The sequence below is a fragment of the Dermochelys coriacea genome, chromosome 7, assembly GCF_009764565.3.
Source record: "Dermochelys coriacea isolate rDerCor1 chromosome 7, rDerCor1.pri.v4, whole genome shotgun sequence".
NCBI lineage: Eukaryota > Metazoa > Chordata > Testudines > Dermochelyidae > Dermochelys > Dermochelys coriacea.
This window is the reverse complement of record NC_050074.1, coordinates 48835601-48972129: the sequence shown is the minus strand read 5'-3', so window position 1 is coordinate 48972129 and position 136529 is coordinate 48835601. Positions and strand designations below refer to the sequence as shown.

The window sequence follows — 136529 nt, the reverse complement described above, 5'->3', positions numbered from 1 at the left end:
CTTTTTTATTTCTTTTTGTCATCCCTTTTCCAAACTGCATTACCTCAAGCATACTGCAATAAGCAAAGTATCACTCAAAGCAGCAGCAGAAGAGGGTAAAACCTGGGAATGAGGCTCTGTAAAGGGAAACACGCACACAGTACTCATACAAAGCGCCCACTAAAAAAAAGGCAGAATGGCACAGTGGTTAGGGCACTAATGTGGGCATTGGAAGACCTGAGCTCAGTTCCCTACTCTACCACAGACTTTTTGGGTGACCTCAGGCAAGTCACTTAGGTGTGTCTACACTTCAGTTAAAAACCCCTGGCTAGCACATGCCAACTGACTCACAGGGCTCGCTGTTTAATTGCAGTGAAGAGGCTTGGGCTGCAGCCTAGGCTCTAGGACCCTGCAAGATGGGAGGGACCAATTAAACAGACCCTCTTAACCCAAGGCTGCTGGCACGGGACCAGTCGCAGGTGTTTTAACTGCGGTGTAGACACACCCGCAGGGTATGTGTCTAGTGCAATCCTGGGATGTGACTGTAGCTCCTGTAGATACATCCAAACAAGCTTTAATCTAGTTTGCTCGGGTACCAGAGCAGGGTTAGCCACCTCAGTAATTCCTCAGGGTTCTGGGCCTGACAGCAGTGCTGCCAGGGCTTCACTGCTTCAGGATCTGAGCAAGCTAGATTAAAGCCAACTTGGGTATGCCTCCATGAGCTTCAGTCACACATTGTGTTTACAGTGGAGACACCACCTTAGTCTCTCCATGCCTCAGTTTTCTCATCTGTAAACTGGTAATAATGAACTTGACTTTCCTTCTACAGCAACTGAGAGATCTACTGACAAAGAGCGCAATGTAAGAGCTGGGTGTTAGCTATTGTTATCTGTCCAGTAGGGCTAACAGCACAACCCTACATCACTGCTGGCATGAGGAGAAGTACTTTAAAGATGGAGAGGCACTGAGATGCTACAGTCGTTGGATCAGAAGACAGAAAACAATGGCTCAGGGCATGTTGCACCTCTCAGGTTTTGACTGAGCGTATTTACAGGAATTAAAAATCACTAGGGTTGGTTCAGGATGGCAATGCACCAAGTCTGATTCCTCACCCCAGAATAAGGGGTTTCTCTCAATAGTTCCAACTATTTTTGCCTTCAGGCAAAGCTGATTTTGTTCCCTGACTGGACCTTCAACACCACAGGACCGACAAGTCCACTAGAACCAAGCAGAGTTCTGAATGTTGAATGCTCACAGTGAAGGCACTCCAGACGAAGTGCTAGCCACAGAGGACTCCACTCCCCACTGTGCCTGTGCGGTGGTATGGAGTGTTGACAAGCGCTGGTTGCAGGTCCATGGTTCCCAGCTAGTCACCCCCTGGACCTTGTGCCAGTGGACATCTGATGTGATGGAGCCTGTGACAGGGTGCTAAGCAGAAAACTGCTTAGCCAACCCTCTGTCACTCCGGCTCCAATTAAGGGAGGTGAATTGGAGCTGGGTAGATCACCTGGCCCTGATTGGGAAAACTGGAACAGCTGCTGCCTCATCAGGCTAGGGATGGATAAAAGCCCCAGGGGAAGGAAGCCAGGGGAGGAGCTGGATAGGCTGTAAGCTGCACTAGGGGGGGAAGGTAGTGAGGGGAAGCAGTGAGAGATTGCTTATCCCCTCTCTCCTGCTGGTGGACTGTAAGAAGGGGACTATGTGTATGGTGTAAAGGTGGTGGGAACACAACCTGTAAATAAAAGCACCAGGTGAGCACTGCACCAAGGTCTCTGTGTGACTTTCTCAGCCCAGCAGGAGCCAGGAGGGCCCTGCAGGGACCCTGTCACAAGCTGTTTTGACTCCCTCAGGTGGGGGTTCTGGCACACGACCTGCCTCAGCCAATGCCCAATCCCCCTCCATAATGGGCAATTGCCACTGTGTGCCACGTAACTTGGTGGACTAGAGACGTTCAGTGAAGAATAACAAATAGGTCCAAGGGAAAGCAAGATCCAATTGTGGACAAGCTGCAAACCCAAAGAGAAGCAAACGTGCCAGTTAATTCAATCCTTATGAATTATTCCCTCGGCTCTAATTTGAAGCCAACGTGCCCTGCCCCTGGCTTGCAGCCAGTGCCTTTGGCTACTAGGTTCCAGTGCTCCAGCTCCTGCTGGCTCATTCCTGGACCTAAAATCCATTTCTTAGGAGCCAAGTCCTGTTCAGAAACGCTGCCTTCTGAAAGGCCTTGGAGCAATTGCTCCACCGTGTCAGTGAGTAAAACTCCTCTCCCAGAGCACGTATCAAGAGATAACCCATAAATCAGATTGGGAGAGGTTAGCTGTGGAGGTATGCACGGTCCATTTCTTATCTGCATGCAGCCCAGCCTTCCTGGCAACCTTAGCCCTTCTCCTTCCCCCATAGCATCCACTTCCTCTTTTCCCCCTCTCCTTTCCCTTTTACACACCAGCTGCATTCAGCTTACTGGGCCTTAAGGCAACCGCAAGGCAGCGGAAACTGCACGCTCTTGCACACTCAGCAGAGCCTGGGGTGACCAGATGTCCTAATATTATCGGGACCATCCCAATATTAGGGGCTTTGTCTTATATATGCAACTATTCCTCCCTCTTCCCCCCCCACCCCACAAAAAAAAAGGATCCCTATTTTACAAACTTGCTATCTGGTCACCCTAGCAGAGGAATTCTCTCCCTCACCCTGCAAGAGAAAAGACAGTTGTTAGCTTTCCACCAGCAGGATCATTATGGGTCAGAATCAGGGAATTCTCTAGCCTCACAAGCAAACTGTCCAGTAGGTGTTGTAATATCTGGCACCTGACTTCCCCCAATCAATCTTTCTCCGGCTAGAGGCCTTAGACTTGTACTCCAGCAGAAACCAACAAATCCGAGGGCCGAATCAAACCCATCTCATAACAGGGGCATCTTGTAGCAGGAGCTCTTAAATAAGTGTACATTTACGTGCTTTGCTGAATGTGGGGTCTTATTAATTGGTGTGGATTTTCTTTTAAAAAAACTAGGAAATTCACCCACAAAAACTTAGTTAAACAGCAGCTTCAGTTACGTGAGCTCAACGTGAGCTCTCAAAAAATATATAAAAAACAACAATTCCCAAGGGCTTGCCAGTCTTTCCCCACTTATGCTCACCCCCCACGCACTCACAGCACCTTCACTTTCCCCTAACATTTGCCATAATATGTGAAAGTGTAAAAAAATAAAGAGTCTAATATCCTGTGTGCTATTCAGAGGAGAGGCTAGAACACTGACACGCACGGTCTGAGATTCTGTGCTGTGCCAGGTGCAGCACAGAACTTGCAGCCCCTGTAGAAGGGGACTAAGGGTTTGCTCTCTCATGCTCCTGGGCTGCTCCAGCATAACCTGGCAGCCTGTCGAAGTTACAGCAACCTGGCCCAAGCTGCCTCTAAGTCACAGCACTGACAGGAATCTCTGCATCTCTGCTCCCAAAATGGCTCTCCTGCACACAGCATGGCCCCCTACTCCAGCGCATGCAAGGAGGGCCTCTGAAAGCAACCCAACTTTCTCAATAACTGCACCAGAGTAGTCCTCCCACAGCTGGAGCCAGGACTTTTAGAGTGCCTTGACACTGCTCCAGTCCTTTCACTGGCATAAAGGGGCCAGAGAAGGGACAAGGATCTTGCTCACTCTGTTAATCATTTAAAAGAAAAAAAAAAAGAAAGTTACTTGCTACAGCACTGAGATTCTGTATTTAAAAATACAAGTTGTATGGACTGAATAAACTTCAAAAACCACTGGAGGATCAATGCATTTCAGCACAGAGAGATGGCGTAGACTGTAAAGTGTCTTATTGGGCTGTGTCTGTGCACCACCCTAACACAATGGGCTCCTGGACCGTGACCGGGGTTCGTAGGTACTACTGCAATGCAAATAAAGCAGTCACTAGTTCCAGTCCTTTGTGTGAAATAGTCTCCTCCTGTGCTGATAAATCATACTAGGAAAACTTGCAGAAATCTGACGCATCTTCTAGTACTCTTGGGTCTATGGGGTATTGTTTTTCAAAAAATCTTCACTACACATGTACTAAACCCCCTCCAGCCCTTCCTCTGGCCTTTGTCTCTTTCCCCGGCCAGGAGGCCACCTGATCTCTTTGCTCTCCAACACCTTCAGCTCACACCCTGCAGGGGAGGGGCCCAGGCCATCAGTTGCCAAGAGACAGGGTGTCGGGCATTCCTTGTGCAGATGGCATCATGCTGGCCCTCTGCTCTGCAATAATCACACACCCTTATCCCAGCCCCTAGATGCTTAAGAAAGGCATAGGGGAAACTGAGGGGAAACAGAGGCACCCACACAGTATTCAGAGAAAACATTAAGAACATTCCCACTTCGTCACAGGAAGCACCTGGTAGGGCTCAGGGCTTAAGCAGGAGTGGGGCTCGAGCCCCGAGCCCTGGCAGGCACATCCTGGCTCTTGCACTTCTGAAGATTGTCGTATGCAGCTTGGGGTGCTAGAGCAGGGGTGGGCAAACTTTTTGGCCCTAGAGCCACATTGGGTAAAGAAATTGTATGGAGGGCCGGGTAGGGGAGGCTATGTCTCCCAAAACAGTGAGGCGTGGCCTGGCCCCCACCTCCATTCCAGCCTGCCGGAACTCCCACCCTCATCCAACCCTCCCCTGCTCCCCACCCTGACTGCCCCCGTGACTCCTGCATCCTATCCAAACACCCCTGCTCTCTGCCCCCTGACCATCCCCCCAGGATGCCCGTCCCCTATCCAATCTTCCCTGCTCCCCACCCCTGACCACCCCCCTGGGCACCCCGACGCCCCCATCTAACCCTCCCTGCTCTCCCCACCCCACATTACTTGTGGGTTGGGGGAAAGGGGGGCTCAGTCCTTTCCCTGTGCATTTCCCCTGCTCATTTGGCTGCTCTCCCTGGCAGTCAGACAGGGCTCGCTCCTTGTCTGGGTTTGGCTGCTGGGGACAGGGGCCAAGCATGCTGGGGGTGGAGGGGGGCCCTGGCTTGCTCTGCCCCTGTCCCCAGCAGCAGAACCCAGGCCCCTTGACCACTCCCCGCCCCCGCAACCACCCCTGCTTCTCACCTTCCCCCATCCCCATCTCCCCCTGACCGAGGTGCCCTGAAGCACCGGTTCTGACCTTGCTACAGCTGTGCCACCCGGCCAGAGCTGAGCCACGCTGCCTAGGTGCTGGGGACAGGGGCCAAGCATGCTGGGGGTGGAGGGGGGCCCTGGCTTGCTCTGCCCCTGTCCCCAGCAGCAGAACCCAGGCCCCTTGACCACTCCCCGCCCCCGCAACCACCCCTGCTTCTCACCTTCCCCCACCCCGGTCTCCCCCTGACCGAGGTGCCCTGAAGCACCGGTTCTGACCTTGCTACAGCTGTGCCACCCGGCCAGAGCTGAGCCACGCTGCCTAAGTGCTGGGGGAACTGTGACTGCAAGGGAGGGAGGGGAGCAGAAGGTAAGGGGCCAGGGTCTAGCCTCCGCCCCGCTCACCACACTGCTGGGGAGTTGGGCTGGCTCCTCTGCAAGCCTGTCCTGACCCTTCTCCTTGGCAGGAGCTCGGGGGCCAGAGGAAAGGGTCCTGCAGGCCGGATGTGGCCTGCAGGCCGTAGTTTGCCCCCCTAGACTGTGCTAGAGTATCAGAGAGAAGTTCCCTGAAGGCTCTCTCCCCCTGAGTACGCTCGGGAGCTGAGCAGGATGGTCCCTGAGGTTGCAGCTCTGGGCCCCTGTGGGGGAGGCAGCAGAGCAGGGTATCCCTCTTTCCTGTGCTCCCAATGTCCCCAGCTGGACAGCATGGAGGAGGAATCCTCCTGAGTCCTAACTTGAATGCAGAGGGGATCAAGAGCCAGACCCAGCGGGAGAAGACTAATACAAAGCAACGGGATGGGGTGGGAGACTGGAGAGGGAGGAAACTGGGGCTAGGAGTTGGGGGAAGCTCTAACCCCAACGCCTATTGGATCAGACACGAGAGCCAGACACATCGACATGACTGAGAGAAGACCGTGGGAGTTCCTGGCTATGACACTGGCAGACCGGTGCCAGCTCAGACAATGTGCCCCTTTTTCTCCCTTGACCTCCGTTAAACACAGAGCCTGGCCTGGCTCACCTGTGTGCTGGCACCGTTAACATAGGCAGTAGGTTTATAAGAACGTGTTTAGACTCTATGAAAGGCTTGTAAATTGCTGTGTGCATTAATCTTGCCTATGACATCTGCACCCATGTTATAAAGGTTATACTAAGGCCACGACTACACTGCCACTCATGTCAGCAAAACTTCTGTCACTCAGGAGTGTGAAAAAAACCACCCCCCTGAGCAACATAGTGGCAGTGTGCACAGCACTATGTCAGCGGGAGAGCTTCTCCCACTAACAGAGCTACTACCGCTCATTGAGCTGGTTTTATTATGTAGACGGGAGAGCTCTCTCCCAATCAGCATAGGGCGGCTACGAGTGCTCTTAGAGTGGTGTGGCTGCATTGAGACAGCTGTGCTCCTGTAAGCTCACTGTTGTGGACACAGCCTAAGTGTTGGCATGGTCCGTGTCTTTCATTGTGCAGGTCAGCAAACAGGAAAGAAAACACTGGCTGGTGTAAATAGTGGCTTCCAGCAGAAGTACTGCCTGTAACGATGCTGCCTTTGACAGGACACAACTGAGAGTACCAGTTCAGGACAAATTGCTTAAAGCAAGGCAGTTACAGCCCATGGCTGGGTTTCCTTTACTATTAAGGCACATCAAACCAGCCAAACAGAGAGGACTTTGGTCTCACCCCACTGGCTAACCATAAGTCATACAAGCAATTCCCTCAGATACTCCAGTTTCCCTGATTCACCACCAGTGCCACTCGTTATGGGGACAAATGGTTATGAAAACCAATCCCCAGTAAAATAAAAAAAGTTCTCCCAATCCCAAAGGACCAAGCCCCAGATCCAGGTCAATATACCAGTCAGATCTTACCCACAAATCACGCTGTTGCCAATCCTTTAGAATCTAAAATCTAAAGGTTTATTCATAAAACAAAGAAATATAGATGAGAGTTAAAATTGGTTACATGGAATCAATTACATTCAGTAATGGCAAAGTTCTTGGTTCAGGCTTGTATCAGTGATGGAATAAACTGCAGGTTCAAACCAAGTCTCTGGAGTACATCCACAACTGGGATGGGTCATTCAGTTCTTTGTTCAGAGCTTCAGTTTGTAGCAAAGTTCCTCCAGAGGTAAGAAACAGGACTGAAGACAAAACAGAGGAGTTTCCAGCTCCTTTTATATCCTCAACCATGTGGAAGGAAACCCCTTTGTTCTTACTATGGAAAATCACAGCAGCAAGATGGCATTTGGAGTCACATGGGCAAGTCACATGTCCATGCATAACTCCTTTCTTTACAAGGAGAGCAGCCATTGCTCACATGCTACCTTGAACATTCCCACGAAGACTTCTCATGTGGATTGGAGTCTCCCAAGGTCCATTGTCAATTAAGTGTTTCTTGATTGGGCACTTAATCTGGAGTCTCTTCACAATAAACTGGCCAAATGCTTCTCTGGTGTTACTTAGAATCAAACACATTGAGATACAAGTACATAGCCAATATTCATAACTTCAAATACAAAAATGATACACACAGATAACATAATTATAACCAGCAAATTACAACCTTTTCATAGATACCTTATTAGACCTCCTTTGTACAACATTTGGTGCAACTACAGGACCTTGGTTGCAAAAATGATCTATACGGTCACAGTTCATGTTAATAATGTCACACTGCCCATCAGGGAGAGCTATTGAAACCAAATGTTCCCTGTCACCATGCCTCCATGGTTCACAGCTGAGAATACCAAATTCAGGACAAACTGCTGAGAAATAGGGCAGACACACCCCAAAACTGGTGGTTATTCTCCCATAGGATGTATCAACCCAGCAACAAAAGTAAACTTCTTTTTCATCTCACTGGATAACAAGAAGTCAGAAAAGCAGCCTCCTTAGGTATTCCAGTCCCGGATTCAACACCCAGATACTAGACTTAAAGATGAGTGCTTCTTTAAAACCAATTTCATCAAACTACAAAATGGTTCTTCTGATCCCAAAAGACCAGCCACATACCTAGGTCAATATATAACTCAGATCTTACCCAATAATCACACTGTTGCCAATCCTTTAGTAACTACAATCTAAAGGTTTATTTATAAAAAGAAAGAAAGGTGAGAGTTAAAGTTGGTTAAATGAATCAAATACATACAACAATTGCAAAGTTCTTGGATCAGGCTTGTAGCACTGATGGAATAAACTCCTGGCTTAAGTCTCTGGTTGCTTCCTAATCATTAGAAGGTCCTCAGTCCTTTGGTTAGAATGCTCTCATTAGTATAAATTAGTATAAATTCATAGTCCAGAGGTTTGAGCAGGAAAGAGGCCAAATGGAGGGGTTTCCAAGGCCTTTTATAGCTTCTGCCATTGTTCTCACAGTGGAAAATTACAGGTGACAAGATGGTGTTTGGGGTCACATGGACAAGTCACATGACCATGCATGATTTTGCTTAGGCATAGCAGAAGCCATTACCCATACTCCAGTAAGAATGTTCACAGGAAAGTCCATTAACTGCGGATAGGCATCTTCCATGGTCCATTATGAGTTAAGTGTTCTTTGATGGGCCAGTCAACTTGAATAGTCCCTTCAAGATGTGGGCTAAATACCTTGTTGGTGTTTTCACAGGAGCAAACATTTGAAGTACAGGTACATAGTTCATATTCATAACTTCAGATACAAAAATGATTCATGCACACAAATAGCCTAATCATATTCAGCAAATCATAACCTTTCCATAGACACCTTACTTGACAAACTTTGTACATGATTTGTTGCAATTATATAATAGTGGTAGCATCACTAATCTACATGGTCTTATTTTAATCAGATAACGTCACATTCCCATCAAAGGATAAAGATGACCAATGGTTTCTTACCCATCCTTAGCAAGAGATATGTGGCATAACTCATGGCTCAACAGTTGGGAACTCTGTGAAGATGATAAAATCACTCAATAAAAGACTAATTTATCTCTATGCTGCTTGAACTCAGAAGAGCAAAGATTTCTAAGCCTAAAGAAGAGATCCCCAAGCCACGAGTCTTGGGTTAGCCCTAAAGGACAGATACAGCTTCCTTATTATATAAGCTTCTATTACCTTTCAGAACCTAAGGCTGTAACTCGTGTGCGCGCACGCTTACCTGCTTTAGCCTTGTGAATAACTCCTTTCTTAGTCAATAAATTATTAGTCAATGTATTGTAGGATTGGCTACAAGCTTGGTCTTTGGTGTAGGGTCTAAAATACAATTGACCTGCTGTAAGCGAGTGGGAGTAACCTGAATATTGCTGTGATTTTTGGTGTAAGAAACTATCTGTCATAAAGGCAGGATCACCTGGGTGGCAGGATAGACTGGAGTGCTCAAGGGGACTCCATGGGAAAACTGTTGAGGTGCCTGAAGAGTTTACACTGGTTATTTGGTTGGTGAAATCTAAGGTCTGGTCTACACTACGAGGTTAGGTCGAATTTAGTCGTGTTAAGTGGATTTTATAAGCAATGCGGCTACACAACCAACCCTGTTCCGCTGACCTAAAGGGCTCTTTAAATCGACTGCTGTAATTCTCCCCGATGAGGGGAGGAGCGCTAGAATTGACCTTCCTGGATCGCATTTGGGGTAATTCAGACAGAGCGCTGTCCAATTCGATGGTATTGGCTGCCGGGAGCTATCCCAGAGTACCCCAGTGTAACAGCTCTGGACAGCACTTTCAACTCCAATGCACTAGCCAGGTACACAGGAAAAGCCTCGGGAACTTTAGAATTTCATTTCCTGTTTGTTCAGTGTGGTGAGCTTAGCAGCACAGTCCCAGAATCGCAAAGAAGCTCCAGCATGAAGTGAATAGGAGACACTGGATCTGATTGCTGTATGGGGAGAAGAATCTGTGCAGGCAGAACTCCAAACCAGCAGAAGAAATGCTAATATATATATGCCAAAATCGCACAGGGCATGGTGGAGAGAGGCTACACCAGGGACACACAGCAGTGCCGCGTGAAAGTCAAGGAGCTCAGGCAAGCCTACCAAAAGACAAAGAAGGCAAACGGTTGCTCCAGATAAGAGCCCCATACATGCCGCTTCTATGATCAGCTGCATGGCATTCTAGCAGGGGACCCTACCAGTACCACACCCCTGTCTGTGGACACCTGCAAGGGGGGAGTCTCATGCAACACGGAGGAGGATTTTGTGGATGAGGAAGAGGAGAATGCAAAGCAGGCAAGCGGAGAATCCATTCCTCCCAGTAGCCAGGACCTTTTCATCACCCTGGAGCCAATACCCTCCCAAGGCAGGTTCCCGGACCCTGAAGGCAGAGAAGGCACCTCTGGTGAATGCACATTTGTAACTTCACTACAGGGGTTAAAAGCAATTGTGTTTAATGTTTGATTCGCCGTGAAGAATTGGGATGCATTAGTGGCCAGTACAGCTACTGGAAAAATCTGTTAACTTTTTTGGGGATGGAGCAGGAATGCTCCAAGGACATCTCCACGAAGCTCTCCTGGAGGTACTCTGAAAACCTTTGCAGAAGGTTTCTGGAGAGGGCTGCCTTATTTCGTCCTACATGGTAGGACACTTTACCACTCCAAGCCAGTAGCAAGTAGTCTGGAATCATTGCAGCACAAAGCATGGCAGCGAACGGTCCTGGGTTTTGGTCACATTCATGCAACATTTGGTCTCTATCTTTCTGTCAGCCTCAGGAGAGTGATATCATTCATGGTCACCTGGTTGAAATGGGAATTTTTGTAAGGGAACAGTAAAAGGACCCACTTCATGCTGGGCTGTTTGTGCTTGGCTAAGAGGAATCATCCCGGAAAATAGCCACGCAGTGGGGGGAAGGAGTGTGCTGCACATCTATCCCAAAACCACAGCTCCTCCTTTTAAATAGCAAACCCAACCAGCATTGCTTGCTATGGGAAAGGAGGGCGCTGCAGTTTGAAAGCATTCTCACATGTTATGAAGGCAGAAGAAGCCAACCCCACATACCTTTTGGCTTACCATGGCTGCCTGGAAACTGAATTCTGTTGCCCAGCCATGTGTGATGTGTCACCATACCACCAGGCGCTCAATATAAAAGGCAAAATGTGACCTTGTACCTAAAACACATGTGCTATCTACTGTGAATTGCTTGATTCACTGTGAAAGAATCTCCCTTTTGTTTTCAGAAATGTATCTTCTTAAATTGTACTCTCCCTTTTTAGTTCCCCTGCAGGTGCAAATGTTTCTATGCTCCCTGAGGTTATCACAGATTAGAAGGTGAAAAAAAAAAAACGCACTCGCGATGACATGTTTTCCGAGCTCATGCAGTCCTCCCGCACTGACAGGGCACAGCTGAATGCATGGCGGTATTCAGTAGCAGAGGCCAGGAAAGCATACAGTAAGCATGATCAAAACATGCAGGAGGAGATGCTGAGGCTAATGGGGGAGCAAACGGACATGATCAGACCTCTGGTGGAGCTGCAGGAAAGACAACTAGAGCACAGACCCCCACTGCATCCATTGTATAACCGCCTGCCCTCCTTGCCAAGTTCCATATCCTCCTCACCCAGATGCCCAAGAATGCAGCAGGGAGGCTCCAGGCGCCCAGCCACTCAACTCCAGACGATGACCCAAGCAACAGAAAGCTGTCATTCAAACAGCTTTGATTTGTAGTGTGGCTACAATAAGTAAGGTGGCCTTGTCTTTTCCTCCTCCCCCACCCGGGCTACCTTGTTAGTGATCTCACTTTTTTTTTTTTTAAATAAAGAATGAATGAATGGATTCAAAACAATAGGGATTTTATTTCTTTTGCCAGCTGTGGTCAAAGCGGGGAGGGAGATTGGGTTACAAGGAAGTACATTCAACAAAGGGGGAGGTTTTGCATCAACACACACACACACACACACACACACACACACACACCTGTCACATCGTAGCCTGGTCAGTCATGAAACTGTTTTTCAAAGCCTCTCTGATGCGCAGCACACCTAGCTGTGCTCTTCTAATTGCCCTGGTATCTGGCTGCTCAAGATTGCCTGCCAGGCGATTTGCTTCAACCTCCCACCCTGCCATAAACATCTCCCCCTTACTCTCATAGATATTATAGAGCACACAATAACAATGGGAATATTGGTTGCACTGAGGTCTAACCTACAATGCCTTTTTAAACATCCATAGGCATATTCTACCACCATTCTGCACTTGCTCAGCCTATAGCTGAACTGCTCCTTACTACTATCCAGGCTGCCTGTGTACGGCTTCATGAGCCATGGGAGCCAGGCTAGGTCCCCCAGGATAACTATTGGCATTTCAACATCCCCAATGGTAATTTTCTGGTCTGGGAAAAAAGTCCCTTCTTTTGGAATTCTGAAAGATGCGAGCGTCATGCACCTTTCCTGACCATCCCACGTTGATGTCGGTGAAATGTCACTTGTGATCCACCAGTGCTTGCAGCACCATTGAGAAGTACCCCTTGTGGTTTATGTACTGTTTGGCAAGGTGGTCCGGTGCCAAGATAGGGATATGCGTTCCGTCTATGGCCCCACCACAGTTAGGGAACCCCATTGCAGCAAAGCCATCCACTATGACCTGCACATTTCCCAGACTCACTACCCTTGTTAACAGAAGGTTATTGATTGCCTTGGCTACTTGCATCACAGCAGCCCATATGGTAGATTTGCCCACTCCAAATTGATTCCCAACTGACCGGTAGCAGTCAGGCGTTGCAAGCTGCCACAGGGCTATCGCCACTCGCTTCTCAACTGTTAGGGCAGCTCTCATCTTAGTATTCCTGCGCTTCAGGGAGGGGGAAAGCAACTCACAAAGTTCCATGAAAGTGGCCTTATGCATGCGAAAATTTTGCAGCCACTGAGAATCATCCCAGACCTGCAACACTATGTGGTCCCACGAGGCTGTGCTTGTTTGCCAGGCCCAGAATCAGTGTTCCACTGTATCAACCTGCCTCACTGCCGCCATGATGTCCCAATTGCCACATCCCGTGCTTTCAGGAACGTCTGTGTCCATGTCCTCCTCACAATCATCCTCGTGCTGGCGGCTCCTAGCCAGGCTCTGCTCATACTGCAGGATAATGCGCAAGGTATTTACAATGCTCACAACAGCAGTGCGCAGCTGAGTGGGCTCCATGCTTGCCATGCTATGGAGTCTGCACGGATAACCCAGGAAAAAAGGTGTGAAATGATTGTTTGCCATTGCTTTCAAGGAGGGAGGGACAGAGGGAGGGGAGACTGACGACATGTACCCAAAACTACCCACGACAATGTTTTTGCCCCATCAGGCATTGGGAGCTAAACCCAGAATTCCAATGGGCAGCAGAGACTGTGGGATAGCTACCCACAGTGCACCACTCCATAAGTCGATGCTAGCCACGGTATTGAGGATGCACTCCGCTGACCTACTGCACTTAGTGGGGACACACACAATCGACTGTATAAAATCTCTTTCTAAAGATCGACTTCCATAAAATTGACCTAATTTTGTAGTGTAGACATGCCTTAAGTGTAGAACACACAACCAGTTTGGTTTTGTGCCCTGGTTCCTAACAGCTTGCCCTGAGGCTGGCACCCACGGTCGGGGTGTCCAGACAGCCTGACACTGGTCTGTAACCAATGCTTTTCTCTGGGGAGAAGGAAGAACGCTCTGCTATGATCATGTGGGTCCATTCCCCCTTGCCCAGCCCTGGGGGCGGGATCTGTGAGGAATCCCCTTTCCCCAGCAGGGCCTGTTCTTGGCCTCATGGAGAGCTGAAGGAAGCTGGGCTCTCCTTAGCCTTGGGTCTCTTTCCCCTGTGGAGCCAGCCCTCGGGGCGGGGACAGCGTGCAGAGCCTCCCTGGCTGCCCATGCATCTAGGGGCCTCAGGGACCTGGAGATCGCTTCCAGAAGCCACCCGGAGCCAGTGCAAGCAGGGAGGTCTGCTTTAGCCCTGGGCCCCCGCTGCGTTGCCAACCAGACTTTGAACAGGCCAACTGGAGCCGCCAGGGTCCCTTTTCGCCTGGACATTCCAGTCGAAAACTGACCCCTGGCAACCCTAGTTCTGAGAGGTCAGGCCTCAGGGCTGCTAGTTGCTATAGGCCACCTCTGCATTTTAATAAGAGCTCTTCTCTAGTGCTTCTTCATCCATAGCTCTCAAAGCACTTCACAAGGAGGTCATTCTCATTACCCCCATTTTACAGGTGGGGGAACTGTGGCACGGGCAGGGGCAGTGACTTGGCCAAGGTCACCCAGCGGGCCAGAGCCGTGACTATAACGCAGGTCTCCTGAATCCCAGCCCGGAGCTCTATCTGCCACACCACTAATCATTAGCACAACCCCGGGACCTTGTCTGCTGAGGTTATTCCAGTTGAGGGACAGTCCTGCAGTCTCGGTTCCAATAAAAACCCTGTGATGCCAGGGGCGTTGGAACAATTTGGGTAGTGAGGGGGCAGGGAGGCATAGAACCACATTGGAAACCCTGTGTCTGATGGAAACCAATTCAAACCAGCAGGTGCTACCACAACCCCAGCACCCCTAGTTCCAGCCCCCCGTGTGATGTCTGCCCACTCAGGCTACTTCCCCCTGCTTCCTCTGTTCCCAAGGTGCCGCCGCTTCCCTGCCCCTTCTGCATCAGCTGCCTCCTTGCTGATCAGCAGGGCAGTGCATTGCCATGCCTGTCCCGGGAGTGCCACAGCGGCAGACGTTCCCTGCCCATGGATCAGCAGGACACAGATTCTCAACCCGGCAGCTAAGTCACCGTGGGAGGGGAGTAAATGGGACCATGATAGGGCGAAGATAAGGGGGGACACAAAACATTTCAGGCCACGAGACCCAGTTCAGCAAAGTTCTGAAGCACGTGCTTAACTTTAGGCTTGGATTTCAATGGAACTTGCTTCACTTTAAGCATGTACTTAAGCGCTCTAAGGAATCAGGGCCTGAAGGAAAGGTGTCCTGTGCCTGCTGTTGCATTCAGGATACTAAACATCTGTTACTCCCTCACTTTCACCAGCCGGAGGCGCTGACCCCAATGCTCACTAGTCATTGGCCAGGGGCTAGTGACTGATACAGTGTCCTGGGGCAGCATCCAAATGGCTCAATACACCGGACCCAGACTTTCTAACTCCTTGGGATTTTGTTCTGCTCAGAGCCTTGTCTGCTCTTGCCTAAAGTCTGGATGTGGATGGAGAATACCTGGAAGAATCATTTTGAAATCACACATGCATTTCGGGATAGCTCAAGGGGGGAGGGATAGCTCAGTGGGTTGAGCACTGGCCTGCTAAACCCAGGGTTGTGAGTTCAATCCTTGAGGGGGCCATTTAGGGATCTGGGGCAAAAATTAGGGATTGGTCCTGCTTTGAGCAGGGGGTTGGACTAGATGACCTCCTGAGGTCCCTTCCAACCCTAATATTCTATGATTTCTCTCCCAGGGGATAGGGAATTACATAGCAGTGACCTGTGACCTCACCCCTCAGCCACCTAGGTGGCTAAAGACACTGGGTCTCACCTTGTTCAGGGGGAGCTTGATTGTAGTTTTCCATGGAAGCAGGGTCAAGCTGACCTGGGTTCCAAGGCAAGGAAATTTCAGCCCTGGCTCCTAAAGAAAGGCACATCAAGGAGTTTTATGCCTTGCTGTCCTCCAGAGAGCTCCATCTTAGCCTGGCTGAAGTCAGTGGCAAAACTCCCACTGAGGTAAGTCACACACACCTGCTTTCTGAACCCAGATCAGGACATTGCCTGCCAATCACATCAGGAGATTAATAAAAGGCCCCTCCTTCCCAAGTGATGAGCAACCCTGCCAGTTTGCATTGTCTGTATGCCAGTTTCACTTGCCTTTGCTGTATAGACCCAGAACCGCATTCCAGCCTGTCCTCGTAGCACCATCATCCCTGCAACATCGGAGCGCCTTCCAGCCGTGCCCAGAGCTACAGATACTCACATCTGTCACCTGTCTTTGCGCTGCATGAAGAGCAGCTCCCTGCCTTGGGCAGGGCACAATCCTGGTTTGCGGCACTTCCCGTTTGGGTAAACTAAGAGCAGCTGAATCCAGTCAATCTGTATCAATAGGGCTGAAAGGGCCAGCAGGGTCCCAGCAGAAGGAATAAGTGACACATTAAAACCAATATCATAAATCTGAGGTCATTGATCATGCTGGAGAGGACAGGTTCCCACAGGGGAGAGGAGAAGTGATCCAACTCCCAGCCCCTGACATCCGAGGGAAACAGGGTAGGGTGGGAATGCCATTCCTGCACCCAAGGGCCCCGTCCCCTCAGTAACTCATGGCTGGGCTCCAGCTCCCACTGCCATACCCAGGTGCAGAGCCTCAGATAAGGCATCCCTGAGTGGGATAGCTATGCTACAGCTTGCAGGGACTGTCTGTCCCTTCTGTATCTCCCTGTGCTACAGCCTGGAGTCAGCAGATACCTAGGGCTTGTCTACATAAGCACAGCCAGGAAAATTAACCTGAGGCCTGGTCTACACTAAAAAGTTAGCTCAACCCAGCTACATTGCTCAGGGATGCGAAAAATCAACATCCTTAAGAGGTGAAGTTAAGCCAACATAACCGCTGGTGTAGACAGTGGTCGGTCGACAAAAGAATTCTTCCCCCTACCTAGCTACTGCTCCTTGAGGAAGTGGATTAGCACCACCGACAGGAGCAGTCCTCTACTTGGCATAGCTGCACTGCTTTTGCGTTTCAATGTAGACAAACCTTGAATTAACTAAATAGGTGAATTTGAAGCAGATTAGTCAAACTGCATTAAATCCTTGTGTGAACACCTTCATTTAGAATTAAAGTGGCCTTACTTCGGTTTAGTTTAATTCACTTTGAAAGTGAATTGAAATAAACTGAATTAAGGCTATTATAATTCTGAATTACAGCAGCAACACAAGAATTTAATGCAGTTTAACAAATCCACTTCGAATTCACCCATTTAGCCCTGGTCTACACTAGGAGTTGAGGTCGAATTTAGCAGCGTTAAATCGATTTAACGCTGCACTCATCCACATGACGAAGCCCTTTTTTCCTTGACTTAAAAGGCTCTTAAAATCGGTTTCTTTACTCCACCTCCAACAAGGGGATTAGCACTGAAATCGGCCTTGCCGGGTCGAATTTGGGGTAGTGTGGACGCAATTCAACAGTATTGGCCTCCGGGAACTATCCCAGAGTGCTCCATTGTGACCACTCTGGACAGCACTCTCAACTCAGATGTACTGGCCAGGTAGACAGGAAAAGGTCCACAAACTTTTGAATTTCAATTTCCTGTTTGGCCAGCGTGGCAAGCTGCAGGTGACCAGGCAGAGCTCATCAGCAGAGGTGACCATGATGGAGTCCCAGAATTGCAAAAGAGCTCCAGCATGGACCGAACGGGAGGTACAGGATCTGATCGCTGTATGGGGAGAGGAATCTGTGCTATCAGAACTCGGTTCCAGTTTTCAAAACGCCAAAACATTTGTCAAAATCTCCCAGGGCATGAAGGACAGAGGCCATAACAGGGACCCGAAGCAGTGCTGAGTGAAATTTAAGAAGCTGAGGCAAGCCTACCAGAGAGGCAAACTGCCGCTCCGGATCAGAGCCCCAAACACACTGCTTCTATGATGAGCTATATGCCATTTTAGGGGGTTCCGCCACCACTACCCCAACCGTGTGCTTTGACTCCATCAATGGAGAGGAAGGCAACACGGAAGCAGGTTTTGGGGATGAGGAAGATGATGAGGAGGAGGTTGTAGATAGCTCACAGCAAGCAAGCGGAGAAACCGGTTTTCCCGACAGCCAGGAACTGTTTCTCACCCTGGACCTGGAGCCAGTACCCCCCAAACCCACCCAAGGCTGCCTCCCGGACCTGCCAGGCGGAGAAGGGACCTCTGGTGAGTGTACCTTTTAAAATACCATACATGGTTTAAAAGCAAGCGTGTTTAATGATTAATTTGCCCTGGCATTTGCAGCCAGTACAGCTACTGAAAAAGTCTGTTAACGTGTCTGGGGATGGAGCGGAAGTCCTCCAGGGACATCTCTATAAGCTTCCTGGATGTACTCCCAAAGCCTTTGCAAAAGGTTTCTGGGGAGGGCAGCCTTATTCCGTCCACCATGGTAGGACACTTTACCACGCCAGGCCAGTAGCACGTAGTTGGGAATCATTGTAGAACAAAGCATTGGAGTGTATGTTTGCTGGTGTTCAAACAACATCCATTCTTTATCTCTCTGTTATCCTCAGGAGTGTGATATCATTCATGGTCACCTGGTTGAAATAGGGTGCTTTTCTTAAGGGGACATTCAGAGGAGCCCGTTCCTGCTGGGCTATTTGCCTGTCACTGAACAGAAATGTTCCCTGCTGTTAGCCATGGGGGGGAGGGGTTAGCCACACGGTGGGGGGAGGCAAAATGCGACCTTGTAACGAAAGCACATGTGCTATGTATGTAATGTTAACAGCAAGGTTTACCGTGAAAGAGAGTGTACCCATTGTTCTATAAAATGTGTCTTTTTAAATACCACTGTCCCTTTTTTTCCTCCACCAGCTGCATGTGTTTCAAGAATCACAGGATCTTCTCCTTCCCAGAGGCTAGCAAAGATTAGAAGGCGAAAAAACCCACACTTGCGATGAAATGTTCTCTGAGCTCATGCTGTCCTCCCACACTGACAGAGCACAGACGAATGCATGGAGGCAGACAATGTCAGAGTGCAGGAAAGCACAAAATGACCGGGAGGTGAGGTGGCGGGCTGAAGAGAGTAAGTGGCAGGCTGAAGAGAGGGCTGAAGTTGAAAGGTGGTGGTAGTGTGATGAAAGGAGGCAGGATTCAATGCGGAGGATCAAACTAATATGCTCCAGCATATGGTTGAGCTGCAGGAAAAGCAACTGGAGCACAGAACACCGCTACAGCCCCTGTATAACCAACCGCCCTCCGCCCCAAGTTCCATAGCCTCCTCACCCAGACGCCCAAGAACGTGGTGGTGGGGCCTCCGGCCACCCAGCCACTCCACCCCAGAGGATTGCCCAAGCAACAGAAGGCTGGCATTCAATAAGTTTTAAAATTTTAAAGTGCAGTGTGGCCATGTCCTTCCCTCCTCCACTACCCCACCCGGTGCTTCCCTCCTCCACCAACCTTCCTGGGCTACCTTGCCAGTTATCCCCCTATTTGTGTGATGAATTAATAAAGAATGCATGAATGTGAAGCAACAATTACTTTATTGCCTCTGCAAGTGATGATCGAAGGGGGGAGGGGAGGGTGGTTAGCTTACAGGGAAGTAGAATGAACCAAGGAGGGAGGGGGTGGAGTTTCATCAAGGAGAAACAAACAGAACTTTCACACCGTAGCCTGGCCAGTCATGAAATTGGTTTTCAAAGCTTCTCTGATGCGCACCGCATCCTCCTGTGCTCTTCTAACCACCCTGGTGTCTGGCTGTGCGTAACCAGCAGCCAGGTGATTTACCTCAACCTCCCACCCTGCCATAAATGTCTCTCTCTTACTCTCACAGATATTGTGGAAGCGCACAGCAAGCAGTAATAACAATGGGAATATTGGTTTCGCTGAGGTCTAAGCGAGTCAGTAAATTGCGCCAGCGCGCTTTTAAACGTCCAAATACACATTCTACCACCATTCTGTAGTCACTCAGCCTGTAGTTGAACAGCTCCTGACTACTGCCCAGGCTGCCTGTGTATGGCTTCATGAGCCATGGCATTAAGGGGTAGGCTGGGTCCCCAAGGATAACTATAGGCAATTTCAACATCCCCAAGGTTATTTTCTGGTCTGGGAAGAAAGTCCCTTCCTGCAGCTTTTGAAACAGACCAGAGTTCCTGAAGATGCAAGCGTCATGTACCTTTCCCAGCCATCCCACGTTGATGTTGATGAAACGTCCCTTGTGATCCACCAGTGCTTGCAGCAATATTGAAAAGTACCCCTTGTGGTTTATGTACTTGCCGGCTTGGTGCTCCAGTGCCAAGATAGGGATATGGGTTCTGTCTATGGCCCCACCACAGTTAGGGAATTCCATTGCAGTAAAGCCATCCACTATGACCTGCACATTTCCCAGACTCACTACCCTTGATATCAGCAGACCTTTGATTGAGTTGGCTACTTGCATCACAGCAGCCTCCACAGTAGATTTACCCACTCCAAATTGATTCCCGACTGACCGGTAGCTGTCTGGCATTGCAAGCTTCCACAGGGCTATTGCCACTCGCTTCTCAACTGTGAGGGATGCTCTCATCTTGGTATTCTGGTGCTTCAGGGCAGGGGAAAGCAACTCATAAAATTCCATGAAAGTGCCCTTATGCATGCGAAAGTTTCGCAGCACGACCCAGACCTGCAACACTATGCGGTCCCACCAGCGTGTGCTTGTTTCCTGGGCCCAGAATCGGCGTTCCACGGCATGAATTGCCCCATTAGCACCATGATGCCCACAATGCCGGGCCCGTGCTTTGAGAGAAGTCGGTGTCCATGTCCTCATCGCTCATCACTGCGCTGACATCGCCTACTCGCCCAGTTTCGCTTTGGCAGGTTCTGCTGATGTATATACTGCTGGATAATGCGCGTGGTGTTTAATGTGCTCCTAATTGCCCTGAGCGGGCTCCATGCTTGCCGTGGTATGGCATCTGCATGGAAAAAAGGCGTGAAACGATTGTCTGCCGTTGCTGTGATGGAGGGAGGGGCGACTGATGACATGGCTTACAGGGTTGGCTTACAGGGAATTAAAATCAACAAAGGGGGTGACTTTATATCAAGAAGAAACAAAAACAACTGCCACACTGAATGGGCCCCTCAAGGATTGAGCTCAAAACCCTGGGTTTAGCAGGCTAATTTTCAACCTACTAAGCTATCCCTCCCCCTGCTATTCCAGGTAGGACTGAATCTCCATTAAACTTTTCAAGGTGCCCCAGACAGACCTCACCAAAACAATTGTCGGGGCAGAGAAGCACAGGCGTCCAGCAGCCCCCATAAAGAATCCCCCAAGATCTGTCTTCCCAGCTGTCCATTCCCATACAGATCCACCTCTCAGTCCAGCCAGCCCCTCACACTCCCCTCAATCCATCCCTACAGCTAACAAAGTGGAAAGCAGCAGCACAATTGATACAGAATACATACAGAGGCAAATGCTTCCCAAATAAAGAGCCACATCAGGGCTGGTCTAGGGTTACTCGGCCCTGCCTCAGAGCAGGGGGCTGGACTTGACAGCCACTCGAGGTCCCTTCCACTCCAACATTGCTAGGAGTCTATGCCCTTAACCTCAGCCCCTGAGGCAATGAAAGAGCTGCCCCCTGGGCCATACTGATGTTTGTCACGATGCAACTCCACTGATCTCATTACACTGGATCTGGCCTGTTGTGAGTGATGGAGAATCAAGGCTTTGGAGGGTATGTGGTACTTCCAGGCTGGGGAGGAAGCAGATGGAGAGCTCCTTCCCTGGGTGCCCAGTCCCCGTCACATTCCCTGAGAAGTTATCACTTTATGAGACTATCGGCATCTCCATCAGAGCAGGGGGCGGGGCTGCTCACTCAGGATCTGATCCACAGGCACTGCACTCAATGGAAAGTTTCCCAGACCTAGAGCCACACAGGGACCTAGGCCCAGCCACGCATAGCGCAGCAATGCTCAACTGCTGCCCAGAGCACTCCTCCGTCCCATGCTGGGTGCCAGGGTCGCCAGATGTTGTACAAAGAGAGTCAGGTGCAGAAGGAAGGGCTTCCCAGAAGCCAGCTAGGAGTGAAGTGCCAAGGTGAAACTCAAAGGAACGCCCAGCTCATGACTCAGCCGGGAAGATATAAGGAGGATCCTTTTCCTTCTGGTCCATCTCCAAGGCACAGGTAGGACTAGTTAGCAAACCCTCTAGCTGGGCATCAGCTACCCTAATGGGGCTCTTCACTGAGATCTCAGCAGCCCAAGGCTTTCTTCCCATATGGCTAGTTCTGATGGTGGCCCAGGGGAGTCAAGAGTCGTGGGGGTTTGGGTTTTGAAGGAAGCTCCCCCATCTCTGATCCCTCTGGCTCCTGCATGTCCCCTCTTCCTCATGGCCAGTCCGAATGTTGGTCCAGCACCGGTCAGGGGCTCCAGATCCGCAATGGGGTCAGGAGCTGTGTGCAGCTCAAACTAGGACTAAGGGCTTCCTCCTTCTTGGTGAGTTCAGGCTCTCTGCTGCCATCCTAACGAGGCAGAGAGACTTGTCCCCACGCCCCGGTGCCAGGGATTTAATGAGGACAGAGAGCAGTGGCGCTGATGCTGATGGACTGCGTGTGCCAGGCTAGGAGGGGGCAGCAGAAGGGAAGTCTCCAGGGAAGCACACACAGTAGGAAGCATGTGGGGTAGGGGTGCTGTGCCTTGGGGTATGTGTCTGGAAGGTGGGTTTAGTCCATGGGTGGGGTACAGCACTGGGGGTGCTCCGGAATGGCACACAGGGCAGGACGTGCCCTGGCACAGCCCTCGGGCCACAGAGGTGCTCAGAAGCAATGTCCAGGGTATGGGATGCCCCCAGTCACTCCTAGGGCAGGGCTGCAGGCGGTAGGAGACCCTGGTTCATCTCCCTGCTGGCATCATTCCCTGGGGATCACGCCCTGTTTTCCTGGAATTGTTCCTTCTGCAGTTTGTTCACTCCTGTCCTTGCAGCGGGCTCAGCCTGGCTGCTCAGTGATGGTTACACAGCCCCCCATCCCCACCCCTGCGGCACTGGTGAGGAGACAGGCAGGAAGGCCCCAATGCACTGGGCCTTACACCCTGAGCATCCCCACTTCACATGTGGCCTGGAGACACTGCCTGGAGACCTGTCAAATCCCTGCGCCCCATCTCTTCAGGGCCATGGCGGTGCTGCAGAATTGTGGGGACACAGGATCACCACAGCCACTGCGCCTCTTGCTCTGACACCCCCCCCCCACGCTTTCCCCCGAGCTGGCCCAGAGTCAGTGGGAAGTTATTAGTGCAGACACCAGGACAGGCAGAGAAGAACCACCCCAGGAGGCAGCAGGGTGGGGGAGGGAAGGGGCAAGACAAAAATCACAGCCTGAGTCAGCCCAGGTTCAAGGGGCCAGGAGACAAAGGAAGAGCGTGTGGTACAAAAGGCCAGCCTGAGCAGAGCCATGCCCCCATGTGAGCCAAAACCTCACACCAACTTGTAACTGGGGGAAACCCTGCTGGGAGGACTGGAAGGACACAACCCGGTTACCCACGCGGGGAAAGATGGAGACACCTGATAAGCTTAGCAAGCATGGAGACCGGTTGATTGTTTGCTGTTTGATTATATGTTTTCTCTGTGATGCCTGTGTCCTAAATAAACTATCCTGTGCGCAGTGAAAGCTGCAGAGTCACTAGTCAATCCAGTGTTTTATTGTGCAAGGGCTAAACCAGCACCATCCGGGCCCGGCAGTTCAGAGCTCTGGCACCCTTGGGCCAGGCAGTTCAGAGCCCCGGCATCTCCAGGCCTGGCAGTTAGGAACCCCAGCATCCCCAGGCCCAGCACATCTGTTATGAAAGAAAAAAAAAAAAACAGCTTGAGCCCTGGCCCTTCTCTCATTACAAATCAAGCACAGATAAACTCTTCATAACTGCAGGTATGGACTCAGGTCAAGAACCAAGGGACTTAATGATTTTTTTTTTTCCTTTGGCTCAGGGTCAAACTGAACACTGTGATTCATCTGAAATAAAAACATTTTTCCGCGGGTTTTTCCCCCCCTCAGCAAAAAATGAAAAAATAAAAAGCCATTTGGGTCAAATCTATGCAGCATTTCCACTTGGGGGGCTGGTTCTGAAACAAAGCATTGAGACTTTTTTTTTGGACGCTTGAATGAAGTTTTGACATTTTTGGAGAAAAAAAAAAAGTTTCCTGTTTTTTTTTATTTGGCCAAAAGGATTAGCTGAATTCAATCTGAATTCACACATAGTTTGTATCACGGACTCACAGGTCGCGCCCACTCTTGGCCCTGTACAGTCCCTGGGGGGGGAACCCCCTTCAGTGTGACAGCCCTTCTCAGGCGTCCATTCTCTCTCGGGGGGGGGGGGTAAAGCCCCTCCGCCTCCTGGAACTGCACCTCTCTGAGCCTTAGCACGCCTGTCTCTTGCTGTTGGCCTCCCCAAGGAGTCCACTCCCTCTGGACCCCCCGGGGCCTCCACACCCAGAGGGAATAATGCAACCTGATCTCTAGACCAGAACGACTCTCAGTCAGCGTAAAACAGGAGGGTTTATTGAGCATCTGAACGCAGCATAGGAAACTCTCAGGGCCCTCAGGCCTGGCTGCACTCAGCACAGTACATCTGAGTCTCCTCTGCATCCAGGTGGGCTCTGCCTGCTCTCTCTCTCTCCAGTCCCGAGATCCTGCGCTTTCCAGCTGGGCATCTGAGAGCAAGGGCTCCATCAGCTCCTCACCTGTCCTTTGCCTTCCGTTCCAGGTAAACAGGTTGCTGGGGCCCTCTCTCTTCTGTCCTTTGTTCCCCTCTGGCTGGAACTGGTGGTCAGTCACCAGGGTCCTCCCTCCTCAGTCCTTTGTCCTCCCACTGGCCAGAACCCGCTGGCTGCCAAGCTGGGGTGAGCCTCTTAGTCACTAGGTCACCAGTTGCTAAGGTACCCAGTCTCCAGTCTGTTGTCCAGGGTCCCAGCCACTAGGAGAGGTCACACCTGGGCCTTTGCAACAACAAACCCTCTCCCACTACCTCGTTAAACATGCAGCACACAGGGAAACTGAGGAACACACACACACACACACACACTATTCATGTAAAACACTACAAAAATCCCAACTTCGTCACAGTTTGTTCTCTGCAGAGCTGCATTTTGTAAGGAATTGAGTAATAGACTGAAAATGGCTGGCCAGCTCTTCTATGGTCCGACCTGCTGGGATAGTCGGCGAGTCTGAGGGTGACTGCAATCCAGACAGGTGATGGCTGGGGGTCTGCGACCAAAAGCAGCGTTGAGCTCTGACTCTGCTCAACCGGGCTCACCAGGTCACTCAGTCTGATCTATCACTGGCCAGCACCCCGCCCAGTACCCGCATGTTAAACCAAGCAACCAGAACAAGCCCAGACTCTAGACGATTCTGTGCTACAGGCAGAGAACAGGAGGAATGCCCCACTGCTCACCCCCAATATCCCCAGGGGATTGCCTGGGAGGTTGGGATGACCTGGCCACCCCAGAAAAGGGCGGGGGGGAGCGGTAGGAAGCCAGAGAACAAGGCAGTTCTTATCAATCAGTATTTCAAGTCCCCTCCCCCCAGGTACCCCCTTTTAGTCTCTTTCCCCTTAAGCTCTCCATACTCTGCACATGCAGTCTTTATGCAGAGGTCCTGGTCTATGCCCAACCTCCACTACCTTCAGTACTTTCTTCTCCGGCGCGGCGCGGCGCGGCGCGGCGCGGCGCGGCGCAGCATGGCTCCCCCTGCCCTGGTCTGGGGCTGTTTCCTGCAGCACCCCATAACAGCTCACCATCTTTACTGCTACTTCTCCACCTGGGCCTAGGACTGACTTATATAGGCCCCAGGCTCCTTCCACTCACAGCAACCTCTGCAGGGCCTGGGCGTAAAAGCGTCAGAGCCCAGCGTCCTCGGGGAGCACGTACTGCTCTGCTGCTCCAGCCCAGGGGAGGGTGGGGGCTTTGGAGCTTGGGGTGCTACCTGTAGCCCCCATGTGCTTTGCACCCCAGTGCCCACTGGACCCGAACTGCAGGGGTTGCCCTTTCCTGGGGCGTCCTGAGCGGAGGGCGTGAGAGGCTCAGGAGCACTGAGTGGTGGATCCTGGCGCAGTTCCTGTCCTGCTAGGAGCATTAAATGGCATCTAGTCAAACATTTCAGACAGGGAGTCACAGGGGGCCTGATCCTGCCTACCTGCCCCCTCCCCACCCAGCCGCCTTCCCCCAAGGCACCTCCTGGCTGTCCCATCCCCGCCTGCAGCCTGGCCCTGCATGGCATCTCTGGGCAATAACCCCTGGGCGCGGTCCTCGGGGCGGGCAGGGTGATGGGGCCACCCAGTGGCCAGCTGGGGGAATCCCAAAGCCTGTTACAGCACAGTGACTGCTGGGCAGCCCATGCAGCCTGGGGACCCGCAGCCATCAGCCCTGCCCAGGGCTCCTCGGGCCATCCCCCTCCCCGCACAGACCAGCCACTGCTACATGCTGCCTGGAGGCTGCTGGCCCTGCTGGGCTCCCTCCCGCACCTTGGGGGGGGCCATGTGAGACCCAAGCTGGTCGCTGTGGCAGTGGACCAGTGCTCAAGGCAGGCTGCATGCCAGGGAGGTGCAGGCCATGCTGACCTCTCGGCGCCACTCAGGAGTTGCTGATAAGACACTGTAGGAATGCCCTCACTCCTCTGCATGCCATGGAAGTCCAATCCCTTGGTAGAGGGGGCAGGAGCCTTGCTCCCGGCCCTGGGGAGGTCGAATCCAGAGTGGGCGCTGAATTCTGCTGCATGCTCCCAGCTCTGCTCAGAATCAGCAAAGAGGGTGGGGAGGGGGGTTCACTTCATGCCAGGGCATGTTTGGAGGTGCTGTGCTGCAGAGACTGGTGGGGAGGATGATGCCCCCCCGCCCCACTGCGGTACTAGGGGGCACTGTGCTTCAGGGAGTGCTGTGATTGACTCAGTGCAGGGTGCTGTCCCCTCTGAGTTGCTACTGATCCCAGAGCGGAACTAGGGGGTGCTGCAGGGAATGGGGGGTGGGTGACTCAGCAGAGGGCTTGCACCCCCACAGCGTGTGTGTGTGTGTGTGTGTGTGTGTGTGTAGACAGCCCAGCCCTTGCAGCAGTCCCCCACCCCTCAAAGACTGCATCACAGGGACCCACCTGCACCTGGCCAGACCGGCTAGCCTGGGGCCCTGGCTCCTTTCCCTCTTCTAGAGGGGCACAAGAAGAGGCAGAGGGGGCATTGACACGCTCTCCCACCCTCGGGCCCACACGGGCAGTCTCAGCCATGGTGCTGTGCGTTGCCCAGCCCCAGCTGCCCATGTTGCCTGGTTGTGCTGGGATTCTGCAGTGGGGGTGGGGTGGGGCGGGGCGGGGGGACGGAGGAGGGCATGGCTGCCAGACGGAAGGCAGTCCCGCTCCCCAGCGTCAACCTCTCTCTCTCTGCTGGCAGCCGGGCGTTTGGCTGTGAGGGAGGGAGCTGGGCCCTGGTTGAGACCAGGTGGTGACCCAGGCCCCGAGCTCAGCAGCAGTGTACTGTGGCTTCCAGCAGTGATCTGCATGCAGTACAGTCCTGGCCACAAGGTGGCGCCAAACACCCCCAGACTAGGGGTGGGCAAACTTTTTGGCCTGAGGGCCACATCGGAGTTGTGGAGGGCCTCCCCAAACAGCCTGGCTCCTGCCCCTCCCACTTCCTGCCCCCTGACAGCCCCCCTCAGAACCCTCCATCCATCCAACCCCCCTGCTCCTTGTCCCCTGACTGCCCCCTGGGACTCCCACACCTATCCAACTGCCCCCTGCTCCCTGTCTCCTGACTGCCCCCCCCAGGACCTCCTGCCCTTATCCAACCTACCCGTTCCCCGCTCCCTTACCATGCCGCTCAGAGCAGCAGGACTGGCAGCTGCGCCACCCAGCTGGAGCCAGCACAGAACGCTGGCGGCACAGCAAACAGAGGCTGCAGTGGAGTGGGGACAGCAGGGAAGGGGCTGGGGACTAGCCTCCCCGGCTGGGAGCTCAAGGGCTGGGCAGGTTGGTCCCAAGGGCTGGATGTGGCCCGTGGGCCGTAGTTTTCCCACCTCTGTCCTAGACCTGAACTTCCCGAGGCTGGGTAATAGACGGGAACCCCCCTCCTCCCCGGGCGGGAACCTTAGGTGTTTTTTTCCTTCCTCTGCAGCATGGGACGTGGACACCTGCTGGGGTACACCTGGGCAAGGCTCACCTAAGCGATTCCCTCAGGCACTGAAGGCCTCTCGGTCCTGCCTGGTCCCAGCAGGCTCCCAAGGCCTGGCATGCTTTGGGCTGGCTAGAGTCACTGGGCTCAGGACGGGGTAGTGGGGTGGGAGTCAATGGCCAGCAGCAGATGGATGCTCAGGCTGGAGGAGGGAATGGTCCCCTATGCTCTCTGAGCCCTCTGCACTAGCCTGCCCCATTCAGCTGGCTGGCAAGCCCCCGCCCCAGGTCTTGCCCAGCCAGGCCTTTCCACCCCGCCCACGGGGAGACCGGCTCGGCTCTGGGGCTCCTACCCCTGCCTGTCTCTGCCTCTCGGGGCATTGCTTGGTCTCTAAATCAGCTTATCTGCAGGGCGAGCCCCAGCCTCACATCCATCACCTGCCAGCCTGGTAACGGGCAGGGGTTGAGTCTAGCACCCTTAAAGGGCCAGTTAAATTGTGACAGGCCCTGGTGTGAGGGGACAATTCATATGGGCAGCAGGATCAGGGCCTCATCCAGCCACTGGGTTCACCCCCTTCGCCAGCCCCCATCTCCCCCGCTTCGCTGCCCTCACAACCCACAGCAGTGCCACCCAGCCACCTGCCCGGGAGCAAAGCACCAGATGGAGGCCAGGGGATGACTCGCCATGCAGCTAACTTCATGGCACGCCATGCAGGCTTAGCAGCTGTCCTCCACCTGGGACTCCCTGTGGCCATCCTGCCATTGCCAGGCTGTCGGCGTGCTGCCAGGGGCCGGGGTGGGGGCACCTCCCCTCAACCCTGCAGCCCCATGTCTCCTGCATGGTAGGAGTCTGGCCCAAGGAATAGCTGGTTGCTGCGACACAGTCCTGGCTGCTCTCTGTGTGCTGGGCTTGCCCAGAGCCCCCTCGGCCAGCGGGGAGATGAGCACACCATCGGCCAAACTGTCCAGCTGGGGCAGCATGGACTAGAGGGCAAAGCAGAGCATTGGGGCTTGGGAGACCTGGCTTCTATGCCTGCTTCTGCCACTGGGCTGGTGCATCTCCCCCACAACATGTCTAGTTAAGTTCTGCAGGGCCAGGGCTGGCTCTTACCTGCTGCCCAGCACCCCTAGCATGGGCCTGGGGCAGTGACCCTGAGAGAAGAGGTGATGTCCTCCCCCCCATTCCCTGCTGTCCGATGTACCTAGCACAGGCCTGGGGCAGTGACCCTGAGCGCAGAGGTGATCCTCCCCCATTCTCTGCTGCGCAGTTGCCCCTAGCACTATGCAAGAGCCCCAACTCATCCACACACTGGCTCCTGGAGCGCTGTGGGGTGGTCTCCGATCTGAAGCCTGGACTAACCCTGGTGTGTTTCATTCATGACAAAACAGCAGCCCCACATTCTGGAGCAGAGTTACCTCGAATCGGGGCTGTGCATGCAGCTCACTGAACGGCAGCGTCGCTGGAGCTTGCCTGACTGTGCTCTCCATTGCCTCGGCTCCACCCACACGGATACAGCAAACGAGCGCTGATGGGGCTGGGCCCAGGCAGCGATTGCTCTGGGCTCGCCAAGCAGAGGAGGCCTGACTCACCTCCCCGTGCATCAGGGACCTTAGAACAGACACTTGCAGGCTGGGCTGACACTGATGTGTCTCCTCTGTGACCTAGGGACCAACGTCTTCATCGCACTTACTGCACTGTGCACAGTCGCACTGCAGCGATCACAGACTGGGCTTCTGCTACCGTGCGCTCACTGTACCACAGAGAGCATATGCCTGCTGCACTGCCAACGCGCTCGCATACGTGCGTGGGACATAGGAACTGGCAGAGCACGGCAACCCAGCAGCAGCTGTTTCAGAGGAAAGTGAAAGAAAGCCCCTAGTGGACAATGACTGAATAACCTGTCCATAGGGGCAGTTCCTTCCTGACCTGCATTAGGTCCTGAAGCATGTGGCTGAAGCATGCCCTGAAGCATGTGGCTTTAAAACCTTTCTAGATGTTTGAGTCTCTCCATGATAACTCTGGGTGTTTTCATTCTCTATATAAATGCCTCATCCTTAAAAAACAACAAGAACAACAACAAAAAGCTACTTTGCTGGTGGCCAAAGTGATACATTGTAGCAATGAGTTCCACGTTAATTTTGCATGCTGCACCAGTAATGATTTCCTTCTGTCCATTTTCAGTCTGCCCAGATGAAAGGCCTACCTTATGCTCATCTCAACCTCAGAAGGGGATAAACATAAACTCCTTAGATCTGCCTTTGGCCACATGGGAAGAGGCTGAGCTCATTGGTTTGTTTGGAGGCACTCACCATGCCATGCAGTAATTCACAAGCGAGTGACTTACAGTGGGGTGGCTCCCCACTGATACGTGTGTGCTGTATGTCCCGTTCTGTGCCTGAGCCACAGTTGACATGGGTCTTTAGCATGGGTCTGGCATGTGCGCTGCAGTCACGCACACATGTAGTTCTGCAGGATCTCAGCTTACTGCACACTGGGTCTGTCTCATTGGCTCCCAGGGTCAAGAACACATGGATCCAGGGAGATTTTGCTTTTCCTTTATTGTTGTTTAAAAAGGGGGGGGTTGTTTGTTTCCTTTCCAAATAAAAATCTAATTTAACCATATAATTTAAAACCGACCGCTAGCCCTATCACACACTACAGCTATGCAGCTCCTTTGCCAGCGCCTCGCTCCCCCTTCACAGGCTGGGAATGTGCTAGGGAAGGAACAGGGCATGGGAGGCCAGCGCTGGCACTGGAGGCTCAGCCCGACCCCCGCAGGAGCGTCCCGAATGCAGTGAGACTGAAATCTGCTTTACCCCTTATGCTGGAGCCTGCTGAGCCGCCTCATGGACAGAGCGATGGAGAGGGACGGCCGGACCAACCTGCCACCACCCGGCGAACCTGACCTGGGCCCCGCCACCTCTTAATGGGCAGGCAGGGGCACACGCACCCTAGCGCAATGACCCACTGAGCACAGCCGAGATGGGAGAAGCAGAGAGCCCCGGTTGTGGTTACAAGCTGTCCCACACCTCCCTTGCCATGCCAGCAGGGTACAGCAACTTGAGCTCTCCAATACCACAGAGCCCCCAGGTAACCAAGACTGTGGCCCAATCGTGGAAGTGGTGCTGGTGCTGAGCCCTTCCTGGGAGGCAAGCAGCACCCACTGATTGCAATGCCTGCCCCTGCCGGGCTGGCATTCAGCGCCTCGCAGGATCGGGCCCTTATAAAGTGGACTAAAAACACCCTTTAGCTTTGCAACTGTCTAGCCCTCCCCACTCTTCACTAAGGCCCTGATCTGATGGAGAGCCTCCATGGGCTACTGGGAGATGGTTTAACACCGGCACAGCAACATCCGGAGACATCCCCTACTAGCCAATGTCGCAGTGGCCACCGGCCTATAGAATGGCCCGATCTCGTGGTCAGTTCTCTGCAGCGTAGGCAGGTCATCTGGTAGAGTGGTCCCTATCCATTGACTACGTATATATCCACTATACAGAGCTACTGAGAGCCACACAGCGCGCCTTAGAAACCCCTACTTTTATATACAGTATTGACACAAAGCTGTCCAGCTTCCTGCACCCCGATACAAAAATACATCTCTGAGTTACTTCATTTGCACTTAGTCAACTCCCTAGAAATGGTGCATTGCTTAATTTCACTTGCAATCAGAGGGCTGTCGAAAATACCCCTTCCCATGTGCGTCCTGGCACATCCCCCACCCCCCCCACCCCACCCACTGAATTCATACGGTGCCTGTCACGCAGCAGATGGAGACTTGGAGGCAACTGCTTGTTTTTTGGTGTGACCTAGAGGTTCCTGGGCATGTGGCACCCAGAGGAATGATGGGGTCAGGCGGGCAGCTGCGGGGGGGTAGGGGATGTGCCAGGATGCACATGGGGAGGGGTATTTTCGACAGCCTTCTGATTGCAAGCGAAATTAAGTAATGCACCATTTCTGCAGGCTGGAGCAGGGGGCTGGCAGGTAGTCAGACAGTGTTAGCACAAGGCTGTGGGGAGGGTTTAGCACAGAGTGGGAATCTGCAACCTGGCTCGCTTCCCCAGCGGTGGATGGTGGGAGGAGGGTGGGGAGATGCTCTGCTCGCCCCTTGTGGAGGGGGCATGATGATGCATAATGCACCGGCTTTGGGCCCGATCCTGCGTCCCTGATGTCTGCAGGCATCTTTTCATTGTGCCGGGTGGGCGCTGGGTAGGGGCTGCAGTGCATGGGCAGAGCACCCTCTAGAGGCCTGCCACTGGCCCTGCATTAGTGAGAGGGCAGGGGCTGCATTCATGAGGCAGAAGAGCCATCCTGGGGGCAGCCGTGGGCCGGGTGCCCTACACGTGCCCACCCGCCCCCCGACATCTGTGGCATGCGGGGGAGGGCACAGAGGGAGGGGTACTGTTTCTTCCCCAGCCCTCAACCCCCATGTCCTCTGCCATTCGAATACATTAGTGCACCTCACAGCATCGCCTTATTGCACATCATAGGCCTGTTCTCCCCATGTCCCCCAGCTCGTGTGGGGCTCTCCCGACCTGCTCGCCAATCGCTCCTTGGCTTGCAGAGCCGGTATGTCCCAGGACACAGGTGCAGGGGTTTGCCCCCAGGACCTCCCTTGGCTCACCGAGGGGCATGTGACACACCCAAACCACCCAGTCATGCTGGGAGCTAGAGCCTGCCTGAAGGCAAGTTTCAGAGTAGCAGCCGTGTTAGTCTGTATCCGCAAAAAGAAAAGGAGTACTTGTGGCACCTTAGAGACTAACAAATTTATTAGAGCATAAGCTTTCGTGAGCTACAGCTCACTTCATCAGATGCATTGAAGGCAATGATGACCCTGGGCAGCAGGGGGCAGCAGCATCCCACAGACCATGACTCATTACACTGCATAGGTATTTGGTGCCTGTCACCTTAGTGTCTGGGCCCTACGTTGCCATGGGCTGAGCCACCAGTGTTCTCTGTTCGGGAGATCAAGCCCCCCATTCCTCTACTGCCTAGGGTATTCCCTGTCCTTCAGAATGGAATCTGCCAGCACATCACCAGCTCCCCCCATGGGCCCTGCCCCCCCTCGTGTACATGTAACACCAAAAGACCCCAGTCATTGGCAGGCGGGATGGAACCTGGGACCTCTGGAGCTTAGTGTATGAGCCTCTACTGTGTGAGCTAAAAGCCACTTGCCTCCGAGCTACAGCTGTAGCAGACTCACTAATCTCTAAGTGGTCTCTGTACCACTAGAGGGGACAAAGCACAACACCCAGGAGGCATGTTGGTTACATACACACCCACCCTGACCGCTCCTCCCTACTGATTACCCTTGTCTGCCCCCAGCCATCAGGGCTGCCCCCCCACAGGACGTCAATGGGTCTCACTCCAGCCCAGGGACTCTCCTCTGCTTGGCCAAACCGGGGAGAGAGCCCTGGGGGAGCGGCTGTGCCTTGGTTTGGGACATCCCTGAGTCACAGCGGCCACAAACAGCCCCCTGTGCCCATGGGTGCCCTGGCCACTGAGGGTGTGACACTGCAGCTGGGCCCGGGGAGGCCTCAGGCAGGAGCCCCATGCGCCCCATGACATCAGCACCACAGGCCTGCACATGGCTGTATACCCAAGAAGGCAGCTGGTTCACCCTGTTGGCCCCTCAGCTCTGGCTTCAGGGCTGGGGGGAGCCAACTGGGCGGGCAGGACAGCAGGAGAGGCCCTTGGGGAAGCACCCCCCCCGGGGAGGTCTGAAGAGCATTGTCAAAGAAGCCCAGGCACCTGCGGGAGTCCAGAAAAACCTGTCGCAGTTCTCCTAGCTGAACCCCAGCCTCCAGAAACTCCCCTCAGTGGGGTGCCCACTCTGGAGCCCCACCTGTGTTCCCTGCCAGCCAACACAGATACAATGCTGCTGCCTTCACCCCTCCATGAGTGACCCTCACATACCCAGGCAGCCTGCCCCCTTAGGGCAGGATTGAGGATCGAGGGCGAACACAGGCCCAGCCCCTCACTAGCTGGGTGGTGAGCTGTGACTCTGCATGGGTTTTTCCTCTAACTACAATCTAGGCACCCATACCAGCTCACTTTCCAGTCCAGCCCACCAACAGCCAGTATAACCAGGACCCTGTTGCCGGGACTACTCAGGTTCACACAGGAAAAGTTCAGAGTGACACGGGCTCTCCCTTTGGGGAAATCAAAGCTATCACGTGGTTCCCACGGCGCTAGGGATAGCGCAGTCAAACCCTCACTAGCAGCTAGGGTAGGAGGCCCTCTCACTGCCTGGGGACCCCCACCCACAGCTAGCTAGGGAGCTCTGCAGGTCTCCCCACTCCAAGGCACCAAGAACGGCTCCTGCTGTGGGTCTGGGAGGAGGCTACATCCATGGTGGCTTCTTCTGCCCATGTCCTGCCCCACAGCCAGCCAGACCCTGAGGAAGAGGGACCCATGACCATAGCATGTGGAGAGGGCTGGGAGCCATCTTTGGTTTGGGTTGAAGTCTGATGGGACCACAGGTCAGAGAGGTGGAGAAGACCTGTTCAAAGGGGGGCAGAAGATATTAAACAGGTGCACGCTGCCAGCGCCCCCAGGTTTGGCTTCACCCCAGCGAACTGGCCAGGTGGGAGGACAAAAGGAGAGGCCCATGGTGAACTGATTCTCCTCATGCCCACCACAAGCAGTAACGAGAGGGCATCCCAAATTGAAGACAGCAGCCAACCAAACACAATTTCACTGGACCCTCCCAGCTCTGACACGATCTGCATGAGACGGGCACCCTATGGAAATCACTAACCGCAAGGTCAGTAACACAATAACAACAGTATGTGTGTACGCGTGTGTGTGTGTGTGTACACATATACAATATAAATTAATGTAAGTTCTCCTAAACTATTTCCATTAGCAGGAAATCAAGTTTTAGGGATTGTTTAGTTTCTATAAAGGCTCAATGGCAGGGCCACAATTCCCAGCACACACTGCCAGCTCTCAGTGGGGCACCATCTGCCAGCCAGTGGGAGGGCCCTCCTGAGAAGGGGGCATGGTTGGGCCATGTCTTTCAGTGCTGTGGGGCAGGGAACTGATCCAGGCAGCGGGCAAGGCTCCCTTTGTGATAGCAGCTGGGGGGGACATACCAGGGTTGGCATTGGACTCTCCACCCACACGGGTCAAGGTGATACATGCCAAGGCCCTGCTCCTTCCAGTGCAGGGTGTCCCTGCCCCTCAGTTCACCCCAAATGCCACCCTCCTTGGCAGGTGTGAGATCATGGCTGCGGGCTTAACACAACTCTGCTGCTGCCTCACAGAGCGTGAACCCCCCCCCAACAGGAAAAGGGGCTTCGGAAGGGCATGTTTGGCCCTGTGCCCCGGCAGGGAAAAAGAAACTGAGGCACAGAACGAGACAGCACTACACCCTGCCACATTTTGTTTCTTTTTCGTCGCCGAGTTGCTCCCTGACCGGACGTGCCCTCTGTCTGCATCACTTCCCACTCGGCAGCACTTGCTTCCTGTTTCCTGCCCCCCCTGGAACCGCCATCCAGGGGCTTCTGACTGCTCCACATGTGCATGGAGCGGCTCCGTCTTGCAGCCAGCCCCCCAGTGAGGTAGGGAAGTAGCAGCCCCATTTTACAGATGGGAAAACTGAGGCAAGCTCACCTAGCCGAACAAGGGCAGAGCCGGGAATAGAGCCCACTCCTATGCTACAGCCATTAGACCTGCTTCTCCTCCTTCTGGCACTCGAAGCTCCCCGGCCGGACTGGCCCAGCCCAGCCAGGCCAACCCCCAAGCTGGGGGATAGCTCGCCCCCCCCCCACACTACTTTCATTGGCTGCGAAGGGCTGGCTCGCCTGCACTGGGAAAATCCCAGTAGTGCCACAGGGCTCCGGGTGCGTCCCTGGCTCGGCAGCGGTGAGGACCAGGTCGCTGGACAGTACTAGCAGCAGGACAGGGGCAGGGGAGCATGGCTCAGTCAGCCCCATCTCCCAGGGTGTGGGGTGGGGGCAGGAGGGCAGCTCCTCTTGCCCTCTTAGTGGCTGCCCCCGCTCTTGGTGCCACCCATCACCCAGTCGCTGATGATGAAGCTGAGACTCATGACCATGAAGAGCACTCCGAGGCCCGCGAAGCCGGCAGCCTGCAATGGAGGAGACAGGGGGCAGGAGACATCAGGCGCGGGGCGGGCTCGGCGCACTGGGCACAGCTCCAGACATCTGACCCCACCCATCCACACCCCTCAGACACAGAGCTCCACTCCCAACCTCACCTACCCGGATCCCCTCAGACACAGCTCAACCCTCAACCTTACCCACCTCTGCCCCTTAGACACACAGCTCCAACCTCGACCCAGCCCACCCGCGCTCCCCAGACACACAGCTCATCCCCTCCTCCCCCAGCCCAAACTTAATTGTTATAACTATCTCCCTTTCTTCTGCAGGCCCTTTCCTCCAGAGGTCCAGTGGTTAGAGCGGGGGTTAGGCACCAGGATTCCTGGGTTCTATCCCCAGTTCTGGGAGGGAATGTGGTTTAGTGGTGGTGGTGCCACTGACATTCAGGACTCCTGTGTTCTATCCAATGGTCCCTCTATTTTTTTTTTATGTCCATGTCTGGAATGAATGTTTTTATGTGCATATTTGGAGGTGATGTGTGGTGGGGGTGGGGCAGAGGGGTTCAGAGTGTGGGAGGCGGCTCAGGGCTGGGGCAGGGGGTTGGGTTGCAGGGGGTGAGGGCTCTGGCTGGGGGTGAGAGCTCTGGGGTGGGGCCGGGGATGAGGGGGTTGGGGTGAATGAGGGGGCTCAGGGCTAGGGCAGAGGGTTGGGATGTGGGGGGGGTGAGGGGTCCAGCTGGGGGTGCAGGCTCTGGGATGGGGCTGGGGATGAGGGGGTTGGGGTGCAGCTGCCCTGGGGAGAGAGGACTCGACTCCCTCCAGCCCTCTCTTGCCACAGCAGTCCGGGGCCGGATGAGAGGTGCCTCTCCCTGCTGCGTGCCTGCTTGGCCCTTAATAGCCTGATCTGCAGTTGTGCAGCTTAGAGGAAACTTAGGTTCTATCCCTGGCTCTGGGAGGGGAGTTGGGTCTAGTGGTTAGTGGGGATGGTCTCAGATTCAGGACTCATGGGTTGTATCCTTGTGACATCTGAGGAGCCTCCCATGCTATAAATGCGCTTCCTTGCTTCTAAAGTGAGAGCCACCCCTCTGCAAAGTGCGAGGGATTTGTGGTTCCCCCTAAAATTGTGCCCCCCCCATACAGACAGAGGGGAGGACTCTGGAAATTAAGGCCATTGTTTTCAGAATATTGATGGCTATTAATGTTGGGTGACTGACTTGAAACACACTGGCAAGGAGGCATGACCTCAGCTGTGCCAATTGCCCTGCTGGTCCTTTAGCCTCTCAGTGGGGGGTCAGCACCCCTGAGAGTTGGGCGGGAGGCCTCTGGAGGGGACCCCAAAAGCAGAGTCAATGCTGGCCCAGGGCCACCCTCTGCATAGAATCTCAGGGTTGGAAGGGACCTCAGGAGGTCATCTAGTCCAACCCCCTGCTCAAAGCAGGACCAATCCCCAAATAAATCATCCCCATGCAGTCCCCATTAGCGGCACGATTCCCCCCGACAGTCAGCTTGGCTAGAGAGGATGTACCAGGATCTTGGGGGTGGACTTCGGAGGCTCCTTGTCCTTGGGTACGATGCGGATGTAGAAGATGGCCGGGAAAATGAAGATGAGGCAGGGGGCTGACGTGGCACCTGGAGAACATCAGGAGAGAATGGGTACGGAGGCGCGGGGGAGCAGCCAGCAGCTCCCAGCCCCCCACAACCACCTGACCCCAAGCCAAGCCCCATACCTGGCTAGATCCAAACCTCCCCCCCTCTATTAGCTTCCTTGGAAACAGTGGGGCTAGCCACCCTGGTACAATCCCCAGGTGCCAGCCTTGCCCCATGGCCAGCCAAGGATCCCAGGAACAGATCTAATGAGGAGTCCAAAGAAGTGGGTTTTTTACCCGCGAAAGCTTATGCCCAAATAAATCTGTTAGTTTTTAAGGTGCCACCGGGCTCCTCGTTGGTTTTATGGGTACAGACTAACACGGCCACCTCCTGATACTAGGAACAGATCCGGCGTGATGAGTGCAGCGGCAGAACAGGAATTAAAAAAATACACCCAAGCTGCAAACAAAGAGAAGCCCCCAGGCTTCAGCCTTGAGCCCCTGGGCTTTGAGCTAACACAGTGGACAAGCCGGGACTCCAGAGGCCAATGACAAGGGAGAGCAGCTGGTGCCGCATTTAAATCCTGCGGTTACAATGATCAGAGGGGAGCAGCAAAGGGAGGGGGTCCTTTTGTCTGTCTGGGCCAATCCTGAGAGGAGTTGGGGGGCTCAGTTGAAGCAGGGACCAATGGGCCTGCTGTACTGATAGTGTTGTGGGGCAGAGATCATGGGCTGAGCAGGGGATGGAGCAGACAGCCCCAGGCTGGGAGGAGACACTGAAGCACAGAGAGGGGATGTGACCTAGCTGAGGTTGCCCAGGTTGCTAGGCCAGCCCTACCCAGTAGGCAATGCTGCCTCCCCTGTAGCAGCAAAGGCAGGGATTCCCAGGCTGTGGAGACTGAATTCCCTCACCACTGGGATCTGTTCCCAGCACTGCTACTGACTCACTCTGTGGCCTTAGGCAAAGGACCCTCAGTTTCCCCACCGGCACTCCTTCCCTTGTTTGTACAGGTCCCTCCAGCCCAGGGCTGAGGCAGGCCAGCAGGAGGAAGCGTGCATGGAAGCTACCCTTGTGCTGGGGAGGAGCAGTGGATTTCACGCCCCGGGGGCTGGGAATCTGGTACGACAGACCAGACACTATTTCCCAGCCTACAGGGTGCCAGTGTGGGGAGCACTGGGCTCCTGCTGCGCCATGGAGGTGGCTCAGGCGGTACGCGCCAGGACTCACCAATCAGGCCGAAGATGCCGAGGATGGAGGGGGCAAAGATGACCAGCAGGTTGATGGTGCTCAGCAGGACCACAGCGATCGCTGTGTGACGGACCCAGCTGAAGTCCTTGCCTTGGAAGAGCATCTGCTGGATTGCGCGGCGCACCTAGTGGGGAGAGGGTCAGATTGTGTGCCCTGAGTTGCGCCCACAGCCAGTTCCCTTTCTGGATCCCAGCCTGCTCTGGGCCCACCATACTCACCATGGACTCCCTGTAGTATGGTGTCCATCACTATGGCCTCTGGGCCCACTCGTCCCACTCCCTCCATGGACCTCCTGTAGTATGGTGACCATCACCATGGCCTCTGGGCCCCACTCGCCCCACATCCACGAGGGCCAACCTATAGTATGGTGCCCATCACTGTGGTCCCTGGGCCCCACTCACCCCAGTCCCTGGCTGGCCCCCATAATTCCCTTCCTGTAGTTTGTATAAATGTCCATTTCCTACTGTTGTCATGTCCCTCCCTTGCTCACCGCGGCCCATGCAGGGCCAGGCCCAGCCAGAGAAACCCCAGGTCCGACAAGGACCACGCAGTGCCAGGGCTCCACACTGGGCTGCCCTCAGTCGCCAAAGCCCATCCAGCCTCTGCTGGCACTACCCACAAGCGGCCAGCCTGTGCCAACTGAAGCTGTGCAGGGGCCTGAGATCATGGCACCAGTGTTCCCCAGTGTGGGGCACTGCACAGGAAGCCAGAACCTCTGATGTTGGGGAAAAGGCCCTGTCCCCTCACCCACCCCTGAGGCTGGCGGGTGGCATCACCTACCGGGAATAGGACAATGGGCACGGTCAGTGTCACGGCGGTCAGCACTGCCACACGCACGCACAGAATCAGCACGTCAAAGGGGTCCACGTAGCTGTAGGTGTGCAGCAGCTCTGACTCCACCCGGCCTGCGGCACACAACCTGTTTCAGTCTCACCCAGGGCGAGCCCCACTTATCCCGCCGGCCCACAGGGAGACTTGTCCCATGGGGAAACCAGCCAACATGGCTCTGCAACTGCCTGGTGAGGCATTGGGTTGGTGCGTGACAGCGGCACCAGTCAGCCCTTGAGACTGGGAACCCAGCAACATGACTTTGCTGGGTGGATTGCACTGGAGGGGCCCTGCCATGGCAGCCCCATATCATGAGCCCCATGGCTCCTGCCATGGCTGGGTCTGGTGGTACCTGGGCGGGAGAGGGCAGCCCCATAGCCGCGAGTCCCATGGCTCCTGCCATGGCTGGGTCTGGGAGAACCTTGGCAGGAGACAGCTGCCCCATTGCATGAGCCACACGGCTCCCAGCTCTCTGAGCCATGCAGCCAATGGAGCCAGTAATCCAGTTCTGGCAGGCGCTGGCTGGGTCCCTCTGGGGCTAGTGATGAGGAGGTGGGGAGTGGGGATCGTCTCGCCAGGGGAGTGGGCACCCACCGTAGAATGTGAGGTAGCCAAAGAGGGCAGCCAGGAAGTACATGACATACATGACGGCGATGGAGATGTTCGAGATGCCCTGCATCTTCTTCTTGGAAGGGCTGTGGGATGGCCAGAGCAGGGTTAGACTCGCCGGCTGCCAGCAGCCACCACCCACGTGGGCTGGGCTCACCCTGCTCTGGCCGCGGAGCCAAGCTCTCAGTTCTGAGCCCTTTCCAGGCTGCTAAGTTGGGTCTCTCTTGCTTGGCACTGGCGAGGGAGGGGCACGTTCCTGGGGCAAACCCCGTGGTGCCAGCTGGTGCCTGGCAGTGCAGAACAGATGGGTCCCCAGCAGGCTTGGCTGGGGAGCAGCGCGCCATCGCCCTCCCTGTCCCTGGAGTACCAAGCATCGGAGGGCTCCTGCAGGCATCTCAGCTGTCTGAGTAGCCACCCTCATTGAAAGCAGGACTCTCCGGTGCCAAGAGAGGGTGCTGGCCTGACTCAGAGACAGGACGGGAGGCAGGAGCTACTTCCACTATTGGCCCTGTTGTAGAAAGGGGCAGGCGAACAGTGGGTGGTCCCTGCCCCACGTGGGCCTGTCAGCCATGAGGCCGGCAAGGTGAGGGCGTGAGCTGCAGAGCTGGCATGGATCGAAGGTCCCCAGAACGTCTGGGAGTGCCCGCAACTGGCCCCGTGCCTGGGCTCCAGGTGCCACAAGGCAGAGGGCAGGTCGCTCTGGGCAATGAGGCAGGGGTGGCACCAGAACCCGCTGGAGCAGAACCCAGATCTGGGAGTCCCAGGGCAGCAGTGGGGCCCCTGGCTGGGGTACATGGTCCAGCCACAAGGGGTGGGGGCCCATCTGGGCATGGATCCTTGCTACATTGGCGTATACCTGGAGTCGCCCCATTGCCTACCACGGAGCTACCCTGGGTTCAGGGGCTGAGTGACACTGGCTCAGGCTCCTCTAGGGAGCAATGGGGCAGGGTCCCGGGGCCACCTCCTTCTCCGCCTTTGCCCCACCACATCCCGGCCCCCCAGTACTCACTCCTTCAACTCCGTGTAGATGGGCAGCACCTCGGGGTGGCACACGAAGGCAAACGCCATGATGGGGATGGTGTAGGCTGTCTGCAGGAGACACTAAGGGTCAGCGGGGCAGGGCTGATGGATAACGGTGCAGGGCACCAGCTACAGAGAGCTATCCAGAGCACCCCAGGTGCCCAGCACCCCTGGTCTGGGTCCATGCAGCTGGGCATGACCCAGTGGTGGGAGCAAATGGGGAGGATGGGAGTGGAGTGGCCAAGAGGGCCCAGGGGAGGGTGCCGGGCTCACAACCTCCAGTGCAGAACTGCTGGCTCCCACCAGTTGAGTTTGGGTCCCACCAAGCTCCAGCTCCTGGAGGCACATGAACCGGGGAGAAGCTCAGTGCACATTTTAAATAAAGAGCATCTCTGGGTCCAGAGGAAAAGTGGCCCAAGCACAACCTGATGGCACAGACGCCCCAAGGCGAAGGGAAAACCCAGGGGATTGTGTGAAGTCTCATGGCTTGGGAGCCAGTCCTGCCATTTTGGGGGTTTGAGGCATGGTTAGTGATCCTTGGGCTTGGCCCGATGGCAGCAGGGTCAGCGGCAGGGCTGAGATGTGGCCATAGCATTCCCGGGACACACCCGCACCCAGAGCAGGGCTCCAATGGGATCCTGGCTGGCCTGCGGTGTGGCCTGGCACGGATGGTACCTGGGAGTTGAGAGTGAAGAGGCTGGCGGAGCAGGTGGCCCCGGCAGCAGCTGGCTGGAGGATCGGGTAGCCATTCTGATAGTCGCTGGTGCTGCCCTGGGCGTTGCTGAGGTTGCGTGTGCCATTGCCATCCTGCTCAGGGAGGGGGCAGGGGATCTGGAACTTCTTGTAGATGACCTGGGCAGGGATGGGGCGGAAAACTCGGTCAGCACCCGGCCCTGCCAGTGTTGCCCATGGCCCCACAGTGGCTCAGCCCCAGCTCTGAAACCTGGGAGGAAAGGCGGCGAAGGAGACGGGTGCTACCCAAGCATGAGGGGGAAATCATGGGGCAAGGGAGAGTGGCCCATCCCCCTGCATCACTGACTGACCCAGCCAGGCCTTCCCGGTTCAACCCTCAGAGTCCTTCTCTGCCCTGCCGGAAACTCCTGCTCCCGCCTTGAACTGGGGGCACCGGTCTCAGATTGTGGGCACTGGAGCCAAACCCACCTGCCTACGAGACGAGCAACGGAAACCCCACAAAGTCTTTGTAACCACTCGGTCCTTCCAGGGCCTGACGTCACAGCAGGGTTTGGTGATGGGCAGAGAATTCTCATATCTGGCACGTTGTGTGTGCCTCTCCGTGTGCCTGTGTGCACGTGCATGAGTGTGTGTGTGCCTTTGTGCGTGGGCATGAAACTCTCCGTGTGTTCTGCTGTCCCTGAAAGCTCAGCACTCTCCCGCAGCCGCTGCCCTGGAGCCCTCGCCCACCCCTCCACCCGGGTCTAGGCTTCTTCAACCAGAAATAAACCAGTCTCTTGCCAGGCCAGGGTCCCTGTCTGGGGCCACAACAGTCATGACAAGCCCAGCAGGTCCCACCCCTTCTCTACAGCCCAGAGCAGAGACCTAGAGTCCCCAGCTGGTGTCTGGAGCCCTGGGCAGCCATGGGAGCGAGCGCTGAGCCACCAGGCCCCGTCCTACCCCTGCTGGAGTCACTAGCAACCCCCAGCACAGGGCCAATGGGAACAGAGGGTTCTTGGGGCTCCCAGCCCTGGGATCCCCACCAGCTCTGCTGGTGCTCCTCACTCCCGACCCACAGCCCCCTGCTACCCCAGGCCAGGGCCCCTCCGAAGTGGAGTTTGCAATGTTTCAGCTATTGCAGAACGGAGCCATTTGGCCGCTAGAAAAAGCACATTCTACCTGGGAGCTACACCGGCTTTAAACCCAGCTCCCCAGAGCTAGCAGGCCGTGCAGCTCCCCCAGGGACCCTGGTGAGGGGAGAGCGGCTGGTCTCTGCCCATGTGTAGCTGCAGCCGGCCCCCGCCCCCCCAGACAGAAACATGGCACTTAGCGCCCACATGACAGGCGTGCAGCTCCTCATGCCAGGGCTGAGATCACACCAGGCTCCTCATGCCCCGAGCCCCCTATCTCCCACCTCAGCCCGCAGAGCCCAGCACTCAGAGTCAGGCCCTTCGTGTGGCCCCCGTGCTCCCGATCCCTCCCCAGTAGCAGCAGCATCCCAAGCTTCAGCCGGGCCACGGGCCACCCAGGATGAGAAGCAAGGTGCAAGCCAGCCCGGATGGGCGTTGGGCACCACCCCTCAGGAAACGGGGACCCCCCCGTCAGTCAGGACCAGTGCCCACATCCCAGGTCCTTGTGCAGAAGGGTGACCCCGTGGTGGGGGGCAATGGCGGGGCTTCCCCCCGAACCTCCAGGGAGTCCCGGGGAGCTGGAATCCAGAGCAGTTCAGTGGGCACCTGAGACATGCAGGGGGAAGCTCCAGCCATGCCCAGGTCAGGGCATGTGCCCGTTGGGAGAGCGGGCGCGGTTGCTGCTGCAGCACAGCAGGGGCTAGGCACGTCCGGCCTGCTGGCCCTTCTCGGGGGTCCTGGTGCCTCCCAGGGCCCTGGCAGACTCACCGAGATGAGGAAGAAGACCATGCAGCTGAGGGAGAACCCGCTGGCGTAGCCCAGGTAGCCTGGGGAGAGAGGAGAGCAGGGGTGGGCGTGAGCAGAGCTGGGTGTGTCCCATCTCGTCATCCTTGGCCCTCATGGGGTTGGCACCAAGGGATCTGGGGCACAGAGCCTCAGGGCTCAGTCTGCTTTGGGAGGGATGGGCAGAGATCCAGCCATGGGCACCAGACTCATCCCGGACTGCTGCCTCCAGTCCCCTAGCTGGACTCTGCCCTTGGCCCAGATGCATATGGGGATTGGGCTCCAAGGGGTGAGGCGCATGGTGTATGTGTGGGGCGGGGGCATGAGCCCTGGTGGGGCAAGGGACGGCACGGAGGGCGCTGGCACAGATACCTGGCACCCACCCAACCCCAGCAAGAGGCAGATCCCACTGGCCCCCTTGTCACTCCCCTCCTCCAGTCACAGGCTGGTCCTACCCTGCCCTCCAAACACCTCCCCTCCCTGCTATCTCCCTTCCTTCCCCCCTAAGATTCGCTTCCCCTCTCCCTGCCCCGCCCTCAGCTCGAAGCAGCCTGGCTCCAAGCCCTCACTGCATCCCAGCTCTGATCCCAGCTCCCCCCAACTCCCCATCCGCTCGCCCCACATGGCGTTCACCTGTCCCACTGTGCCGGGGTGGGTGGGGGATGTGCTGCCCATCTGTCCATGCGGCAGAGCTGGGGGTGGGGCGGGCACCTACAATGCACCATGGGCCCCTCTCTCGGGTATCCCGCACCCCAGCCCCCCCCGCTTTTCCCCCCAGCTGCCAGCCCCGACCTGGCCCTGAGCAGGTGTCTCACCGAGCTGCTTCATCAGGGCCAGGGGCAGGATGATGGTGAGGGAGATGAGGATCACCAGGTAGTTCCCGTTCAGGTACCAGTCCCTGCGAGACAAGAGGCCGGGTCAGGCCCTGCAGCACCGGGGGCCTGGGGCTGACACCGGCGCCTCGGTCAATACCCACCCCCCAGCCTGGGCTAGCAACCCCCCTGCCTCAGTGGGAAGGACCAGCTGGGACTGATTCTGGATGCCTGACCCTGCCGTGCCGTGCAAACCCCCACCCCAGCTGGCTCCTCCTCTGTGCCCATCAGCTGCCCCCTTCCCTGCACCAGCTGGGGGGCCTGCTGCAGCCTGATGCCTGGAGAATCTCCCTCTGCCCCTCTCCCCCCACCCGCTCACTCTAAGAGTGCAACTCATCGGTCCCAAGTCTCCCCAAGAGGCCCCTGCATCAGCAGAGCCCATGTGGGGGGCAGTTATGGGTTAACCCTGCCTGGTCCTGAGCATCCCCCACAATGTGTACACGGGGTGGGCAGCTACCACATGTATGAAGGAATTCAATATCCAGGAAAGGGAAAACTGAGCAAGTCAATGTGGTATAAGGTCCCCCCAGCTCTGCCAGTGCCACTCAATCCCAACCTGCAGCCCCCTGGTATCCCATCTCCCTGCCCTCTGGAAGGAGTGCTGGGCTGCCCGCTGGAACTGCAATGCCCCGGCTGCCTGCCCCTCCCCAGACACATGGCCACACCCTGTGCTGCCCCCTGGGAGTGCTCTGCCTAGAGCCACATCTGCCTCCCCCACCCCGCTTGGATGTGGCCAGAGCCCAGCTGAGCCAGAGACAGAGCTCACTCTGTGCAGGGAACACTGGGACCTTTAATGTGCCCTGGCGCTCAGCCTGGCCGCAGTGAGCCAGCTCTGCGGAGACTGTGCCAGGGACCACTGTGGCTCCGGGCATCCACCTGGCCTGGACCAGATGACCTGTCCTGCAGCTCCCCCTTGCTCACCCCAATGGGCAGCTAATCCCTGCCCCAATGGGGCTCCAGGCTCCTCTGTGGGACCCCACTGTCTCTGGCTCAGGGTCCTCCAACTCAGGAGGGTCCCTGGGAATTGGGTCAGGGCCCCACTGGGGAAGCCAGAAGAAGATCCCTAGGAATGTGTGGGGAACGAGCAACCTCCTGTTGTCCTCGCCCATGGCTGCTTCCACAGGCTGAAAACAAGGCCTGAGGCGATGGACACCCATGCTGGGTAGGACTGTAGTGCAGTGCTGGATCCACTTGCCCATCGTAGGGCTAGCAATGGTTGTGGGGACAGCATTGCCATGGAAACGGTTTGTAGTGCCCATCATGGGTAGTTGAACTCAATGGGCCTGGATCTCATCTCTCCTCTCCACTAATGCCCCACCCCAGGCTGAGAGCAGAATCCAGCATTTCGTCACTGCAGTGAGCCCAGCTCAGAGTGCCAGGCACTGATACCATTCACATCAAGTAGTGGGGAGTTCCCCAGCCAGTGATTCCTGGCTAGAAGCCCCTGGTCCATTCCTTCCCTGAGCAAGCAGCACTGGGATGGTGGGATTTGCGCTGGTGCCGTGTGGGTCTGCAGGGAGGGTGGGGCATGGTCCTTGGGCACACATGAAGCTGTTTGGAACAGAGTCCGAGCATTGACTAGTGCCAGGATCGGGCCTGCAAGCGGCTGCCAGGCCCAACAGCGCCCTTGCTATGCTGTGCCTGTGCAAGAATCTAGATCCAAACACCCAGAGTACAGGGCCTGGGCGGCTCCAGTCCGGCTGGTCTCCGCTTAACTTCCAGGGGAGAGATGGGCTCAGGGTGCCTGGAATGACCCATCCTTTGGCCTTGTGGGTGCCGGGCATGGAGTGCCTCTGCCGGCCTATGGGAAGCCGGATGAACTGATAGAGGCACCAGGAGACAGGCTCTGGCACCCGGCATGGATGTTGGAGTGGTAGTGACACCCGCAGCAACCTCGCCAGCTGCCGCGTTAACCCCTTGGTGCCGGGAAGAGCCAGCTACCTTGCCCCGGTGCCACATGGAGAGTGACACCCTGGGGAAGGCGTGTGCCCAGCAGGGGGCTGGTTCTGCCCACAGGAAGAGGAAGCAGGGATTGGACATTCCCACTGGTTTAATCCGACACCGAAGGCTTATTCAGCTCTGGCATCAAGCTAAAATAGAAGTGACTAAATACGGCTAAATCCCTGTGACAGGCTGGAGGCCAGATCTGCCCAGCCGCCACAGGACGCGAGACACAGCTGAGCCTGGGGGAAGCCGGAGATCAGACAGGGGGCAGAGGCCTAGAGGAGAGAGGCACAGGCAGGAAGTAGGGAGAGAGGAAATGCACCGAAGAAGGGGTGTGAGAGTGGCAGATAGGAGGGAGCTGCGAGTGTGACAGGAGGGCACAGATACAGTCTGGTACAAACCAATCACCAGGAGGTGCAGGTGTCCTCTGGGTGAAAATCCAAGGCTGGGATCCCCTGGGCAAGCTGGTTTTGCAGAGGGGTGTCATGACGTGCCTCAGTTTCTCCAAGCAGGAAAGGGGGCTAACAGCGCCGGCCTGCCTCACAATGGGGAGGAGATCAGCCCGGGGAGGCAGAAGGGCAGGGCCGGGGGCAGGGAAGCAGATAGGTGGAGTGAGAGGGGCGAGGTGCTGGGGAGGGCAGGAGACAGACCAATGGATAAGAGGAGGTGGCTGGAGTCACATGGAACATTCTTCCTCAGAGGCCGTGGGTCAGATTTAGCGCAGATCATGGGGCAGATCAGCTTTCGCTCCATCTGACCCCTAAAGCACACCAGTCCCCAGCCAAGCACCACCCGGGAGCAAGGCCAGCAGGGGCTGCGGGTCGAAAGTGAGGGGCACCCAGAGCTGTGAGGGAATCCCCGGACTGGGGTAGCAAGAGTCATGGTGTGTCCTGGTCTGGCTGTTTCCCCATGCAAAAGCCCCTCTCTGGCCCCTGTGGAGTGGGGCTAGGTCCGACCCAGCTGGGGTTGGCTGCAAGTGGTGACTAGCACCTGCAATTCAACCCCCCCACTCTGCGATCGTCCCTTCCCTGCACCCCCAGCTGGCTCAAGCCACTGGCTTCGGGTTGCTCCTTCCCCTGGCGGGTCCCTTCTCACCCCCTGAGCTCTCCTAGGGGCCCTCAGGATGTCCCTTCTACTGCTGGCTGGGGCACCGAACCTGGCCTCGGGAACAAGGGATAGGCACTGGGCAGAGGCACTTGACTGGCAGAGGCACTTGATGCCCCCCCAGGCCATGTGGTGCCTGGGCTCTCTGCACTGGGGAGACACCCTGGTTGGTGATCCCTGGCTGGGGCGGTTGGATGCTGCAGATTCGGCTGCCCCTTCCCCCTCCTCCCACTGGGCCCATCTCCCTTCCACCCATTGGAGCTGGGGGGCTTATGGTCACCCACACCGGGCCCCTGCTCCCCTCTCGACTCTCCGAGGAGCCTCCAGACATGACATTGACCCCCAGTGCTGGCTGGAACATGGCCAGTGTGTGGCCACACGGGGCTCAGCTGCTTTGGGCACCAGCATGGGGCCAGGGGTCTGTGGCTGGCCGGGGGAGTGGGGAGATAGGCACATGGGGACTCACGTGCTCTTCTCCTCCAGGTTGAGGAAGGTCTGGATCACCAGCGGCACCTCGGACTTCACAATATACAGGTAGCTGGACATGGCTGTAGAGAGCAGAGGGGCCGCAGGGCAGCCCCAGCATGGCCACATTACTGATGCCCAGCAGACGTTGCCCTCCCAGCCACAGCCCTGCCGGGCACTCCCCACAGCTACAGCCTAGGCGAACCCCCGGCTGGGCCTGGGGGTGTCAGATGGTGCCCCGGCTGGGTGAGCCCACTGTGGGTGCATGCTATATGGGGCAGGGGATCTGCCCATCCCCCTCCTACCTCCGATGTTCTGCAGTGTGATGGCGATGGCCGCAGCCAGCTTCCCCGGCGTGCCGAAGGCCCGGTAGCCCAGCTGCTCATACGCACGTATCCCTGCAGGGGGGATGATCAGAGGGTGAGAGGAGCCATAGGGGCCACGCACCGGGGCAACGCCAGCAGGGAGCAGCACCCAGGAACGCCAGCCCCAGCATGGTTCCCTCAGCCCTGGGCTAGCAGTGTGGTGGGGGCAGGGAGCTTTGCCAGCCACGAGACAACCCCTCCCTCCCAGAGCACCCCAGCACCGAGACACGACCCCTCCCCCAGCCTCACGACACAACCTCTCCCCCCACGGCATCCAGGTACACTCAGCCTCAAGACATGAACTGTCCCCCTCATAGAACCCCAGGCCACCTGGTCCTGCGACACAACCCCTCCCCTGGATGGAGCCCCCATAGCTGCTGCACTATGGGACTGGGAGACGACTGCATCCCCTGCACGATGCTCTAGCCCCTGGGCCCCCTAGGCTGAGAGCCGAGCACCCCCATCTGGTGTATTGGTGCCTGGCCCCCAGGGCGTAATCTCGCCCGACGCACAGCCCCATTGACCTGGGCTGCAGTGACAGGGCACTGGGATTTGCCATGGGGACAATCCGTCTGCAACCTCCAGGCTTAACGCAAAACCCCACAAGTGGGGCAAACGCTATGAGCTCAGTGCCCGTGCTGCCCCCGCCTGGCACCTAGCACACAGGGAGCATACGGCAGTGTGGTTACCTGGCCATGCAAAGGCCATTCCCCTCCGGCTGCAGGCGGTCAGTCAGCCTCAGTCCACCCTTGGCTGGGGGTGCAAAGTGACAAGTGTGGGGATTGGGAACCTGGCACAAATGTGAAAGCTGGGCCTGGAGATGACCCCCCATCCTCCCTGGCTGGGGTCTTACCCACAATCCCAGAGGACTTCAGCAGCAGGTGGATGGAGTAGCTGGACAGCAAGGCCACTGTGGTCAGGAGGAAGCTGGAATGAGACAGGAGATGAGTGAGCCGAGAGCAGAGCCCTAGGAGCTCAGGGCTGGCAGGCCAGAGCCCCAGGGGTCACAGGCGCTGGCGTACCGCCTGGCCCAGGAGTGTCTCTGAGGGCCAGATTCTCCAGGGAGTAGAGTCCCTGGCACTCCCATTACCTTGGAACCCCAGCCCCTCTGTGCCCCAGTTTACCCTTCTGTAGCAGAGATTGTGAGCGTGTTACTGATACAGGGGAGCTGGGAGGATTCACCAGCCAAAGGGCCCTGCTGGCTCCACTGGGTTCAGTGCAGGCTCCAGGCTGCTCCTCTCTCCGCCCTGAGGCAGGGCTCCAGCTGCACCACAGCCTGTGTGATCCACGTCTCGGGGTCCCACCTGCTCATGGTGTTCGGCAGAGAGCGGAGGAGCTGCTGCCTGTCAGTGGTTCCTGGAGCCTGCAGCTGCCTTGGCATAATGGGGGGTGGGGGCTTAGAAAACCCATTAACCTTGTGGAACCCAGCCAAGAGTTAAGGGCTGGGTGTTTTTTTAGGAGCAGTCTCTCCCCAGTCAATGGAACACACCTCTAGCTCATCCCATGGGCCCCCGCTCCCCGCTGTCCTGGTGCCCATCCTGGGGTGTATCTGGAGGCCAGAAGGCAGTGGGTGCTATTGCACCCCTGCCTACCACTGGCTGCCAGTCACTTCTGATGCCAGTCTGTGGCCTCGGGCCTCACCTTCCCAGCTAGGAGCAGAGTGAGCCCCAGCCAACCCAAAGGCCAAATCTCCATCTGTGAGCCCTGGGGCCAGCTGGGCTCCTCGGGGTGATGCAGAGCCCAGGGGAGGGAGGGAGGGAGGGTGAAGCATGGGGAGGATGGGCGAAGCACTCTGGATCATGGCAGAGAGGGAGTGTCCGGCTGCTGGGCAAACTTCCAGAGCGAGCCCAGAGCCGAACTGGCTTTAGGAAACATCTCCAACCTCTTTGAAAAGGCCCTTCCTCCATAGGAGCTACACTCACAACTTTGCTCCACAACAAACCCCTGCCAGCCGCCTAGCCAAACACTCACCCAGCCACCCAACCAATTGACTACCCATCCAGCCAACCAATCAACCATTCAGCCACCCAACCATTCACCCAGCTAGTCAAACACTCACCTAGCCACTCACCCCCCCCCAATCAAACACTTACCCAACCATCCACTGACCTATTCATCCAGCCAACCAATCATTCACCCTCTTAAAAAAACAACCATTCAGCCACCCAACCATACAACCACCCAGCTGCTCATTCACCCAGCCAATCAACCACCCACCTACCCAAACAAACACCCACCCACCTACTCAACCAACCACTTACCCACTCACCCAGTTCCTCAAACAACCAATCAGCCACCTACCTAGAAAAACAACAATTAAAATCACCCTGAAACAAATCAACGGAGACAACCCCAATGCAGTGAATTCATAACAATCTAACCTCCCCCAATCAAGCCTACAGCCCTCCCACGAGCAGAGCTCTGACCCCACCAGGGATACAGGGAAGGCACCCAGACACTCTGATGCTTGGCGGCAGAAGATAGACATGACTGTCTGGAGGCGCTCTGGGGTTTGGGACGGCCTGGGGGCCCTATTCCTCGGCTCTGTTCTTGGAGATGTCATTACCCTCAGAGCTATTTACGTGTTCCCATGCGTGTGGCCTGCCCAGCCCCTCTCCTCCTGTTTATGGTCATTTCAAATCGCAGCCTGCCGTGTTTGCTTTGGAAGAGCCTTTGGTTCCCTCTGGCCAGCCAGGGACCTGGAGCTTTTCCAGAGGAGCCGGAGGGGGCCACAGATCCCCCACTGCCACAGAGCCATTGCTGGACACAGTTGTTCTGGAATGAGATCGCAGCCACGGGGAGATTAGGACGCCTGAGCTGGATGGATCCATGCCCAAAGAATCCTGCTGGCCTATCCACGTGAGGACTTGCCCAGCTCTTGGGACAGCTGTGTCGCCTGGGTGCACTGGACAAAAGGGCCCCAAAGCATCCACACCTGCGCCAGGATGAGGGCATCGTGATGCCCTAAAACCCCCGAGATTGCCCTGGGCAAAATGTCACTTTGCCATGTCATGCCACATGGCGCCAGCCTCCCCTTGAGGCTCTGAGTACTTGGTGATGGGAGAGTGGCAAGGACCAGGGCTGGCTCTGTCTTCCAAAGTGAGATCGTTCAGGCCGCGGGGACTGAGCAAAGCCTCTAGGCTATAACTGGCTGGAACCCGCTGAGCAGAAGATGTAGCAGAGGTGTTGCAGAAGGCTGGCTCTCTCTCTGCCTTGTGTCGTAGGAGTTCGATGGTGTCCCACGTGCCTGGGGGCTGCTGGCAGCTGTGTCTGGGAGAATGGAGCCAGCAAACCAGCCTCCGGCCAGTGCGCACTGAAAACAAGGCGCCGTCTGATGCGCCGATGCCTGAAAGAGCTGCTCCCCGCACGTAAGGAAGAGCCAGAGTGGAGCGCTTATCTGCACTCCAGACCCAGGAACACCAGGCAGCTCTCAGCTGGTCTGGCCCCAAAGCACAGGACAGGTTGAGTTTAAAACAGGAGACAGTGGGCGGAGGGACAGGACACCAGGGTCCTATTCCTGGTTCTGGCCTATTGTGTGATGGCAGGTGAGTCACCACCCCTGTCTGCCTCGGTTTCCCTGTCTGCAGCATGGACACGCTGACATGTGTAACAGGAACCAGGGCAGCCTGGCAGTGGGATGGGGCATTCCGACTGCAGCCAGATGTCATAGGACCGGGGCCTGAAATACAGCTCTGGGTTTTTGGTTCTGATTGACTCTCCTCAGCCATAGCATCTGAGACCCTCATGCTCTGTTGGGTATTCAGCCTCACAGCCTCCCTGCCTGGGATAGGGCAGTGCCATTACCCCCCCACCTCCCGTACAAATGGGGAAACCAAGGCACAGCACCTGAGTGACTCACATACAATGTCATAAGCCGATCCTCCTGACCACCTTTTCACAGCTTCTCGCCCAGCCTGGTGTGTGGCTCCAAGAACAGGATCGGGTCCTGGCTAATTAATGCCCTTTTATTTTCCGCTCAGATCCATTGTCATTAGTCCCACTAGGTAACAAGGCGCCTGCCAGCGTCACTTGCATTTGAATGGGCTTTTCCCCAGCTGTCTCTTAGGGAAGAAGATTTTCTTTTCTCTCCTGCCACCCCCAGAATCTCAGGGCGAGTTCACAGCTCAGGGGAACCAGGCAATGCAGATGGCTGGGTTTGCCATCAGCTGGAGTTTTGTCTCTGGGTTTGTTTGTCCTGGTTTTACTCCAGTGTAAAAACACTTTCCTATCAGTAAAGAGAACCCCCCCCCAGCTCTCCAACATCCACCTGAGTTCTGCTGTGATGCGGAGAGCTGAGGGCACGTGTCTTGCCATGTTGCGTAGCTAATCAGCAACCTGGACACGGCGTCAGTCGTTTCACAGCACAGATCACCGCCAGGGAGTCCTGAATGCTGGTTTTGTTAAAGCGTGGTGACTAGAAAACTCATGGGGCTAGAAATAGGTTTGTGTCCTGCATACATACCCCAGGATAAATCAGGCATGACCGCTCTGCAGTCAGCAGGAATGGGCTGCGGGGTCAGGCAAGTTGCCCCCATGTGTTTTAGAAGATGGATTTTCCCCACTGTAGCAGCCTGGAACTTGTGACTGGAACCAGGAAGTGAAACCGAGCGAGCAAATTCTATTCTTTTGGCTGAGAGGGATGCAAACAGTCATGGATCCACTCCAACCCCCTGCAGCTCCTTTCTATAGTGGCCCAATCAGGGCTGAGACCCCACTCCACCAGGCACTGTACAAGCACTTGCAGGCATGGTCCTCGCCCCGAAGAGAAAGCCATGAGCATTAACTTCATGTAAAGTGAGGCACACGGAGGGAAAGTGACTCACCGCTGGGATCAGAACCCAGGTGTCCAGGCTCCCAGCTCAAGGCTCAACCCACTAGGCTGCACCGTTACCAGATAAAAGCTACTGGGAACAGGAGCAGAACAGTGCGCATAGCAGAGATTTTGGGTCTATTCCCAGCTCTCGCATCAACTGGCTGGGCCACTGTAGTTGAGTCTCTGGCCTGCTCTGTGCCTCAGTTTCCCCATATCTCAAGGGGAGATTATGGCACTGCACCACTCCCCAGAGCTTGTGGGATGAGTCTGCTGGAAAACTTCCATCAAAATATTTTTCCTTGGGGAAAATACCATTTTGATAAACTTACATTTCCTGCGAAATCATAGCGGTTTGGACGAAATTTCACTTAGAAAAAAACTGGTTTAAAAAAAAACAAAAACAGTTGAAAAGCTCTGAATGGGACTGCTGATTTTTCATTGTGCAACACCACTTTGTTTGGAACTATACTTCATTTTCTAGCAAAACCAGAACGAACCCCATTTCTCAAAGGTTGCAATGGAGATTGGAACATTTCGATGGCCCTGAAACAGGATTTCCAGAATTTCATTTCTTGGAAAATTTCCAGTGGCTTTGGAATCTCCCCTGAAATCTCGCTTGTTTTCACAGGTGGAGGAATCCGGGGGCCGACCAACTCTGCTCAGAAGGCCGACCAACTCTGCTGTGCTACATGCACTGAGGCATATGCGGAAGAGGAGGGCAAAGCAGGACTTGTCTTCCCAGGCACCTCCGAAGGTTTTGTGAGCAACGGCGCATCTGTGGTTGTTCTAAGCGCAAACCCAGGAGGCTGTGGCCGGGGGCTCTGGCTGTGGAGACGGGCCTCGCCGGAGTCCTACCTGAGCATGTGAGTAAGCAGCAGAACTGTCCCAGGAGTAGGTGCCTGCTGGGCTTTGGAGGGGATTGTCCTCTGGGCTGAGTTGGTTCAAGGCTCAGCCACCCAGCCAGGGCACTCAGGACTGTGGTTTGGTGTGGCCGCACTAACCTGCCTCAGCACCAGAGCCCATGAAAGCAGCCAGCCTCAGGTGTCATCCCGCCTGCAAAGGAATTCCCTCCACAGTGCCAACCCCACAGACAGGACAGGAGAGCTTGCTGCAGACCAGATACCATCGTGATGGGCACATGATAGCTAGCTAGATGGTACCCTTCCCCCACTGCCCATATCCATCTGGCCCAGCCAGTGGTCCCTGCCCAGCCAGTGCCCCCCACCACCCATACCCATTCTGCCCAGTTGGTGCCCCCCAGCTCTCCATCCCCACAGGGCCACCCGGGGGGGGCAAGTGGGACAATTTGCCCCAGGCCCCGGGCCCTTCAAGAGTTTTCAGGGGTCCCCACGAGAGTTTTCGGTGGCACTTCGGTGGCGGGTCCTTCAGTGCTGCCGAACACACCCGGAGTGAAGGACCCGCCGCCGCTTCTTCTACTTCGGGTCTTCAATGGCAATTTGGCCATGGGGGGGTCCTTCCGCTCCATGGCTTCCCCGAAGACCCGGAGCAGAAGGAGTCCTGCCGCTGAAGACCCCAGGCCCCCTGAATCCTCTGGGCGGCCCTGCATCCCCATCCCCCCCAGCCACTTGTTCCCATCCTGCCCAGCTGGCACTCACTCCCACTCTTCTCCTCCCCCTGTATTGGAGCCTGGCACTGCCCACAACAAGACTGAGTCCGTGCGGAGGGCACGGGATGGGCAGGGAGCTGCTTTCAGGGACACGTGACCAAGATGAGCACCAGCTCCTCGTGACCCATAGACACTACTCCTGCCGGAAGCTCCTGCCTGCTCCTTGGGGCCGATGCCGGTTCTGGCTATCGGTGTGTACAGTGCGTGGCGCAAGGGGGCTGGGTTTCAGGGAGCGCCCTGCAGCCCCGCAGCATGACAGGAGGCGCCCTGGAAAGCTGCCCTCCTGGGTCATTTCCCCTCCCTGGATGCAGGGACCTCCCACCTCTCTCGGTCAATGGAAAATCGGCTTCTCGGAAGCTGCAGGCAGCCCTGGAGCCAGCCCGGCCTTGGCTGCCCTCGCTGCTTTGTTTGAACAATTGTGAGTGGTGCCACAACCAGCAACGACCTGGGGGAAAGTCCACAGCTACCAGCGGTCCCGCTGCTCCCACCAGTGGGGAATGGGAGGGCTGATCTACCAGCTCCTCATTAAGGCTTCAGCCTAACAAGGAAGTGGGAAGTAGAGGATGCCAGGCAGCAGCCCCCTTCACCCACCACTGCCAGCCGCCAAGCAGCTCCTCAGCCCCGCAGAGAACCAGGCAGCTGCTGATTGGGTGACCTGTGCAGCTGGGACAGCTGGGCAGAGCAGCCCAACAGAGCTACACAGCACTTAGCGGCTATCCGGGCACCCCAGGGTGCTGGGCCAGCCCTCTGATTGCTCCTCTCTCAGCAATGGAGGGAGACAGCCTTGTGGCCCAGAGTCTCCAGCATGATTTCTCTGCTCACCAGCACCATCGCTCGGCTTCGGTCTCTACCAGCTGCTCTTCACCCATGAGCTGGTCTCGCCCGGGCCATCCTGGGGGCTCTGGCGAGGTCAGATGTGGTGTACGATGGGTCAAGCTGGGGCTGCATACCACTGGCCCTTGGTGGATCGATGTGGGGGAGGGGAATTGGGGCCTGCTGGGAGTGGGGGGGCGAGAGCTGGTGGTGGAGCAGACAGCGTGCTGAATTGTGCCATGCCGAGGGGTGTCAAATGCAGCTCCTGGGGCAGAGACATGTCTGACCCCTGCCGAGTTTGTCTCCAGGGGGAATCCCCCGTGTCTGGTTGATTGCTCCGGGGCAGCCGGAGGCTGGGAGGGCACCATGGGCTCTCGTCTCTGCCAACGTGCTGGCATTGTGCCAGCAGGATCACTGACGGCATTGGGATCCCAGCTGGGCCCAGCCACCCACGGGCCCTCTGCCCATCCCTGCTCCTATCAGCCAGTGCGGCCGCAAAGCTGCGGGACAGCTCAGACAGGGTCGGCCCCCCGACAGCAAGTGTAACACCCGCAGCGTGCGAACGCTGAGTGTGCGCACGCCCCTCACACGCCTCTATCTATTCATCCATCCCCACACACCAGCCTCCATCCATCCATCCATCCATCCATCCATCCCCAGACTTCCCCATTCTCATCATTGGGTCTGTACCCATCCACCCACCTTCCCAGGCTCTCACATTGCTAGGAATTACTGTCCTTTCCCATTTGGACCCACACAGGTCAAAGAGCAGATTCAGTCCGCAAGTGTGGGCCAAGCCCCCTCCCGCCCAGCCCCAGCCGCGCCCTACCCCCCGGCGCGAGGCATGTGGAGAACTTCACTCACAGGAAGAGGAGGATGCCGGTGTTGGCCATGGCGTAGGCTAGCCCCAGAATGCCGCTGCCCATGATGGCGTTGCTGAGGTTGAACACGGACATGCCAAAGGAGGTCTTCCCTTCGAACTGCGCAGATGGGACACAGTGGGTCACATGCCGCAGCTGGGCAAAGCCCGGCCCCCCATGTCCCCAGCTGGAAATACTCACCTGTCCCCTGTCCCCCAGTACCTGGCACTCACACAGAGCAATGCCTTTGGAGCACCCCAGCTAACCCTCTGGCTGCGGAAATGTGAGGAACGGGCCCATCGGCAGAGCCTCTGGGCTACTACCATGTTACTGGTACCAACGCCTCCGTCACTGCCCGGGGTACATTCCTCCTTCCTAAAGGCTGTTATTTCCCTTGTAATCCCTCTTCATCAATATCCTGCCTCCTGGCCCTAAGCTGCCACACCCCTCTGGGCAGCAGGCCTTAGGGGTCCCACTCTGTGAGAGCCCCACTTCCACAGCCTGGCTCTTCAACTCCAGCTATAGTCACTCCGGCTCTTAGATCTAGAAGGCCCCGCTGTGATGCTGGCACATCAGGGGCCAGCTCATGCCAAGGCCCCTAGGTGTTGACTGACCCATGACAAGCACACAGCTGGAGCCAGCCTGACTCCCTGGGCGTTAGCCTTATTAACCTTGGTATTAGCGTTATACAAATGGGCTTGGGGGCTGGACATGATGGAATGCTGTGTGTCGCTGTGGTCATTAATCTGGTTTATAATACCTTTGTCCCATGCTAGGGTGTAACAGTGAAGTGTTTGCTCTGAAACTGGCAACCACCAGACAGGAGAGAAGCATTAACCTGTGCGAATGGGGTGTGAATGGGAGGTGTCAGCTCCGGCTCAACCAAGGAGGCCCAGTGACACCAGCTGAACCCTTTTGGAACATCAGAGGAAGAAAGATTTCTGATTGCTGCCCCCTCCCCCAAGAGAAGCCATACTCCTGAATTCCTCCAGGCAGCTGAATTTGCATCTTGAAGCAGAAAGTGGGGAGGGGGAGAGGAATAAAAAACTCTGACAAGAAGGAACTGGATCTTTTATGTTGCTTGGACTCTGAGGGGCAAGGATTACTGGGCATAAGCAAGATATTCCCAGTGCTTAGCCTGGGTTAGCCGCAAAGGAGAGATAGAGCCTGCTTATCAGAGAAGCTTCTATTACTTTTTGAAACATAAGACTGGAATTCATTTGGGTGTGTCTGTGTTTAGCTGCTTTAACCTCTCAAAGAGCTCTCCTCTCTCCTTTTCCTAGTCAATACATCTGAAGAGCCGTGATACTGCGAGCTCAGCCGTTCAGAAGCCAAATTAGCAAGCAACATGACCCAGAAGAGCCCCAGTCACGTGAATTCCTTGTTTCATTGACTAACACGCTTTTCTCACAGCACGACTGGCCAAGTATTCCACAGTCGGTTAATAACACAGTACAAGCATCCAAATTGGTTACTAAATTGGATTGGTTAATAATGAAATCACATGGGGCTTTAACATCATGTGCTATGAACAGCCACAGAGACATGTTAAAGAGCCACTTGCGGCTCCCGAGCCTCACTCAGAGTATCACTGCGCTGGAGAGTTTATTACAGGACTGGCTATAAGCACTGTCTATGGGTGAGTTCCAAGGCACAGGCGCCAACTTTCTAATGTGCTGGGGGTTGCACCCCCTTGCTCCACCGCTGCCCCCACCCTGCCTCTTCCTGCCCCTCCCCTCCCCATCCCCTGCCCTGAGCATGCTCCACCCTCGCTCCTCCCCTCTCCCCCATCCCTCCCGTACACCACGGAACAGCTGATTGCAGCGGGTGGGAGGCGCTGCGGGGCAGAGGGAGGTGCTGATCGGCAGGGCCCGCTGGTGGGTGCGAGGCACTGCTGGGAGGCTGCTCAGCACCCACGATTTTTTTCCCGTGGGTGCTCCAGTCGGTGCCTATGGTCTAAGGTGCAATTGACCTGGGCTTAGTGAGGGTTCCCTTGGGACTGGGAGTAACCTGACTATTGCTGTGATCCTTGGAACGAGGGACCCTCTGTCACAAAGGCAGACTCGCCTGGGTGGCAGGATAGACTGGAGCACACAAGGGGATGGTTGGTGACTCCAGGGTTAGCCTGTTCTAGCGCCTGAGGAATTCACACTTGGTGAAATCTAAGTGTAGAACTCACAGCCAGTTAGGGTTGGTGCCCTGCTCTTGTGCCCCTGCAGGGCAGCCTGGCACCTGGCTCAATACCTGGGGAGCAGGCCAAGAGGGCAGCCATCAAGTCCATGTAACAAGTCCACTTGCATACCCACAGGGGTCACCAGCACTACATGCAAGAGCTCTGATCACTTGAGCTAGGGGAAAAATTCCACAAGCTGTGAGCAGCAGTAGTAGGCTTTTATCCTCTAGGTGGACCAGCCACCAGAGGGCAAATGGGTCACACATGCTAAACTGGAGGTTTATGGTGAAACCAAAGAACATGGGCAATCTCTCCAGCTCTCTCTGTGCCCCAGAGAATGAGCTCAGGGGGCAGCCCATGGTGGCAGAGTGCTGGACCTGGATTTCCCAACTCCCACTCCCCTGCCCTGTCCTGCCCCTGCTCTGCAGTGAAGGGCAGTGGGTCTGTACCCTGCCTGAGGGCCAGGTTCTTGGCAAGCAGTGTGAGGAGGTGCCCAGGCTGCAGTCACCCCACCAGCCACTCTCCTGCCCGGACTTACATCCGTGAAGTGGGTCTGCTTCTTGTCAGGGCCCTGGGGCAGGAACTCCTCCATCTCTGCCATGGTGGGCTGGGGCTCTTCAAATCTAGAGCAAGGCAGGGGGGAGAGAAGAGCCATAAACCACCCACCGCAGTGGGGTGCTCCCTTCCCCTGGCACCATCTGGGCTGCCCTTGGCACCTCTCGGGCTACAAGGCAGAACAGGAGCATGCCACTCCATCTCCTAAACCTCCCATGGCTCCCGTTACAGGGCGCACCACTGGCCAGGAGGTTCCAGCCTGCCCTGGGGAGCCTTATGTCTGATGGCACCCTGCGGGGGTGGGGCGGTAAAGCAGAGGGTCCCAGAGTGACTGGCACGGATCCCTCACCCTTCTCCAGCACCAATACTCCCAGGGGCCCAAAGTGCTCCAGAAACAGGATCCCGCCAGGCGGGGTGAGCACCAGGAACCCCTGGGGAAACTGAGGCAGAGAGGGGCTGCGACTTGCTCAGCATCACCCCGCAAGGCAGCAGATCCCAGCTCTTCTGTGTCCAGTCTTAATAGACTACCACTGCTCCTGGCTGCACTGGGGTGTGTGGTCCCGTCATTCTCCTCCTTGGAAGCAAATTCTTCCCCAGGTTCAGTCTGGAGCCGGCCCTTTGAGGTCAGACTGCACTATGCTGCTTGGAGCAGGACCTGCCCATGCTGCTTAGCGCCACCCGCCCAACCCCCCCCCCCGTGCCTGCTTGCATCCCCCCGCGCTGTCACTCAGCCGGGCTCCCCATCAATCCGCCTCGCCAGCCACTCAGTCCTTCTGGGCTTCTGGCTCTTCTCAGCCCATCAATGGGGCTTTCTTGTATGGAGGTGCCAGAATAGCATGCGGGATCCAAGGGGCTGCTCCACTGAGCCTCTAGACAGGGATCAGCCCCCACCCCACTTTGTTTTCTTGGCTGCCTGTTGCAGAGCCGGGAGGGGGGGCATGGGGCAGGAGTGGGGGGCATTGGCAGAGCTGGGGTGTGTGTGAGGGAGCCCAGAGCTGGGCTAACAGAGGGCTGCAGGTTGGGAGGGAGAAGCAGCGTCAGAGTTGGGGGGTGGGGAGAGCCCAGGGCTGGGTGAGCAGGGGGCTGCAGATCGGGAGTGAAGAGCACTGGCAGAGCTGCGAAGGGGACACTTGCATGGCACCTGCCTTCACTGTGCCTGGACCTGGAGAGGGTTCCTAACCCATCCCCTGCCAAATTCAGGAAGACAGAATGACCCTGTCTCTCAGCTGGCTCCGTGCAAGCAAGCCCTGCCCTCTGCCCATGCACTGGGGTTACCTGTCATTCCCCACCAAGGGGATGGCTGAGGTGTTCACAGTGTATTTCCCATTGGGCACCAGTTCCACCAGCTCTGTCTGGATGGGGATCTCCACGGGGTCCATCTCTGCCAGCAGGTGGGGATGCCGGACTCACTGGGGCGACGGCGCTGGCTGTGGGAAAGAAGAAAAGCCAGTCGCACTCCTTTTGAGACCTTGGAGAATGGCGTCTCCCTGTGGGGCTGGGCCAGGCGGCAGAGCACAAACTGGGGCTCAGTGGGGCTGGGAACACAAACAGAATAATGTGTCCGGGCCGCGGGCTTGGAGCTTGACCTGCCCGAAATCCCATCTTGGGATGGCCTCCAGGTCTAAATCGGTTTCCCCCTGGGCACATGGAATTGCCAGTGGGGTCACACACCAACCTGCTGCCATCCAGCTGCCTTCCCTTCCCAGCCAGCAGCCACAGAGCCAGGCTAGCCACAGGGTCCCGCATCTGTCCAGGGCTATGGCACGGGGGCCTCCACATTGACCCTTCCTGGGCCTGCTGCTAAGGGGCCAGCTTGAAGCTGACACACCCAGGGGTTCCCCATGGGTGCTGGAAGGAAATCTTGCTGGGGACTGGTGAGAGCTGACGAGCTGTCTGCCATGTGAAGGCTGGCCTCTCCCCCCCACCCCCCACAGGTGGGTGTCAGCCGGATCCCTGCAATCGCCCCTCCGCCAGCCTCAAAGGGGCAGAGCCAGCAGCCTCGGGAGGCACCAAACAACAAGCCCATCCCTTGGAGACACGCTCCCCTCCCCAGGCAGTGCACAGCATGGCACTGTCCCCACCTGTCCTGTGATGGGCATAGCTCTACGGGGACAGCAGGAAGAGAGGACAACCTGCTCGGTACCACAGGTTGGGTCCAGTGGCACCCGGATGGAGGGAGGATGCTGTCCTGCTGTGAGAAGCACTCAGAGACGGCCCTAGATGGCCAGTCCCTCATTCATGCTGTCTCCTCTGGGTCACCCTGATGGGCCCCACCTGGGCACAGGTGTGAAAAACACCTGGGAGCGGCAGCTTGCCCAGCCCCCAGCTGAGGCCATGAGACCCGCACTCTGTGCTGGCTACCAGGCGAGTTCTGGATAGCCTACAGGGAGCCTCGAGCACTCCAAGCCCAGGCTGCTGCTGGGGTGACATGATTACCACCCACACCTGTCATGCCAGCACCCACCCGGAAGGCCAGCATGTCTGTGGAGTGAGCTCAAGCACTGAGCAGGCCCCTTTCCAGCTGCCAGCAGCACCCCTGCCATCACAATGCTGTCTAACCCCTGGAATTCTGTGCCCAGGTCTGGTAGTCCCAGGAGAGAACGGAGTTGGAAAAGGTTCAGAGAAAGGTACCAAGGATGAGCCAGGGTATGGAACAGCTTCCATGTGAGGAGAGGCCGGACAAAGCTGTTCAGCTTAAACAAGAGATGACTGACGGGATGTGAGAAAGGTTGATGAAATCATGACCAATTAAGAGAAGGTGAGTAGAGAAGCGTTATTCACCCTGTCCCATGATACAAGAACCAAGGGTCACCCAATGAAATGAACAAGCAGCATGTTTCATACAATCAAGAGGATTCACACAACACACAATTAACCTGCGGAACTCATTGCCAGGGGATGTTGTGATGGTCAAAAGTATAAAAGGGTTCAAAAAAGATTTTGGTAAGTCCATGGAAGATAGGTCCATGAGTGGCCATTGGCTAAGATGGCCAAGGATGCCACCCCACACTTGGGGTGACCCTAAACCTCTGACTGCCAGAAGCCAGGAGGGGACCACTCCCCCGGAAGCTCAGAGACATGATACTGGGCAAGACGAACCATTCACAGACAAGGTCAGCTCCCACACTGCTGTTTTGGGCAACACAGTATGGGGAGGAGATGAGCAGCTCTCAGTGGTGAAAGAACAAGTTAAGGACTATTTAGAAAAGCTGGACATGCACAAGTCCATGGGTCTAATGCATCCGAGGGTGCTGAGGGAATTGGCTGATGTGATTGCAGAGCCATCGGTCATTTATCTTTGAAAACTCATGTGGGATTTTTTCCAATTGTCAGGGACGGTCCCAGATGATTGGAAAAAGGCAAATATAGTGTCCATCTTTAAAAAAGGGAAGAAGGAGAACCCAGGGAACTACAGACGGGTCAGCCTCACCTCAGTCCCGGGAAAAATCATGAAGCAGATCCTCAAGGAATCCATTTTGAAGCACTTTGAGAAGAGGAAGGTGATCAGGAATAGTCAACATGGATTAACCTAGGGGAAGTCATGCCTGACCAACCTGATTGCCTTCTATGATGAGATAACTGGCTCTGTGGATATGGGGAAGGCAGTGGACGTGATATCTCTTGACTAGCAAAGCTTTTGATTGGTCTCCCTCAGTATTCTTGCCAGCAAGTTAAAAAAGTATGGATTGGATGAATGGACTATAAGGTGAATAGAAAGCTGGCTAGATTGTCAGGCTCAACGGGTAGTGATCAACGGCTTGATGTTTAGTTGGCAGCCAGTATCAAGTGGAGTGCCTCAAGGGTTGGTCCTGGGGCCAGTTTTATTCAACATCTTTATTAATAATCTGAATGATGGGATGAATTGCACCCTCAGCATGTTCCCAGATGACACTAAGTTGGGGGGAGAGGTAGATATGCTGGAGGGTAGGGATAGGGTCCAGAGTGACCTAGACAAATTGGAGGATTGGGCCAAAAGAAATCTGATGAGGTTCGACAAGTGCAGAGTCCTGCACTTAGGAAAGAAGAATCCCATGCACCGCTACAGACTGGGGACCAACTGTTCTGCAGAAAAGGACCCAGGGACTACAGTGGACAAGAAGTTGGATATGAGTCAGCAGTGTGCCCTTGTCGCCAAGAAGGCTAATGGCATATTGGGCTGAATTAGTAGAAGTATTGCCAGCAGATGGGGGAAATGATTATTCCCCTCTATTTGGCACTGGTGAGGCCACATCTGGAGTATTACGTCCAATTTTGGGCCCCCCACTACAGAAAGGATGTGGACAAATTGGAGAGAGTCCAGTGGAGGGCAACAAAAATGATTAGGGGGCTGGAGCACATGACTTAAGAGGAGAGGCTGAGGGAACTGGGCTTGTTTAGTCTGCAGAAAAGAAGAATGAGGGTGGATTTGATAGCAGCCTTCAACTACCTGAAGGGGGGGTTCCAAAGAGGATGGAGCTTGGCTGGTCTCAGTGGTAGCAGATGACAGAACAAGGAGCAATGGTCTCAAGTTGCAGTGGGGGAGGTCTCGGTTGGATATTAGGAAACACTATTTCACTAGGAGGGTGGTGAAGCACTGGAATGGATTACCTAGGGAGGTGGTGGAATCTCCATCATTAGAAGTTTTTAAGGCCCGGCTTGACAAAGCCCTGGCTGGGATGATTTAGTTGATGTTGGTCCTGCTTTGAGCAGGGGATTGGACTAGATGACCTCCTGAAGTCTCTTCCAACCCTAATCTTCTATGATTCTATGATTGATCGGACCCAGCCTAGCCATTCTTATGGCTCTGCCCTGGCCTCCCCATCCTGCCAGCTAGCTGGGTGGAAAGCAGTGGTTCCAGCACCTTGGCAAAAGTAAGGGTGACCATACCTGCCATCCTTACTTCTGCACTGCTGCTGGTGGTGGCTCTGCCTTCAGAGCTGGGCTCCCAACCAGCAGCCGCCACTCTCCAGCACATCGCAGTCCTTTGTCATGACTGGGCTGCTGAAAGATAAAAGCCTACTACAGCTACCACCTAAAGGAGCCACCCCTTTATTTCCAGCACTAGCAGCCAGTGCTATGATGGTAAAGTTTCTGGGTGCAAACACTGGGGGTGACCCATGGACAGGGTCAGTCCATGGGGCGTGGCTGCCCTTGGAGGTCTCCTGTTGTCATGGGGGCAGTGATTATTAATCAACAAGGACTGTGCTTCCACCAAGCCGCACAATCAGTAGCCCCTTCAGCTATAACCCTGAATATTTAAAGATCATTTACTTACCAAAATCCCATTAGCCCATCATACCATCTCCTCCATAAACTTAACAAGTAGAATCTTAAAACCAGATAGATCTTTTGCCCCCACTGCTTTCCTTGGAAGGCTATTCCAAAACTTCACTCCTCTGATGGTTAAAAACCTTCGTCTGATTTCAAGTCTAAACTTCCTGGTGGCCAGTTTATACCTATTTGTTCTTGTGTCCACATTGGTGCTGAGGTTAAATAATTCCTCTCCCTCTCCTGTATTTATCCCTCTGATATATTTATAGAGAGCAATCATATCCCAAATCCCCTGAGATGGGATATTAGATGGATGGGATCTGAGTTACTATAGAAAATTCTTTCCTGGGTATCTGGCTGGTGAATCTTGCCCATATGCTCAGGGTTTAGCTGATTGCCATATTTGGGGTCGGGAAGGAATTTTCCTCCAGGGCAGATTGGAGAGGCCCTGGAGGTTTTTCGCCTTCCTCTGTAGCATGGGGCATGGTTGACTTGAGGGAGGCTTCTCTGCTCCTTGAAGTCTTTGAACCATGATTTAAGGACTTCAATAGCTCAGACATGGGTGAGGTTTTTCATAGGAGTGGGTGGGTGAGATTCTGTGGCCTGCGCTGTGCAGGAGGTCGGACTAGATGATCAGAATGGTCCCTTCTGACCTTAGTATCTATGAATCTATGAATAGTTGTGCAAAGGGGCTGCTCCCGGTCAGTGTGCCATGCGGACTGGGCCTTTAAAAGGCTGAGCTTCTCAGCGCCTCACGTGCACTCTGTCTGGGAAGCTCAGCTCTTAAAGACCCAGCCCCTGATACCACAGGGTGCACTTGCCCATTGAAAAGTGCCTGGCTGGTTCAGGGGCAACCAGCAGGGTTGAGGTGCATGACAGCACAACGGGCAGGGCAAGGGGGCATCGGATCCAATGGCGGCATGACCAGCACCCCAGCCGAGATGGCAGTTATGTCCAGGGCAGCCTCTCCTTTGCTGATAAACTGGGGCATCAGCCCTGGGCATCCCCACACCACAGAGCTTTGGGTCTGGATGCAAATCCACCTCTCAACCTTGCCCTAAAGACCAAGCTCTGGCCAGGGACTTTGGCGTCCCTCCTCTCTGGTGCAGCTCCAGGGGACGCCAGTGCCCAGCAGGCTACGCTGTGTCTTGCTCCACTGGTTGCCCTGCATGTGGGGATCTGCAGTGTCTGGGGAGCTGCCAGCTGGATTTCTAGTTTCCCCTGCGCTTTCAGCTGGATACAGGTTCCTGCCGCGCTTCCTGGCCCCCAACTACTCAGGTGGTGTTGCTGCGCGCTGCTAAACAGCTGCCATGGTCCACCCGAGGGAGGCCACATTTCAGCAGTGGTCAAGAGACCCCAACAGCCGGCAAAGCACTGGGCGTGTAAATAACAACACCGCTTTGCACAGCCCAGCACGCTTCGTGCGAGGGCCTCCCCAGGCAGGACGAGCAGGAAGTAATTTCAGTCCCCAGCAATTAGCTTCCCATTGGCTTTTTGCCGTTGACTGTTCACAGAGCGACGCTGCTGTGCGTGGTATGGACTGAGCATGGTGCAGACTGGGTGTATGAGTTCCTGGCTCCAGGTTCCAGGCATTTGCTGCCAGCCTTGTGCACATAAAACCAGCAGGTGAGGTCCCCCTAGGCAGCGGAGCGTGCAGTGACCATATCAGAACAGCACAGTGCCAGGCAAGACGCGGGGCTCCAGCAGAGGGTGGCTGATGTGGCAATGGCCAGCACGGCAGAGAGCTCAGTGTGATGAAGTGGGACTGTTCTTAATGTTTCCTCTGAATATTGTGGGGGTGCCTCAGTTTCCCCTATCTAGGTGGTGGGATAAGGGTGTATGATCGTTGCAAAGCCCTAGAGAGCAGGTGTGTGCAGGGGTCTGGACACAGAATGGCCAACACCCTGTTTCCTGGCAACTGATGGTCTGGCCCTTCCCCCCTGCAAGGTGAGAGCTAAAGGGTTGGAGAACAAAGGAATCAGGTGCCCTCCTGTCCCGGGAAAGGGACAAAGCCCAGAGGAGGAGAGGCTGGAGATAGTTTCAGTTTGGGACTGGCTGGGGACGTGGAGTGAAGTGCAGATGTGGTTGTCTGGCTCACTGCCCCCCAAAATGGACCCAGCTGTGGGGTCCTGTTCTCTGCACTTACAAGCTCTGTGTTAGACCAGGTTCCTGTCATCTGATAAACCTCTGTTTTACTGGCTGGCTGAGAGCCTCGTCTGACTGCAGAGTTGGGGTGCAGGACCCCCTGGCTTCCCCATGACCCCGCCTGGGCGGACTTACTGTGGGAAGTGCATGGAGGGGCAGAGAGGAGGCTGAATGCTCCGAGGTCAGACCCAGGAAGGTGGAAGCTGTGTGAGCTGCGTGTCCTGCAGACAGTCTGCTCACAGAAAGGAGACTTCCTCAGAGTCCTGACTGGCTTCGTAGGGAGCAGTTCCAGAGCATTGCCCGGGGACCCCGTGACACTCAGCACCCCCAGGTTTGGGCCGCTCATTCGGCTCCCGGCTGGCCAAACAGCTCCAAGTGTCACACGCAGGGTGGGAGAGCCTGCCTGTCTGTGATGCCTACCTGGTGCCCATCACCATAACGTCTGGCGCCTCCCATGTCTTACCGTACTTATCCTCAGCCCATGGCAGACAGGCAGCTCGGAGCGCTCACTGGAGCCGGAACTCCAAACCAGGATTCCCAGCCTAGGTGGGAGGGGGCAGCATGGCCTGCAGACAGTCAGGCGCACGGGCAGCATAGGGCATGCATGAGAGCTACTGGCATGAGCTGGAGACGGACGGTTCTGGCTGCCAGGCTGGGCCCTATGTTAGCTGCTGGCCTGGCTCAGGGTTTGACTCTGGACAGGGGGGCGGGTCACGGCAGAGGGGCCGAGCTGCCAGTCCCCATTCCAGCAACGCCCATTACGCCCCAGCTGGTATGGAAATGGTTCAGCGCTAATGAGAGACAGAGGATTAATAAAGTCTCCTCAATGGGGCTGGCAGCAGCCGGCCTCGGTGCCAGCCAAAGAGTGTGGGGGAGCTCCAGGCTAGCCAGCAGGGGCAGGAAGGGAGAGGAACTGGAAACAAGGCCTTGGCAGAGGCAGCTCGCCGGGCTCCGGGGCAGTGAGCACAGGACGCCTTGGCAGGCAGCACAATGCTCCCTCTGTGGGACCGTGTGCCCCTCCCCGCCAATCGCTGGGAAACGGCTGACACGGACAGTGCGTCTTTATGGGCTGCTGGCTGCCGGCAAGGGGGAGCCCCTTCCCTGTCCCCTGCCTCGGGCTGAGGGGGTGTTGTGGGTTTGTTTCTGCCAAACATCTTTGGAAAATATGGTTATTATTAAAATAACTTTGTGGCTGCCCTGGGGCCTTTCAGTCCAGCAAAGATGGGTGTTGGGGTGATGGCCATAGATGGGGGAAGGGCAGGAGATCTGGGGTCATTCCTGGCTTTGTCATAGATGCCCTGTGGGACCTTCATGCCCCATGCCTCAGTTTCCCCATCTGGCAAAAAAGGATAATAATCCTTCCTTGGCTTATCCCGGCTAGTCAGCTGGCAAACTCTCTGGGGCAGGGGCTGGCTCATGCTGCAGTGCCCGGATGCTGCTGTCATACAAATAAATAAAGGATCCCAAAGCACTCTAGGAATGTAACAAGGAGATAACACAAGCAACTTGCTGAGACTGCATCACTCGCCACTGAAATGCACCTACCCCTGGGGTGGAACAAAGCCACTGGGCAGCAGATGGAGGGGCCCATCTTTATCCCCAGGCACACGGCCCCTGCACTTCATCCCTCCCTGAGATACCCCCATGGTCTGTTCAGTCCTCGGCTAACACTACCACCAAGGGGGCAATTAGTGCCAGCATGGGTGGCGGGCATGGCCAGGGGGACTGCTGTCTATCAGGAGCTGGGACAGCCCCTCCACTTTGCGAACATCACAAAAGCAGCCACCAGCTGCTAAGAGCTTCCAGTCACTCCTATCGGAGCCAGCACCCGGAAGACACAATGACCCAGCTCCCTGCTTCCAGCCCCTGAGCCATCCAGGGCCCACCCCAGCTGCATCTACTCCAGCCAGACCACCTGGCCACCCCCACCTCCTGGCCAGTGACACTGCGCTCGGCTAGTCTGCACTCACGCAGAGAAGCTGCCAAGGACCTGCCCTGGCTGATCGGCCAGTACCTGCAGCTCAGGCTTCTGGTGATTAAAAAGCCACTTGAGGAAGGACTCAAACAAGCCCATTAATCAGCGGGGAAAGGGCTGGAAAAGGCAGACATGGGAGAGACGGGAATGTACCCTGGGGTCTAGCTAATATTCTCCAACTGTTTCTCAGCTTTTGTCTTGTTCTTTTAGGTCCGGGGTTTATAGTCTCTGCCATCGGCTGTAATTGCAAGGATCCCGAAGAGTGTCAGACAAGGACCCCCCCCCCCCCCCCCCGAGGTACTACTTACTTCATCCCCCGTTTTCCAGAGGGAGAAATTGATGTAGGCAGGGGTGGCTGCAGCCTGCCAAGGCAATGGGTACTCCCAGACTCCTTGCCCTCCTAAGGGGGAGCTGCAATGCCCCGGCACTCCCTCCCTAATCCCAGCCTGGGATGGAGGGAAGGGCGAGCCCATGCCACACTCATCCACAGTAGCAGCTTCCCTCCTGCAAGGTGGGCCCAGCGCCCCCCTCCGGACTTTGTGATTGTCCCACATGGTCACAGTGCCGCTCCAGTTTGGCCCGGCCGCCCCGCTGCCAAATCTGAGTGGCACTGCCACCCTCAGTGCCAACTCCCAATGCTACTCACTCCCATTTGGCCTTCCTCGACCTGGGACAGGAGCTGAGGAGCCCTGACTCCCAAGGCCCCTGCTCTAACCACTGGACAAGGCTGCCTCTGTCATACTAAAGGCTGAGGAGGAGCATCAGGGTGTTTATGGTGGGTCTGTATAGCACAGCAATGATTTCAAACCAACTTGCAATAACCCTGTTGTTAAAACCACCTCAGGTGTCACTGCGCTGGCGCACACCGGGCAGTCTGTTACACGTGCCAGCTGGGGAAAGTCGCCTGAGGAGGACCCAAGTTTGTCCCCAAATCCAAGTTCAAACCAAGGGAGAACAAATGGTTACCATTAGACGCTCTGCTTCTGGCAAGGGGTCCCATGGGAAAGATCCACAGATGGGTGGGGAGATTTGGCTTCTATTCTGGACCGTTCACACAACACTTCACAGCTTGCTGCCTCAGTTGTCCGTGCAAGGCAGAGGGGGGCAAACTACGACCCGTGGGCCACATCCAGCCCACAGGATCCTTCCCTCTGGCCCCTGAGCTCCTGCCAGGGAGAGGGGTCAGGACAGGCTTGCAGAGAAGCCAGCGCAACTTCCCGGCATCATGGTGAGCGGGGAAGAGGCTAGAACCTGGCCCCTACCCTTCTGCTCCCCTCCCATGCAGTCACAGTTCCCCCAGAGCCTGGGTAGCCTGGCTCAGCTCTGGCCGGGCGGGACAGCTATAGTGAGGCCAGAACTGGTGCTCCAGAGTGGTGCAGTCAGGGGGAGTTCGGGGGGGAGGCGAGGAGCAGGGGTGGTTGTGGGGGGTGGGGGTGGGTGGTCAAGGGGCCTGGGCCCTGCTGCCAGGGACAGGGGCAGAGCAAGCCAGGGCCCCCCTCCACCCGCAGCATGCTTGTCCCCTGTCCCCAGCAGCCAAGCCCAGACAGGGAGCGAGCCCTGTCCAACTCCCAGCCAAACGAGCAGGGGAAACGCACAGGGAAAGGACTGAGCCCCCGCTTTTCTGCACCCCACAACTAACGTGGGGCAGGGAGAGCAGGGAGGGTTGGATAGGGGGTGGGGAGCAGGGAAGATTGGATAGGGGATGGGCATCCCTGGGGAATGGTCAGGGGGCAGAGGTGTTTGGATAGGATGCAGGAGTCCCAGGGGGCAGTCAGGGGTGGGGAACGGGGGGGGGGGTTGGAGGGGGTGGGAGTTTCGGGGGCCTGGAATGGAGGCGGGGGCCAGGCCACACCTTGCTGTTTTGGGAGGCATAGCCTCCTCCAGCCTTCCCTACCTGGCTCTCCATACAATTTCTGTACCCAGTGTGGCCCTAGGGCCAAAAAGCTTGCCCACCCCTGGTGTAAGGGGACTGTTGACCCCTTGCTAACATTCAGTGGGGGTGTTTTGCTTGGCTAGCTCCCAGTACTAAAAAGGGAAGGGTTGATGTGAAATCAGGTCCCTGAGACTGACAGTCCCCCAGGGGGGAGGCCAATGTTCCCGGTCAGCCTGAATGACAGGGGAGGCAGCCTAATCAGGGAGTCAGGAGGCCAGGGTGGGTCCCGTCCTCTGTGTGAGCTGGAATTGCCTGGGTCAGACAGAGTGGGGCCGAGCTAAGGAGAGAGCAGGGGCCCAAGCTGAGCTGGGGAGCACCCAGAGCCCTGCCAGTCAGAGGGGCCAGAAAAGAAGCCCAGGAAGCAGGATCAGAGCTGGGAGCAGAGTCACAGAAGCAACCCATAGTGCAGATCCTGTGCTGGGAGCAGAGCTGCAGCCACAGAGCCAGAGGGGCCAGAGAAGCAGCCCAAGAGGCTGGAGGCAGAGCAGCAGCATCAGTGCTAAGGCAGAGTGGAGCTGTGGCTGGAGCCAGGTGTGGTGAGCAACTGGGGCCAGCCAAGGGGGGACCCTGGGCAAAGGGCCCAACGCAGAAAGACACCTCCAGCCAAGGGTCCTTGCAGGCCAGACTGGGAGGGGGATCTTAACCTGATGGGGGGCTAACGCTGGGAAGAAGGGTTCCACCACCCAAAGCCCAGAGGCGTGTGGCCACCACCAGAGCAAGTGTCCAACCCACAGCGTCTCTGCAGCACAGCCAGGGCCTGAGAAGGAGGCCTGGGACTTACAAGGAACAGACTGTGAACTGCCCTGACATTCCAGAGACACTGTTTGTGATGTTCCCTGCCACAGAGCAGGGTGATGTGTTTCCTTTAACTTTTCCCATTATTCCTTATTCTTTTTTAAGTAATTGTTGATTAAAATAATTTGCATTTGCTTTAAATTGTATGTATTGATCAGGGGGTCAGGGAAGTGCCCAGTGCAGAAAGAGTACCCCGGAGTGGGGACACCCTAGCCCCTGTCCTAGGTGACCACAGCTGGGTTGGGGATCGAGCCCCCCAGGAATCCTGGGCCCAGCCTTGTTGGGGTTACGAGGACTCTGCCAGACAGGAGAGTGGAAGGGGAGTCCTCAAGGGCAGGGAGGCCACTGGGTAAAGGAAGTGGGAGCGAGGACTCAGATCCTTTTGCTAGCCCACCTCACCGGGGTAGTGCAGAAGCCAGGAAAGTTCCCCACAATAGCGGGACCATTCCCCCGCTTTGGAATCTGATCTGTTCCGTCTCCCACCTTCCCCAGCCCACATGAACGCAGGGTCTGAGAGGAGACTGACTCCAGGCTGTCAGTGTAGGAAGCGAGGCCACAAAGATCGCTCTGTCCAGGAGATCTCTCAGTAGGGGTCGGGTGAGGCATGCTTGGGACGTCTGAGCTTGCAAACAGAAGCTGTATTCCAGGAAAGCGGCGCCTGTCCATCGACAGCCCAGCCCCTCTGGGGGGATGCAGCAGCGCCTGCCAGCTAAGCCATCTTCGCTGGGGACACGGCCCTAATCTCATCTGCACGGGAGACCAGGTGCTTTGTCTGTTTCCAAGTGCGGGGCTCAGACCAGGGAGCTGTGCATGCTTTGCCCATCAGGGCGCTTGCCTGGCATCATGCTCGGAGCACAAGCCCTGCACCTATTCGGTATAAACTGGAGTCTGTTGCACCGCTCTTCTGGTGAACATGCTTGCGTGGCTCCTGGAGACTACAAGTCCCAACATGCACTATTCCACCTTGGGCTGCTCCGTGTGTGAGACAGATAAGGCAGGTGATGCCGCAGAGGGGGTGTAAGGGGAGGGAGGGTCCCTAAGCCCAACCGGTTGCTCCGGCCCCAAGCTCTCTGCTTGGTGGCAGGCAGCCTGGGAAGGGCTTTTCAGTCAAGGCTGAATCCAGCAGAGGGCAATAGCCACAGTGGTTTGCAGAGGGGGGATGAAAGGTGTAAAGAGACAGGGGGTTGCTGATATGAAGGGGATGACAAAGCTCAGTGTGCATATAGCACTGTCCACCTGAGGCTTCCAGAGCACCTGACCTCGGTCTCAGAGCCACCCAGGGCTGCAGCATTCTTCCCCTTTGCCAGATGGGGAAACCGAGGCACACAGGAGCTGCCAGACTGGATCAGAGCCAAGGTCCATCCAGCCCAGCAGCCAGCACCAGCTGCGTCAGGGGGAGGGGTAAGACCCCTGGAGTAGCAGATGTAGGATAACCTGCCCACACAGGTCTCATCCTGGTCTCCGATGGTCAGAGATCGGCTTAAGTCCTGAATCAGGGAGTTCAAGAGCGCTGTCAGAATGCGTGTGGTCCTTAGAGTCACTCTGGCAACTTGTGTTCTCTCTATAAATGCTCAGTCCCTTTTCAAATCATGCTAAATCCTCAGCCTCCATGATCTCCTGTGGCGGTGAGTTCCACAGGCCAATTGTATATTCTGTGAAAATGTGTTTCCTTTCATCGGTTCTGAATGTGCCACCTTTTGATGTAACTACCTGTCCCCTGGCTCATGTGTTACCAGACTGGGAATTTCCAGCTCTGCCTTCCCTTGACCAGTCATTATTTTATACGCTTGTATCATGTCTTCTCTCAGCCATCTACCTTCTAAGGGAACAATCCCTCCAACGATCCACCATAGGGGAGCTTTGCCAGGCCCTGGGTCCTTCCCGTAGCCCTTTTCTGCACCTCTCTAGCTCTACCCTGCCCTTTGGAGCTGGAGTGCCCGCACCGGCACACATCACCCAGGCGAGGCCACACCGTTGATCACACCAAGGCCTCAGAATGTTCTCCAGATCATTCTCTGTCCCATACCTTACACCTTCTGCCTTCTCCTTCACTTTCTCGATTGCAGTGGCCTATTGAGCAGACGCATCTGCTGGGATGGCTGCAGTGTAGCCAGGTCCCTGTCCTGAGCTGATCCTGCTAATACAGGGTGAACGAGCATGAAAGACCATGGATGTGACTTCCCAATGGCCCCACAGGGAGTCTGGGGCAGAACTGGGCATAGAACCCAGGAGTCCTGTTTCCTGACCCCCTGCTTTCACCACTAGCCCATACTCCCCGCCCTGGCCAGGACTTCAGATGCTTCCCAACCTCTTGGAGTCTTGTGGTAGTGTGGAACTGGGCCAGGCGCCCACAGGAACTGGCTCTCTGGGGCGATTTCCAGACCTGTGACGCTTGCCTTCATAGACGCCTGCCCCCTGTAAGTCCCTCTCCCCATGCTCCCTCAGCCAGCATTGCACAGCCTGTGCCTCGCTAGCCCTGGCAGGGAAACTGAGGCCTCAGATGATATCCAAGAGATGGGCAGAGAGGATGGGCCAGATGGAACTCCACCGCTGCCCCCAGAGCTGCATCAGGGCCGCGGGGGCCCCAGGACACTCCGGTGAATTACCCCTTGTGTCTCAGGGGTGGCCCTTGCCAAAGGAACTGGGAGAAGCAGAGCCCAACACAGGCAACCCTGGGAGATGCCAATGCGGGGATTCAGAGACTCCCAGGCCAGCCGGGTGCACGTGAGCAGGGGCCGAGCTCCTGCCTGGCCTGGGCTAGAGGGCTGCCCTGCATTGATTCCTGATTGACCCAGAGCAGGGCTGGAGAAGGAGCTGAGCCCGGCAATCGGCATCTATGCTAGCCCCTGCCCACACAGTGTGGGTGAAATACCACAGCTGCCCAAGACGGCGGCTGTGTTCTGCACTGTGTCTGGCACGGCCATAGCCAGCTGGGTTTGAGCAGCTGGATGACGGGTTCCGAATCTGAGCTGGGGCTGGCGTATGGTAATTCAGGCTGTGCTGTCTTTCTCCGGGGAGGCCAGTGGGAAGAGGAAGCTGGGGGTGGGAGGCAGCGCTGCTGGGATTTGGGAAGCTTTGAAGAGTTTCATGCCCGGTAACACTCCTCCCAGGCAGATCCAACCCTTCCCCCCTCTGACTTCAGGCTCAGCCCCTCCCAAGCTCAGAACTCCATCCTGCCTAACCAACCCCTTCTTGCTCCCATTTGCTTTCCGCACCAGTGCCAAAATGCCCCCCACCCTGGGCCGAGCCCCCCAGCAGCTACTGCTGGCCCTACAGAAGAAGAAGCTTCCTTCCCCTGTGGGACTGATCTAGCCCAGCCCCATCCAGCCACCCCTGCATATCCCCCTTAGGGAAATTGAGGTACAGAGGTGCCAGGTTACTGGCCCAACATCAAATTATGAGCCTATTGCAGTCCTGGGAATAGAAGCTACACCTCCTTTTTCACAGTCCTGTGCCCTAGCTGTTAGGCCACGCTGTCTTCTGTGGGGCAAGGGCAGAGTTAAGGCTGTTCAGGCAGCCTTAACTTTGAATTTCAAAGCTAATATGCAGAGGGGTTTGGGGGGTTTTTTTGTTTTTTTTTTTAAAGAAAACAACATTCCCTTGAAGACCACCCCAGTTCCAGATACACCTGGGAATTTAATACAGCTTTTAGCTGTTCTGTACGGAGCCACTGTGTGTTAAAGTACAGCAGCTCTCGGGGACACAGCAGACAAACCTGGCAAACTGCAGCTCTGCTGAGAACATCAGAAATTTTGAAGGCCAGAGGGGACCATAATTATCATCTACCCTGACCTGCCCACCACAGGCCAGTGAATTTCAGGCAGAGGTTCCTGCCCCACATGCGTGATGCCTGGCTGAGCAAAAGACATCAGCTGCTGGATTGAAAGATGCCATCGGATGGAGAATCCACCGCATGTTGAGGGCAGCCGTTCCCATGCGTAATCACCTCCCTGCAGAACATGTGTTAGGCCTGGGGAGGTTATGAATGCACCAAAACTGCTCTCAGACCAGCAGAACCAGGCAGTGAAACCAACTCCATTCCCTTCCCCACTGGGCCACAATGCCATCTTCCCACTACTCCTCGTCCCACCTAACCATGTCCCCAGCTGCCCCACTCAGACCTCTCATCCCTTCTCTGGCAGCTGTCTGCCACGCGACAACACAACCCCTGAGGCCAGGTCCTAGAGGTTCTCTGAAGCCCCTGCTCTCTGCAGTCAAAGGGTTGGGTCTCTCGCTGGTGCGAGCGGGGGGGGCGCTCTGTGGATTCTGCTCCAAAAAATCAGGCCCAGGGTAGTTAGAAGGGGGCAGAAAAATGCCAGACCATCCCCCTGCCACTGCAAGGCTGTGCCCTGTTACATCGCTGCCCTCTGCCAAGGCTGAGGTCTTGCAGGTGGGATTTCCTGGCATCACTGTCGCAGTCTGGGATTTTTCTTAGTGCTGCTGTTTATTTCCGCTCCATATGCCAGGCTTGGGACAGTGGTGGGCCCAAATGGCAGGCAGGCAAGGCCCTTGTGAAGGAAGCCCAACCCAAGCACCCCTGCCCATGGCTCTGGAAGCAACCCCGCCCTAGAAATTGACTCTGCTTACAGAGATCAAAGCACAGAGCAAAACTCCCCTGCTGCTTGCAACAGCTCCCCCAGGACAAACGCTTGTCACAAAACTGCCAATAACCCACCATTCAACCAGTGCCTAAACAATGCACAAAGCTCCATGGAACAGCACCACCTAGGAATGCCCACCTGGCTTTTTGTCCAGTCTAGCTTCATGTGACCTGAGCAATGGGGCTTCTCCCCAACCAGGTTTTATTCGTCTGCCATACCAGTCACAGCCGGGTGCCTTCCTCAGAGCTCATGACAGAGGCCAGTGCTTCAATTTCCCCACTCTTCCGCATCCTAGCACGCCTCACTGGCCGTTCCTCCAATCTTTGCCTTGCATTTCCCCTTCTCATTCTTCAGCCTGTTTGTCGCAGTTCCCTCCCCTCATATTATTTTCCTTGGGCACCTTATGCCAAACTCTGTCCCCCATTCGTCCCTGGGCAAGTGGTAGGAGAGCATTTTATTAGGTGCGGATTGAACTGTCATTGCCACTCCCTTCCCACAGTACTCACTGCTCAAATGCTCCTGTTTAGTGTCTGAGTAAAAGCTCCTTCTCCCAGGTTGCGATGATTTTTTATCCCAGCAGTTCAGGAAATACCAGCCCCTCCCCCACACACCTCTCTGAATAGCGAGTGTGGGGCAGCAAGTCCTCTTTCAAATGCACCAGAGTGAATGCGATGCGCACAGACCGATTCCCCCCACACCCCAGGTCTGTGTGAAATTCGCCAGTCAGGCCTTATGAGAGGGGAGTTTTGTTCCCTCGTTGGCAGCCTTCCCAGAATGCAATTCATGCAGGCATTTGGTGGCGATGTGAACGTGGAAAAGAGAATGTCACCTGAGAGGCTGATGGGTCTTAAATGGCGACTAAAAAACAGTTTGTCGCGAGGGGAGAGAGGGAAAGGAGGAAAATCAATAAATTGATGGAACAGAACCAGAGGTGGAAACCTGTTTGCTTTGCCTTGAGATAAGAGGCTGTGGGACAGACAATGAATCTAGCTCAGTGTGTGGAGCTGGAGCCGTATACATGTGCTTTGCATGTGCGTAAGGCTTCAGGTCCATGTTTGTATTTGGGAAGGGGGTGTAGCTATATTCGGGAGGGTGTGTGGAATTGAATTTCTGGGTGTGGCACACACCTGGGTGTGGGGAAGTTTGTTTCCCTGGGCAGGGCATCCGGGGCAGATGTGGCTGCCTTTGCATTGATGTGGCCATATGAAATGGTGCGGCGGGGTGAGGGTGTGGCATGCGTGGGAGGTAGCTAGTTTGTGTTTGGGTGGCTTATGAAATCCTGGGTGTATCTGTGTCCCTTTGAGCCGTCATGTGTCTCTACTCGCTCCTCACAACGTGACGCCAGGTGGGCAGCCAAGCTGCGTCATGTGTAGGTGGGAGACTCCAGGCTGTGTATCATAGAGCAAAGGACGTTTCAAACCCCCAGGGCCCTGCCCCAGGTGACCGTTCTAGGTGCTGCATGCGAGGACATGGTGGGAACTTCTGGCAAAGTTAATTGCCCTCCATGGCCCATGGCTCTGAGAGGAAAATGCTCCCCAGACAATTGCTCTGGTCCACGTGCCACTGTTCGTAATGGTGCCCTGCTATTTTCATCTCCCCAGCCATCCAGGCATTTGCACTCAGCTCAGCCCCAGCCCCCGACCTCCTCCTTCTCTTCTGTTCCTGCGAGCCCCCATTGCCCAACACCCGAGGCTGTCAGAGGAAGGCCGGCCTTGGGGTGGTGGCAGGGCTGGGGGCTCAGTTCCCAGACCTTGCCCAGATCCTGAGGCTCCTAACTCCACTGGAAATTCATGGCAGTTAGGAGCCTGAACCCCGCTACAGGCCTTGGTCTCAGTGCAATGGGATAATCATTGTATGCTGTGTGTCTGTCAGCTCTCGGCACTGGGTCCTTTTCTCCTGGTGCCTGGGCCATGCCCAGTGCCATGGGGCCAGATCTCAGCAGGGAGCTCTGGGGCATTGGTAAATAATTAACTCTTAGCTCTGAAGCCTTCATCAGCAAGGCTGGTGCTGTTTACCTGCGGTGGGAGCCCTGGGCCAGCTCTGTCCAGACACCCCTAGCATGCAGCACTGCTCCCCAAAGTCAACTTTCTGAATGTGGATTAGAATCTTATCCTGCCTCCTTCTCCCTGAAGTGACCAAAGACAGCACAGCTCCACTGCTGATCCTCAGCCCCAGTTGGCAGCACCTGCACCCTCCCCCTCCCCGTTGCTTTTCCCACCCTGGGCTCCCCCCAGCTCTGCCTGTGCCCCTCACTCCCGACCCGCAGTCCCTGCTAGCCCAGCCCTGTGCTCCTGCCTCAGCTCTGCCGGTGCCCCTCAGTCTCAACCTGCAGCCCTGGGCTCTCCCCCCCACTTCCCAACTCTGCCGGTGCCTCTCAGTCCTACTCCACAGCCATCTGCTATCCCAGCCCTGGACTCCCCCCCAAGCTCTGCCAGTGCTCCTCACTCCCAACCCACAGCCCCAGCTAGCCCGGCCCTGGGCTCCCCCATGCAGCTGAAAGGTGAGCAGACAATTATTTCAATAAACCCTTCTGTCTGCCCTTGCTGGGAAGGGCAGCCCAGCACCTCTCCCATATCAGGGAGGCTCCCCACAAACCCCTTTCCCCCAGCTCCCAGCACAGCGGCCATGTGGGATCCTTGGAACCAGCCTGGAGCATGCTCCTAGGTCTCATGGAAGCACCAGGAGGAGCTCAGCGGCTCTTTGGATATGGCCCATCAGGACTGAACAAGAGGCTGACATTGGCCCAGATCCTCATAGGCATTCAGGTGCCCAACTCCCATGGGCCACAACAGGAATTTGGGCCTTGCCCCCTGGTTTCCCTGGGCTTGCCCCAGGTGTGAGTGGCATCACCAGCCCCCGTGCAGCGCCCGCTCCTCCTTGTCACCAGCAGGCGGGAGGTGGAAAGCCCATGAGGTCCCTGCACATTATTGATCTGTTTGTTCCCTGCACAGCACGGTCCCTGAGAGATTCCCACAGCTGCTGTTCCCTGGAATAAGCCCTAGTGCCTCTGGCCTGGCCACCCAGCACCTGCTCCCCGCCCCAGCATGTTTGGATTGTTTGCTGATTGGGGGAGAGGCTAAGAGAGCAGCCGAGTTCTCCCCTAAGCCAGAGGGCCGAGCCAGCAGGCCCCAACATGCATTGTCTGGACTTGGCCAGGCCAGGATGAAGACGGCTTCAAGTGACACCTAGTCTCCAGAAGGGTTTAAGCCATTGGCGACGCTGCCCAGTTTCAGACTGGGGTCAATGGTGCAGGGCAAGGCCTGGCTTCCCCCAGGCCTTGTCTCGCCTGGAACCTAAGGAGGGAGGTTAACACATGCTAACTAACACGCCTGGAACCTCCCACCTAGCCCTTAGCATGTGCTGAACCACTTCTCTCCTGCCTGGCACAGCTGGGCTGTTGTCAATTTTATAGAGTTTCAGGGGGAGGGGCCCATCTGATTGGCCAGTCTGACCTTTCGTATAGCAGGCTGAGCCCAGGGATGTCAGTGAGACCAAACATTTCAGTGCTCGGGCGACTATGCTGTGCCAGAGGTGAGACTGCTATGAAGAGCTATGGAGTAGAAAGAAAAAGAGAGGAAGCATGCACTGGAGATGGAGAAGGCAACGGCTCAGCAGAATATACCCTAGCAATCCTTCTCCAGGTACCGCTTCCCATCCCAGAAAGTTCCCCACCTACAAGGCAGGCGATGATACCGAGGCCTTCTTAGAAAACTTCGAAAGGGCCTGCCTTGGGTACAGCATCTCTACAGACCAGTACATGGTAGAGTTGAGACCGCAGCTCAGTGGACCCTTAGCAGAGATGGTGGCTGAAATGCCTACGGACCGGCTGAGAGATGCCCAGAGGAGCACAGCAGGTGATCCACGCTCCCCATGTGCTAGCCACACGGCAGCTGGCGCAAGTGAATGTCAACCCTTACATCTGAGTCTGGTCAAAGCCTCAGGGTTTGCTTTGCATCACTGCAGGTAACAACCATGGCTTCAGGTGCTGGCTGGGAGGCCCTGCTGAGTTGCCAGTTGCCAGCCCTTGGGCACAGCTCACCCTCACCCATGCTTTTGGCTTCATTTATTTCAAGTTGTCAAGGCTGACGGTGAGTGTTTCTCATGCCAGTGCAGGGAAAAATCATGTCTCCTCAGATGGGGAAACCAAGGCACAGAGCAGGGAGTGTGACTTACTCAAGGCCACGGAGTCAGGAACAGAACAGGGATGGGTTACCACTCCCTGCCAGTCCAAATAAAAAGTTCACATGAACATTCTTCACCGTGTTCTAATTCAGAAGCTTTGCCTGTTTCCTAGCACTTCTGACCCAAGGATCTCAAAGAGAAAATACCAGAAACTCATGGGCTCTCCACTTGAGTGGAGACAGATAGAACAAGAACCGACTGTGGGAAGTTAAAGCTAGATAAATTCCATTTAGAAATAAGGCACAATTTTTTCACAGTGGAGATGGCTGAGTAGTAGATGGCTGAACTAATCCCATAAGAAATGATGCATTCTCCATCTCTCTGTGTCGCCAGATCAAGGCTAGATCATTTTGTAGAAGGCACCCATTAGCAAAACACCAGTTATTGGCTTCAGCGTAGCAGTAATTGGTGAAACTCTCAAGTGAGTGAGATACAGGTCAGACTAGATGATTTAATGATTCCTCATAGCATTAAAATGAATGAATCTTTGGAGAAAAGTGCTTCATTAATTCTCACAACTCCACCGTGAAACAGGGCAATGTTTGGGTCCCATTCAGAGATGGGGAAACTGAGGCACAGAGCAAGCAAAGTCACGGGGCGTTTGAGCCAGGAATATAACCCAGGCGTCCTGGTTTCTGCTCTCGGACCCACACTCACACTGTGCACCATGACCCGAACAGTTTGTTTCAGTGCATAGCAGGGAGATAATCCCACCCAAAGCTTGTTGTTTGAACTCATAGCCCTGCCTCGCTTGCCCTTCATTTGCACTTCACATGCTGTCACTTTGTTCCCAGGCGGTACCGGCTCTTCCGTTTCATTGTCCCTGCTGAACTGGGCTTGGGTGTTGTCCCTTAGCACCTCTGGAAAGCTCCTGCTTTCTGCCTCAGCTCCTCTGTGAGGGCCCAGTGGATTTAAGCTAATGAACTAATGGTGACCAGTCCTTGGGGTTCTCTGGACACCGGCCAAGCTCTCAGTGGCGCTAATGTTCTAGCTCCTGGTGCCGGATAATTCTTCCCCTCTCTACACCACTGCTGAGTGCTGGTATGGCCCGGCCAGCTGCTCAGTGTGCTCCTAGGGGAGATATCTTCCCTGAAGCGTTAGCTGATCAGTGCCCGGTTCTGAGCCTAGCCCAGATCTGAGACCCTGGCTCAACCCAGGGTGTGAGCAGCCTCCCGGAAAAGCCCTGCACCCTCACGGTGCTGCGCTCCCTGTGTGTTTGGGGGGAGTGGGGTTACTAGGATTTCTGGGGGCCGTTGCCTGCACCACTGGGCTGCAGGGAGATGAGCCACTCTGGGGTTTGCTCCCAGTGATGTGAGGGAGAGCTTGTCTTCCTCTCAGCACATGGGGGGAAGGCGCTGGAGGACTAGCAGCATGGGAATGATCTAGCCTGCATCCTCACTGCCCCAGTTCAAGCAGCCCCTGGGCTCTAACCCACCCCCAGCCAGACCAGTTAGCTTGGGTTCAAAGCACCACAGGCTTGGGTCTAGGGTGACCAGATGTCCCGATTTTATAGGGACAGTCCCAATTTTGGGGTCTTTTTCTTATATAGACTCCTATTACCCCCCACCTCCATCCCAATTTTTCACATTTGCTGTTTGGTCACGCTACTTGGGTCAGAGAGGCTGTGTGGTTAGGTAAGAGCCCAGGCTAACTGCAGTGAAGGCAGACCCACTGCGTCCAGGGCAGCTGGGATCAAGTCCAACCTCTGGTGTCACAGGCCACCCCGCCCTATCACCCCATCCAGAAACTTATCATGCTCCACCTTCCCCCCAGATAGTTTCCTTACCCCCACTACTCCCATGGGAAGATTGTTAAAGTGGCAAAACTTTTAGATGTAGACAAGGCCTGAGTCTGCAGAGAACCTGAAACAATAGCTCCCGGGGGGTGAACTGCCCCTCTCATCTTAACCTAAAGAATGTGGGGACGTGACCTGGGACAGGGGCTTCAGGGGGCGACTAGGGCTCTGGAATACTTTAAATTAGACCCTCCCCACATAAACCAGGGGTTGCTCAATGAAATTAACAGGCAGCAGGTTTGAAACAAACAGAAGCAAGGACTTCTTCACACCACACAGTCACCTGTGGAACTCCTTGCCAGGGGATGGTGTGAAGGCCAAAACTATAACTAGGTTCAGAAAAAAGAAAAGGAGTACATGTGGCACCTTAGAGACTAACAAATTTATTTGAGCATAAAGCTTTTGTGAGCTACAGCTCACTTCATCGGATGCATGCAGTGGAAAATACAGTGGGGAGATTTTATATACACAGAGAACATGAAACAATGGGTGTTACCATACACATTGTAAAAAGAGTGATCAGGTAAGGTGAGCTATTACCAACAGGAGAGCAGGGGGGAAGGGGGGGAGAAAAAAAAACCTTTTGTAGTGATAATCAAGGTGGGCCATTTCCAGCAGTTGACAAGAAAGTGTGAGGAACAGTGTGGGGGGGGGAATAAACATGGGGAAATAGTTTTACTTTGTGTAATGACACATCCACTCCCAGTCTTTATTCAAGCCTAAGTTAATTGTGTCCAGTTTGCAAATTAATTCAAATTCAGCAGTCTCTTTGGAGTCTGTTTTTTGAAGTTTTTTTGTTGAAGAATTGCCACTTTTAGGTCTGTAATCGAGTGACCAAAGAGATTGAAGTGTTCTCCGACTGGTTTTTGAATGTTATAATTCTTGACGTCTGATTTGTGTCCATTTATTCTTTTACGTAGAGACTGTCCAGTTTGGCCAATGTACATGGCAGAGGGGCGTTGCTGGCATATGATGGCATATATCACATTGGTAGATGTGCAGGTGAGCAAGCCTCTGATAGTGTGGCTGATGTATATAAAATCTCCCCACTGTATTTTCCACTGCATGCATCCGATGAAGTGAGCTGTAGCTCACAAAAGCTTATGCCCAGATAAATTTGTTAGTGTCTAAGGTGCCACAAGTATTCCTTTTCTTTTTGTGGATACAGACTAACACAGCTGCTACTCTGAAACCTGTAGGTTCAGAAAGAATGAGATAAGTTCCTGGAGGATAGGTCCATCAATGGCTATTTGCCAAGGTAGTCAGGGAAGCAATCCCATGCTCTGGGTGTCCCTGAGTCTCTGACTGCCAGAACCTGGGACTGGAAAACAGGAGATGAATCACTGGATAATCACTCTATTCTGTTCATTCCCTCTGAAGCACCCGGCACCAGCCACTTGCCAGAGACAGAACACCAGGCTAGAAGGACCATGGGTTTGAGCTGGGGTGTCCGTTAGTCCTTACACACCTCTGGGTAGATGGATCCCTCATTGCTCCCCATCTCCCCAGGGCTCCCGGCCCCCTAAAAGCACATCCCATGGGCGGTTACTCACCAGTCACACCCCTGAGAGGAGAGGCCCTGCTCTGGGCAGCCCTGATTCCCAGGCCGCTGTTGGCAAAGGCTGCGTGGCTCCTGGCAGGGGAGACTCCACAAACAAAGCCATGAATTCCCCTAAGCCCTGGCAGGGCTCAGTGACCCGCTTGGCAGCACTGCACCATCTGCTGGGCAGAGACAGCCTCAGCCAGAACAAGGGGGTTGATTGGGGATCTCACCAGAAAGGGTCATTTGGGATGAGGAGGTGTGGCCTAAATCTCCCCCCAGCTGTGACTGCCTCATGCTTCAATGGGAACTGCCTCAGCTGGGAAGCAGTGGGAGCGAAGCCCGAGGTTCAGGGCTCTGGCTCTTGCGGGCAGTGAGTCTTGCCAGGGTGCCCAGGCCAGGCTGGGATGATGGCAGCCTCACTGGGCACAGCAGTGCCAGACCACCCTGTCTTTCCCTCAGGCTATCAAAGTAACCCTCACTTCCAGCAGAGGGGAGGGCGTGGCCTAGCGGAGAGAGCACCAAGCTAGGAATCAGGGGACCGTGGGAGAATCGTGGCCCACTCTGTGTCTCAGTTTCCCCTTCTATAAAATGGGGGTGATGGCACTAGCCCACCTTGGGAAGGTGCTCTATCGTCGAAGGGGGGTGAGAGTGCGGCTGGAATATTTAAATCCCACCCTTGTCACTGGCTTTAAAAGAATCCTTCATTCTGATATGACGCTCAGGCTGGGCTCTAGCCAGCTGGTGCCCGTCTTGCCCTGCTCAGCCTTAGCTCCTTGCTGTGGAGGCGCAGAGGCCGGGGCCCGGACACCAAGCCGCTAGCCAGGACACCTGGGTTCTTCCTAGCTGTGCTGCGGCCTGTGGCCAAGCCCCCGCCCTGCTCTGCAGGTGATACCTGCCCCTCTCCCAGTAAAGTGCGCTGGAAGTGGCAAGGAAGAAAGACCCCAAAGCTAACCAGGGCTGTGTCTCTTAACCCCCGGCTTTCTATACAAGCCCAACCTTCCGGGCTGCTGGCTTAGCACCTTCCCTGCTCTTTCACCGCCAGCGAGCAGCTGGGCACGGGCAACTCCCAAGAACCACTGTAGTGCTGGGCCGGCTGGGCTGGGCCTTGCTCACATTAACGCAGGCGCTGGCATTGCCTCAGCAGCTGGAGAGCAGCAACAAAACTCGGAGGAGCTTTGCTGGGCTGCTGTGGCTTTGCTCCCATCCCTTGGAACCCGGCAGGGCTGTCAGCTGGAGCAGGAGTCGCTGGATCCCAGAGAGCAGCTTTTGGTTGCTCAGCCAGTAAGTAGCACAGGACAGTCACCTCCAGTCCTGTGCAGACAGACAGAGACGCAGCCACCTGGGCTTTGTCTACACACACAGCGCCTTGGCTTCAGGGGTGGGTTTTGGTCGGTGCAAAGAGCTGGGTGCAGCCTCTGATTTCAGTTTAAACCAGGCTGATCGCAGTTTAGCTGCAACTGGCCAGGAACTGGTTTCAGCTCACCTGAAACAAGAGCATCTACATGGGGAGGGAGCGAGGAAGGGGGAGTTGCACTACTTTGAGAACTGATTTAGCTAAACCAGTGCAGCCTGTGGCATGTAGACAAGATATAACACACACACAGGCCACCTCCTTGCTGCCCAATCCAGGGCTGTTTTTACACTGTGGAGGCTAGGAAAGCCTAGAGAAGACAAGGTGGTGTAGTTTTACCTTGAGGGAGCATGCGGGGGGGGAGGACGGCATGGGGTACAGGCGGCACGGGGTACAGGCGGCATCTGACTTTTGGTGACAGTGCCCCTCAGCCTCTCTACTTGGACCAGGAGGGTGCAGAGAAGCAGCTGATGGAGTGTATGGCCCGGGTGGTAGCTGCTGCTGGCCAAGCCATGCTATTGCCCCTGGCTGGTCCCTTGCCTGGAGGCTGGCAGAGCTCAGGGGGAGGGGCAGCTTTGCGGAGGGAGAACCACTCACTCATCTCCCTTCTCATCACAGCTGAATCTCTGATAATCCGCCTGCCCTGGGGCCCGAGAAGCAGAAACATTAATGGCAGTAATCCGGCTTTAGCACCAGGCACTTGCCCAGCTGCTGGGGCTGGGTGTGGCTGGCCAGGTACCCACGCACTGGCCTACGTGGTCAGTGGAGTCCAGAGAATGTCCGCAACAGGCTTCTCATTACCTGCCCTGGCTTGACCATGGCATGCTGCAGATCTATAACCCAGGCAGGCAGTGTGGGCGTGCAGTGAGCCCAGGACATTAGCAGCCAAGACGCTGGGTTCTGTTCTTGTCTCTGCCACTGCTTCGCTTGGGAGTTATTGCTGTCTGCCTCAGTCTCCCGAAACAGGCAGGCTGGGAGGCTGCATTGTGCCTACTTGTCGCTGGCGTAAGGAGGTGGCTGGGGGGAAGCTCAGCAAGGCCCAGAGAGCTGAACAGAACTTGCCTGAGGTCATGCAAGCAGCAAGGAATAGAACCCAGGAGTTCTGGCTCCCAACCCCCCTACTCTAACCACTAGCTGACACTCCCTCTCAGAGCCTGCACTAGGACCCAAGAGCCCTGACTCTCAGTCCTGCCCTCTCACCCATGGGCCGCAGTCCCCACCCAGAGCAAGGAAGAACCCAGGAGTTCAGACTCGCCCAGTGCTCTAACCACTAGACAATGCTTCCGACAGGTGGAAGAATATGGCTGATTGTTGATTTCCGAAAGTTGGGTAATGTCCAAAATCCAGGTTTAGACACCCAGGCAAGAGGCCCAATTTTCAACCATGCTAAACGGACACTAAGTTAAATGGGCACAGTTAGTGAGGTGGGGGCCGAAATACCTCTGAGGCTCTAGGCTAGAAATATTTCCAAAAAAGAAAACGGAGATTTCCTCAGAACGAGAATAACAAGAAGCAATGGGCTTGATCTGCAGCAAGGGCAATTTAGGTTTGATATTAGGGAAAAACTTTCTAACTTTCAGGGCTTCTGAAAAGCAAGACATTGAGGTGCCTACCTTTGGATTTAGAGCAAAAAGCCTTCACATGCCTAGTTACTTTGCCCTTCAGTCGGACTTACGGAGTTTTGAAAATATTCACCCCCTCAGGGTTGAAGTTTAGGGACCCCACTTTGGAAATCTTGGCCCACTCAGTGCTGCAAACTCTCAGGATTTGATCCCAAATCGTGCTTCTTGGTATGGTTTTCTTAAAGTCCCAACTCCCAGAGTCATGCAATTAAAGAATCCCTAGAAATGTGTCAAGTCCAGCCGGCTGCACTGAGGCAGGACCAAGTCACCCCAGACCAGCCCAGGCAGGGGCTTGTCCGACTGCTCTTAAAAACCTTCAGTGACGGGGATTCCACAACCGCCCTCAGATGCCTGTTCCAGAGCTGAACGGGCCTGAAAGTTAGAAAGTTTTTCCTAATATCAAACCTAAATTGCCCTTGCTGCAGATCAAGCCCATTGCTTCTTGTTATTCTCGTTCTGAGGAAATCTCCGCTTTCTTTCTTGGAAATATTTCTAGCCTTCACAGCTACAGAGCAAAAGCGCAAAGTTGTGACCCCTGCCCCTGAAGGGCTCAGAACCAAAGGAAAAATAAGAATTTTAAAACATGATTTTGAAAAGTCTCATGATTTTTCCACCAATCTCATGATTTGTCAGGTGGCTGCAGGTTGCCAATCCCACCTACCACAGCTAGACTGGCTTGCGAATGTCATGAGCTCAGACAGCGCAACTCGGGATGATTACTGGTTCCACGAGCCTCTTAGCCAACCGGGTAAACACCACAAGCCCATAGGCATGGGAACTATGGGCATGGGGGGTGTTGCAGCATTCCCAAGTTTTTATGCAGTGCCCTGGCACACAGGGTCCCGGCTGCCGGCCCTATTGTCACCCCTATCTGTGGCCCCAGCCTCAGCCCCCTTACTCCTGTCCAGATCCCCCACTCCTGGAGACATGGCCCTGCTCCTGGCCCCAGCTGGGGAGGGGCTGGGGGGCACAGACAGGGGTAAGGGGCCTGGCTTTCAGCATCCCCACTATTAAAAGTATTCCAGCATCACTGCACGAGCCCCACAATGAAGAGCTCACAGAGAAGCCAAATCAGCCCCAATCAAATAGGATGAGTTTGTGTGTCAGAAATTGAGCAGAGAGTTGATTTCACATGGCAGAAAAGTGGTATACAGCAGGGAGGCAGCATGCCTAGTGGACAGAGCACTGGATTGGGACTCAGGAGACCAGGTTCTTGTCCCAGGTTCTTCCAAGGACCTGCTGGCTGACCTTGGGCAAGTCATGTCCCCACCCCATACCTCAGTTTCCCCATCTGTAAAATGGGGATAACGACACCAACCTCCTTTGTAAAGTGTTTTGAGATTTACTGCTGAAGAGTGCTAATTGGAACTATTACAGTCAAAACCAAACCAAAATAATCTCATATCCCCAGCTGAGTTTTTACCTCCAAATAAAAGACCCAATATTTCTCAGAGACTCAGAGACTTTCAGGCCAGATGGGACCATCATGATCATCTAGTCTGACCTCCTGCACGTTGCGGGCCACAGAATCTCACCCACCCACTCCTGTAACAGATCCCTAACCTCTGGCTGAGTTACTGAAGTCCTCAAGTCATGATTTAAAGACTTCAAGTGACAGAGAATCTACCACTTACACTAGTTTAAACCTGCAAGTGACCCATGCTGAAGAGGAAGGCGAAAACCCCCAGGATCTCTGCCAATCTGACCCGGTGGGGAATTCCTTCCTGACCCCAAATATTGTGATCATGTTTTCCAATTCCCAAACAAAACACTTAGTTACCATAAAGCTGTAGCTGGCTCCCCGCCGATCTCCTGCCCAGCTGCCTTGCAGCCTCACCTCCGTCTGAGTTCTTGTGAGTGGGGTGGCAGCGGTGGGTCCTGACAAGGGGGCCGGAGAAGGCGAGGGTTGGAGCTTTATGGATCAGTTCAGTGACTGCACTCTGGGGGACCTTTTCAAAGCTCCGAGGGGGAGAGGGAGCCTGGACACACTGGTGAGACAGCAGGCAGGGGGTGAGGCTGGCAGCACGGGCGGAGGCAAGAGGCCAGCAGGGCAAGATGAGATGGTGGGAGCCAGTGGTGGCATGGAGCGGGTGATGTGGACAGACCACGGGAAGACAGGCATGAGGGGAGGAGGGGTGACATCCAGATGGGAGAGCAGGCATTGGGACCCAAAGAAAAGACTGGGTCTGAGAAACATCATGGAAGAAGCAGTGTCAGGTTGTGGAGCACGGGGCAGGTGCCCATGGGATGGGGAGGTAGCGGGCTGGCTAGGGAGAGGGATTGGGGGAAAGGCCGGGGGTCCCATGCTGGCCAGGTTAGAGCTAAGCTGCTCGAAACCAAGAGGAGATGATAGAAAGAGAGAGAGGCTGAAGGTATGTCCACACTGGAACCAGAGGGATAATTGCAGTGCAGGCTCCAGGTGGCACTGACCTCAGGCAGCTCCCGGGAAGCAGCGACATGTCCCTCTGGCTCCTAGCAGAGAGGCAGCCAGGGGGCTCCGTGCACTGCCCCCGCCCGCAGGCTCTGTTCCCGCAGCACCCATTGGCCACAGTTCCCAGCCAATGGGAGCTGCAGAGCCAGTGCTTGTGGCGGCACCTGCAGGTGGGGGCAGAGCATGGAGCCCCCCTGGCCGCCCCTCTGCCTAGGAGCCAGAGGAACATGCTGGCCGCTCCTCACTGAGCCGCCAACTAGACTTTTAACAGCCCAGTCAGCAGTGCTGACTGGAGCCACCAGGGTCTCTTTTTGACCCAGTTGACCCAGGTGTTCCAGTTGAAAACCGGACACTAGCAACCCTAGACTCGCTCTGTAGCCCAAATGCTAGAGCCTTGAAGGCAGAGGTCCCTGGTCAAACCCCTTCTCAGTCAGCAGAGGGGTGAACTGAACTGGAGTACCCACCTGAGTGCCCTAAAGGGATCGTTTGTTTCATCTGGAGTTAGGCAGGCACCTAAGTCATTCCTACAAGAAACAACTGAGGCCCCTCAGCCGGCTGGCTCCAGGCACTGGAGTCGCACCTGCAGATCACAAGCAGAGCCAGTGGCCTCTCTTCAGCCTTCATGCTTCAGGCCAATTTCTAACTAATGGAGTCAGGAAGAAACTGATTCTTCCATAGCTGTCACAAGGGAGTCTCTTGCACCTTCCTCTGCAGCAACTGTCACTGGCCCCCATTGGAGACAGGACAGAGTGTCAATGTCCTAGACCGATCTGGGCTCTGAGCCGCTCTAGAGAGCCCCATGTTCCTAGTGGTCAGTTTTCTACCTTGGCCTCTTTGCTAATATTCCATTTCTTCTTTTCCCATCAAATCGCCAGCCGCATGGATGTGGAAAAGCCAAGAGATAAGCTTTGGGAGCATCTGACCTCATGGCCTAGACAGCCCATCCGTTTAACCTCGAGGCTCTAACACCTGCCATATGCACCTTATTGCTACTGAAGGCCGTTACACTGTGCCGTTAGTGGCAGAGTGCAGGTGCAGTGCTCGCAGTCAGCGCACTAGGAGGTGCTGTACTTCTGAGACACCCATCTACTGTGGGCTCCCCCTTGTGGCCCTGGGGGGATAATTAGAGGGGGTGGACCCAGGGCACTACTGGCCCTATCCTGGGACAATGGCTGGCAACAGGGGAGTAGCGGTCACAGCCCTGCTTTCCCCTAGTGCTGCCACCCTAATGTGATTGCACAAGGGGGAGGGGATCCTTAGTCCCCTGAGCAAATGTGTTATGGTTAGAGACAAGTGAGCCAAAGGGAGTGTGGCAGAGTGGTCAGAGGCTCAGAAAGCTGTGTTCTCTTCCTGGTTCTGCACTGGCCAGGTGGGTGACGCTGGGCAAATAATTTCACCTATGTGCCTCAGTTTCTCCATCTGTAAAATGGAGATAATGGACCTGGCTGCCTGTGAGAAACACTCTGAGATCTGTGCTGAAAAATGCCAGTGCTTATTAATGATCCGCTGGCACCTGAAGGCCACAGAAACAGAATGGGAATGAAAAGGAAAATGTGAATAAAAATTGATTGCAGGGTATCTGAGTTTCAATGGTAACCTTGGCGTGGACCAGACAAGCGAGGTGGTGGTCTCGCATCTTTGATGGAATGTAGGAAGAATTTTCCTAAGTGGTAGCAATAAATGTTGTCTCATCTACAACCAAAGCTCCAAATCAAGTGATTTCCTGTCTGATGTGTGAGCAATTAGATTGGTGTGAAGTACTGAGGGGGAAAGCTGCATCCCCTCCTTCCCCCAGACATGCATACCTGCTGCAGGAAGCCAGTGTAAATGCAGAACCCGCCCCGCCAACTGCTGGGCAGCCCCTCTTCCCCTAACTCATTCAGCCCCTTGCAGACACAGGGGATGGAATCTGTGTGTTCCCCCTGAACTGGGATTTGTAACCCCAGTTCTGTGTGGCTGCAGCCCCATTGCCTCACCCTGTCCATTCGGCCATTCCTGTCTGCCTCCTACACTCCCTGCAGCTTCAAGTGGGACCACGCTTCTCCTTCTCTTCCTAGACTGCCAGGCAGCGTTGCTGAGCGCTGCAAACCAGCTGATGGGTCACTGCCCAGAGGTGGCTGCATTTCAATGCTGGGTCAGCAATCCTGGTCTCCAGGAGCTATAGGCTCTTTGAGATGTGCCATGCCAGGCAGATGCTAGAGAAATGCAAGGGATTATTCTCACTGGCTGGTTCTGACCATAGCTAGGGCTCAGCTGGCCCCCACAAAGCCCCTAATCCTGCGTCTTGCCTGTAACCCAGCAGGGAGCCAAAGTCCTGCTCCCACCTCTGGTGCAGTCAATGGGAGTCTTCCCATCGCTCTGGGGGCAGCTGGGCTGGGCTCTGATTCAGGCAAAGTCCAGCTGGGCAGTAGCATAAACACTGATCAGTGCCTTTGCTCTGAAAGGTTGTTATCTGGATGGGGGGGGGAGGGGGAATCTCTGTTTCCACAGTCATGAGATTGGCTTAAATGCCAGTAAATTTAAAGATTTAATCCATTTTGGGCCCTTTCCATTCTCCTTCCAGTTTTGACCCTTTAAGGGTCACATTCTCTAGCTCTTCTCCAAGAGGGCCAGACTCTTACTGACTTATAAAAACACCAGCTGAGATTCTGACCTAATCCCAGGACTCCAGGAGCTGGGGCTTTGAGGAAAAGAAACACCAAATATCACAAGATGTGCCATAAAATCAGGGGAGTCAGGTAGTTGCTTTACCTGCTTAGACCCCAGCCAACAAATAGGCCAATTCCAAGCTCACTCTGGTGTGAATCAGGAGTCAGGGCCATGACAGCCATGGTGTGAAATCAGCACAAGATGAGGATGGAGGACACCAAATCAGCAAGGCTGTTTTGCTCCCTGCTGTGACACTGCACCCCATATTCTTCATAGCAATATTATTATGATATGATTAAGGCATAATTATGATGCATTTTATGCAAGATGGGTCATGTAAGATGTCATTGGAAAAGTTATGATTTGCTGAATATAATTATCCTATTTGTACATATGTATTATTTGTATCTGAAGTTATGAATATTGACTATGTATCTGTCTTTCACATGTAGCTACACCTGGGTAATACCCACTAGGCAGGAACTTCCAGTCTAGATAGATGGTGACGAAGGGCCTATTCAGGGTAATGGGCCATTAGGAAAAACAATAGGCCTTAGGAGAAACTTATCCCTGGCCTGGTGAACCTTCCTGAGAATGCTCCAGTCTGTAAGTAATGGCTGCTATGACTCAGCAAGGACATGTGAGGAGACCACATGACTCTGGACTCCATCTTGGGATGTCAGTGTTTTTCCACAAATTGACTTTTTGGGACAAAGGGTTCCTGCCGTATGCTAAAGCTATATAAGGTAGGGAGTGACATCATCTGTTGTTCTTCACTCCCCACATGAGGACTCCTGGAAACAAGGACTGAACTGGGGGAAGTGCTGGACCCAGGCTAAAGGGATTTCTACCCTGTGTTTGAAAGACCTGGGGATTCCAAGCTGTAAAGCAAGTGCAGCTTGTCACTTAAGAATCTGAAACCTGCTTGTACCATCTTTCAGGGTAAGAAACATAATTCATATCCTATCTTTCTAGTATGTTAATCTTAGTTTGTGTTTTGTTTATTTACTAGGTAATCTGTTTTGTTCTGTTTGCTATCACTTATAATCACCTAAAATCTATCTTTTGTAGTTAATAAACTTATTTTATGCTTTAATCTAAACCAATACATTTGGAGTGGAGTCCTTGGGAATCTTAGCTCTGGGGGCTGCTGCATATTCCCCTCCCAATTGAGGGTGAGGTGAACTCTAAGAGTTTATGCTGCACAGTTCCCTGTGCAGCAAAAAATGGTATAATTTTGGGCTTATGCTCCAGAGGGGGTGTGTGCGCCTGGGGAGCTGGGAGTTATCTTGGCTGTAGGCTTTCTATTGTTGCTTCATGCAAGGGCTGGTCAGAGACCCAGCATGTAACTGCAGCTGGGTGTGTCCCTGCCTGTGTGAATGCTGGTGGAAGTGTAGGACCGGGAGCAGCTCTGCAGCTTGTCACAACAGCACAATGTGAGAGGGAGCCCAGGCTGGTGGGTCAGAGGGCTCAGTGGTACCCCAGTTCCAGGTGACACCCTGGGGGAAATCCTTCACACCTTCCACAGGAGCTTCTTAGGTGAGAAGAAAGAGGGAACTCTCAGCATTCAGTCTGTAGTAATTAGAGCCCTGCTATGGCCCAGTTCATGTAGAAAGCCTCCTTGTGACATGCTGGAGCAGCAGGGGTCCCCGGCCAGTGTGCACAGACAGCTCGAGCCTTTGCGTGGAAGAGACCACAGCTCCCTGTGGAGAAGCCTAGTGCTGCCAGCTTCCTGGCGCTAGGGCCAACCCCACAGGGGAAGCTTTTCAGAGGCTGGGCCCAGGGCACTCCAGGCCTTCATGAGTGGCTCTGCTCTGCTCTGGTTAGACTCCAGTGTTAGCAGAGCCCTTGATAAATAGCACTGGGACCACGGCTCAGCTGGCCGACGCTGGTACCTTAGGTCTCTTCTGCTCCTGGGGCCACAATCCACCGGGCAGCCTGCCTGGCATCTATACATCCTAATGCCTCCCCCTGCTGGGGATCCAGCTCAGAGATCCACTTCTGCATTCCAGCAGGCACTGGGACACTGATCCCTTTGCCTGCATTCCTGGCTCCCCGGTGACTCTGCCGTCCCCCCGTGCAGCGCTAAGACCCCGCTGGTTTTCTCTTGTCTTCCAAGATTTGAATCTGTTTGTCAGCTGCTTGAGTCACTCCCTCTGCCCTCACCCACATGCTCGGGTGCAATCTAGTCTGGACAGAGGCCCGGCCCCCACCTTTCTCCTCAAACTAGGGCTTCAGTGGGGTCTACCTGGGGCATGAACTTTGCTCTCGTCCCACTGCTCCAGGGCAAATTGCAGCCCCTGTCCCCAACACACTTTCTTCAGCAAAGTGTCCTCCTCTTCCCACCGACATCCCACCCCCTGCTGGCCCATGGGACGGAGCTCTCCCTCACCCCTTGGCATCCACGGGCCCTCAGGCATGATGTGAGGTGAGATACCCATGCCCCCTGCAGGAGCGAGAAGTTAAATGCTGCTTGCAGAAGGAATCCGGTCTCTAGCTTGGCAGCACATGCAGGCTGCAGAGCCAGGGTGGCAGAGCAGCTGCCGTGCGGAAATCAGAGCCAGCCCTGTCAATGCCAGTCAAGCCCAACTCCTCTATAAATCATGCAGAGTTCCCTTTCCCCCGGGCCCTTGATCACTATTTCATTACAGTAGCGTTACAGGCCCCCATCAGCATCCAGCTGCCCCCACGCCATGATGCTGCACCATGGATGCTGCACCGTGCTCCGAAGGCTGGGAGACCAGAGGGGCTATAACCACATGCATAGATGGGCACTGATGCCAGTACATGGCCCAACATCACACGGGGAGCCTGTGGCAGAGCTGGGGCCAGAACCTAGGTCTGCAGAGTCCCTGTCCAGAGCTATGAGCACATGGGGTCCTGGCACTTTCCCCCAGAGGCTGTAAGCAGTCCCCCATTAACTTCTCCAGCTAATCTAGACTGAACACCCTGGGGCTGGGATCCTGGCCTGAGTAGGTTGCAATGCATCCTCAGAGCAGAAATGAAGACCCAGGAACACCCCCATCTCAGCCCTTCCCCAGCTGCTATGCCTGAGTTGGGCTCCTGTCAGTGAGGACACAGAGTCGGCCGTGACTGCCACACATGCTGGGCCTGACGCTCTCATGTATTCCCTGCCACCGGACCATCCTGCCCACATGTGGGTTGTTCTGTGTGGTTGAGTGGCCTGGAGCCAGCCCTGAGCCAGTCACTGCCACTCTGAGCCAGGCTCTCTGCCCTCTACTTGGCCAACGGGGCTGGGAAGATTCTGCTGCTCCTGGCCCTTGGTGACTGATTCAGAGGGGACGGAGGGGCAGACCTTTGGTCTCAAAACTAGGCATGTAAGAAGCACGGTGACCCACAGCTGGGTTGGGGAATGGTTTCTCCAATTGCAAACAGCTGTTTGGTGCAGACAAAATTCGTCCCCCTTATCCACTGTGGGTGGAACTCCCCCCTCCTCTATCTTGGGCATGTTACTCTCTCAGCACTGCAGCATTTCTTAGCACCCTGTCTGCCCCGCATCCCTGGGAGCCAGGCAGTGCTCTGCACCCCCTTGCCCAGACAGGGAGCTGAACCTGTGTGTTTCTTGCCCAAGGTGTAATGGAGTCGGTGGCAGAACCAGCTCACCTCATTCCCAGATCAGCCACCACCCTTCCTCTTGGTGACAGCCGCCCACCTGGCCAGCACTCTGGGACCTCCAGAGTGCAAAGGAGGAGCTGCTATAGCTTGAGCTGTGACAGCTCCATCTCCTCTGGGGGCTGAGCACGGAGGGGGACATGGAACACAGGCGCCACTTGAACTAACAGGCCCATCCCCAGAAGGGTGCACCGCGCTTCCCCACAAGCACCCACTACCCATGCCTCCCCATCCCTTGGAGATGGCAGTGGAGCTGTTCCACTGAACGGCGCAGCAGGGAGGGGCTTTTACCACTACTGTGCACTCAGCACTGTGCGAGACACACACCAAGATATAGTCCCTGCCCAAAGCAGCTTCCACAGCTACGGGCCCCAAGCCCTGATGCAGAGAACGCTGCAGAGCTTTGCCTGACCAAAGGGCTCAGCCCATTCACCTCCACTGGAGTGTGCAACATCCAGTCTCACAGTGAACCAGTAGCAGAGCTGGGAGAGAACCCAGGAATCCTGGCTCCCAGCCCCCCCTGCTCTAACCACTAACTCCCACTCCCCTCCCAGAGCTGGGGAGAGAACCCAGGAGTACTGGCTCCTAGCCCCCCTCACCCTGCCATGGCACTGGATGTCTCTGCCCAGCTTCCCCACCAGGGGATTAATAGCCAACCCATTTGCAGCCACTGAGTTTTGTTGGGAGCCAGCGAACCAACCTCTTCCCCCTGCTTGCGCGAAGGAAGGAGCCGTGGCCAAGGGCTGGCCCCCTGCCTGGGGAAGGGCTGGATGCACAGCCTCACTCTCCGTGTCCTGAGCTGCCCTTGGAGAGGAAATCTAAACCTAGCGAGGGGGAGCCGCAAAAGAGCTCACAGCTGCTCTGGATAATCAGAGAGGGCGCGCTGATGAGTAGGGATGTGCACTCGTGGCTGCAGCCACCGAACAAGAGACGAGGACAGCCCAGCGCATGGGATTCGTATGTGGTGCAGTGAGCTGCAAAACACCTGTGGGCGCAAACCCACCAGGGCTTTGCTACCAGCATCATGGAAAGCCTGAGAGTGGAACAGGCGCATTGGGGGTGGATTCAACCCCTCAGTGCCCAGCCAGACCATGGTGCTCCTGTGCATCCCCACAACCGTTCCAGCCGACGAGCCGGGTCTCCCAGCCACTGGAGCTCCCTTGGAACCTTGCCACACTGGCCTATTTAGAAGCAGGGCAGAGCCCCCCCCATTCCATGGCACGTGTCACACTCCAGCCAGACACCGCCATGGGTGCAGGTCCTAACCCTACCCACCCCAGCAATGGGATTCACTGGAGCTGGCATCCAGAACCAGCCCTGGGCCATGCCCCAGTCTCCCAGGGAAGAAGAGCCCTTCGAGACCTTCCCAGCTCTGCAGGGATACAAGCTAGGAAAGGGGTAACCTGCTGTGATGCATCAGTGCCTGAGTCCACCCCGGCAGGGGTCTGACAGGAACGCTCCCTCCAGCCCATGCCCAGGATCACAGTACCAGCCAGGTAGGCTGTGGGTGGGTTCTTCTGTATTTCTGCGCAGGACCTGCCCTGGACCACTGGCAAAGGCAGGAGAAGCCATGACCCCATGTTATAGATAGGGAAACTGAGGCACAGCAGGGAAGAGGAGGAAAGGAGGGATAGCTCAGTGGTTTGAGCATGCTAAACCCAGGGTTATGAGTTCAATCCTTGAGGGGGCCATTTAGGGATCTGGGGCAAAAATTGGGGATTGGTCCTGCTTTGAGCAGGGGGTTGGACTAGATGACCTCCTGAGGTCCCTTCCAACCCTGATAATTATGATTCTAAGCAACTGGTCTACGATCACATGGTGAGTCAGTGGCAGAGTGGGAAATTGAATTCCGGCAGCCCCGGCCCAAGTCCCCCCTGTTCTAAGCGCCAGCCCCCACTAACCTAGCGCCACTCCTCCCCATAGCATTAAACCCACCCAACAGGGCAGGAAGATGTGTTAGTCGATGATGCAGCCTGGCTGTGAGGGGGACTCGGATGTGCGAGGATGAGGGAAGGAGGGCCTGGGAGAACATGGACAGATGGCAACTGCCTTCTTAGGCAAGCTGCAAAGACAGCCATGGCATTCTAGCACCTGGGACAGCTGGGCCACCCCAGCACCTCCTCCCCATGCCCATGGGACTCTGGGGGGCTATGTGGTGCCTACTCCTGAAGCCACCCCCCAGTAACCTCAGCTGGGGTGACACGAACCCATGGGATACTTACAAAGCAGGAGCCACCAGCTGTCAGATGCTGTCCTGGGAAACCTCCCGCAGGCAGGAGCTGCCCCCAAGACCCAGACGCATGCTCCAACAACACTAGCTCCTTCCCCTGAATGTGATTGAGCAGGAGGAAGGAGCCTGCATCAGCTGCCAATATCACAGGCAGCCTCGACCAGCCAGGGCTAAGTCAGGTGGGAAGGTAACTCACTGCAGAGTGGGAAGGGATGGAGCCTGCTGCAGGGGATACAAATGGCCAGCAGGGAGCTCACTTGCTGCCTTGGGGAAAGGGGTGAGATCTACCTAGCCTGGGCCTGCACTTAGAGGGAGTTTTGCCATTGCTAGCAATGGGTGCTCAACGCCTGAGCCACAAGCAACTCCCGTAGGTGCCTGTGTGACAGCTGCTGACCAGCGTAGTGGGGTTTGGACTGTGGCCATCTGGATTCTGCGCTAGAGAAGCCAGGCTCTGGAGCTGGGGCGGGCGCAGACCCCGCTTCTGTAGACCGGAGTGCGTAACATGCCCTGGACATATGGATTTAGGCGCCTAACCCTTTAACTCAGACGACTGGTCTCAGGCAAGTGGCCCACTTAGCAATGATGCTGCCGGCTCTTTGTGCTGTGTCTGTACAGAGCCTGGCCCAGTGGGGGCCTGAGCCATGACTGGTGCTACAATAATAAAAGGCTAGGTCAGCAGGGGTTGAGCCTGAGACCCACCACTCGGATCAGCCCCGTCTCTCTTTGCTGAGTTCGAGGCTAGATGCAAACTGCCCCATCGGGGTTTGGAGAAATGAGCCCACTGCGGACACCAGCAGGACTGGACCAGGGCTGAACACAGCAGTTCTGTCTCAGGGGTGTCACGGGATTGGATCCGCCCCAGCCATGGGGGTCTCCAGGCCATTTTCCCCTTGGACAGGCTGTATATTGGAGGAAGCTAGGAGAGACATCAGCCCCTGGATGTGATCTCAGCCAGTCCTGTCCATTCCTGGGGGAGGCCTGGATTTTAATTGAACCAGCTGAACACATACTAACTGCCCACTGCCATTGTCTAGGCTAGACTTGGTAGCATGCGTTAGCTAACACCCTACCTTAGATCTAACGTAGACAAGGCCCAAGTTTGGAGCCAAGCCCAGAACGAAACCTGTCCTAAACACTAGGTCAGTCTTCTGCCCTGGATGACTGGTCCTAGACATGTGGGTTCTCCCCTTGCCCTACTGGGTGACTGCCCCCTGCTGTGCCTCTGTTTCCCCTCCCACCCTTTGCCTAGCTAACCTAAGCTGGGTAGGGCTGTGGCTACCTGTGTGTGCGCGTGTACAGCACCTGGCACAGTGGGGCGTGGGCCTCATTGCAGTATCCCAGAGGTGACCAGAATGCAGGTGACAGATGCAGACATGCTGCCCTTTCGGGGAAGTGATAAATGAGGTGGGAGGTGGGAGTTAGAACACCGTTTGGTTTAGGCATTTATCCTGGTTTAGGCATTTATCCTGGAACCGGGGCCCAACTGACATTCCCCTGGTGGAATGTGAAGGGGACCTGAGGGTGAACACGAAGGACCCGACTGTTAGCAAATCTCTGTGTCAGCAGCACTGCACAGCAGGGGGCGCATGGGTGGCAGCCAAACCTCACATGCCCCCAGTGTGCCAGGGCCAGCCTAGGTGAGCGGGCGCCGGGTCCCCAGCTCCCCACCATGCTGGCTATTACTCAGCCTGGAGAATGGTTTACTGAGAAAACAAACTGTCGGGACCCCAGCGCTTCACTCCCGACAAATCCACCAAAAAAAGGCCCTGGTGTAGCATGTTTATTTGATACAGCCGCAGCCAGTGGGTGTAGATACAGCTGGATCCCCAGCAGCTCTGAACTCCCAGCTCTGGGCCCCAAATCGTTGCCTTCAGCCAGGCTGGCCAGCAGCTGCTGCAGCAGCTCTGGGGTGGAGCAGGGAAAGGGAGGGGCAGAGCTGATCAAAGGTGTCCCCACCCGCCCCAGGCTCTGTACCACAGCAGGCTGGGGGGGCAGAGTCACAGGGCAAATGGTTGTGGTCAGGCGGTTAAAGCAGGGGATAGAGCAGCTTGATTCCTGGTCTAGAAAATCCCAGCTATCACAGGGGAGTGGGGTCTAGTGACCGGCACAGGAGGCTGGGAGTCTGGGTGCTAGTCCCAGCTACAGGAGGCAAGCTGGGTCTGGTGGTTAGAAGCAAGCCTTGGGGGCCCGGATTCCTGGGTTCCTTTCTTGGTCTGGGATGGGAGGAGGCTTGGCTCTGGCACCTCGCAGGGGCTCCTCTCACCTCTGAGATGGGGCTGCCCACCCCGAGTGCGAAGGGGGATGCGTGGTCACACATGAGCATCAGGAGGCCCCAAGAGGCTCAGATGAAAGGCAGCATGGGAAGAACCAAGTCAAGTAGTTAGACACCCCCTGCCCTGGCCATGGCCCTTTAATTGTCTCCAGCTGGAAACAAGGGTCCTTGTTTGGGGCTGAGCATGTGAACGCACAGCCTGTGCACTAGCCATAGCTCCGGCTTTCTCCGGTGCAGGCTCCCCTTACAGGACCTGTGGTTGTGGTAGCCCCTGGCCCAGCAGGACAACAGACACCTGTCTCTGTGGTGCGGCCAGCCCGACTCTCTTCTGAAGGGCGAGAGGGGAGGTGACCCTGGCTGCAGAGCACATCAGATAGCCCCCTACCCAAAACACACACACCCTGGAGCCAGAGGCCTGAGTCCTAGCCGATCAGACTCAGCCATCTGGCTCTGAGCCGGAGCTCCCTGAAGTCAGTGGGACTGACTGCTGACCCCCATCAGCTTTGGATCAGTCCCTATGCCCTGGTCCTGGGTTGGCCTCCCCTGATGCATCCATTCTCAACAGCGGGATGCAAGTGCGAGATGCTGCCATGTTGATCTGCTGGCATGCAGTATGACACGAGTGCTGCACTGCACCCCCAGAGCAGTGTGGGAGTCTCTCACACCCATGTCGGCCCAAGGGGGAAGGCAATGGGGGACCAGCCCCACTGCGCTGTTCCCATACCTGGGGAAGGATTTTAGACCAAACAAGGCCCTCTCCTCTCAGTGTGGGATCCCCCAGTCCTTTCCTGAAGAGCAGGCACTTGCCTCAGCTCCTGGAGCCAAAATCACCCCTTCTTCCTCAGCTGTTGGCTGCTGCTTTACCCCAGAGCAGGCTGCATATCAGGGGGTCAGCTGGAAAATGTGAATGATCATCAAACGGGCCTGGCTTGGTCACTGGGGCTGGGAGACCCGAGCTCCAGCAATCCAAGCACACTTAGCACTGCTCCTGCCTGGCTCCACCCAGCCTCTCCTGTAGTAGGCACCCCCTTCCCCTGGCTGGCTAAAAATGGGGACGGGGCAAGCTCTCCCTGGTGCCCCTCTATAATCAAGGCTAATGGGCATGGCTATGCAAATCACTGGCTGGGTGAAGGGTGGAGTTAGAAGTGGACACAGTGATGAAAAGTGGTTGGTTGGCAGTTGGAGCATGTGGGCAGAAGGGAAATGCAATGTGCCACCCCTGCCTCCCCCTAGCCATCTGATGGCTCCTTGAGCAACCAGGATCTATAAATACCCTGCTCAGGGCAAGGCAAATCCAGGCACGTTCCACCTGCTCCCCAGAGACAGCCTGGGCCACAGCACCCTCACTGAGCCATCTCCCACAGTCAAATTACATCCAGCCTGCTGCACACAATAACCCCCTCTGAGCCTGCCCAGAGTCCCGACAGCCACACCTCAATACCCCGATTGCAGAGAGCCCACCAAGTGACATGCAGCTGGGACACACATGCTGCTGCTGGTGAAATCGAATGCCAAAGACTCTCTCTGTCTCCCGGTGCAATGTGCAAGAACTTGGTGTTCTCAAGTAGTGTGCTGACCGGGAGCTTCCTGCCTCAGTCCAGAGCAATGACACCTGATCTATGCTGCAACAGTTCCCAGAGCTAGGAGACATGTAACTCCCATGCCCAATTAAAAATTAAAGCGGAAAAAAGGTGTGTTTTTTTTAAATGCATTCAACCCAGCGATCATCGGACAACAGCTGGCCCACCCATCTCACACAGCATAAGGCACTTTCCAAGACTTTGCCCAAAACCAGGGCACTATGTTCCAATGCAGCAAACCCAGCTTAGCACCGGCTCCTTTCTGAGCCTTCACACATTTTTATAGATCACAAGGAGTTGAGTGAAAAAAACCCAAACAAGACCCACACCAGAACTCCAGCTCTTGTCACCTGCAAACTTTGCTGTAGCTTCAGGTTTGGCCCACATGCATTGGCTTGTATAGTTCACAACATTGAAAGAGAGCTAGGATCTGCATGTTAAGATGAGCACATGGTGAATTATACTATTTATTATATAGTCCTGCAGCTGTCTTTTTGCAAGTGAGGAAAGCAATGTGAGTGTTTATAATATCATGGGGCTGTTGACCCTGGCAATAAAACCATCTGGGCAGTTTAAAAGAGTTTTAGGAGAAAGCCAGAGAGAGACTACAGAAGAGGTAAAAATAAAAAATGGGAGGCGGGGGAAGTGGAAGATAAAGACAGCTTCACTGGACCTACAATTCGCCCTCCACATAGTGCACAAATATCAGTGTTCGGCACATACGCTATTCCTAACCCCCTTGCACATACGTCAAAAGCTCTAACCCCATCCCACGCAGGTATTACCAAGAGTAGAAAGAGTGGCAGTATTTAGACCAGGACAGGTTAGATTAGAACAGCCGGAATAGATCAGGAGAGATGAGCTTGGCTTGGCTGGAAGAGTTCTCACAGTTTCAGGGTGGTTTGGAAATTGAAGAGTTTTGTACATTTAAAAAAAATTATAAAGCAGGTTTATAGGAAGCAATTTCAAGAGAAAAGAAAAACACAGCTAGTGTGAGAAAACAGAGGACAAGTTTGCTGGCACTTACCTGCTTTTTCCCTCTACGCCCCCAAACACTGGCTGCTCTGTTCTGCGCTGGGGAAAGTATCTAACTATAGCGGGAAAGTGATTTCCTCTGCTGGGAGACAGCTCTGTGCGCTCAGAGCTACTGTGCAGATTACAGGACCGTGTTACTCAGTAATCCCAGTGGAGGCAGGATTAAAGCAGCCCAGACCCGCCCCCATTGCAGCTTCCAATCTGTGTGGCTTCTGGGCCAGCGTCACAGCCGACCCCTTTTTCTCCAGGGCTTGAAGGGATGTACGTGTGTATATATACACACACACACACACACACACACACACACACACACACACACACACACACAGCGAGAGCAGGATTAGAGAGGGACAGCAAGAGGGACAAGGGTAGAGCTCTGCTCACCACCACCAGCCCAGCACTTCTGATTTCATTCCTGCGTCCCGCTGGCTTTTTCCCCACAAGCGATGAATGAAGCTGCCTCTTTCTCCCCTGCTTTACAGAATGACTTGCCATGTGCTTTCCTGCCACACACTAAGATCAGACATTTCCCTTCCCTAAGAAACTCTCCCTTGGCCTGGCTATATGGGGGCTATTTTTAAAATCCAAATGATTGTAGGATCCCCTCTGCAGATTTTAATCCCAAATAGGCACGTACCCAAAGCCCCAGGAATAACCTCTGGATTAAATGCCCCAGATCTATTTTGGTTCTTTTAATCTAAACCCTGAAGCTCTAACTATAGCGGGCACCAAATTCACTTGCTTGGCTCCTTGATGGTAGCAAACAAGCCTATCTAGAGGAATGCATAGTGTTATTGGACACAAGGGCTAATTCTATAAATCCTGGTTAAATCAATGGGGCTAGTTGTGTGAGCAAGGATGTGTAGAAATAGGTTCTTAGATTGTAAAATCATCTGGGCATTGACTTTCCCTTAATTCCTCTCCAGTGCTGCCCTGGGTATCAGTAGTTAAATTAATCTAGCCAGGTATCACTATAAACAAGCCAACATTTCCAGCAGCTGCCATACATTCCCACAGATTCTCCCTATGTGGAGAATAGGAAACGACTGCAGAACCACTTTAGAAAGTGGATGGGCCTGGCCAGTCCACTTTTTACCACAGGCCTAGCCCCCTGCCCCTCCTTTTCCCCCTGAGGCTCTGCCCCCAGCCAGGCTGGAAGCTGGTCTGAAGCCCGGCCTGGGTAAGAGTGGCCTGGGGAGCCTGGGCAGTTGTGGGGAACCACAGACCCTCCACCTGCCCACAGCTCATGTCCGCACCCCCTGGACCTCCCACCCAGGGAGATGGAGGGTTGGCGGTTCCCCATAGCTGACCATGCAGCTCTTACCATGGCCCAGCTGTGTCTCTTTGGCCTCCAAGGCCTCGCCCCCAGGCCAGGACGGAAGCTGGAGCTGGGCCATGGTAAGATCTGCACAGGCAGACCCTCCACCTGCCCGGGGCAGGGAAATGGGCCAGGCACTACTCTCGCCTCCCACCCCATGCTGGGCAGGTGGAGGATCCCAGGATCCACAGTCCAGCTCCAGCTCCAGGCTTGGCCAGGCAGGGGGGTCTTGGGGGGGGAAGAGGAGGGGCAGGGGCAGAGCCATGGAGGGGTGGGGGCAGGCCCCCACTTTTAGGAAGAATCTATTGCACCTGACCTGTAGTACATGTTGACTTTTAGATGGCAACCACCACATGTGCACATTATATGCAACAGGGATAGTCAATTATTTTTTGTCAATGTCCAAATTTCTTGGTCAAGGTCTAGTCAAGGTACAGACTCCAGGGAAACATTTTTCACACTGCAAGTGCCCCTGTTCAAAAACACACAATGCTGTGTAATACACCCAGGGCCTATTGCTTATAGTTTTGGTGCATTAAATGAAAACTAAAATCAAAACACCATATAACCTAAAATAACCTCCAAGAAAGGTGTAATACATTACATCTGAGACTTTGAGAAAGTACATGGATAAAATGTCAAATAGATGCAAATATTGGCATTAAAACACTTTTAGACAAATGGTTTACGTTTTGAATTTGTTTTGGGTTTACAAAGATTATTATCTTTGGTTTTGTCAAACAAAAATTATCATAGGCATATAATACCCCGATTGCCCACCACCTTCCTCCCCTCCCCATCTTAGGGTTACCATATTTCAAGAGAACACTGCCAGGAGGGCAGAGAGAACTGGAGAGGGTATTTGCGGGGTGCTGGAGGAGAGTGTGTACACTGGCTGGGATATTTGGGGGTGCTCGTGGTGGTACCTGTGGTCTCATTCTCAAGGTGGGGACAGTGTCACACTCCCTGTAATAGTGTCAGGGCAGCTGGCACAGGCTTAGAATGCAATGCCAGCCCATCAGTCAGCGCCTCCCTGCAGGCCTCTCCCCCACGCCAGGGCAGGGAGCCAGGGTCTGGCCCTGTCACCCCTCCCTGTTGAGCTCCGAGGCCCCATAGCAGGGCAGGCAGCCTAGCCAAGAGGTGCGTGGCAGCTTTGCTTACTGGTAGGCCAGGCAGCTCAGCTCCCCCAAGCTTTCAATTGCCTCCCACCCAGCTCGCTGCCCACAGAGGCTCCCGCCACCCCACTCACTGAGCCTGGATGCCAGAGCCTGCTCGTTCGCCCACATGGCCCACTCATCCCATCCTTTACTCATAGAATATCAGGGTTGGAAGGGACCTCAGGAGGTCATCTAGTCCAACCCCCTGCTCAAAGCAGGGCCAATCCCCAACCAAATCATCCCAGCCAGGGCTTTGTCAAGCCTGACCTTAAAAACCTCAGAGGAAGGAGAGTCCACCACCTCACTAGGTAACCCATTCCAGTGCTTCACCACCCTCCTGGTGAAAAAGTTTTTTCTAATATCCAACCTAAACTCCCCCACTGCAACTTGAGACCATTACTCTTCATTCTGTCATCTGCTACCACTGAGAACAGTCTAGATCCATCCTCTTTGAAACCCCCTTTCAGGTAGTTGAAAGCAGCTATCAAATCCCCCCTCATTCTTCTCTTCTGCAGACTAAAGAATCCCAGTTCCCTCAGCCTCTCCTCATAAATCATGTGCTCCAGCCCCCTAATCACTTTTGTTGCCCTTTGCTGGACTCTTTCCAATTTTTCCACATCCTTCTTGTAGTGTGGGGCCCAAAACTGGATACAGTACTCCAGATGAGGCCTCACCAATGCCAAATAGAAGGGAATGATCACGTCCCTTGATCTGCTGGCAATGCTCCTACTTATACAGCCCAAAATGCCGTTAGCCTTCTTGGCAACAAGGGCACACTGTTGACAGATATCCAGCTTTTTGTCCACTGTAACTCCTAGGTCCTTTTCTGCAGAACTGCTGCCGAGCTGCTCGGTCCCTAGTCTGTAGCAGTGCATGGGATTCTTCCATCCTAAGTGCAGGACTTTGCACTAGTCCTTGTTGAACCGCATCAGATTTCTTTTGGCCCAATCCTCTAATTTGTCTAGGTCCCTCTGTATCCTATCCCTAGCCTTCAGCGTAGCTACCACTCCTCCCAGTTTAGTGTCATCTGCAAACTTGCTGAGGGTATAATCCACGATATCCTCCAGATCATTAATGAAAATATTGAACAAAACCATCCCCATGACCGATCCTTGGGGCACTCCACTTGATACCGGCTGCCAACTAGACATCGAGCCATTGATTACTACCCGTTGAGCCCAACGATCTGGCCAGCTTTCTATCCACCTTATAGTCCATTCATCCAGCCCACACTTCTTTAACTTGCTGACAAGAATACTGTGGAAGACTGTATCAAAAGCTTTGCTAAAGTCAAGGAATAACACATCCACTGTTTTCCCCACATCCACAGAGGGCAACAGAAGGCAATTAGCTTAGTCAGGCATGACTTGCCCTTGGTGAATCCATGCTGACTGTTCCTGATCACTTTCCTCTCCTCTAAGTCTTCAGAATTGATTCCTTGAGGACCTGCTCCATGATTGTCCAGGATCTGAGGCGAGGCTGACTAGCCTGTAGTTCCCTGGATCCTCCTTCTTCCCTTTTTTAAAGATGGGCACTACATTAGCCTTTTTCCAGTCATCTGGGACCTCCCCTGATTGCCATGAGTTTTCAAAGATAATGGCCAATGGCTCTGCAATCACATCCACCAACTCCTTTAGCACCCTCGGATGCAGCGCATCCGGTCCCATGCACTTGTGCTTGTCCAGCTTTTCTAAATAATCCTGAACCACTTCTTTCTTCACAAAGGGCTGGTCACCTCCTCCCCATGCTGTGCTGCCCAGTGCAGCAGTCTGGGAGCTGACCTTGTTTGTGAAGACAGAGGTAATAAAAGCATTGAGTACATTAGCTTTTTCCACATCCTCTGTCAGTAGGTTGCCTCCCCCATTCAGTAAGGGACCCACGCTTCCCTTGACTTTCTTCTTGTTGCTAACATACCTGTAGAAACCCTTCTTGTTACTCTTAATGTCCCTTGCTAGCTGCAATTCCAAGTGTGATTTGGCCTTCCTGATTTCACTCCTGCATGCCCGAGCAATATTTTTTATACTCCTCCCCGGTCATTTGTCCAATCTTCCACTTCTTGTAAGCTTCTTTTTTGTGTTTAAGATCAGCAAGGATTTTACTGCTGCTGGCCAGTGGAGGACAGAGCTGGTGGTGCTGCAGGGTGCACAAGCAGCCACCTGGGGACACACTGTGCCCCATAGCTTGGCCCAGCTGTCCAACCCCTGCAGGAGGGGGCCCTGCATGGGGAGCTGGCACAGCTCCACCCCATTTGACCTTTGTGGTCCATTCAAAAGGTCTGGGGGGTCTGGATTTGGCCTGTGGTCTGCCTATTAACTACCTCACTATACAACATAGCTGCAGTAGCAAGACGTTAAGGTTGCAGTGTCAAGCACCCCGAAATTAGGAAATGCCAGAATGAAGATGGCCCATCCAACTTTAATTCACCCCCTCCCCCTGTGTGTGCATTATGACACAGTGTTTATTTATATGAACACATGGCATTTTTTTTTCCCCAGAGAACCTCTATCTCACCCAGTGCATAGGAAGAACCTAGGAGTATAGTGAAGGCATCTGTTTTCTGTAGGACCCCTGCCTCATTGGTTCCAGAAGCTGGAAGGGGTGCACAGAATGATTAATTATAGGCAGAGCCGGTAGCTAAGCCAAGGCTCCGTGGCACGGCACCTCCTACTGGTCATCTTGGGAATTAGCTCTCCAGCATATGGAGCGCCTCCTGCTGGCTGGTGTCTCGCCTGCCTCAGGCCCCATGTCCCTCCCAGACCCCGGTGCACCCTTTACCTCAGGGTTCTGCCCCCAGCAGTAACCCACAGTCTGGATCTCTCCACCCAGGGGAACCCCCAACCCTCTATCCCCCCTTTGCTGCAATGGCTACTACCAGTCATCATCTAGCCCCTGCTCACTGTGGTAGATTGCAGTCTGTAAACTGCTCACCACCGACAAGGGGATAGGACCTGCTGCCTTTGCCTATCTCTGGGCTGCCCCTCTGCAGCCCCACTACCTTTTGCCCTTAAAAGGCCTGCAGCCTAGGGGTTTACCAGGCTGGAGCTCCCCAGCTCTCTTTGCCCTTCCCCAGCACTGCTCTACTTCAGGTACCTTGCTCCCAGGTAGTAAGCCCTTCCCACTCCAGGGCTAGAGTGAGACTTCTCCAGCTCTTAGTCCCCAGCCCTCTTATCAGGGCCAGCTGGGCCCTGACTGAACTGGCCACAGCTGTGGCTGCTTCCCCAATCAGCCTAGCTTTTCCCAGCCGCGGCCCTCTCCAGGGTGGCTTTTAACCCTTGTTCATAGAATCATAGAATATCAGGGTTGGAAGGGACCCCAGAAGGTCATCTAGTCCAACCCCCTGCTCAAAGCAGGACCAAGTCCCAGTTAAATCATCCTAGCCAGGGCTTTGTCAAGCCTGACCTTAAAAACCTCTAAGGAAGGAGATTCTACCACCTCCCTAGGTAACGCATTCCAGTGTTTCACCACCCTCTTAGTGAAAAAGTTTTTCCTAATATCCAATCTAAACCTCCCCCATTGCAACTTGAGACCATTACTCCTCGTTCTGTCATCTGCTACCATTGAGAACAGTCTAGAGCCATCCTCTTTGAAACCCCCTTTCAGGTAGTTGAAAGCAGCTATCAAATCCCCCCTCATTCTTCTCTTCTGCAGACTAAACAATCCCAGCTCCCTCAGCCTCTCCTCATAAGTCATGTGCTCTAGACCCCTAATCATTTTTGTTGCCCTTCGCTGTACTCTTTCCAATTTATCCACATCCTTCTTGTAGTGTGGGGCCCAAAACTGGACACAGTACTCCAGATGAGGCCTCACCAGTGTCGAATAGAGGGGAACGATCACGTCCCTCGATCTGCTCGCTATGCCCCTACTTATACATCCCAAAATGCCATTGGCCTTCTTGGCAACAAGGGCACACTGCTGACTCATATCCAGCTTCTCGTCCACTGTCACCCCTAGGTCCTTTTCCGCAGAACTGCTGCCGAGCCATTCGGTCCCTAGTCTGTAGCGGTGCATTGGATTCTTCCATCCTAAGTGCAGGACCCTGCACTTATCCTTATTAAACCTCATTAGATTTCTTTTGGCCCAATCTTCCAATTTGTCTAGGTCCTTCTGTATCCTATCCCTCCCCTCCAGCGTATCTACCACTCCTCCCAGTTTAGTATCATCCGCAAATTTGCTGAGAGTGCAATCCACACCATCCTCCAGATCATTTATGAAGATATTGAACAAAACGGGCCCCAGGACCGACCCCTGGGGCACTCCACTTGACACCGGCTGCCAACTAGACATGGAGCCATTGATCACTACCCGTTGAGCCCGACAATCTAGCCAGCTTTCTACCCACCTTATAGTGCATTCATCCAGCCCATACTTCCTTAACTTGCTGACAAGAATGCTGTGGGAGACCGTGTCAAAAGCTTTGCTAAAGTCAAGAAACAATACATCCACTGCTTTCCCTTCATCCACAGAACCAGTAATCTCATCATAAAAGGCGATTAGATTAGTCAGGCATGACCTTCCCTTGGTGAATCCATGCTGACTGTTCCTGATCACTTTCCTCTCCTCTAAGTGCTTCAGGATTGATTCTTTGAGGACCTGCTCCATGATTTTTCCAGGGACTGAGGTGAGGCTGACCGGCCTGTAGTTCCCAGGATCCTCCTTCTTCCCTTTTTTAAAGATGGGCACTACATTAGCCTTTTTCCAGTCATCCGGGACTTCCCCCGTTCGCCACGAGTTTTCAAAGATAATGGCCAAGGGCTCTGCAATCACAGCCGCCAATTCCCTCAGCACTCTCGGATGCAATTCGTCCGGCCCCATGGACTTGTGCACGTCCAGCTTTTCTAAATAGTCCCTAACCACCTCTATCTCTACAGAGGGCTGGCCATCTCTTCCCCATTTTGTGATGCCCAGCACAGCAGTCTGGGAGCTGACCTTGTTAGTGAAAACAGAGGCAAAAAAAGCATTGAGTACATTAGCTTTTTCCACATCCTCTGTCACTAGCTTGCCTCCCTCATTCAGTAAGGGGCCCACACTTTCCTTGGCTTTCTTCTTGTTGCCAACATACCTGAAGAAACCCTTCTTGTTACTCTTGACATCTCTTGCTAGCTGCAGCTCCAGGTGCGATTTGGCCCTCCTGATATCTTTCCTACATGCCCGAGCAATATTTTTATACTCTTCCCTGGTCATATGTCCAACCTTCCACTTCTTGTAAGCTTCTTTTTTATGTTTAAGATCCGCTAGGATTTCACCATTAAGCCAGGCTGGTCGCCTGCCATATTTACTATTCTTTCGACTCATCGGGATGGTTTGTCCCTGTAACCTCAACAGGGATTCCTTGAAATACAGCCAGCTCTCCTGGACTCCCTTCCCTTTCATGTTAGTCCCCCAGGGGATCCTGGCCATCTGTTCCCTGAGGGAGTCAAAGTCTGCTTTCCTGAAGTCCAGGGTCCGTATCCTGCTGCTTACCTTTCTTCCCTGCGTCAGGATCCTGAACTCAACCAACTCATGGTCACTGCCTCCCAGATTCCCATCCACTTTTGCTTCCCCCACTAATTCTACCCGGTTTGTGAGCAGCAGGTCAAGAAAAGCGCTCCCCCTAGTTGGCTCCCCTAGCACTTGCACCAGGAAATTGTCCCCTACGCTTTCCAAAAACTTCCTGGATTGTCTATGCACCGCTGTATTGCTCTCCCAGCAGATATCAGGAAAATTAAAGTCACCCATGAGAATCAGGGCATGCGATCTAGTAGCTTCCGTGAGTTGCCGGAAGAAAGCCTCATCCACCTCATCCCCCTGGTCCGGTGGTCTATAGCAGACTCCCACCATGACATCACTCTTGTTGCACACACTTCTAAACTTAATCCAGAGACACTCAGGTTTTTCCACAGTTTCGTACCGGAGCTCTGAGCAGTCATACTGCTCCCTTACATACAGTGCTACTCCCCCACCTTTTCTGCCCTGCCTGTCCATCCTGAACAGTTTATAACCATCCATGACTGTACTCCAGTCATGTGAGTTATCCCACCAAGTCTCTGTTCTGTTCTGTTCTTTGTTCTGCAGGAGTGGGGTAGCCGCCCCACGACAGAGCCGCTAACAGCAAAGCACCTGTAGTTAAGGTTGCTTGTCACTTCTCATTACAAGATCCTGTTCTCAGTTGCTTATAGATTTGCCAAAATTACATATTTGGGCTGAAATGTTCCATGCCAGGTCTCTATTTCTGGCTGAAAAAATAGAGAGGTTCTTTATGTTTCAGCAAAAATGGCCCAGCCATTTCTGAGAATGCCATTGGGGAAAATTAAGTTGTTTTGCCAATACATTTTTTCCCCAACTCGTTGAAGAGTTGTAGCATCCCCAAGCTTTGGAACACGAATTCCACATTTGGCAGCAGGATGGTCTTGGTGTCAAAGAGGTCTTAGTGAAATTCACCCAGATTTGCCCATAAGTGTCTGAAAATCACTATTTGCCCACCTCAGTGGAGGCTGGTTGCTAAAACTATATGAATGTTTCATCCACGCTGAGCATGCTATCTAATTCTCCCATAGCTCTAGTTCAAAACAGGATACAGCAATAGCAGTTGGACAAGGGGAATGAGAACAGGGCTGGGAGACAAAAGGCCGCCATGAGGTCTCATCCCATCTCTTCAGCTGACTGGTGTTAAGGGCTGTGAAGTATACAGCTTGTCACTGAGTAAGGCCTCACACCTCTCCTGTAGGAGGCAGGCATGTGTCAGCCCCTCCATTTTACAGATTGGTTGCAGAAAGCCATGTCTGGTAGACTAGGGACTAGAAGCCAGGGGCCATGCTCCGTGCTGTGCCTCTTAAGACAGAGAGGCAAAAGGTGGTTTATAACATCTTTCTGCCTTCCAGATTCTGGGTTGCTCTGGGACCCAGTGCCAAATCTGTATGCTTGGTTGTACTTTCTGTAGCCACACACTGCCCTCCAGACCCAGGAAAAGAACCCAGGAATCCTACCTGTCATCATTCTACTGCTGTCCAGTGGAAACTTGGGTGAACCATCAGCAAAATGTGTGTTGCAGTCTTCTCTGGTGACTGATAAATATAGAAGATAACAGCCTAGTACTGCAATCAGTTACTCCTATAGCTCAAGCAGTAGAGGTCTGGATATAAAGATCGTAGGGTCAGACCCTGCCAATAACCCACCTTGCAGGGGCAGCCTAATGTCGCATGTTACAAAGCCTCAGTAGGAATTGAAGCTAGAACCTCTGGATCTAAGAGCATGAATTTCTACCACTTCAGGCCTGAATTGTTCCATTTCCTACCATTGCAACCTTAATGTCATTATTTGGCATGTGCTAGACACACCATGCAAGATGTTGCATAGATCATACACTCTTCAGCCTTGCCTGTACTCTGCCCACCTCCCCTGCATTTATTCTAACATTCCAAGACCTTGATCAGCCCCAAGGAGCTACTTGGGGGGTGTGGAGGGTTGTTGGTTTGTTTTTTTAAATCACCCTGTTAGAGAGACGTTTCCTTCCTTCCCAGATGTGATAGTTTTCCCCAGAATTGCACCAGCCCTGGGCTGGCAACTGATTTCACATCTGAAATCTTTGGCTTCTAGCATTTGATTCTAGTCCTGGGATATTGCACTTTAAATTTTGGATGTTCTTATGTATTAGAGATGCTATTTCTAGACATTTTAAAGATGTATTTGTTTTTATTTTCCTCCTCCCTCTTCTGGGCCCACTTGTCTCTCATGAGTGCCCTCTATTGAATGCATCCAATGAAGTGAGCTGTAGCTCACGAAAGCTTATGCTCAAATAAATTTGTTAGTCTCTAAGGTGCCACAAGTCCTCCTTTTCTTTTTGCGAATACAGACTAACACGGCTGCTACTCTGAAACCTCTATTGGATATGTGCATGTGTAAGCAGGGGAAGAGTCCCACTATTGTGGGGAATTTTCCTGGCTTCTGCACGACCCCGGTGAAGTGGGCTAGTGAAAGGATCTGAGTCCTCGCTCCCACTTCCTTTACCCAGTGGCCTCCCTGCCCTTGAGGACTCCCCCCTCCCACTCTCCTGTCTGGCAGAGTCCTCGTAACCCCAACAAGGCTGGGCCCAGGATTCCTGGGGGGGGGGTCAATCCCCAACCCAGCTGTGGTCACCTAGGACAGGGGCTAGGGTGTTCCCACTCCGGGGTACTCTCTCTGCACTGGGCACTTCTCTGACCCACTGACCATTGCATACAATTTAAAGCAAATGCAAGTTATTTAATCAACAATTAATTTTAAAAAGAATAAGGAAAAATGGGAAAGGTTAAAGGAAACATCACCCCGCTCTGTGGCAGGGAACATCACAAACAGTGTCTCTGGAACATCCGGGCAGTTCACAGTCTGTTCCTTGTAAGTCCCAGGCCTCCTTCTCAGGCCCTGGCTGTGCTGCAGAGACGCTGTGGGTTGGACACTTGCTCTGGTGGTTGCCACACGCTCTCAGGATCTAAGTGGTAGGACCCTTCTTCCCACTGTTGCACCCGCCCTGTCGGGGTTACGATCCAAGCCTGGCCTGCAGAGCCTCTTGGCTGAGGCGTCTCCCTGTGCTGGGCCCGCTGTCCAGGGTCCCCCTCACTCTCCCCAGCTGCTCACCGCACCCAGCTCCGGATTGCTCCAGCCCCAGCTCCACCACTCTGTCTCTGCACTGCTGCTGCTGCTCCTCTGCCTCCAGCTCCTTGGGCTGCTTCTTTGGCCCCTCTGGCTCTGGTTGCTGCAGCTCTGCTCCCAGGACAGGTCTGCTCTGCAGGCTGCTTCTGTGACTCTGCTCCCAGCACTGACCTGCTTCCTGGGCTGCTTTTCTGGCCCCTCTGGCTCTGGTTGCTGCAGCTCTGCTCGCAGGGCAAATCTGCTCTCTCTGGGCTGTGACTCTGGCTTTGGGGCTGCAGCTCTGCTCCCAGGATAGGGTCTGCTCTCTCTGGATCTGGCATGACTCTGCTCCCCAGCTCAGCTTGGGGCCCTGCTTTCTCCTTACCTCAGTCCCACTCTGTCTGACCCAGGCAATTCCAGCTCACGTGGAGGACAGGTCCTCCCTAGCCTCCTGACTCCCTGATTAGCCTGCCTGCCCTGTCATTCAGGCTGACCTGGAGCATTGGCCTCTCCCCATTGTTGGTGGGGGCTGTCAGTCTCAGGGTTCTGATTCCCCATCAACCCGTCCCTTTTGAGTACTGAGAGCTAGCAACTAAAACACCCCCACTGAATGTTAGTAAGGGGGCAACAGTCCCCTTACACATGCACCTGATCTTTTTCAGTTTTGCATTGCTCTCAGTGCCATCCACCGGCTACCAGCCTCGTCAAGTGGATCTTTGCGACTCAGCCCGCTGGCCAAGTCACATACAGTCTGTATGTGAATAAACAAACCCCTTCCAGGGTACAAGTCCAACAGGACCTATCACGGTACCCTCGGTTGTTCTCTTCCTGCAGCCCTTCCTAGGCTTAATCCCCTAGCCCCTTCTCTGCTAGCTCTCAAATGGTCCCTGCTCTGGAACGGAGCAGTGCCCCTAGGGCTTCCTGACTGGAGACTCTTTACCTCCTGGCGAGCCTTAGCTGACCCCAGCTCTCCAGCTGAATCACTCTTTATAGTTCAGTTCACTCCCTTTCCAGTGGGGTATCCAACAAATGCTGACCCTCTTCTGGGTCTTCAGCCCCTTCCTGGAGCTACTTCCTTGCTCAGGGCTTAAGCCACTTCCCTAGTGTCTAGTGGTGGGGACCCAGGCCCACCCACTGCTCTGGATCCCAACCCAGGGATCCTACAAATAACAGCCACCTGCTGCATCCCTTTTTACTCTGTTGCTGAGCTCAACTGAGCCGGCCTGTTCCTAATACACCCAAATAGTAAGATGTTAAATATTCAGTAAGTTGCTGTCACATGAGCTGCCCTTGTGCCCCACAATAGCACTTCTCCTGTTACCGCTGGCCTTGTTTTGCTGCTTTTTGGCAGAAGAGCCACACTGACTGTTAATTCCTAACAGCAGCACATGGAGGTAACTCCTGAACTGCTGATACCCTGAAGGACTAAAGGCCAGGCCTGCCTGAGCTTTTGGAAATTCAGGGCAGGTTACAAAGGCAGATCTGAGCCACCCCACAGGCACCATTTGTGGGAAGTTCCAGTTTGAAAGAGTTAAGACTCCGGTCCAGGGTTTTGAACCCCTCTGATGCCACAATTCCAAGCACAGCCCCCAGGTTGCACAAATCAACAGTGCATGAGTCAGGAGAATACAGCAATCCATGTATTCTGACATAGGGAAGGGGTTAAAAAAAGAGAGAGGCCTGAAAACAGTCACCCAATCAGCAAATCCTCCCAGCAAACACACTGAAGTATGGGACATTTAATAAGACAGCAGTCGAATCCAATGCTGTGCTAGAAGCCATGGCCATGCACAGTCAGCACAGCCATGCATGTCTATGTGTTGCTGCGAGCCTGAGTCACACAAGTAAATTCTTTTGAGTGGCAGCTGCCAAAACACGATGAGACAGAGGAGCAATCGGCTAGCTACCTTGGCTTGGAGGGAGTCTCTGGGGAGGCAGTCCAGGCACTACGGAGCAGCAGTCTTGATAACATCCTGCATCACCGCCCCCTTCATGGAAGTTGCATAAATACTCCCTGATCACTGTTCCCTCTAAGCTGTGCGCGGGTGCATGCGCACACAGATCCTAAACCCCACTCACATGGCAAAACACCGCACGCATAACAATTAGCAAAGAAGAAATTTTTTGCGCACACGGCCTGTCAAAAATTAGAGGGAACATTGTCCCTGACTGTTAATTAATTAGCATTAGCTTCTCCCTAAAGTAACTCTGCACCTCCACTGGTTCTGAGAGTAACCCCAGGGCAGTGAGTGACAGATATATCAACCCCCTGCAATATATTTGAGGGGCTTTGTATTAATGTATCACATCCATCTAAAGCTGGTTAACATTTTTAGTTAGAAACTTTTTAAAAAAACCCTACATCTTCTGCTAAACACTCTGTTTGCAAAACTGTCCTTTTGGGGTCAAAATGAAAAACTCAAAATTTAATTTTGAAATTGATTTTTTCCCTTTTCTTCTTCCCTTTTTTGCTCTTTTGACACAGAACAGAATAGAATATGTCAAGGGTTTTGTTTTATGCTTTCCCCCTTTGCCAGTCTCCCTTTCCAAAACTTCCTCAACTTTGGAAGAGTTATAGGACAGCCAATGTGAAACAGACTCAAAAGTGAGGCAGTTTTGGGAAGTGAGATTGGAAAAAGGAAAAGACACCTTTTGTCATTCATTCTGGTGCACTCTGGTAAAAAAGAGGGAAAGTAGGAAAGAAGTGAAAAGTTGCAATCTCAAAAATACAAATTTGACATTTCCCAAAATTGGAATTTTTGAAAAATATATTTCACAAAAAGTTGTCCCATTTGACCCCTGCAAAATGGAAACCTCAAAAAAAATTTCACTAGATTGTTTTCCCATGATTTACCTAGCCCCATTCCCTGCCCTTTGCTGCAGAGCAAAATGGGAAGAGGCACCTGCTCCATGTACTAAGAGAAGCTACTGCCCCTTAGTGCATGCACCAGCACTCACTGGCTGCCCTTCCTCAGGAGGTGGGAAATTAGAGAGGGGCAGTTAGTCAGCAGAGGATTTCCCCAGTTTGACAGGTTCTTCCCTGCGGAGAGTGCATAGGCACCTGCAGTTCTACATCTTCCCACCAAGACAGAAACATCTGAAAGCAGATCAATGACACTGACGCATGGAGGTTGGTCAGTACCCACAGTGGGAGTTTCCCATTGATATCTGAATTCACGGACAGGGTAAGATCTGGTTCCAGTTACCCTCTCCCATGCAGGGTCTGTGTATTTCACAGCACTGAGAAGTTAAAAGGGGGCAGATTCAGGGTCTGCATATTAAGTAGAGCACATGGCAGATATAAATACATATAAATATAGCTGCATTTGTCTTTTTCATAATGAGGAAAGAAAGTAGAGTGTTTTTGGTATCACGGGACCATCACTCCTTCCAGTAAATCTTGGAGGGGAGTTAGAAGAAACATTAATCTCTCATGCACCTACATCTTTTTTTAGAGAAGTTAAAAAATGGGGGAAAAAATTAAGTGGAAGGTAAGAAAAAATTTGCACTTGGAAATGCAATTTGTCCTGCACATGGTCCAGAACAATTTCCTGCATTTATTCTATTTTCTCTCTCTCTCTCTAACACACACACACACTCACTCACTCACACTCACTCACGGACACGCACACAATCTTTAAGCCCAGCCAAGAGCAGGCAGGTGCCATGGTTTATTCTGAACTGCCATTAGGACACGACCTTTGCAGAGAGCGAGAGCTAGTTTTATGACTCATGTGATTCTAGTTGTTTCGTTAAAATTTCTGACGTTTCAAAATTGCTAGTTTCATTTTGGGGCGAGTGTAGTGTTTTGTTTCGATTTCCACAACTTTTTAAACATTCTTGGATTTAAAGCAAAAAACTGCAAGGACATTTCGAAAGGAAAAGTCATTTCTAACTGAAATCCAAACATTTCAATTTATGCAGATTTCCCCCCCCCACACACTAAACAAACAATTCAGCCAAATTGACCCAGAGCTGCAAGTGGTTTTGGTGTCACCAAATAGGTTTCAAGCAAAACATTTTGCCCAACTCTAGTTGCACCTACAGTGAATAGTCAGGGGCCCAAATGTGGCTGAACTGAACAGCTGTTTGCAATTGGAACAGGTCCCCCATCCCAGTCCTGGCCCCATCAGGCCAGCTGTGCTTCTTACACACCTGCTATTAGGACAGAGCCCCTTCACCCCCCAGCAATCAGTCACTGAGGGCTGGGAGCAGTGTGGTATTTCTAGCCATCCAGCATGAATAGAGGGCAGAGCCTGGAGCAGCAGTGAGTGGCTGGTGGTCAGCTCCAGGCTATGCAACAGAGCTCAACCCAAACACCACAGGACCATCCCAGATGCAGGAAGCATGTTTAAGCATCAGACCCAGCATGTGACAGCACATTTGACTCTATGGACACTCACTCTGGAATCGAAACCAACCAAGGCCCCTGGGGATGGTGGCATTCCTGGGTCTTTGCTTCTGCTGTGAAAACCATTAAGGCCAGGATCCCTGCCCAGGAGCATTCAATCTAGAGTAGATGGAGAAGCTAATGAGGAACTGCTGACAGCCCCTGGAGAAAAGGCAGGGAGTCACTCCAGGAATGCCAGGAACACCCCGTTCCTCAGGTCTCTGGACAGGGACTCAGGAGATCTGAATTCTGTCCCCAGTTCTTCCACAGGTTGCCTGGGTGACCTTGGGCCAGTCCCCAAATCTCCGGGAGCTTAGACTCTATCTGTGGTGAGGTAATCTATATGGGCTCAAAAGCTAATGATTTTCTGACTCTCCTCAGAGAAGCTCTTGAGGTAGGAGCTTGCTGATTCTGTCCTGATCTTGCACTGGTTTACACCACAAGACTTTCATTGCCGTGACTCCTGATACAGTCCGGAGCAAACTCAGAATCAATGCGTTTGTTGGATCCAAGCAAGCAAATTCACAGCATACATGACCATGATTTTTATGGTGTGTCTTGCAATATTTGGTATTTTTCTCAAAGCTCCAGCTCCTGGAGTCCTGGGATTAGGTCACAATCTCAGTTGGTGTTTTTATAAACTTCTGGCCCTCATGGCTGTGGAAATGAGCTAGAGAATGTGACACCTAAAGGGGGGGATGGAAAGGACCCAGAATGGATTAAATGGGGGGGGAATTAATAGCTGCTTTCAACTACCTGAAAAGGGGTTCCAAAGAGGATGGATCTAGACTGTTCTCAGTGGTAGCAGGTGACAGAACAAGGACTAATGGTCTCAAGTTGCAGTGGGGGAGGTTTAGGTTGGACATTAGGAAAAACTTTTTCACTAGGAGGGTGATGAAGCACTGGAATGGGTTACCTAGGGAAGTGATGGAATCTCCTTCCTTTGAGATTTTTAAGGTCAGGCTTGACAAAGCCCTGGCTGGGGTGATTTAGTTGGGGATTGGTCCTGCTGAGGTCCCTTCCAACCCTGATATTCTATGATATCTTTAAATCTCCTGGTGTTTAAGCCAATCTCAGAACTGTGGTAGCAGTGATTTCCCCCCAGTCCAGAGAACAACCTTACAGAGCAAAGGCAATGATCAGTCTTTATAATACTGCCCAGTTGGACTTTGCCTGAACCAGAGCTTGGGCCAGCTGTCTCCAGAGCAAAAGGAAGACTTCCATTCACTACACCAGAGGTAGGAGCAAGGCTTGGGCTCACTGCTGGGTTACAGGCAAGATCCAGGATTAAGGGCTTTGTGGGGGACATCTGAGCCCTAGCTATGGACAGAACCAGCCAGTGAGGATAATCTCTTGCATTTCTCTAGCACCTGCCTGGCATGGCACACGCCAAAGAGCCCATAGCTCCTGGAGACCAGGATTGCTGACCCAGCATTGAAATGCAGCCACCTCTGGGCAGTGAACAGTCAGCTAGTTTGCAGTGATCAGCAATGCTGCCCAGCAGTCTAGGAAGGGAAGGAGAAGCCTGGACCCAGTTGAAGCTGCAGGGGAGTGTAGGAGGCAGACAGGAATGGGCTGGAGCAAGACTTGGTGAACACAGCTTTGGGGAAGGGACTCTTGAACGGGCAGGTTTTAGCATCCTAGTGCTAAAACTTGACAAGCTAGCCTTGGTTCAAGGTGGAATCCCTTACCCCATGTTCCCAGGAACATTCTCAGTACAGGATCTGCTCCCAAAGTCCAAAGCCTGTTTCTTTTGCCCTCTTAGGTAAAAGAGGGAGAGGGAGAGACACCGGGGGGTGTTTTGCCCCTCACTTTTGTAATCCAGTCACCCTTTGCAATGCAGTTTCCTGAGGGTTAGCCCTAGACAAAGTTCATTGCAGCATGGAGGATAGAGACAAGGCATCTCTGGGTGAAAGAGGTTCCATGTTGTTTGCTAAACTGCAGCTGTGTTTGTTCCTGCCCCACTTCCCTCCCAAAGAATGGCCACTTGATGACACCTGAAAAACAGATTTACCCTCCCCTCCCCTCCCCCCAGACTTGTCTGGTAAACATACTTCAGTCAGGATTTCAGCTTATGCTCATAACTTTACATAGAATGTTGCTACACACCTTTTATCCTTTGATAGGATTGACCAGCAAGTTCTTAGTTTTTACAAGGCATGTTTTGTACAAAGATTATTACAGTCGTGTGCAGGGTGTGAATACAGGGGTGCATTCAGTCACACCCACACGGATCAAAGGGTGACATGCCCCAGTACAGGGACAAACCAAGATCCCCTATTTCAGCTGAGAGAAGAATGGGCAGCTGCAGAGTGGCTGTCCATCTGTCAGGGGGGCAGGTTCTGTTTCCCCTGCACAAACTGCATGCGCAGGGGCTTTCCACAGGAGTGGGGTATATATGCGTGTGTCCTTGTTCTCACAACAATCTAATTGCTCTCACATCAGGGACAGGAAATCACTTAATCAGGAGCCCTGTGTGTGGAAGAAACAATGTTTTTATTGCTACAATGCAGGAATAAATTCATATTCTGACAAAGAAACAACTGTCCCCCTCCTACTAGATTCTTTGATCTGCCCAGAGATCCCTTCTATAGCAGAGAGGGACCTGGCTATGCTGGAACTCAAATGCCCTCTGATTAATTTGTATTAATGCCCCCCTTTAATTCTCTGTTTGTAACCAAAAATGACATTTTTGACTAAGTGAAAATTTGCAGAGAGCGCGTTCATTGTGATCAAAGAGGCATTGGACCACCGATACCTATGTTTGGATGAAAAATTTCCACCAGCTCTACTGCCCACCAAAACATGATCAAAAGGAGGAAAAGTACAGTGACACTAGCAGACCAGTGCCAGCTTGTGCCAAGGTTCCCATGTCTCACGGACAGATTTAGTTATTTTATCAACATCAACCTGCAAGTGTAAGAATTCTAAGAAAGTGTTTAATGGTTAGACTCTATTGGATGCTTTTCAGTTACTGCCTGCATTAATCTTGCTGGTAATATCTGTGTTCCACACTGTAATCTAATACCAGAGCAGTTGTATTGTGAACTTCTGTATCATCATAACGGAAAGAGACATTAATTAGTGTGAAGAGCTGTTCTTCTACAAACATTGATTTACCCCTTCCAAAAAGAGGAGACACACGGATACCAGATGAGCTATTGTCTGTTCTTACAATGGGAAACGTCCCACTATGGGACTAGGAATTTTCAATAAAAGGACTAAAGACTGTTATTGTTGTGTTCTGCTCCCCATGAAGATGCATCATGAAAGTGGACTCCCATCAGCTGAGTTTGCAGCTCAGAGCACATGGCAGGAGGGGGATAAAAACCCCAGCCAAAAGTACTAGGTATCTCTATGCTGCTTGGACTTGGGTGGGGTGAAGGGCCAGGTGTTTCTAGATTTGAGCAAGAAATCCCAAGATATCTAGTCTGGGTTAGCACTAGAGGACAAATAGAGCTTTCTGATTATAGAAGCCCATATTCCCTTTTCCTATTTAATAAATCTTCATGTACTTTACTATAGGATTGACTACAAGTGTTATCTTCGTTGTGAGACCTAAAGGGCAATTGACCTGGGGTAAGTGACTGGTCCTTTGGGATCAGAAGTACCATGAATATTGCTGTGATTCGTGGTGTAGGGAGCCATTGAGTAGAGAGGTACGTTCACCTGGGTAGCAAGACAGACCAGAGAACCCAAGGGGCTGGCAGTAACTCCATGTTAAAGCTGTTCAAGTGCCTGAGGAATTTGCACATTGTTTGTGAAATCAAAGTTTAGAGCTCACAGTTGATTTGGGGGCTGTGCCCTGGTTTTTGACAGTCTGTCCTAGGCTATCATGCACACTTGTGTGTCACTTTTGGGAGTGTTACAAGTATCATCTATTGCCGTCTGGAAGATCTACACGCATGCGGAGTGAGTGCTTATTTGGAATTAAGCATGACCACAACGAGGCCAGGCTGCAAAGGACATGATCAGTTTCATTTTCCTGATGTGAGGCCCACAGTTGTAAAGTCTTGGAAATGCAGTTTGATGCTGATTCACATTATCCAACTGTCCAGCCGAGAATCGGCAGCCTTCCCTGCCCACCACCCAAACACCAGCTCCATTTGCTTGCTGCAACTCTAATTTCATGGTCCTTGCAGAAAGGATCATGGGACAAGGGTTGTGGAAAGTTCTGGTTGAATTAGGGTTAATTAGGGGTGGAAAAAAGTCAAAGGCTTGCACAATGGGTGAGATTGTTTCTCTAGATGGGATTCATTATTAACAACAACACCTCATTTTTGCCATCAGTCAATCTCAAAACACTTCATAAGGAGGTCAGTATCATTACCCCCATGTTACAGATGGGGAAACTGAGGCACAATGCAAGGGAAATTACTTGCCCAAGGTCATGCAGCAGTCCAGTGACAAAGGTAAGATATGAACCTGGATCTCCTCAGGTCTAGTCCACTGCCCTTTCCATTAGGATACATTGCAATGGCTTGGATCTGCCACATCCCAACTCTGGCAGCCTTTACAACCTAGTGGGTGATGTATTTGATCACTTGAGCTCTTCACTAATGGTCAAATCCTAGGAAATGTGTTTCTCAAGCCAGCAGGGTATTTTCCTTCAGAAATGGCTGCCATGAGGGGGTGAGAAACCAGTTTATTTTATAGCCATGTTGTTTGCCCTAGAGTATTGTTTATATCATTGTGTGTGCTCCCAGCTATCCTATGATGGGGCAAGCTCAACAACAACAACGAATAATTGGTTAATGCAATTTCAAAATGTTATTTGCAATTATAATTAATCAGAAAGCAGCCATGAGCTTTGCACGCTGGGAATGGGTTTCTCTCATTTGTTCCTGGAAAATCTAAACCAATTAACTTTACACAAGGCAGAAACAAATACTGATCGCTGGCCCTGGAGGCTCTGGGTTTATCTCTTCACTAAATCACTAACCTCCCACATATGTCATGGGCAGTGGTAATGAGGCCGGTTTGGGGGTCAGGGAAGGTAGGATCTGAGGAACAAGGGGGAAAAATGGCCTAATGTTGGCATTTCCCCCCTATTTTGAAACACTTCCTAGTTTGGGGAAGGAATGGGAAGGAGACTGGTCTCTCTGCAATGAGGATTCCTGTATTTCTGTAACAGAAGGGGTCTAATTGTGACCTCACTGCTGATTTGACCCCTGGGTGGGGGCAGGATTAGACCCCGAGCACCTGTTTTTCTGTATTGCGTGTAAAGAAACGTCAATGCAATTGCGCAACTAGGTTCTGATCCACTCCCACATTGCTCTAGTATTACCCGAGAATGCATCCGATGAAATGAGCTGTAGCTCACGAAAGCTTATGCTCAAATAAATGTGTTAGTCTCTAAGGTGCCACAAGTACTCATTTTCTTTTAAACAACAGAGCAATGCAGTTGTGAAATGTGTATGTGGAATTACCGTGACTGCATTCAGATATGTCACATGCAAGTAGTTGGATGCATAGCTGGTCATTTGGCGGATGCAATTCACTCTCATCTGTAGGCAATCAGAGTAACAGGGCATGAAGGTTAGCAAAAGGAAATTGATTTTAAAAAACAAAAACAAAAAAAAAAATCAGGCCTCAAACAGATCTGGAAGCCTTCCCCGGGCAACACACTACAACTGCTCCAAATTTGTTGTCTGAAAAGTGTTCCCTTAAAGAAAAAAAAATTTATTCAGAAATGGAAATTTTCACAGGGACAGTGTCAAGTGCGATTGAACTTGTCATTGGGGAATTTCAAAACAAAATGAAATTTTCAGTTCTAATTGAAATGTTCATGTCAGTTATTGAAAAAAATAGATATTTTTTTTAATTGTGGATTTTTGGTTCCTCTCTTCACTGCAATACAATGCAGTATTCACTGCAGGTTCACTGCAATACAATGAATGAGGTGCAATCCCCAGCATCAGAGGTGTTAAAGACAGAATGCAGCAGATTTCAGAAGCGAACCGCTGGCTAGGTAAGAGGTATGAGATGGAGGGTTACCATATTTCAGATTTCCAAAAAGAAGACATTGTGGGGGAGGGAAGAGCTAGAGGGGGCAGGGAAGGAGGGTTCAGTTGGAGGAAGTAGAGAGGGTACTAATTGAAGGTGGGAGGCCGTGTTGCTTTCATGATGGCAGGTGAAACCAGGACACAGCGACAGTTGTCAGTTAGTGCCTCCCTGCAGGACTCCCATCCCAGGGATCAGAGCTGGGGCCTGAGTGGGTGCGATTAGGCAGCTGTGGTTTGCAGGGGATTGCACCAATCAGCTGCAGGTGCAGGAGAGGGACCAATTGGGGCTCTTTCTGAGCTGCAGCTTGTCTGGTCTGTAAAAACCCCAGACGTTGCCTGTTATTTGAGAAATCTGCCCTGACAGGGAAAGGAAGCTCAGAGGCTCTGTCCAGGAGACCCAGGTGGTAACCTTAGGTTTTGCACAACATTGGTCCAACTTCTGTTGGGAGGGAGGGCCATATAGTTTGGATGGCCTCTGTCAAGGTTCCTTCCCCACTCTGAACTCTAGGGTACAGATGTGGGGACCCGCATGAAAGACCCCCTAAGATTATTCTTACCAGCTTAGATTAAAAACTTCCCCAAGGTACAAACTTTGCCTTGTCCCTGATCAGTATGCTGCCATCACCAAGCGTTTTAAACAAAGAACAGGAAAGAACCCACTTGGAGACATCTTCCCCCAAAATATCCCTCCAAGCCCTACACCCCCTTTCCTGGGGAAGGCTTAATAATAATCCTCACCAATTAGTACAGATGAACACAGACCCAAACCCTTGGATTGTAAGAACAATGAAAAAGCAATCAGGTTCTTAAAAGAAGAATTTTAATTAAAGAAAAGGTAAAAGAATCACCTCTGTAAAATCAGGATGGTAAATACCTTACAGGGTAATCAGATTCAAAACATAGAGAATCCCTCTAGGCAAAACTTTAAGTTACAAAAAGACACAAACAGGAATATACATTCCCTCCAGAACAGCTTATTTTACCAGCCATTAAACAAAAGAAAGTTAACTCATTTTCTAGCTAGATTACTTACTAACTTAACAGGAGTTGGAAGGCTTGCATTTCTGATCTGTTCCTGGCAAAAGCATCACACAGACAGACAGACACTTTGTTCCCTGTCCCCCTCCAGATTTGAAAGTATCTTGTCCCCTCATTGATCATTTTGGGTCAGGTGCCAGCGAAGTTACCTTAGCTTCTTAACCCTTTACAGGTGAAAGAGTTTTGCCTCTGGCCAGGATGGATTTTATAGCACTGTATACAGAAAGGTGGTTACCCTTCCCTTTATATTCATGACAGCCTCCACCTCAGTAGAAGGGGGACCCATTTTCTTAGGGACAGGAGGACATTAAACTAATAACAAAAGGGGAGGGGTAAAAAAAAAGGGGAAGATAAGAGCACTTAGCACAAAATCGTGATGTTGAGAACAAATTAATCGAGACACCAAAGGACAAGCAGAGAAGAAATTCTTTAGTTGCTTAGACACAAAATGGTAGGAGCCTGGGTAACAAACAAGAGGAACTGGAATTTATGAGCATAAATTCGCTCTAGTTGGTATTATTGGAACCTGGTGGGATGATTCCCATGACTGGAATTTTACAATTCATGGTTACAGCCTATTTAGGAAGGATCAAGTGGGCAAAAGGGGTGGGAGAGCAGAATTATGTCAAAAATGGCATGACCTGTTTCTCAGTCGCTGATCACTTAGCAGAAAATGATCTTGAATGCTTATGGATCAATGTCCTTACAGATAAAGCAGAAGATGGGCTATTAGTTGATGTCTGCTACTGTAACAATACAAGCTTTGGTGGAACCCAACTGAGAGTGCTAATTCAGGCACCTGAGCAGTTACACCTAAGGCTGGGGTTCCTTTGCACACCAAGGCAAACCAAACCCGCCAAACAGAAAAGACTTCTGTTTTACCCCACTGGCTACAAGTCACACAAGCAATTCCCTTAGATGCTCCAGTTTCCCAGTATCACCACCAGTGCCACTGGTTATGGAGACAAATAGTTATGAAAACCAATACTCCAGTAAAAGAAAAAAGGTTCTCCGAATCCTTAAGGACCAATCCCCAGACCCAGGTCAATATACAAGTTAGATCTTACCCACAAATTATGCTGTTGCCAATCCTCTAGAATCTAAAGGTTTATTCATAAAAGGAAAAAGATATAGATGAGAGCTAGAATTGGTTAAATGATTTCAATTACATACAATAATGGCAAAGCTCTTAGTTCAGGCTTGTAGCAGTGACACAATAAACTGCAGGCTCAAATCAAGTCTCTGGAGTACATCCACAGCTGGGATGGGTCATTCAATCCTTTGTTCAGAGCTTCAGTTTGTCGCAAAGTCCCTCCAGAGGTCAGAAGCAGGATTGAAGACAAGATGGAGATGAGGCAGCTTCCTTTTATCGTCTCTTCCAGGTGTAAGAACACCTCTTTGTTCTTCCTGTGGAAAATTACAGCAAAATGGAGTTTGGAGTCACATGGGCAAATCACATGTCCATGCATGGTTTCAGAGTAGCAGCCGTGTTAGTCTGTATTCACAAAAAGAAAAAGAGTACTTGTGGCACCTTAGAGACTAATAAAGCTCACGAAAGCTTATGCTCTAATAAATTTGTTAGTCTCTAAGGTGCCACAAGTACTCCTTTTCTTTATGTCCATGCATGACTCAGTTCTTTACAGACAGCAGCCATTGCCCACATGCTATCTTGAACGTTCCCAGGAAGACTTCTTATGTGGATTGGAGTCTCCCAAGGTCCATTGTCCATTAAGTGTTTCTTGCTTGGGCACTTAATTTGCACATTCCTCTCTCAAGAAGCTGATCAAATGCTTTACTAAGGCTACTTCAGAATCAAAACACATTGATATACAAATACATAGCCAATATTCATAATTTCAACTACAAAAATGATATACACACACAGATAGCATAATCATAATTAGCAAATCATAACCTTTCCATAGACACCTTACACAACAACCTTTATACAATATTTGCTGCAAATATATAACTGTGGTTGCAATAATGATCTATACGGTCACAGGTTATATTAATAACGTCACAGCTACAGACCATCAAATCACACTAAGGGACAGAATGACTGCCTTCATGCGCACCTATCTTTAATGTATAGGGGGAAAAGCAGTGTGATCATGGGGGACTTGAATCTTAGTGACACACACTGAAGGGCTCATGCTGCCACTGCTAAAACATCCTTGGGATTTCTAAAAATCTGATCATTTCCTAACTCAAAGTGTTGCATCCAACATGGGGGTATTCTCTATTACACCTCATCTTTACAGATAAAGAGGAACTGATCACAGAATTTAAAGTTAATCATAGAATCATAGAATATCAGGGTTGGAAGGGACCTCAGCAGTACCAATCCCCAACTAAATCATCCCAGCCAAGGCTTTGTCAAGCCTGACCTTAAAACCTCGAAGGAAGGAGATTTCACCACCTCCCTAGGTAACCCATTCCAGTGCTTCACCACCCTCCTAGTGAAAAAGTTTTTCCTAATATCCAACCTAAACCTCCCCCACTGCAACTTGAGACCATTACTCCTTGTTCTGGTAAGGTACAAGTGATCAGGATTTGATAACATTTTAAATGTTCAAAAAGTCCAGACCAGTAACTATAAACTTGGTTCTTTAAAGGGGTCAATTTCAAAAAGCTGAAAGTTGGGAGAATTTAATCAGAAAAATGTCAGTGATAAATGGGAATTGTTTAAAAGCCCCAAAAGCCACAACTGAGGAAGAAGGCTGTATTGATTAAAGAGAGATCTGATTTAGAGGCAAAGTGAAGGCAGCTATACCATATAAAAATAAACATATATAGCAAATGGAAAAAAGAGGAAGTTGATAGTAAGTTAGGAACTGTAGAAAATTGATACGGGAAGCAAAGAGACACAAGGAGAAATCTCTGGTCAGCAGAGTTAAGGACAATAAGAAGGAGGACTTTTTATGTATTTTGATAGACCCAGGCCGGTTGGGTACAACAAAGTAGTAGAAGGCCACTTGGATTAGCAGTTTTCTGTTCCCTGACTGACCAGAGCAGGGGCTACTCCAGGCTAATGAGAACACCTGACTCCAATTAACCTGCAAAGAGTTAAGGTATTCTATTAAGGTAATGTGCACACCTGACTCTAATTAAGGCCCTTCTGATACTATAAAAGGGCTCACTCTAGTCAGGCTGATGAGAGCCAGGGAGAGGAAATATAGCTGGTTAATGAAGGCATCCTCAAGCCATGGGTAAGGGAGTCCTCAGGTAAGGGTGAAGAAGAGAGAAGCAGGAGAGCTGTGGGGAAGTGTTCCAGGGAAATGTAGCAACTCTGACAGTGAAAAGTTGGCTGCTAACAGCTGCCACCATTAGGGTCCCTGGGCTGGAACCCAAGGTAGAGGATGGGCCTGGGTTCTCCCCAAGCTGCTACTACAGAAACACCTCCTGGGAGGGGAAGATAGGCCCTGTCAGACAGGAGGCTAAATTGTTCTGAAATAAGCCCCTAGGGACAACAGACTGCATTTTCCACCAAATGCATCCAATGAAGTGAGCTGTAGCTCACGAAAGCTTATGCTCTAATAAATTTGTTAGTCTCTAAGGTGCCACGGGTACTCCTTTTCTTTTTGCGAATACAGACTAACACGGCTGCTACTCTGAGAGACTGTAGGAGTTCTCTCACCAATCTCCTTGCTGGCTTATGATGAAAAGGGCTCAGTACACTCTAACCCTGGCCCTAGAGAGAGAGAAGGGCTATGTGGAGGGTTGCAGTGAGCCACTGAGGCTAGCATAAACTGCCTAGAAGTGTGGGACCCATGGGGACAAGGTCAGAGCTCTACCACAGTATATTAGTAGTAAAAAGAATCCTAACCATAAGCAATAGTAGAATTATCATATTATAATGCAGAAGAGACAGAAGTCTTCAAATAAATATTTGTTCTGTATTTGGGGGAAACAGATGATAGGATAACACTCTTTCCATTTCACTAGGATATCAGGAGGATATAAAACAGCTACTATAAAGTTAGACATTTTTAATCAGCATTTAAATTAGCAGGTCCAAATACTTTGCATTCAAGAGTTTTAAAATAGATGCCGGAGGAGCTCACTGGACCTTCAATGTTGATTTTCGGTAAGTCTTAGAACACTGGGGAAGATCCAGAAAATGCAAAGAGCAAAATTGTGCTAATATTTAAAGAGTAATTGGGATGACCCAGGTAATTATAGGCCTGTCAGTCTGACATTGTTCCTAGGCAAGATAATGGAACAGCTGATATGAGACTTGATTCCTAAAGAATTAAAGGAGGGCAATATAATTAATGCCAATCAACATGGGTTTATGGAAAATAGATCCTGTCTAACTATCTTTTTTTTTTTTTTTCCAATCAGAGTACAAGTTTGGTTGATAAAGGTAATAGTGTTGGCATAAAATACTTAGGCTTCTATAAGGTGTTCAACTTAGAATCACTGTAAAAGTTTGCAGATGACTCAAATAACAGGTCATCAGATACAGAGTGATCTGGATTGTGTGGGTGCAAGCAAACGGTGTGTGCTTTAATACAGCAAAATGTATATATTTAAGAACATGGGCCATACTTGCAGGACAGGGGACTCTGTCCTGGGAAGCAGGGACTCTGAAAAAGACTTGGGGGTTGTGATGGATAATCAGCTGCACATGAGCTCCGAGTGTGACACTATGGCCAAGAGAGCTAATGTGATCCTGGGACGCATTAACAAGGGAATCTCAGGTAGGAGCAGAGAGATCATTTTACCTCTGTATTTGGCACTGGTGTGTCCTCTGCTGAAATCCTGTGCCAATTCTAGTGCCCAGAATTCAAGAAGGATGTTGATAAATTGGATGGGGGTTCAAAGAAGAGCCATGAGAAAGATTAAAGGATTCAGAAAACCTGTTCTACAGTGATAGACTCAGGGAGCTCAGTCTAGTTAGTTTAACAAAGAGAAGGCTAAGGGTGACTTGATCGCAGTTTATAGCATCCCCATGGGGAACAAATATTGGATAATGAACTTGTCAGTCGAGTGGAGGAAGATCTAACATGATCCAATAGCTGGAAGCTGAAGCTAGACAAATTCAGACTGGAAATAAGGTGTACATTTTTAGCAGGGAGTGTAATTAACCCTTGGAACCATTTACCAAGGTTTGTGGTGGATTCTTCATCACTGGCAACTTTTAAAATCCAAGATTTTTTTTTTAGAAGTACTGGGGGGGGGGGGGCTTGATTTCCTGGTGAACACAGGCCAGAGATCACAATGGTCCCTCCTGGCTTTGGAACCTAGGAATCTGTTAATCCCTGTCTTCCTTTCCCTTCTTCTGGGCTCTGTAGATTTTTAAAACATCTCAACTTCAGAAAAGTGCCAGAGTGGCAAAAGTCCAAAAACAAAGTAACTCTACCACCGTAGAGCTTGTCCAGAGTTGGAGGATATGTCTGGGCCATGACCGGCCGGCTTGTCCCATATTGCTCAGGGAAAGGGAGGTTCTGTCTTAATGGGAATGGCAGCGGCCCACTATGGGAAAGGATGAGAACCAGGGACTTAAAGCAAATAGATTTTATTGACAATTTTACAGAACACTGAGAAAAGCATAAAATGAGACATCTAGACCATGATGTCTAGATCAACACTACAGAAAGCATTAAGAGGCTGGTCCTAAAGGCCAAGGTACAGAAAATACCGCAGCATTCCCTCTATGTACAGCATAGTACCGCAGCATTCCCTCTATGTACAGCATAGTAGAAGCTTGTCAGAGAAAACATGAAACTGACAAATTTATCAGAGGGAGATTCTCCTGGGAGACGGTATCTGACTTACCAGAAATAGCATCTCCCACTGCCATGTGGCAATAGGGTTGCCAATTTCAGTTGGATGTATTCCTGCAAGTTTTTTTCATGACACAATCTTTCATTCCTGGCTTAATCTTTAATTCCTGGAGACTCCAGGACAATTCTGGAGGGTTGGTGACCCTCTGTGGCCATGGCAGCCTTTACACAGGGTAGTTTTGCCCTGGAAATTCAAGAACTGACTCATTTGCCAACATCACCTTCTACCAACAGCCAGGCGGAATTACACCCCTCGAGTTAGCCTGGCTTGAGCGGCATGACTGGGAAGCTACACAGTGATGGGATCCATAGGTGCTGACTCCATGGGTGCTGTGGGGCTCAACCATCCACTGAAAAAAATAAGGGGTGCTCAGCACCCACAAGCCACAGTGGACTTTTAATGTGGTAAGTATTATTAAAGATGTTGGTTTAAGGCAAAGTAACTTCCAATGAACACTTTACAATGGCACCAGTAGGGGGCAGGAGCATGTCCATGGCACACAGTGAAACTGGAAGGCAGAATTATTAGACTACTATACCACCATCGGGACAGATGCGACTGAATTATGTAGCTGTCCTTAATGTGCATCAAGACCAGACCAGGGAACTAGATGTAAGTAAGATGGCTGATAGTTTCATCCAGTAAGCCACAGTGAGATATAACATCTTTCAACGGGGATATTAGTGAAGACAGCTTTTGGGTGAGTGCAATGATTTTAATAAACTGTAATTCATGATCATGTAATTTTCATTTGTTACTATTTGAATAATTAAATTAAGATACCAATGACAGATGCATATTCAATAACTAGAATATGAAAAATGTATAAACATGCTGAAAATACTCTTCCCCCAAACTGGCAGAGTATGCCCCCCTCCCCCTGCTTCAAAAGCATGCACAGGCAAAAACAGAAGTCAGCATCTGTGGGATCAGGGATTAACGAGCTGTGTGAGTCCAGCCATAGCCTGTAGCTGCAGCCTCGTTGCATTACTAGCTTTAGTATAGCAGCACATGAGTTCAGGCCACTCCCCTGAAATCCTAGCAAGCCTGAGTTTAAAACACCATTTAACTCTGACTAGAGGTGTCATGTGTGGACAGAAGCTGGGTTAAGGGCAAAACTCAAGTTATGCCTCCATTTCACACTGCACCCAAGAGAAGGCAGTCCTGTTAAGGACTCACCTGGCTACATTGGAAAGCTGCTACTTCCAGTTGATCTAGCAGCTACTCTAGTCTTAAACACACATGTTGATGTAGGGCTAATGGTGCTAACGAATACCTTCATGGCTCTTCTCAGAGAGGAATGCCCTATGCATGTGCCTTCACTCACAGCAGGGCATGTGGGGGAAACTTACCTCTGTCTGGCCCAAAGCCAATTCGTCCTTTAAGTCCTATATTGATGGCTCTCTGTATAGGAGTAAATTGGTTCACCCCATCTGGTCTCAACCAGACAGGCATCATACGCACCCATTTCTACAAAATCCATCATTTCAGCCATCCCAAATAAGTTGTTAATTAATGATTACAGGCCAGTTTTTCAGATGGTGTAAATCAGCATAGACCTATCCCCATCACTGATTTACCCCCAGCAAACCTTCTGGCCTTTCTACCTTGCAATGTTGCACTGGGGAGAGCCGAGCGCACAGGCTTACCTGGTCCACTATCTGCTGCTACAGGTTCGCTCAGGGTGGGTGTGATGTTGTTGACACAAACTGTGACCGTATAGACCATTGTTGCAACCAATATCCTGTAGTGGCACCAAATCTTGTACAAAGGAGGTCAAGTAAGGTGTCTATAACAAGGTTATGATTTGCTGGTTATGATTTATCTGTATGCATGTATCATTTTTGTATTTAAAGTTATAAGTATTGGCTCTGTACTTTCTGTATTTCAAACTTATGCTATGCTTCTGGGTGACACCCTAGACAATTTGGCATCAGCATTGGCTAGCTTGCTTGATGGTCCATTAAGGACCATCAGCTATACAACTGATCCATTGAGAGAACCCAACCGCAGCCAATGGGAGCTGTGGGGGTGGTGCCTGTGAGTGCAGAGCCCCCTGTCCCCTCCACATAGGAGCTTAATGATCCTTAATACACCTTGTGACTCAGCAAGGCATGCAGGGACATGCCAAGTGATGAGCTGCCAAAATCTTAACAACCAGTTCCCTCCTCACCCCACAAGGGGGTGGTGGCCTGCACTCACCCCTGCTCTATCCAACCCCCCGCATTCCTTGATGCCCCCCAGAACCCCTGCCCCCTCCACCCCCTCCTCTGGTCCCAGAACCAGGCAGGTGGGTCTCGTGGGCCACCATAGTGGGTGCCCACCACACCCCAACCCTAAGAGCCAGAGGGACCTGCCTGGGGGGCAAGGTGGGGAGTCCCAGCAGTGCTTACCAGGGGCGGCTCCCGGGAAGCATCTGGCAGGTCCCTCTGGCTCCTGGGGTGGAGGTAGCGAAGCTTGCGGGGCAGCAGGGGGAGCAGCCACTCCCCCCACTGATCATATCAAAAGGGAAAATTTGGTGGGTGCAGAGCTCCCCTCCCCGCACCTGGCCCCAGCTCACCTCCGCTCCGCCTCCACCTCGTCCCTTAACGCGCTGCACTGCGCCGCCCTGCTCTGCTTCTCTGCCCCATCCCCGGCTTCCTGTGAATCAGCTGTTCACGCAGGAAGCCAGTGAGGGCTGAGAAGCAGGCGGCGACTTCGCGCTCAGGCCCAGGGAGGCGGAGGCAAGCTGGGGCGAGGAACAGTTCCCCTGTGCACCTGCACGCCCCTTCTTCCCCCCCCTCCCCCAGTTACCTGCTGCTGCATGGGCGGCCCTCCTCGACCCCCTTCCCCACCCCTGCTCACCTCCGCCTCCCTGGGTCTGAGCACAAAGCTGCCACCTGCTTCTCAGCCCACCCAGGCTTCCCGCACAAACAGCTGATTCTCAGGAAGCGAGGGTGGGGGGTGGAGAAGCAGAGCGTAAGTCAGGAGTAGAAGCAGAGCGGAGGTGAGCTGGGGCCGGGTGTGGGGTGGGGAGATGCCAGTGGGTGCTTTGCACCCACCAAATTTTCCCCGTGGGTGCTCCAGCCCCAGAGTTAAAGTGCCACTTTTGGCCAATTGTTAAATTTAGAAGTCTTTTTTAGAGCCGGTTGTCCCAGGACAACCGGTTCTAGAAGGGCTTCTAAATTTAACAACCAGTTCCAGCGAACAGCTCCAGCTCACCACTGGACATGCCTATGGACAGAATTCCATGCCATGTGCTGGGTAGCTTGTCTTTGGTACAAAGAAAGCAGAGGCCACATGGCAAGAGACTATAAAAGGCAGCTGCATCTCCTCCATCTTGTCTTCAATCCTGCTTCTGACCTTGCTACAAACAGAAGTTCTGAACAAAGGACTGAATGACCCATCACAGTTGTGGATGTACTCCAGAGATGTGATTTGAACCTGCAGTTTATTCCATCCCTGCTACAAGCCTGAACCAAGAACTTTGCCATTACTGTATGTAATTGATTCTATTTAACGGTTCTAGCTCTCCTCTATATTTCTTTTTACGAATAAACCTTGGACAGTAACTGCCCTGCTCTAAGCAATTTGTCCTTAAATGATACACTCAGAAGTGTCCAACCAAAGGCAGCATCGTTACAGTGGGGCCTCTGCCTCTCATCTGAGGCAGGGTTCACAGGCTTGTAGGTAGCTCTAGGGCTCATAGGAAGGGTCATCACCCTCTGGCTAAGCCACAAAATTCCTCCCTTCCAGGTTTAAATCAAAGTCCACTCATCCACCCCAGGTTTTGGCTGGGCACAGCCCTTCCTACCAGTCTGTCCTGTTGCCTCACAGTCTATAGCCCCTCAGCAGGCAGCCCTCCTCAGCTCTGACCAGTCAATCCAGCCCTTCTTTCCTGCTTAATAGGGGTGGTTTCACCCTTTCACTGTCACAGCTAGTGTTATAGGGAGGAGCCACTCCTCCCCTCTACTAATGGTTACCAGCCCATGGCTCTTAAACAAGGGTGCATCGTTAACTGATGGGGAGCTAGGGAAGGCTGAGTTAATTGGCTTTTTGCAGTGTTGGGAGGAGCTGAGAGCCTTCTGCTCCACCAGGCAGAACTTCATGGACATTTGTGTAACCTGAGGCAAAGCTGTTTGGTGTGAGGCATATTAAAAATCTCCTGATTTTTTTTTTTTTTTCAGTCCCAAGATGTTGGCAGATGGATAGGTAGAAACTCCCACTGGCACAAGGAGAAACATTTTTCTAGCATCGTCTCGTTGTTTTCATTGACACAATGGGCCAAATCCCTAGGGGATGTACATTGGTGCAGCTTCACTGAAGTCAATAGGCCAGATCCCTAGCTAGTGTGAATCAGCCAGGGCCAGATGTCCACTGGTGTCACTCAGGTTTGCTCCAATGGAGTCAACAGGCCAGATCCCCAGCTGCTGTGAATTGGCTACAGCACCACTGGAATCCCACAGGTAATCTCCACTGGAATCAGTGGCATCAGCCTGATTTACACTGGCTGAGCCTGGCCTGTGATTCGTTGCGCTGACTCTAACAGTTTTGGATGGTTTTGTTTCCTACAATCGCTCAGGGCATGTGATGAGTCTGTGACCTTGGAGCAATCACATAGCGTTCTCTCCAGAGACATGTCAGAGTTGCCTAGGGAGGAGAAGACAAAAAAATAACCCATGCTGCTAATAAGAAGAGAAAAAAAAAAATAGAGCAATCAGCTTGGATTAGCTATCCACAGCAACCAGCATTGAAGGGCCAAATCTTCACCTCAGGAGATTGGCCGAAAGAGACCAGATCCCAAGCTGGGATAGATGGATTTAGAATCATAGAATATCAGGATTGGGAAGGGACCTCAGGAGGTCATCTAGTCCAACCCCCTGCTCAAAGCAGGACCAATCCCCAACTAAATCATCCCAGCCAGGGCTTTGTCAAGCCTGACCTTAAAAACTTCTAAGGAGGAAGATTCCACCACCTCCCTAGGTAACACATTCTAGTGTTTTATCACCCTCCTAGTGAAAATTTTTTTCCTAATATCCAATCTAAACCTCCCCCATTGCAACTTGAGACCATTACTCCTCATTCTGTCATCTGCTACCACTGAGAACAGTCTAGATCCATCCTCTTTGGAACCCCCTTTCAGGTAGTTGAAAGCAGCTATCAAATCCCCCCTCATTTTTCTCTTCCGCAGACTAAACAATCCCAGTTCCCTCAGTCTCTCCTCATAAGTCATGTGTTCTAGTTCCCTAATCATTTTTGTTGCCCTCTGCTGGACATTTTCCAATTTTTTCACATCCTTCATGTAGTGTGGGGCGCAAAACTGGACACAGTACTCCAGATGAGGCCTCACCAATGTCGAATACAGGGGGACGATCACATCCCTCGATCTGCTGGCAATGCCCCTACTTATACATCCCAAAATGCCATTGGCCTTCTTGGCAACAACGGCACACTGTTGTCTCATATCCAGCTTCTTGTCCACTGTAAGCCCTAGGTCCTTTTTCTGCAGAACTGCCACCTAGCCATTTGGTCCCTAGTCTATAGCGTAGCATGGGATTCTTCCGTCCTAAGTGCAGGACTCTGTACTTGTCCTTGTTGAACCTCATCAGATTTATTTTGGCCCAATCCTCTAATTTGTCTAGGGCCCTCTGTATCCTATCCCTACCCTCCAGCATATCTACCTCTCCTTCCAGTTTAGTGTCATCTGCAAACTTGCTGAGGGTGCAATCCATACCATCCTCCAGATCATTAATGAAGATATTGAACAAAACCGGCCCCAGGACTGACCCTTGAGGCACTCCACTTGATACCAGCTGGAAACTAGACATGGATCCATTGATCACTACCCATTGAGTCCAACAATCTAGCCAGCTTTCTATCCACCTTATAGTCCATTCATCCAGGCCATACTACTTTAACTTGCTGGCAAGAATACTGTGGGAGACCGTGTCAAAAGCTTTGCTAAAGTCAAGGAACA

General features: G+C 53.3%; 1 protein-coding gene and 1 long non-coding RNA gene across 3 annotated transcripts in view; both read right to left on the bottom strand.

Annotated features, from left to right (window-relative positions):
* Nucleotides 1-15362: 15362 nt before the first annotated feature.
* Nucleotides 15363-102689, bottom strand: SLC38A3 (solute carrier family 38 member 3). 2 transcript variants are annotated; one of them, XR_006282590.1, is made up of 18 exons: nucleotides 102282-102689; nucleotides 60543-60694; nucleotides 59251-59335; nucleotides 56544-56659; nucleotides 49280-49353; nucleotides 48367-48459; nucleotides 48063-48144; nucleotides 44492-44574; nucleotides 43662-43720; nucleotides 41767-41943; nucleotides 41081-41160; nucleotides 40057-40157; nucleotides 39415-39539; nucleotides 38614-38758; nucleotides 37325-37428; nucleotides 33549-35829; nucleotides 32605-32609; nucleotides 15363-15407 (listed from the first exon to the last, which is right to left on the bottom strand). XR_006282590.1 is itself a non-coding variant. In XM_038409778.2 (16 exons), the coding sequence occupies exons 2-16, from the start codon at nucleotides 60644-60646 to the stop codon at nucleotides 35725-35727; spliced, it is 1533 nt and encodes a 510-aa protein (XP_038265706.1). In that variant the 5' UTR covers nucleotides 60647-60694; nucleotides 102282-102689; the 3' UTR covers nucleotides 32489-35724. The 2 variants fall into 2 exon arrangements, 1 of the variants encoding a protein (XP_038265706.1); XM_038409778.2 differs by lacking the exon at nucleotides 15363-15407 and having other exon boundaries at nucleotides 32489-35829.
* A 23336-nt stretch (nucleotides 102690-126025) lies between these two features.
* Nucleotides 126026-136529, bottom strand: part of LOC122460945 — a 26349-nt gene continuing 15845 nt past the window's right edge. The window contains exon 3 of the long non-coding RNA XR_006282589.1: nucleotides 126026-126187. This is a non-coding gene — a long non-coding RNA (uncharacterized LOC122460945). The remainder of the gene's footprint in view (nucleotides 126188-136529) is intronic.

Bases quoted from the DNA above. Each gene is read 5' to 3' on its own strand.
- SLC38A3 (XM_038409778.2), bottom strand. From the start codon at position 60,646: ATGGACCCCGTGGAGATCCCCATCCAGACAGAGCTGGTGGAACTGGTG. The intron at 59,336-60,542 runs GTAACCCCAGTG...GCCTTGCTCTAG, and splicing joins CCCTTGGTGGGGAATGACAG to ATTTGAAGAGCCCCAGCCCA. The intron at 49,354-56,543 runs GTGAGTGAAGTT...GTCTCATTCCAG, and splicing joins ACCGGCATCCTCCTCTTCCT to CTTCCTCCTGACCACAGTGG.